Raw genomic sequence first — 144,179 nt, forward strand, 5'->3', positions numbered from 1 at the left:
CTGATGCGACCATGGATGATAACAGTATCAGGATGACTGGGAGTTGGGATAGCCTTTGTGTACCTTCACTGATTTGGCATCAGCCAACACCAACACAGTATTCTGAGGATGGTTGAAAAACTCTGTCTGTGTGTTTGGACATGTTGGTTCATGCATATTTTCACATGAATAGGAGGTAACAACTTGAGAGAGACAGAGACAGGAAGCAAGTCTGGAATTTCATGATCAAAGGAAAGCCGCCATCTTATACTTCGTTAGGGACTGCAACAATAATAGGTGATCCCTCAGGTGGATAGACATGTACTTTCAATTGGACTGGTATCGACACATGCAACTTCCAACAGTGGCAGGCTGTGCGGCCTCTGACAACAGTTTATCTGCAGCTGTCGACAGGGGTTTTTTCTGTGTGCTATGAAGAATAAGTTCCTTGCACATGTGCAGTCCTGTGGTAGTTCTGGAGGACACTATACGGTATGCTAGTGACATGTGTTGGAGCACAAATTTTAGAACATGCCATTACGCTGCTGGCTTCCACAGCAAACAGAGATGTCAGTGTTCAGCACTCCACCTGGTACTGGCAGCACATGTGACCCTACCTGCACAGCATGCAGATGTGTGCACTTGATGCTCTGCCCAGAGCCCAGTGGTGCCCGAATGGCGAATACACAGGTGGGCTACCTAGAACATTGGCTAATATATCGTACATCATTCCAGTCCTCTCTGCTTAAAGTTATGTCATGGAAAGTGGGTTGCAGTGTGCAGACATGAGCTCTACCCAAGTAGGTGAGGGGAGGGAGGATCCCTGTCTCCTGCGTACTGATTAAATAAAGAATATGCAAATTGAATTGAACAATGTATTATTATGTCAACTGGCATTGATTTGAAATTTGTGTTGTGAGATCCTTCCTCTCCAGCAGCCCAGCACAAATTGAGTCTTTTCCCCGTCAATTTCCATTTGATCGAGGCGAGGGGAGAGTGTGAGAGGGTAGACAGGGCTAGGGGATTTCCCAGAAGAGTTAGAAGTGACTCTGAAGTGAACTGGAAAGGGGTGACCAAAAAAGTGTCCCTTTTTCCATAGGGGTAGGGGAGGAGTAGGGGGGAGGCGAGGGGCAGTGGAGGGGAGGGGGGTTTCTCTGAAGGATAGATTATCCCCAGGGAGTGATAAATCAACGCCGAAGGTCTATAGATCAATTAGCATAACGATAGGTTAAGGGGAAGGTGAGGGGAATAATTTGCCGCTGAATGTATGCAACCTGCACAAACAAAAAATGCGTCAGGATCGTATTTATCCCACTACTTGCAACGTCATATTGGAAAGTGGGCTCATTCTTTCTAAATCTAACATGATTTCATAATCACTAAAATAATATTGCTTGCCCTCGAAACCTGTGAAGTTTCGTTTCGTTTTCTTCTCCCCTTCTGGATGCTTCACTTTTTTCGCCAGGCTGTGTATGTCCATCGAGAGTAAGTATTAAAGATTTATGCATAAAACTCAATGGCAGATTAAATGGCATGCCAGACTGGGCCTAAGTGCCAGGTACTATTCTTATGAGAGGAATGATCATATGACTGAACCATGAGGAGCATTTGGAAACATTAACGAATAAAGGGAAGCTTTTAGTTCGAATTTCGATAGCACACGGTTTCAGTATGTTATAGCACACTCCTCTGCAAAGTGAATGATCTATTGTGGAAACAGCCTGTAGGCTGTCGTAAACTGCTCTCCACTATATCGCATTTCCCTGAGTACAGACACACTGAACAGCTAGTGTGGAGTATGGACGTTACAGGCAGGATTAAGCTGTGACACAGGCCATGAGTTGTAATCGAACAGAACAGCCGGCAAGATGACTCTCTGTGCAAGGAACTGGATTTGAGTCCCAGCGTAGCACGGAAATTTGTTTTATCCGAACCTTTCACGACAATGTACACAGTGAAAGATCCGTTCTGGAAGCGTTATGACTGTAAATAAAGTAAGCCAGTATACAGGTACGAGAATTGGATAAAAGATGTATTGTTCCAAAATAATACCTACATCACACTTCATCTTTTGTTAAAGACATCTTGATCCACATACACATACACACACACACATGAACAATATATACACTGACGGAAAGAATCGTAACAGCAAAAATAGTTAATGTAGAGTAATGAAATTTCGGTAATACAGTTGTCTAGGTAATATATTTAAGTAATTAACATTACAAGATCACAGGTTAATGTAAGTGTAAGATAAGCTATTGCAAACGTGAGATGCTGGTACATTAATATGTGCATGTTGAATGCAAGCTTGCAGACATGCATGCATTGTGCTGTACAGGAGCCAGATGTCAGTTTGTGGGGCATAGTTACATGCCTGTTACACTTGGTCGGTCTGTACAGAGACGGTTAATACTGGTTGTGGATGACACTGAAGTTGTTTGATGATGTCCCATATGTGCTTGATTGGAGACAGATCTGGTAATCTAGCGCGACAAGGAAACATTTTGACGTTTTGTAGCGTATGTTGAGTTTCAACAGCGGTAACAGTAGGTCGAATCGCCAGATTGACGTACAGATTTGCAGTCATAGTGCGTGGGATAACCACGAAAGTGCTCCTGCTGTCCTACAAACTCACATTCCAGACTATGACTCCAGGTGTAGAGTCATTGTGTGTGGCACACAGACAGATTGTTTGCAAGCCCCGAACTGGCCTTCTCCTAACCAACACACAGCTATCATTGACGGCAAGGAAAAACCAGCTTTCATCAGAAAACGCAACGTACCTCAACCTGTCCTCCAATGAGCTCTAGCTTGACATCACTAAAGTCGCGAATGGCGGTGGGTTGGAATCTGTGGAATGGACGTTTACAGGGCGTCTAGCTCGGATCTGTCTTTGAAATAACCGGTTTGTAACAGCTCGTTGTGTCATTGTGGTGCCAATTGCTGCTCACATTACTGATGCAGATGCAGTGTGATGCGCCAAAGCCACGAGCCGAACACGATGGTCTTCCCTCTCGCTAGTGCCAAGTGGCCGTCCGTAGCCCAGTCTTCTTGCGACGGTAGATTCATATGACCGTTGCTGCCAGCAATCCTGTACAGTGGCTGCATTTTTGCCAAGTCTTTCTGCAGTATTGCAGAAGGAACAGTTTGATAATGTTGTCTTTATCGCCTTAAAGGCATTTTGGACTAGCATCAACGCACCACGCCCAGTATCAAAGGCAACTAACACTCACGACCGTAACAGCGTGTATTAAAAGCAAATCTGATTTGCGTCCTGCGCTACTAGCGCCACTCTTATGCGATTGGCGCGAAATATGAATAGAAATCATCTTTCAGATGTAGGAACACGCCCACCAACTGTCATTTATGTCACACAACTTGTTATTGGTGCTGCGATTTTTTTCGAGACGACTTGTATGTCACTAAGGACATGTATAATGTATGTTACTGATGAAGGGCTTTATGCTCAAATACCGATCTGGCTGTTAAATAACTTAAATGCAGCCGATGACGTGCAGCAACCCCGTGCCGACTGGAATGCCTACCAGGATACCCTCTCTACCCAGGTCGATAGCCACCTACCACCACCCTTATGACATTACCCATGCCACCTCCTTTCTCCAGCAGACCTTGTCTGAGGCCATGGAGGCCCACGTCCCTTCCGTCGCCATCCACCCCCACCATACTACTCTACCACCCATAGGCTATCCTCCTTCTCTGTGAATCCCACCGTCTCTACCGTGCCTTCCTTCACATGCGTGACCCGGACACACTACGACGCCACCGGCAACTACAGCGACACATCATAAACTTGCTTGCGGCTAAGAAACGCAGGGACTCGCGACAGACGTGCACCCTTCTTAATGCTACACTTCCTATCAACTCGTCCAGGTACTGGTCAGCCTTCCGCCGCCTTACCGGATCTAAACCCCCCCCCCTACTACCCTCTCCTTCATGATAATCAACCCTTCCCTGACAACCTTAGTAAGACCAATCACTTTGCCTCCTACCTTTTGGATGTCTTTACCATCCCAGATGATCCACAGTTCGATTAGTCCCTCTTCCCAGATGTCCGCAATCGAACTGACACCTCTGTCCCTCCCCCTTGCTCCTGGTTTCCAGTACTTGGACAGCATTTCACACACCGAACTCAATGCCCCCATCACTACTCAGGATATCATCGCTACACTCCACACGAAATGCAACACCGCTCCCGGTCACGATCTTGTCACCTATCGCCACCTTCGTGAAGCTCCTGCCTCCTTCCTCTCCACGCTGGCCAGGCTCTATAATATTGTCCTGTCCACCGGCTACTACCCTGACCTGTGGAAAACCTCCCACATCCTGATGTTCCTTAAACCCGACAAACTGCCGTCTGCTGTCTCCTCCTACCGTCCCATCAGCCTTACCTCGCTCTTCAGCAAGGTCCTGGAATCCATCCTTACCCAATGCATCCACCAGCATCTCTGCCAGCACCGCCTCCTTCCCGTTACCCAGTGTGGTTTTCGGCCGTCGTTCTCTACTGATGACCTTCTCCTTCACCTCACTCATCTCCTCTCCGAACAGCTCAATTCCTGTCGCTCCACTATCTTCCTCTCCCTCGACCTCGAACGTGCCTATGACCATGTGTAGCATTCCGGCCTCCTCTTCAAGCTCCAAACCTTCGCCCTTCCTATTAACTACGTCCGTCTGATCGGGTCCTTTCTTTCCTGATGTCCTTCCTACATCGCCGACCATAACTCGGATTCCTACACCTTTTTTCCCTCCGCTGGTGTGCCCCAAGATTCCGTCCTCGCCCCTCTTCTGTACCTTTTATATACGGCAGACATGCCACCGCCTTCACCTCCCATCCATCTTCTCCAGTACGCTGATGACACCGCCTTCCTTGCCCTTGCCCCCACCTGAACTTGCCCCCACCCTGCAGCGCTCCCAACACCTTCCCATCTTGACCGGTTCACCACTTGGTGCAACCAGTGGTTGCTTAAGGTCAATCCTTCCAGAACCCAGGCGATCATTGTAGGCAAAACCACCCCTTCCTTCCGCCTCCTCGACTTCTATGTCACCATCTATGGCTGTCCTATCGCCTTCACCCCCACCCTTAAGTACCTTGGCGTCACCCTTGACCGTCACCTCTCCTGGACCCCCCATCTCTAGACAATCCAAGCCAAGGCATGCTCCCGACTCTGTCTCCTCAAGCTCCTTTCTGGCTGTACATGGGGTCTGGACCCCTCCACCATCCTCCACACCTACAAATCCCTCATCTGCCCTATCCTCTGCTATGCTCACCCTGCCTGGATCTCCGCCCCTCTTACCTTTTACAAATTCCTTCAAATCCTCGAACGCCATGCTCTTCGCCTCGCCTATCGTATCCGTCTCCCCTCCCCCATGCGGATCCTGTACAACCTTATCCTGTTCCCCCACCTCCTCCTTTTCCTTGAATGGATACAGATCCTCTACACCTCCCGTAAACTAGATCCCCCTCACCCATTCGTCTCTCACATCCTCTCCCACCCCCGTCCACTGCCGCACCTGTATTTCCATGTCCCATCTGTTCTCTATCTCTCCACTCTCCTTACCCTCTCCCAAGGTGGCTTCTGCTAGCTCCCCCTCCCTGATGGTGCCCTCCTCCCCTGCATTTACCCCTCCTATCAACCTTGATGCTCCCCCTCCACTTCCTGTGTTTTTTCCTATGGGCACCCTCTCTCCCTTCTCTCTTCCTTCCCTCCCTCCTCCCTTCCTCCCCCCTCCTCCCCCGGGCTTCCCCTACCCCCTTACCTTCATTCCTCCCACCATCTCCTCTGCCATTGGCATCTCTGCTCTCCCCTCTCCCTCCCCCACCACCCTCTTCCCCTCTTGGCAGGTCCCCGGACTCACACACGTTAAGTGGACATTTGCGCGCTGGAGATCATCGCCATCTGTTCTTTGTCTGTGTGCCGCTGTGTTTGTGATTCAGTGTTTTTCGCCACCCATGCTCCTTCGTTCACGTGTATTGTCTAAATCATCAGTGTTTGTGCACAGTGCCGACAGTTTTTCTTGTTTTTCGTCGAGTGTGAACGGCTTCATGTTTTTTTTTAAATTATTGTATCTACTGTTTTTTAACCGCCATTGTGTTACTTTTCTGTCTTCGTTGGTTTTCTCTTTTATTGTATTGATTGTGGCTGAAGAGCGGAGTAACATTTTCCGCTGCCAGCCCACCTTGTATGAGGTGCCAAATCACAATAAAGAAAAAAAAAAGTGCAGCAACATGTCTTTCAAAGAATACTTACAAGCTGCGAATCACCGAGCAAACAAGATTTTCTCATTCAGTCTTTTGTCATTTTAATTAGAAACGCTGAAATCAACACTTTGCAGAAGCGATGTGAGACTCGCAGTACGCAATTTTAATGGTGTAATATCGTATACATATGGTACCAACGTCACCCTCAAGGTGGTTTGGGAAGAAAGCTTTTAGGCTTACACGATGATAAAAAACGGTGGGTTGTTTCCTAACACCGGAAGTTGACTTATTCTCACTATGTTCACTTATAATACGGAAACTTTTTGCTTTGGTGTCTTCAATTTATCTTAATTCTGTTTTTTTATTTGTTTTCGTGACATATTGCGAAGGTTGGATGAGAACTATTTTTCTTCTAAATGTTCTCCCACACGAGAGATAATATATTTCAAAGTGAAAAACGATACACGTTTTACCGTATATGGCCAAAGAAACCGTCAGCTTGTGTATAATAAGAATAAGTACGGGGCTGTCCATGAAAATTGTTTCAACAGTGAAAAACTCCGCTTTATGGGGAAAGAAAACTGTTTCTGTCGTTATACGACTATTAGAAAGAAAACAAGAAGAAAATGTTACAGTAAAAAAGCGCAATGTAGTGTCTTCTTAATACTGTTTGATACGTGTGTAACTATATGTTTTCTCAAGCAAATTAATGTTTATACGACACTTTTCCTATTATAATTGCGTAGGCTTCTGCGGCCAGAGTCAGTCGACATAAAAGTTTTCTGGGTGTGGTACCGCGTCATAATGTGTAGACCCAGAAGAAGGCCGCTGCAACCGTCGCCGAAACGTTGGTTTTTTTTTTCTCCAGCAGCAGTAGTTTTACACATTATGACGCAGTACCATACCCAGAGAACTTTTATGTAGACTTTTCCTATTATTTCAACTCCCAGAGGTATGGGAAATTTAGTAGATGATCTATTTTAAGTACAGGAATTTTTTTGGTCATTAAGAAATTCTGCTGAGAGCTAGCATAGGAATTTTACGGCTACCCATTTTCGTAAAAAATCTGTGCGATATGCGAGCCAAATAAAGTCGATAACTACCGCAGTCGCAGATCATGATGAGGAGTTCGTTCATGTGATGCACCAGCTCGTTTCTAATCGTGCACCAACCACGATGTAAACCACGTCCCGTCTGATGATGGCTTAAGGTCCTTACATACCACGAATTTATCGGTCAACCGATCGACCAGCCGACTTCGTGGCAGCCTGCACTCTTCCCGACCGACTGCACTCAGCGATTACAGCGTACCCTTTTGTTGTGATTTGTTTAAATACATACAAACATAAAACTATGATGTGGCATGGCTGTTTTAGGGGTAACAAGGCCAAAAAAGATCAAAAGAAAGCTGTGGAAAAGAGATGGCTAATGCAAAGTAAAAAATTCATCCACGCTTTGTTACTTAAGAAGGTGACAGCCCATGATCTCCGTAATTATCCTGAGAGGCAATCTCCACTCCTCTCAAATTAACAATGTAAGTGTAGACCAGATGTGGCTTGAATTCAAAGAAATAGTATCGGCAGCAATTGAGAGATTTATACCAAATAAATTAACAAACGACGGAGCTCACCCTCCTTGGTACACAAAACGGGTCAGAACACTGTTGCAGAAACAACGAAAAAAACATACCAAATTCAAACAGACGCGAAATCTCCAAGATTGGCGACCTTTTACAGGAGCTCAAAATTTAGCGCGGACTTCAATGCGAGATGCTCATAATAGTTTCCACAACGAAACTTTCTCTCAAAACCTCGCTTCGCAGAAAAACCAGAGAGATTATGGTCTTATGTGAAGTATGCTAGCGGCAGGACAGAATCAATGCCTCCTCTGCGCGATAGCAATGGAGATACTATCGAAGACCGTGATGTCAAAGCAGAGTTACTAAAAACAGCATTCCGAAATGCCTTCACAAAAGAAGACAAAGTAACTATTCCAGAATACGAATCAAGAACAGCTGCTAACGTGAGTAACGTAGAAGTAGATATCCTCGGAGTAGTGAAGCAACTTCAATCACTTAATAAAATCAATTTTTCTGGTCCAGACTGTATACCAATTTGGTTCTTTTCAGAGTATGCTGATACAATAGCTCCATACTTAACAATCATTTAAAACCGTTCGCTCGACGAAAGATGCCTACCCAAAGACTGGAAAGTTCCATAGGTCACACCAATATTCAAGAAAAGTAGTAGAAGTAATCCACTAAATTACAGGCCCGTATTATAAACGTCGATATGCAGCAGGATTTTAGAACATATATTGTGTTCGTACATTATGAATTATCTCGAAGAAAACGGTTTATTGATGCACAGTCAACAAGGATTTAGAAAACATCGTTCTTGTGAAACACAACTAGCTCTTTACTCGCAGGAAGTGTTGAGTGTCATCGACAAGGGATTTCAGATCGATTCCGTATTTCTGGATTTCCAGAAGGCTTTTGACACTGTACCACACAAACGGCTTGTAGTGAAATTGCGTGCTTATGGAATATCGTCTCAGTTATGTCACTGGATTTGTGATTTCCTGTCAGAGAGGCCACAGTTCGTAGTAATTGACGGAAAGTTATCGAGTAAAACAGAAGTGATTTCTGGCGTTCCCCATGTACTGTTATAGGCCCTTTGCTGTTCCTTATCAATATAAACGATTTGGGAGACAATCTGAGCATCCGTCTTAGCTTGTTTGTAGATGACGCTGTCGTTTATCGACTAATAAAGTCATCAGAAGATCAAAACAAATTACAAAACGATTTAGAAAAGATATATGTATGATGCGAAAGCTGGCAATTGACCCTAAATAACGAAAAGTGTGAGGTAATTCACATGAGTGCTAAAAGGAATCCGTTAAACTTCGATTACATGATAAATCAGTCAAATTTAAAGGCCGTAAATTCAACTAAATACCTGGGAATTACAATTACGAACAACTTAAATTGGAATGAACACATAGAAAATGTTGCGGGGAAGGCTAACCAAAGACTGCGTTTTGTTGGCAGGACACTTGGGAAATGTAACAGACGTACTAAGGAGACAGTCTTCACTGCTCTTGTCCGTTCATTTTTAGGATACTGCTGCGCGGGGTGGGACCATTACCAGATAGGATTGACGGAGTACATCGAAAAAGTTCAAAGAAGGGCAGCACGTTTTGTATTATCGCGAAATAGGGGAGAGAGTGTCACTGAAATGATACAAGATTTGGGATGTACATCATTAAAACAAAGGCTTTTTCGTTGCGGAAGAATTTTCTCACGAAATTCCGATCACCAACTTTCTCTTTCGAACGCGAAAATATTTTGTTAACGCCGACCTACGTAAGGAGAAACGATCACCATGATAAAATAAGGGAAATCAGAGCTCGTACCGGAAGATATAGGTGTTCGTTCTTTCCGCGTGCTATACGAGATTGGAATATTAGAAAATTGTGAAGATGGTTCGATGAATCCTCTGCCAGGCACTTAAATGTGATTTGCAGTGTATCCATGTAGATGTAGAACGGATGAAACATGAATTAGGGGCTGCTGAACACCATCAAACCATTCTTAACAAAAAAAAAAAAAAAAAATACTGTCATAAGAGAGGCTGTAAACTGCGAGGAGGGGCTACATTGCAGTTTCAAGGCACTGGCAGAGGTTAAGAGGACCTCAAATTCCAGTGTTGTTGTATCCCCACAATTATTATCTAAAACGGTTTCTGAAACCTGCAACGTGATTTGTCATTGTGTAAGGAAATACGTCATGGTAAAGCAAAATAAATAAATGAAAGAAGCATTTAGCAACTGCTAGAGCTGTAAAAAAATTTCCACACTTCGCTCTTCCTAGCAGAAGGCTTGGACATAGGATGGACTTCTGTAACACCTATAACAATGAAGCAAGTTTATTTTACGAATAAGCGTCCATTGAGTGTCTATATTTCGGTTTTTAGGTTTTACTTCTGAAATCTAAGTTCTAACCAGTCTGTATAAGGTCAACGGACTTTTATTCATAAAATATGTACTTTTACTCTCTCTACATGCTTCCTGAAACCATTCGTTAAAAAATGAAACAAATGCTTCATTTCTTGGAGATCTATTGTACTACTCCTCGCACGACTTGTTCCACAAACATCTGTAGTCATAAAATTCCTCCAGAAACTCTGACGTTAAAGTGTCATCCGCTCTTACACTTTGTCAGTATTTAATTTCGCGCCCAGTGACAAAAGACGAACTTTTGTCGGGCAGTTGGCACGACAGCGCAACACACGCCACAATTTATTGTGGTGGAGTGACGGGGGGGGGGGGGGGGGGGGTTCGGTTGCCGGGTGGTGCTATCCGACCGACATCCCTACAAGAAAAGTTAGTCAGTCGGTTGACCAAGCACCTACGTCCAATACGTTGGTCGGTCTGGGATGCAAAAGTGAAAGATCTGACGTACACAATGTAGAGCTGCACTCGCCCGAAGGCTTTCCCGGAACTGAAGAAACAGGAGATCCGCTGTCTACAACCTTCTGGAGCTCGAGAACGGAAAGAGAAGCGGCACTCGTTGTTAGTTCCTTTCCAGGAGCAGACACGCGCCACGTCATTGAGAGCCAGGGAAGTGCCGGGCAGCGCAGGAAGTGTTTCGGCCGCGCGCCTTGCAACATTAAGAGACCGAGGTGACCGCTCGTGGAGAAGCTCGAGGCCGCACAGTGCTGCTTCAGACGGCGACCAGGATGCACGCTCTGTGGCTGCTCGCCACACTATCCGCGCTGCTGTGTGGGACGGCGCATGCGCAGTGGAACCTCCCGTCGAGACGAGTCGGCATCGGTCAGTATACCGCTACGGTGCATGCCTAGTGCACGGCGCGGAATGTGTAGCAAAAACGTGACACTTTGTACGTCACATGTCTATCTTATTGCACGGTTTATTTCGCAGTGGTGGTGGTGCCCGATGTTCTGTTACGTTTTCAGCTCGTTAGGAAGAAATACGTGGTTGTCCATCTATGCCATACAGAGGGCTCCTCTTGGGTCCCATTCGTGCTTTCCTTGTGTAGTTTTTGGATGTTTATGGTGTTTTTCGCTGCTCGGTAGTATATGAGGAACGTTGCGCTGTTGCAACAAGAAATGTCGAGTGAGTTTCGCTCTAAAAATACCTTAGAACATCGAAACTCGTCTCCCCGGTTCTTTACATATCTCTCGTACGCTGCTGAAAGTCGTAATAACGACTGGAATGACCAAGGTTGCCTAACAGATACTTCACTGCATGGATCTTCCTCCTGAGTGAGCACCTAACGTTAGCGTCTGTGAAACTGCTTGCCATATCCGATGGAAACCGAATGGATTCATTATGATTATTATTATTATTATGTAAGTAACGCTTGATGTCAGCCATCTGTAGATTTGTATAGTGTCGTTGACCGTTAGAGCTGAAGTGTGTCCACAACGACACAGTGTTTCAAAGATTGCATTAGGTGCGCATACAGTACTGGGTTCTGGGGTGGTGGGGGAGTGAGCCAGGTGTTACGTTTACTGACAGCTTTCTCCTCCCCCCCCCCCCCCCCCCAAATATAGCTTTTCAGCACCCACATTTCTAAGTGCCTCAGATACCTAGCAGCTTAATAATAATTACAATAAAATGTTTTACGTTAACAATTAGTTTGCCAGTGCTTAGTGCGGGTCTTTATCATAACTATCAAGAAATAGCAGTTCAGAGAAATAAATCATCTGAAAAGCATTTGTCCGAAAATTTGAGAGTATAAAATTGAAGCGTCCTCGCCGTCATCAGTATTTCACTTAGCACTATGACTGTGAACACAGGTCGGCAGTCTAAGGATAATCAGGCATGTAAATGTGAAGAGGGTGGGAAGGTGTTATTTCTTTCAATATTCTCTGCTAGAGAAATTCAGTCATTCTTTCATCGTTATGTCCAGTTGAAGAGCACGTTTGAACTTGTTAGCTTCGTCTGACAGCTTCCATTTTATACCCCCTTTCCCAAAATCATTTCATGAATTCGCTGTTTCTTGCGTTTCTCTGTTGACTGTTTTCCATTGGCATTTTTATCCTTGTCTACGAACAAGTGATTTTTAACTAGAATTTCAAAGTCTTTGCGGTCTCTGTGGTGTCTTCTGTAGCCTTCATCACTCGCGAGTCCTGCTTAATTTCTTCTAAAAATAGATTTTACCTTTTTTGTATTTAGTATATTAAGTAGTTATTTAATCTAGTGTTCTCAAGATGTGACCGTAGAGCTTCTAGCATCTTCTACGTATTGTATCAGTGAACTTGTCTATTACAATGTATAAGTTTGTAGTTCTTTCAGTCCTTATGCCATTTATATTAATGGGACTACAAATTTTGCTTAGAATTTTTCATTCTTTTTTTTTTTCAGTTTCCGTCAATGTTTCAGTGGCCTCTTAGAGATGTACTTCCTGAGTCATATATTGTTTCAGGCAAAATAGCTGTCTAGTAATACTGAAGCTTCACATTATGAAATATCGCTTGTTTGTGGTAGTGATTCCATGTTATTCTGTATGCTTTGTTGAGGTTGGTAGCTCGTTCTGAATTGGCGTTACTCAAAGACAAAGCATGCTGTAAATCAAGAGTTATTTAAGACGCACATGAAATTGTCCCATTTTTCGCTTGTAGCCGGTCTTTTTCTCTAATCGAGGGTCTTTACCTTTGTCTTGCCTTACTCAGCTGCCTGTGTGTTGCTAGTTCTACGTCTGGACACGCGAACCGTGTCAGGTTTGTTGAAGTCAGCAGGTACAGTCAGCAGGTACAGTCAGCCTATGAATGGGCACTTCTCCTGTCTGGATTATTTTCTGCAGCCGGCAAGCCCATCCAAGCGGCCTAGCCCTCAGTGCTACTGAAAATTAGTTTGTTTTAAACACAGCTTGTAATTTCACCAGAATTCCTGCCATTTTCAGAGTATTAGTTGTTTAGTTACCTTATTCTAAAAAAAAAAGAGAAATAACGATGTATGTAGAAATATAAACGCTTGAAGTAAACTGTCCTGGGGGCCAGAGAGGGGAGAAGCGTGTGGCTATCATGATAACCGTGACACCATTCCGCTCCTCTCCCCACCCCCCCCCCCCCCCCCCCCCCCCCCCCCACCGCACCCCTGGTACTTGAACTGCAACACAAATATGCTTTACCATTAGACTGCCTGTGAGATGAACCTGCACCACCTAATTTCATATGCTAGTTCATCCATAGTTTCAGAAAATTTCCACTTCAAAAGAGTAGGTTCTGAGTGAGCCTTTTGTGAACATAACAATTGTGGTAAATATTGTCATCCATGAAATGACTGTTAATTGAAATTGGAGTCAGCTTTGTACTACCGATATAAGTTATCTTAAATTTGTAACTGTCCGTGTTATTGACGTAATCGTGAGAGCTTAATGTGGGAATAGGGTGGGACGGAGAGGTGGGGACGATTTGTTTCTATTGAAAATACTATTGTATTTTATTCTTTCCGTGGGGAGTAAAATGATAGGCGGTGTAATTAGTTGTACTTAATCCAGGTCCAGGGTTTCACAGCGCGTCAAAATAACAAATTTTTCTTCGGTTACTAACCGCGTGAGTTGGAGTTCCCGTCAAGTCTTAAGCACCAAATTCTGTCGTCCTGTGTTATGTCTTACAAGCTTTCATAATGCTTACTCCAGAGTCTAGAGCATGCTGACTAAATATTAAGTTAACGGGACATCTAGAAGAATATGCATTTGGCTTGAACACAAGAAATGTTACTGTAAAACATGAGGTGAAACAAGGTGCGAGTAAGAAGTGCTTTTGGCTCTGAAGCAATTATTAATCGACTGCTACGGTCGCAGGTTCGAATCCTGCCTCGGGCATGGATGTGTGCGATGTCCTTAGGTTAGTTAGGTTTAAGTAGTTCTAAGTTCTAGGGGACTGATGACCACAGATGTTAAGTCCCATAGTGCTCAGAGCCATTTGAACCATTTTGAACCAATTATTAATCTCGCGCACTTGCCCGAAATGCAGAATGGTATACGACAAATTTCCTCTCTGAAACAGACTAAGTAAGCATAGATATAGCTTTGTGCTGAAATTTTATGTAGATCACTTCTGGAATTTAGACTAAGTTCAGACGACTAAAATTTACTCACAGGAACTGACGAAATATTACCAAAGGCAACTCAGTGTTTTATAATATCGTTCCTCTGAATAAATGTGCCCCAATGCATGAAAAACACGCTGTTTCTTTTTCCTCGAGAGACTGATCACCCATCAGGTGTATTCGCTTAAAATTACTGAATTAAAATTTAATTTCATCTGAAGATGTTTGTTCGACTTTAAGCCACTTAAATATCTTAAACGCATTATGAACGTCCTAAATGAACGTGAAAACTGTGCACTTCTTCCATAACTTGGTTTCTCTGGTGTTTACAGTCCCTATCACACGTTGCTGCCATTCGAAGCGACATGAATTTGTACTTGTGAGATTTTGCATTATCTGTAAGCCAACTCCGCAGATAATCGGATACGTTAGCAATTCAGTATTTGCGATAAAATGATTTGGGAAAATTATATAAATGTCGAGCGCAAAATTAATAGTTGATTTCAGGGCTTCCTGTTGACTGCGATTCGCGTAACTCGATGCGGAACGAAGTTGGAGGGGGGGGGGGGGGGGGGGGACAGAATAGTTTATATATCGCTTTCGGGATTTAGGCCTGGTCCTAAACAAAGTTTCGATCCTACCGTTCGCTTTCTACTACAGAGGACATTACTGGAGTTTATGCCAACTGCTATTTAAATTCATCTAGGTGAACCATGGACATGGCCATCGGTGGAGAGAATTGCGTGCCTCTGCAATACAGATAGCCATATCGTAGGTGCAACCACAATGGAGGGGTATGTGTTGAGAGGCTGAACAAATGTATGGATCCTGAAGAGAGCAGCAGCCCTTCAGTAGTTGCAGGGGCTACAGTTTCGATGACTGTCTGATCGGGGATTGAAACTGTTGTGTAAGACTTCATGCACAATGGTGAGGAGAGGTGTGACAACTGTCGTCATAGAATGATGGATAGAAGCAGAAATGATTAGTGTACAAAGACTCATTACAGATAATGAAGCAAGAAGCAGCCCAGTTATTTCAGTGTCGAGAAGGATGAAGCTCTCTGTACTAAATCACGATTGATGCTGTTGGAGATGCGACCATATGACATGAGCATAGCGTCACTTAGCAAACAGGCTCCAAATGTGAGTGGGCCAGCTGGCTGCTGATGACGGTTCTATATTGTTGGCGGCAGAGTGTGCTCGTGGTAAGGAGCTGCTGGAGCCATGGCTCAGTAGCCATGCTCCATTGGGTCCACCAGATCACATCGTCCACCCCGATAGCTGAATGATCAGCGTGATGGATTGCCGTCCTACAGTCCCGGGTTCGATTCCCGGCTGGGTCGGGGATTTTCTCTGCTCAGGGTCTGTGTGTTGTGTTGTCTTAATCATCATTTCATCCTCATCCGGCTCGCAGGTCTCCCAATGTGGCGTCGAATGTAATAAGACCTGCACCAAGGTGGCCGGACCTGCCCCTTAAGGGGCCTCCCGGCCAATGACGCCAAACGCTCATTTCCATTTTACCAGATCCCCCTCGACTATTGGCATCTGACGGAAACTTGCAATTCCGTCGCCAATTTTGACACCCTTCGGGTGGTATCAATACATGAAACCCCAGTAATATCAACCAAAACGACCTTGCTGCGCTGATAAGGTGAACATCAGAAAGCAATGGGAAACTACAGGTGTAATTTTTCCAGCGCGCATACAGCTATATTGTATTTAAATGACGGCATCCTCTTGGTTTACCGAGCGAGATGGCGCAGTGGTTAGCACACTGGACTCGCATTCGGGAGGATTACAGTTCAATCCCGCATCCGGCCATCCTCATTTACGTCTTCCGTGATTTCCCGAAATAGCTTCAGGCAAATGCCAGGATGGTTCACTTGACAGGGCACGGCCGACTTCCTTCCCCGTCCTTCTCCATCCTTTCTTAATCCGATGAGGCCGATGACGCCACTGTTCGGTCTCTTCTCCCAAATCAACCCAACTAAACTCTCTAAGTCTACCTCTTCGTTAAAATATTCTGGAGGTAAAATAGACCCCATTAAGAGATCTGGAAGGAGGGGAATACTCAGGGGGATATCATCATCAGGATAAACAAAACTGGCGTTCTACCGACCGGAGCAGGTCCCTGAATTGGGCAGGTAGCTTAGAAAATTTAGAGAGAAAGGCTCAAATGGCTCTGAGCACTATGGGACTTAACATCTGAGGTCATCAGTCCACTAGAACTTAGAACTACTTAAACCTAACTAACCTAAGGACGTCACACACATCCATGCCTGAGGCAGGATTCGAACCTGCGACCGTAGCGGTCACGTGGTTCCAGACTGTAGCGCCTAGAACCGCTCGGCCACTCCGGCCGGCTAGAGACAATGGACAGGTTGAAGATATAGTGGGAATCAATGAAGTTAGTTGGCAGGAAGAACAGGACTTCTGGTCATGTGAACATAGTTTTACTCTTACTCTCTTACTCTCCTGGCTCCACAAACTGCAGTCTGTTTTTGGCCTCGTCAGGTAGCCTCTTCCTCAGTATTGTCTTCGGGATCTTATTTCCTTGCCCCCGGTACATGGAGAGCCTTGGCAAACTGGTCTCTGTCTCATTTTTGGCCTGCCTTGAGGTCTTCGTCCTTCTGGTTTGTTCTGAGGATTCTCTCAATAAAGATCCCTGCTCTCTTCTATACACGTGGTGGGCCCATCTTAGTCTTCCTGTCTTGGCTTCTGCAACTGCATCTGGTTCATTGTATAGCTCCATGATGTCCCTGTTCTTTCTTATTCGCCGTTCTCCTCCCTCATAGATTGGTCCAAATATCTTTCGAGAATTTTATTCTCAAAAACTTTAGTTTTAGAATTTTAAATACAAAATCAAGTAGGAGTAATGCATGATTAGGTTTAATAAGGGGTAATAAAGTAGGAATGCTGGTAAGCTACTATGAATAGCATAGTGAGTGAATTATCATAGGCAAGATAGACACAGAATGCTCGCGCTTCAGATTAGTACAGGTTTATATGCCAACTATCCCTGCAGATGATACAAACTGAAGAAATCTATGAAGGGATAAAAAATATTATTCAGATAGTTGAGAGACGAAACTTTAATAATAATGGACTAGAATACGATAGTATGGAAAGGATGGAAAAGTAGTAGGTGAACAAAGTAGTTCTGTAGTGCTGTATCATCATTTGCTAATAGGTGACCCGTAGTGTCTTTGCTCTGTAAGGCGTAAAGTGGAGTTCTGCTGCCAGACCGGTTCCTGGCTGTTGCCTCACCCAGTTGAGTCAGCGCAGCGTCGTGTCGGCGACGAGCCTGAGTCGCCTTGAAGCGCAGTCACGGGGAGCGACTCTGTTCAGGGATTCCCGGCGTGGCCTGCGCTCTCACGCAAGACGCAACCGGATTTACTATTTCTGTTCAGTTGAGTTTGTAAAACATGGAGTGACAGCAACATACAAGTGATCTCATTTCATTTATTTATTCATCCAGGTATCGTCTTACAACGACATTGGAGTTATCTTTATACAATGAAAATAAATGGCTCAAAAATGTACATGCACGTACAATAAACTTTATAAGGATGGGACAGAGGACCGGCCATGACCTTGATGAAGGAACCATCCCAGCAATTGCCTGAAATAGTTTAAGAAAGCCACGGAAAACCTAAACAAGGATGATCAGCCACATTAAGAACGACATCCTTCAGAATGCGAGGCCAGCGCCTTAACAACTGCACTGCCTCATTCGGCAGGTCCCCAGTGTACAATGTCATTTTGTTCATAAACACACTGAGCGAGGTGGCGCAGTGGTTAGCACACTGGACTCGCATTCGGGCGGACGACTGTTCAATCTCGTCTCCGGCCATCCTGATTTAGGTTTTCCGTGATTTCCCTACATCGCTTCAGGCAAATGCCGGGATGGATCCTTTGAAAGGGCACGGCCGATTTCCTTCCCCATCCTTCCCTAACCCGAGCTTGCGCTCCGCCTCTAATGACCTCGTTGTCGACGGGACGTTAAACACTAAATCTCCTCCTCCTCCTCCTCCTCCTCCTCCTCCTCTTGTTCATAAACAGTTTTGCGAGGGTTTGGGGGGAGGGCAGGGGAAAGAGCATCGGTGATCGCTCCACTGGCTTCTGAGTGCAGATGCGGAGAGGAAGTACCTTGCGTTTAAGTCGGCCATTCTGCAGTAGCACCAGGAGGGCGGCTTCTGTGATTCTCTGAAACGACAATCTCCTTCCGCACGGGCGTGTTTGCGTCATGAATTTGAATTCAGCGGCCCTGCCTTTTACCGATTTTCACCATATTGTGACTTTTTCAAATGAATCATCCGTTTGACATTCAAACTGATTCGCCTCCCCCGCCCCACAATCCCAATCATATGATCTACCATCTAGGAAACATCCGAGGGTCCAGAAGCTGGAAGAGAATTGATATTACCGAAATTTGCTTATCAGTTTTTCCGACTTGTTCAACAGTCAAATGGCCGGTGATTAGTCATCAGATTCGTAATTTTGACTCCTGTACGAATCCGCGATAAAAAAGTCAGTTAATTAAATACTATTCCTTCATTAGGAACTGGAATATACAGCCACTCAAGGAATCTCCACGTGTTAGTGACTCGGCGTGAAAAGTCTCTAGTTTAGACTAGATTTCATAAAAGTGAAGCGTTATTTAAAAATGTTATTTAATTGAAATAAAAGGTGAATCACCTAAAACTTGCACCAAACATATTGCGGAAAGGGAAAATGCTACTGATGTGCGGTTTTCGCAGGATGGATTGGTGGTGAGGGGCTCCTATTGTTAGCCAATACTCAGATTGTAATAATACTCAGAAAATGTATCTTTTGTGCAAACATACACCTTTTTGGAACAATACCCTTGTGGAAGGTGTGCTGTAATGTCACATTTTCGAAAAATTCGTTATACTTCAGCTGCTGCACGAATTGTTTTGCTTCTTGCAGTCATTTTGGCACAACTACTAAACTGTATTTCTCATTCGCCAGTGTTTACAAATGGAGGTACGTGTGCAAATTTAGGAACTATTGCGTCTTAGCGCCGTTAATTGGCTTCCTGCACGTCGTTTTACCTTTTTTAATAACTTTCAGTCCACTACTCGTAAGATATTTTATTACGTCAAAATCGTGTATGCCAGATCGTGCCGATCATAGATAACTGTTTCATTCTTGTCCTCTCCACCGTGAAAAATTACATCCTACGTGTACTGAAGGAAATGCTGTGTTAATAAATCCCTAATTATCTTTTGTACTTGGCCAAATACTTCGTAGTAATTCACATTTACAATCATTTGTTTCCAACCGTATCATATGCTTTCTCGAAGTCTATTAGAATACACAAGAGTCGCCAAATTTAAGACAACCTTTCTTCTGATAGTAATAATGCATTACATCGTCGTTATTCAAAAGCAAAGAATTCCGTTACTCTCCTGACTTTTAGGTCTGTCTCCCAGAATTTCTCTCTCTTCGTGGCCTGTGATGCGCGAAGCTTTTCATGAGCTCGGAGGGTAACGTTGTCAGTGGAACCGATGTACCACATTTATCGCTGAGCGTGATTTAAAATAATGATAGGTGGATATGTCTGTATTTCTTTTCCTGGCTCTTGCGTACTAATCACCCACGTTCACCATATACCCAAAATTACGACAGAGGTCGCCATTCACCTCTTGGTGGTTTACGAATTGCCATGGCGGTAGTGTACATGCCCTACCCAAACACCACACTTTACCATAAATTTCAACCCGTAGTCGCAAAGTCCAGCTACTCCGGTAACTCCTTTCATCAACATTTATCCTTAAACAATCACTAGTGAGCATCGCCCCAAACGAACCAATGAAGAGGTGTCACGTAATCCTAAATGTGTTCACCAATTTTTATCAGTATAACGGACCTAACGTCCCAATTGGCTATAACTTTACCAACCAGTGACTTGTACTCCAACAAAATTAAAATTTACCGATGACCTGAATAAGGGCATAAGTTTAACCCAGTGCATAAAGCAAGAAATAGCTCCTTTCGTTTAACGATCGGACCTTAAAACATGGATAAAGAACAGAACATGGCTCGTAAAATTCATCCAGGAAAAAATTCTTGTATTTATAACCCAGAACGGACATACTAAGGACCGAATACTAAAGGGATATACTTAGTGTATGTACTGTTGTGCACTGGAATGCGCCCAGACTCGGAAGTACATAGGACTAGAAAGCTGTCATGATCGAACTCAGTGCCAGTTTACCATTAGTTCACGAGACTTGGTCAGTCGAGATGGTCATTTTTAAGGGACCATCATCACAGATTTAGTGTAAAAACAAAGTTGATGGCTGGGGTCGCACCGTCATTGTGAAAATACCTAATCCCCAACTTCGTAACTGATATATTTTCGTTCGATATTGTGAATTTACAACAAAAGGTAGCCCTTCTCAGCTAGAAATGGTTTGTACGTCGCAGTGTTTTATCAGCTTTGGCCCTACCGAAAATGGCGTGCCCTTATTTTTCTCCGATCTTCGAACGCATTGAGAAACCCAGTTATAGAGGGACCTATAAATTAATATGGACTCAAAACTTACGGCGAAACATTTCATTTTTCAAACTAACAGATCACTGCCATCGGTGAACGAGTGATAACAAAAAAATCTTGAGTCGATTGGACATTTGACACAAACTTTAGGTGTGTGCAACTTACCTACTGAGCCACAGTGTGTCAGGAATATTACGTCAAGCACTTTTCTCGGGAACACCTGTTCAGCCAGTTAACTAACAAACTGTTCTTCGGTGGCTATCTAAACGCATTTAAATAGCCTGTCACATACAATCAGGTTCTCGTTCAGTCCTAGCGAATAGAAAACCCAGGCCAACAGTAGATTTATTGTTGGCACACGCTTTATAAATGAACTGTAGAAGTTTCAGCAGCGATGTTTCTCCAGTTCTGCTTGAAAGCCTTTTCAGTTATAATGTTACTCTAAACCCTAAAAAATAACTGGATTGTACAAGTTGACGGGCTGCATGATCTACACTCCTCGTGCACACCGAGAAAGGTAAAGGTACTTCAGAACTAATTATATTTCCATTGTTAGGTCACTGCCTATCTGACTACGTCTCTATCAGTAAACGCGGTCGTCGTTGGTAAACATCCTGAAATAACTGTCTGTATTTCCCGTTATGCTATTAGTGCCGCCAGACTCAGGCACGCTAGTGTTCTAACGCACCATTCGGAAGGGCTACAAGAAGACTGCTTTCAAAAACAAGGTTCCCCCCAGGAGGTCCACAACTCTTTCGTAGATACGTGCGTAGCGAGCACGGGACCCCGAGCTAATGTGGCCCTCCTTCCTTTCCGGGCTGCATACCCTCCCTTTCCGCAGCTTTCCCCGTCCCCATCTTCGCCCCCCCCCCTCACCTCTGGCTCTTTCCTTCCCTTTCTCCCCCTCTGGGAGTATGGTTTGTGCCTACGTCCGGAGACGGACGCTCGAAACTGTTAAAATTCCTTGCTTTCTACACTTGCAAGTCTTCGTCCTTCCTCTGTCCTTCTCTTTTCCTTCCCTCTTCTCTTTGCCCTTTTCTCCGCTGCGGCGTTTGAGACCCCTCTTCTTTCCTTTCCCTTTCTCTTTTTTCCTCCCTGTGCGTGTCTGAAGGCCGACCCACGCACTTCCATGCATAGCCGGTGACGGGGTAACGCGTAATTCCCCGCCCCGGGTAGACAGGTAGGACACGTACGTACTCCCTGGTAACGGCCAGGCCCAGGGAGGGGTGATTACCCGAGCTGATACCTTCCGAAAGTGCCGATTGGTCCCTCCGTCCGTTTGTCGGGAGGTGTGACCTGAGGTGTGAACAATCACCTAAGGCGGGAGTGCCCTCAGAGAGGGCCCCCACAAGGGAGGAGCGCACCATCGGAGACGCCGGTAATCATTGGGATTCTTCCGCAATGGTTTCCTCACCTTCCACTATGTCTGCTCACAAGCGTAAGTTCACTGAGTCTCAGCCACAGACAGTTCTTCCATCGTTGCCACAGTTCCTTGTTGTTTCTCGGTCCGACGAAGGTCACGACTTCTCCACGGTCAACCCTTTCATTATTCAGAAAGGTGTCGACGCAGTTGCGGGTCCTGTAAAGTCTTGTTCCAGATTATGGAATGGCACCCTGTTGTTAGAAACAGTGCCCTCCAGGCACAAAAATTGCTGCGTACCACACTACTACACACCTTCCCTGTCCAGGTGGAACCGCACCGTACTTTAAATTCCTCGCGTGGAGTCGTTTATACACGCTCCCTCGAAGGATTGTCTGACAAAGAAATTCAGCACTACCTGTCTGACAAGGGCGTAACGGCTGTTCATAGGGTTATGAAAAGGGTTGACACGAACATCATTCCAACCCACACTGTCTTCTTGACATTTGACAAAGTTCAACTCCCATCGAAAATCAAAGCAGGCTATGAGATAATTTCCGTTCGCCCTTACGTCCCAAACCCTACACGTTGCTATCGGTGTCAGCAGTTCAATCACACCAGCCAGTCCTGTTCCAATCCGGCCAAATGTGTTAAGTGTGGCAAGGATGCCCATGAGGGTGCTTGTCCACCTCCATCCCCTCGCTGCATCAACTGTATGGGTGACCACGCTGCTTACTCTCGAGATTGCCCCATTTTTAAGGACGAAAAGCTCATTCAGGAAATTAGGGTGAAGGAAAAGGTGTCGACCTTTGCTGCTCGAAAATTATTCGCCAGTCGACAGCCCACCGTGCCTCAGACAGGAAAATACAGCACTGTCCTTGCTTCTCCTCGGCCAACAAAGGAGGTGGCCACGCAGACTTGCGACCTCACCTTTAGTGCCACGGTCGTCAGATCGGCCAGCGCAAAGATCGCCCGTTCAGCCTCACCACTTTCGCCTGCCCACTCTCTGGCTCACCCTTCGTCGGGTTCTGCTACATCTCGAGCCCCAAAGTCAGACACCAAGACTTCGAAAAAAGAGCATACTCGTGAAGAGTTTTTACGTACTGCAACTTCCCAACCGTCGGTTCCTCCTTCATCTAAACATCATACTTCCAAGAAGGCTACAAAGAACCCCAGTTCCTCTTCTTCTCCGCCAAGGCGTGTCCCATCTACAGCACCACCTGGCGGAAATCGCCCTCGGCCGTCTTCTGTGTCGCCGAGGCGCACTGCTGGCGGCCGACCAACCGGCCGATCGCTGGTGGCAGGAGCTGCTCCAGAACAACCTATGGATCAGGATCTTCTGCCTTCGGCTGAATGCCATTCCATGCTGTCGGTCGCAAGCTCTGAGCAGTCGATGAGTTGACAGCAACCTTGATCACATTCCTCCATTTTCTGTTCAACCTATGTCCATTATCCACTGGAATATCCGCGGTATTCGAGCCAATCGGGATGAATTCTCGATCCTCTTACGATACTACTCGCCGGTCATCTTCTGTATTCAGGAAACAAAGCTGCGTCCCCATGACCGCTTTGTTCTCCCCCATTTTCAGTCCGTCCGATATGATCTCCCCTCTGCGAAGGCACTCCAGCACATGGAGGACTCATGATTCTTCTCCATGAAACTCTCCATTATCACCCAATCCATTTAAACACTTCCTTCCAAGCTGTCGCCGTCCGTCTTTCCCTTTCTGGATACACGTTCTCTCTTTGTACTGTATACATTCCATTGTCCACACCAATGGCACGAGCTGATCTCCTTCATCTCCTTGGTCAGCTTCCACCCCCCTATTTGCTGGTTGGGGACTTCAATGCCCACCACCCGCTTTGGGGATCTCCGTATCCTTGTCCACGTGGCTCACTATTGCAAGACGTCTTCCACCAAGTGGATCTAGTTTGCCTCAACACCGGGGTCCCTACATTTTTGTCTGCCTCCACGACAAATTTATCTCATTTGGACCTTGTGGTCGGTACTGTTCCGCTAGCTCGGCGCTTCGAATGGTTCGCCCTTGACGATACACGCTCGAGTGACCACTTTCCATGTGTCCTTAGACTGCAGCCTCAACTGCCATACATGCGCCCACGATGCTGGAAGTTTGCCCAAGCTGACTGGACACTTTTTTCGTCTCTAGCGACATTCGATGACCGTCACTTTCCCAGCGTCGACGATGAGGTCACACATATTACCGACGTTGTTCTTACAGCTGCGGAACGTTCAATACCACGCACCTCCGAATTGCCCCGGCGCCCCCCCAGTTCCTTGGTGGAACGAGGCATGCCGTGATGCAATACGTGAGCGGCGACGTGCTCTCCGCGTTTTCCGCCACCATCCTACTTTGGCCAACTGTATCCGCTATAAGCAGTTCCGAGCGCGATGCCGTTGTGTCATCCGCGATAGCAAGAAGGCAAGCTGGAAATTCTTGATTAGCTCATTTAACACCTTCACTCCCTCCTCTGAAGTTTGGAGTCGGCTTCGACGGTTATCAGGCGCGCCTAGTTTCTCCCCGGTCTCTGGGCTCACTGTCGCGCATGATACATTAGTAGACCCCATCGCAATTTCTAACTCGTTGGGTCAGCACTTTGCTGAGATTTCGAGCTCTTCAAATTACCTGCCAGCGTTTCTCCCGAAGAAACGTGCAGCGGAAGTGCGACCTCTTGCTTTCTCCTCTCAAAATCGCGAAAGCTACAATACTGTTTTCTCCATGCGGGAACTCCAACATGCACTCTCTTCTTCTCGCTCCTCCGCCCCAGGACCGGATGGTATCCACGTCCACATGTTGCAGCATTTATCAACCCATAGTCTGCGTTACCTCCTTCGCCTTTATAATCGAATTTGGCCCGACAGTACTTTTCCCAGACGATGGCGGGAAGCTATCGTCGTTCCATTTCCGAAACCTGGAAAGGACAAACATCTCCCCTCTAGCTATCGCCCCATTTCTCTCACGAGTAGTGTCTGTAAGGTTTTGGAGCGTATGGTGAATTACCGTTTAGCGTGGTTGCTGGAATCCCGCAGTCTTTTAATACCTGCCCAATGCGAATTCCGAAAGCATCGTTCTGCAGTTGACCATCTTGTTGCTCTCTCCACTTATATCATGAACAATTTTCTCCGGAAACGCCAAACAGTAGCAGTATTTTTTGATCTGGAGAGAGCATACGATACCTGTTGGAGGACAGGCATCCTCCGCACACTGTTCTCTTGGGGCTTTAGAGGTCGGCTGTCCCTTTTTCTTCGCGAATTTATGGCAGAGCGCACATTTAGGGGGCGGGTGAACACTACTCTCTCCCGTACTTTCTCCCAAGAAAACGGGGTACCCCAGGGCTCCGTGCTGAGTGTTGTACTGTTTGCCATTGCCATCAATCCAATTATGGATTGTCTCCTTCCTGATGTCTCGGGCTCCCTCTTTGTGGACGATTTTGCGATCTACTACAGCTCTCAACGGACCAGCCTTCTTGAACGACGTCTTCAAGGATGTCTCGATCGCCTCCACTCTTGGAGCATCGAAACCGGCTTCCGTTTTTCTCCCAGTAAGACCGTTTGTGTTAATTTTTGGCGACGTAAGGAGTTTCTTCCGCCCACCTTACACTAGGTCCTGTCAACCTCCCGTTTTCAGACGTCGCTAAATTCTTGGGTCTTATGTTTGACAGAAAACTGTGCTGGTCCTCCCACGTTTCCTATCTTTCGGCTCGCTGTCTGCGATCCCTTAACACCCTACGTGTCCTGAATGGTATCTCGTGGAGAGCGGACCGAGTGGTCCTTCTCCGCCTCTATCGCGTCTTAGTGCGCTCGAAATTGGACTATGGAAGCATAGTCTACTCCTCTGCTCGGCCGTCTATTCTTCGGCGTCTCGACTCTATCCACCACCGTGGATTACGTTTAGTGTCTGGAGCTTTTTACACCAGCCCTGTGGAAAGCCTTTATGCTGAGACTGCTGAACCTCCGCTGTCCAATCGGCGAGCAGTCCTTCTGAGTCGTTATGCTAGCCATCTGTCTTCCATGCCTGCTAATCCAGCCCATGACCTTTTTTTCGACGCCTCCTTTGATATAGGGTATGGAGGCCGCCCCTCCTCCCTACTACCACCAGGAATCCGCTTCCGTCAACTGCTCCATTCTCTTTCCTTCCGCTTCCCTAAAACCTTCTTGACAACTTGGGGTACAGCACCGCCCTGGCTCCGTCCCCGGATCTGCCTGCTCCATGACCTTTGTCAGTTTCCCAAGGATGGTACCCCTTCACTTGTTTATCGTCGGGCATTTTCTGCTCTATGTGCACAAATGACGGAAGCCACATTTATTTACACTGATGGCTCAAAAACATCGTTTGGTGTAGGGAGTGCCTATATTGTTGGCGACACCCCAAATCAATTTCGGCTTCCCGACCAGTGTTCGGTGTATACTGCGGAGCTTTACGCTGTTCTCCAGGCTGTCCACTACATCCGCCGCCATCAGCGGATACAGTACGTTATCTGTTCAGATTCTCTCAGCTCTCTCCTCAATCTCCAAGCTCTTTATCCTGTGCACCCTCTGGTCCACCGGATTCAGGACTGTCTGCGCTTGCTCCACCTGGGGGCGTCTCGGTGGCGTTCCTCTGGCTCCCGGGACACGTTGGTATCTGTGGCAATGAGGCGGCCGATATTGCAGCCAAGGCTGCAGTCTCTCTTCTTCGGCCAGCTATTCAATCGATTCCCTTCGCCGATCTACGGAGCGTTTTATGTCGTCGTGTTGTTTATTTATGGCACACGCATTGGTCGACACTTCCCCACAATAAATTGCGGGACGTGAAAGCTCTTCCTTGTGCTTGGACCTCTTCCTCCCGAACGCGTCGTCGGGGGGAGGTAATTTTAACTAGACTCCGGATAGGGCACTGTCTTTTTAGCCATCGACATCTTTTAAGCGGCGATCCTCCCCCACTCTGTCCCCACTGCTCTCAGCTGTGGACGGTAAGACACCTTTTAATTGAGTGCCCCTATTTTAATCAGTTACGCTCCCGTCTCCAGCTATCGCCTGATATATCGTCGATTTTAGCAGATGACACGCGCTCAGCCGACCGCGTTCTCAAGTTTATTAGTGCCAGTGAAATGACGTCAGTCATTTGAAGCTTTTTTTGGGGACAACCAACCCCTTTCTGTAGTGGATTTTTAAGCCTTTCTTCTGTTTTTAGTTTCTCCAATTTTATGACTTTCGTTCCCATTGCTGCTGGTTTTCAATTTCGGTTTTTTACTGTTTCCTAAGCCACGGACCGGGCGCTAATGACCATAGCAGTTTTGCGCCCTAAAACCAAAACAAAAAAACAAGGTTATTCGTGTTCATAATGGTAACATAGTAGGTGAATATGGATTGGGGGACAGAAATGAAAGAGGAAGCCGCCTGGTAGAATTTTGCACAGAGCACAACATAATCATAACTAACACTTGGTTTAAGAATCATGAAAGAAGGTTGTATACATGGAAGAACCCTGGAGATACTAAAAGGTATCAGATAGATTATATAATGGTAAGACAGATTTAGGAACCAGGTTTTAAGTTGTAAGACATTTCCAGGGGCAGATGTGGACTCTGACCACAATCTATTGGTTATGACCTGTAGATTAAAACTGAAGAAACTGCAAAAAGGTGGGAATTTAAGGAGATGGGACCTGGATAAACTAAAAGAACCGGAGGTTGTACAGAGATTCAGGGAGAGCATAAGGGAGCAATTGACAGGAATGGGGGAAATAAAAACAGTAGAAGAAGAATGGGTAGCTTTGAGGGATGAAGTAGTGAAGGCAGCAGAGGATCAAGTAGGTAAAAAGACGAGGGCTAGTAGAAATCCTTGGGTAACAGAAGAAATATTGAATTTAATTGATGAAAGGAGAAAATATAAAAATGCAGTAAGTGAAACAGGCAAAAAGGAATACAAACATCTCAAAAATGAGATCGACAGGAAGTGCAAAATGGCTAAGCAGGGATGGCTAGAGGACAAATGTAAGGATGTAGAGGCCTATCTCACTAGGGGTAAGATAGATACCGCCTACAGGAAAATTAAAGAGACCTTTGGAGATAAGAGAACGACTTGTATGAATATCAAGAGCTCAGATGGAAACCCACTCCTAAGCAAACAAGGGAAAGCAGAAAGGTGGAAGGAGTATATAGGGGGTCTATACAAGGGCGATGTGCTTGAGGACAATATTATGGAAATGGAAGAGGATGTAGATGAAGATGAAATGGGAGATACGATACTGCGTGAAGAGTTTGACAGAGCACTGAAAGACCTGAGTCAAAACAAGGCCCCCGGAGTAGACAATATTCCATTGGAACTACTGACGGCCGTGGGAGAGCCAGTCATGACAAAACTCTACCATCTGGTGAGCAAGATGTATGAAACAGGCGAAATACCCTCAGACTTCAAGAAGAATATAATAATTCCAATCCCAAAGAAAGCAGGTGTTGACAGATGTGAAAATTACCAAACTATCAGCTTAATAAGTCACAGCTGCAAAATACTAACACGAATTCTTTACAGACGAATGGAAAAACTAGTAGAAGCCAACCTCGGGGAAGATCAGTTTGGATTCCGTAGAAACACTGGAACACGTGAGGCAATACTGACCCTACGACTTATCTTAGAAGAAAGATTAAGGAAAGGCAAACCTACGTTTCTAGCATTTGTAGACTTAGAGAAAGCTTTTGACAATGTTGACTGGAATACTCTCTTTCAAATTCTAAAGGTGGCAGGGGTAAAATACAGGAAGCAAAAGGCTATTTACAATTTGTACAGAAACCAGATGGCAGTTATAAGAGTCGAGGGACATGAAAGGGAAGCAGTTGTTGGGAAGGGAGTAAGACAGGGTTGTAGCCTCTCCCCGATGTTGTTCAATCTGTATATTGAGCAAGCAGTAAAGGAAACAAAAGAAAAATTCGGAGTAGGTATTAAAATTCATGGAGAAGAAATAAAAACTTTGAGGTTCGCCGATGACATTGTAATTCTGTCAGAGACAGCAAAGGACTTGGAAGAGCAGTTGAATGGAATGGACAGTGTCTTGAAAGGAGGATATAAGATGAACATCAACAAAAGCAAAACAAGGATAATGGAATGTAGTCTAATTAAGTCGGGTGATGCTGAGGGAATTAGATTAGGAAATGAGGCACTTAAAGTAGTAAAGGAGTTTTGCTATTTGGGGAGCAAAATAACTGATGGTCGAAGTAGAGAGGATATAAAATGTAGGCTGGCAATGGCAAGGAAAGCGTTTCTGAAGAAGAGAAATTTGTTAACATCCAGTATTGATTTAAGTGTTAGGAAGTCATTTCTGAAAGTATTTGTATGGAGTGTAGCCATGTATGGAAGTGAAACATGGACGATAAATAGTTTGGACAAGAAGAGAATAGAAGCTTTCGAAATGTGGTGCTACAGAAGAATGCTGAAGATTAGATGGGTAGATCACATAACTAATGAGGAAGTATTGAATAGGATTGGGGAGAAGAGAAGTTTGTGGCACAACTTGACTAGAAGAAGGGATCGGTTGGTAGGACATGTTCTGAGGCATCAAGGGATCACCAATTTAGTATTGGAGGGCAGCGTGGAGGGTAAAAATCGTAGAGGGAGACCAAGAGATGAATACACTAAGCAGATTCAGAAGGATGTAGGTTGCAGTAGGTACTGGGAGATGAAAAAGCTTGCACAGGATAGAGTAGCATGGAGAGCTGCATCAAACCAGTCTCAGGACTGAAGACCACAACAACAACAATGGTAACGGAGGGAACTGGGGACGGGGCGGGGGCGAGAAGGAAAGAGAGGAGGGGAAGGTAAGAACTGTAGAGGGAGACCCAGCCATTAACACAGGGAGCAGGTTGAAATGGATGTAGGTTCCAAGAAATATGGTGGTGCTAGGTACGAAAGTTCGCCGTTTCAAATACTCATTTCCTTTGCTAAAAGAAATTGTCATCTGCAGTATTGCGATGGTGGCGGAGGGAGAGTTGTACAGATTTTTTATCTGGTTTCGGAATGTGTCCGTACAGCCATCTCAGCACACCAAATATTATATTACAGTTGGTGAGTTGGTTTTGACGATTCATTATGGACATTAAGTCGCACACTGGTATGAACTTACATAGGCTTAACGAAGGACTGATTCGACATAAAACAAGTTTCTCGATGAGTATACAAAAACGAGTAAACAAGACCCAAACCCAACACAGGATACGCTGTGGTGGTATGCTATAAAAGTCCTACTGGTGGCACAATAAGAAGTGAATCATTCAGACGGATACAGTCTCTTCCCGCGTACTATGTGAAAATGGGATAGGAAGAGAGGAGATGATAGCATATGTACCCTCTGCTATAAGTGTACAGATGTAGATGTGCTGTACGTGGCACGTCCCATAAATGGGAAACATTTTCTAGACCCGTGTCAGTACGTGCTTTTTACTTTTTATGTAAGGAATGTGACTGCTCACCATTTTCGAACAAGCTGTCTAACTGTGATGTATTAATAAATAGTTGAAGTAATTTATGTGCAGTCAGTGAGACGGAAATAGTAAGAATTAGATAACTGGATGATTTTACATCTGAGCAGAGTCGGTTCACTGTAGTACGTGAACTGAGTTGATCGTTAACTTTCAAATGCAAAGTTTCACTGAAAACTTTGAGGACGTTGCGGTCGCAATTAAATGTGATTTTACGGCATTCCTGGATGTTGTGTAGTAATAGTTCTTTTTAAAGGCGGTGCCTCATAGCTCGTAAATATTTGAAAAAGTTCTGATTCGTGCCTAAGAGCTGTTGAAAAATTTCGTTATTATACAAGCAGTTGCGATCCGCAAACTATCATTGTGCATCATAAAATATTTACAACATCTTACAAAAACAACTGCGTCAGATAAAATCCGTGATTCGTCGCTGTTGTCAGATAGCAACATAAATTGTTTCGCCAGTAGTAAAAATGGCGATTTAATTTATATTATTTTTCGACAACTGTGACGGTTCATACATGTTATACTGTCTGACGCTGTTGATTTTATATAGTCTTCTAAGCTTTTTGTAGAAATTTTATATCTGATGTTGGTCTAAGGACAGAATTGCTTGTATAACAAAAAATTTATGTCGGCAGCTCTTAGCAGTGAATCACGACGTTTCTGTCATCTGAAGTACCCACTTCCAGTTACGTCAGTTTTACTAAAGATAGCTTTATAACAGTGCGCTAAACACACATCCAGTATCGCCACCACCACCGTCGTCGTCGCCGTCCTCTTCATTGTCTTCATATACTGCAATTGGGAATGAACACTGAACATGTGCAGCTAAGATTTAATTAGGAGCCGTGACTGAGAATTGTCCAGCATCCGGGAACTTCGCAGTGCATGTGGAAGACTACTTTCTAGAGCTCTTGGATCCAGTTCAACGAGCTCTAGGCCGGTGTAATTGCTCTTTGATGCTTCTGGAGAAGTGGAGCGCCCCCTACCTGTCTGCTGGTACACAGGTCTCTTCCTTATGGTGCCTCTAAACATTTAAAGACATTTTTATGCGTTGTTCCCATTTCTTCAGAACCCATGCCATGGCCTTTAAGCAACCGCTTTACTCGTGGTCAGCTTGTATCAGCGCTCTGCGATGCTAAGTAGAACTTGTTTCACAGCCTGCGGACTACTGGAGAACTGGAACCGAGTCCCGTTGCAGCGTCGGCGCAACTTCATCCTTTCGTAGACTTATTATGCTTTCTAGGCTTTTAGACCAAATGAATGATCACAATTTTTCGGGCGAGGTTACAGACACAGGGTCAGTGAAAAAGGACTTTAGAACTTCGGAATGATATAGAAATTTATTGAGATAATTTACAGATACGTCATTTTGTAGCAAACAACCTCAAGTTGAGACGAGGTACTGGCAGAAGTAAAGCTGTGAGGACCGTGCGTGAGTCGTGCTTGGGTAGCTCAGTCGGTAGAGCACTTGCCGGCGAAAGGCAAAGGTCCGGAGTTCGAGTCTCGGTCCGGCACACAGTTTTAATCTGCCAGGAAGTTTCAACCTCAAGTTTCACACAAAACAGTCTAGTGTAGTTTCGGTTCGATGTGAATACCATTTTTGATGCAGCAAACATCCCACTGGTAATCAATTTCTTCCCACACTCATTGCAGCAAATTGGGTGTAACTCGTGCAACACAGCATAGACTCAATGCAGTACTTCCCAAACAGTCTTTTGTCGAATGCCAGTCCCGCGAGACGCACATAGTGTTGAATTTTGTGGACTGCAGGCAAAGCTCTCCCTAACCTATATGACATGATCAACACCTGGTGATCATGTCACAGTGAACAACCCGTCTCAACAAAGTTATTGTGCCAAGAGTAAATTGTAGGCCTGCTTGGAGGTTGTTTAGCGTATTCGGCGCGAAATTTACGCCGAAAATTTGCTGCAGAGTTCATTTCATGAAGCCAAAACACACAGAGCATACTCCGCACCAGTGAAAGTAGACTTTTGTGTGTGCACTACGCTGGTGCTCCTGGTGGCGGATTGGAGTACTGATGCACTACGTGAATATCTACCGGTTCTGTATGTCATCGTATCTCAATAAATTTCTATATCATTCAAAAATTGCGAAGTCGCTTCTGACTTACCATGTATTATTTGAATATTATGGGAAAATGAAAGCCATGCGGACAGAAGGGTGGGTTTAAACGTCGCTTACGGGATTCTGGGAGTAGAGGCTGCCCCTGCTGAACAACGAGGGGTGTGAGCCAGCCGGCCTAATTGTGGTTACTAGGCGATTTCCCACGCCCATATACGTAATTACTGGGCTGGTGCCCACACCCTGCATCAGATACATGCTACTCAAACATTTGGAAAAAGTTCTCACACTTGCGCATGAGATTTACTGTAGACGCAAACAATGGGGCACACAGATTCCGTCGGGGTGAGTATTGGTGCCAGGGAGGGCATCTGGCCAGTATCACTAAAATTGACAAAACCTGTATAACAAATGCCGACTCGTCCAGAAACGGGAAAAAATACAGGAGGCGCTGGAGGAGGAGGAAGCAGCAGCTTATGGAAAAACGAACATGTCGAAGTTCTAGTCCTGAAGTATACAAAGTTTGCAGTCAGTCTGCAGCAGAATGGTGAAGGTGTCTATAAGAACTGTCCTGACTTCAGATAGGTGGAAGTATTTTTGCCGAAGAAAACGTTCTTTAAATTCAAGAACCGAATGTAACACTCATTCACACACCCTAAAACACTCTTCGGAAGCTGAGGTTGACGATGCATGTTAGTACCAGCTGGTTCGAATCCCTGTAATCGAAGAAATTAAATCATTAAGGTTCGGACCACAACAACAAGAATTGTTGTGATGCACAATTCCTCATCACACACTCCGTACCATTGTCCTGGCTTAACCACAAAGCTCTCTAGCGTGTCGTGAAGCGAGGACGTGTTAACGCCAAGGGCAATGATTGTCCGTAAGATGAAAATAGAGTTCGCCAGACTATATAGTGTTGCTCGATTAGAGATATGTAGACCAATATCTCCCTCCCTGCTCCCTCCCACCCTCCCTCCCTGTCTAATTTCGCGAAGGAAATGTTGCAATATACAAGAAACAATGTATCTCAATGACACGAACGAGAAACGCCGAGAAGTATATTCTATTTTTCTTCTATTAAGTCAGCATGTACTTAGTTTTATAGAGAACTTCGACTAAATTTGGTGCTCGAGCTTTCATAACATTACAGCAGCACAAAAAAGCAAACTGACCAGCCTATCCTAGATACTGAGATCGATTAGAGTACAAGAAATATGCCGACCGCAACTGAATAAAGAAATATGTTTAGTAACGTTCCAGATTTCTCGTGGATAAAGTTTAATTACGTGAGCAGCAACGTTTACGGTATTAGCTAAAGGCAATTGTATAGGTCCTTAGCGACTGATGTTTGTTGCCCGCGCGGAAGCGCAGAGTCGTTAGTCACTTAGTAGCGACCTTGCACTCTTGACTGTCGAGAGCAGCAGCTCAGTCTCGACTGATTAACATTCTGTTCAGTTTGTTTCCAACTCTGAACATGTCTGAACGCCGGCAGGTATTTCGCAGCGGCGAAATACTTACGCGAAAAACGTCTTCCATACGCAGATCCTCATAGTCCACATTCGCAACAGAGATTTGAGTGCAAAGCGGTTTTAAGACGAAACCCTTAAAATCCAGTGTTGCATGATAAAGGAAATTTGCTTTTACACCATGAGCTACATTTCTAATGCATTTATTTTCCAGATCTCTATTCGGGCTTATAGCCCATCAGTGGCATCTGACACAGAAGACAAAAAACAAACGCGTGCGTATCGATGACGGTAGCACAAGAACATTTTGTATAGATTAAAGCAGAGACATAAGATTACTTCGTACTGTGCACGTCTACAGCAAACGATGTGTTTGTCAGGTGTAAAACCTTCATGATGGCTAAAAATAATGCAGGGCTACAATACACAGAACCCCGTGAAAAAAGAACACGATAGGGTCCATTATGAGTCAGATCAGGGTGAAGAGTCTTTAAAGTTCTGGTATCTTCTTACCTCTAAGACCATAGCAAGATAGATTTGAAGGATGGGCTCAGTGTAATTTAATGTAGCGTTTTACGTTTCAGTCGCTATAAAATCTGATCTGATAAGTGTCTAAATATGTCATTTATCATAGCTACGTACCACAAACCATTAACATCAGACGAAAATTTTAAACTTTTCTTGGTCGATGTGTGAAACGTCTGTTAGGCCGAGTCCAGAATTGTCGAACCTGTTGGACGAAGACGTACACGTGGTGTGTGTAAAAAGGTACGTTGTTTGTTTGTAATTCATACAAATCTAAAGTTTTATTCCGATCTTGATGAAATTTTGCACACTTTCTATTCAAGACAAGAGGGAAAAACGTTGTTAAAAAGCATCTCGAAAAGTACTTGACCGATATACTTAGAAGTTCTTTGCTTTAATTTGTAATTTAAAATGGAATCGAAGCATAATCTACGATGTAATCGTTATTACTAAATTTTGGTTTGAAGTTGGTATATAGTAAAAGTCAGAATCGGAAGCCTAGAACATGATTTTTATGAATGCTGTAGGTGAAAACGTATTTATTGGTCGCATTCCGTTGACAGGCATTGATTCAAATATACCCTTCGATTTAAAGCGCTTGTATTTTCCCGTTCGGCTTGCATTCGCTACGAGGACGAGATCCAGTGACCTTAAGCAGCAGATATTAAACACCCCGGACCAAGGCAGCGTCGAGCACTGCAGTTAGTATTATCATCTTATCGAAACTGGATCCTGTCAGTTATACCTAATACTTGAAAGGGTTCAGAAGTAATAAACACTACATTCTGTTTAACGACGAATTATGACCGTGACGAAATCTTATATATTTGTGGCAAAACGGTGGCCATTTATTAAAGCTCATGTAATTAATTTCATATCTACAAAAATAGAGGCGATTTTCGTTCAAAAATACTAAAATTGCAAAACATCAGAAATTTACGCATAGATGTCCATTTTTTCATATGCTGGGTCGATATGATGAGCAGATTCAGGTACGTGGCTGTTTCGTTTATGCGCAAATTGACTTCCGATGTCTCTCTTTGTAATTTTGGTTTATTTTTGTAAGACAAATTGCTTCCGTAATTTTTAGAACTGAAATTAATTACCTGATGTAAAAAAAATTGTGATCCGTAAATGGAAAAAAGAAATTTATATATTTCTTCTCGGATTACTGCGAAAGTTTTGCAACAACTGTGTCAAAACTCGAGGTTTGTTACATAGACTCTTTACCCTAACTGTGAAACTGAAAATAAACTAGGTATTTATTGTATGAAGTCAACGTAACTGTCTCTTCGCATTTGAGATGTGTGATGATCATTGGCTGGAACGTTGACCCTATTTTGAATTCTGTGTTCCTTCTAAAAACAATTTGTCGAAGGAGAATGCTAGAATTTTTCTACGATATTCTCGTAAATTGCTGTCCGCGACAATGAATTTCTTGTAATTAGCATGAAGGCTGACGCGAAACTTTTCTCTGTACATTCATCCAGCTTCCCACACATCATACCATGCTGCGAAAATATATAAAATGCGTGTCTGCTATTTCTTCTAACTGGTAATGGTCCTGCTTGTTAAATAATCAGTCATGAACTGTAAAAAGCTGGAAACTCACTGTAGGCTATCACAGACGGTTGTATATTGTTTTCCAAGTTACAGCCAGCAACGTTGACACGCTAGGCTCTTGTTTGTTATCAAACATAAGAGGTTTACTTAAACTTATCTCACGCTCACTGAACATACAAATCCAACTACGCCTCGCCAGAAACACCCATTTCCTACCATTGGTTCCTGATCTCAAAATACTCATTGTAGGATCCTTTGTCGTCTCAATAATATTGACACAAAACCTGTATATTTAAAGTTACAGGTAACAGATTTCAGTGATTTTTATACGTCGAATAAAGATTAGATTACCCATTTACTTCTCGCTTCAGTAGATCAGTAGTGAGGAGATTCTCGCGGATTCAGAACATACCATAAAACAAGAATACACAATAAATAATTACGAAGGAAAAAAGATACTCTAATATACATTCCACAGACCCCGGGTGAAATGGTCCTCGTGGGTTGGAAGACGTCAAAAAATCTTAAACGTATTTTCATTTAAAAAGTAATAACAAACTTGTCTAAAAAGTGGAAATGTGCAATACGTTGAGGTACATGTGATAGTTCTTGCAGTATTGTAGCACTCATCATGAGATGAAAATCAGTCTACAGCACATATTCATATTACTGCACGGAGTCTGTACAGAAGTCAGATCATACGCAGTGCGCGGTTATTTGAGATTATTAGTAACTCACAGCTTTTGGTGGATGTAACTGAGTTCAATTACGGGAAATTTTAGAAAAGAATGACCTACTCTAGCATCTAATAAACGTAATTCTAAGTGTGTATATAGACAACAAAATCAAAGTACAAAAACGACTTCCTTTTGCGAGAAAAGTCTGTGAAGAAGTAAGACAAGGATGTCCTTTATCACCCACATTTTTAATGTATACAGAGACGGCGTCATAAAGACGTGTAGAATAAAGTAGCGCACCATTATAAGCTTAATTATAAAGTTATAAATTTGAAGAGGATCAAATCTTAGATTTGGAGGATAAATTACAGAGAGCAATTTGGTCCTTGCACAGGATAGCAAATGATTATGACAATGTCTAAAGGTAAAACTAAGAATGATGGCATTCCACGGTAAGAAGAATTTAACAGCAAAAACAATTGATGATAAACGGCTAGAACAAATAAATACTTTTAAATACCTGGGATGTGAGGTCTCGTATGTCACACACAGTTATCAAAAATACAAAATGCAAAACTTCCAGCAGTTCGTAGGCACTATAAATCGCACTCTCCTCAAAGTTAGAAAAGAGAGAGTACTAAAATTTTATAATGTGATGGCAGTGCCAGTTCTGTCAGACCACGACCGGAACCATCGTTCAGAGGAGGAGGATTGATGCAGCAGAGTGAGACTCCTAAGGCCTATAGCTGGTTACAAATTCATAGATCGGATAAAAAATAATGAAATAAGGGAAGAGCCGGGTGTCAAAAGCATACTTCAGAAAACAGAGTACGCCAATAAGTCCTGTAGGCTTCTCTTAAAATGAAATTTATTGCTAGTTACGCTTTTTATGGCTGCTAGTAAATTATTGAAAATTTATGTACCTTAATAGTGGACACGTTTTTGGATCAAAGTAGGTAACTCCTTGTGAGGATTCTTATTTATAATGATTTCATCGACTCAGCTGATGGATTGAAAAAGAGAGAGAATTTTAATGACAGGTTTCAGTAAGGAATAAATGAAGACCTCTGGTGTAAACATCGGTAAGGGACACTGGGTGAGAAACAGTCGTTGCAAGTAAAACATGGTACGTTGTGGGATTTGTTCACATTAGTTGATAGTTACATGATAAACCGAGAAATGGTGGCTGTTTCTAATTTGAGATTTTCACAAATGGCAACTCCCAGTGTGTGTGCATCTAAACAGTGATAAGTGTTGGTTGCCGGATCATGGGGTCCCGGCTTCGACTGCCGGCCGGGTCGGGGATTTTCTCCGTCCGGGGACTACGTGTTCGTGTTGTCCTCATCATCATTCGGGAAGTTCCGAGACTGGAAATGGAAAGATTTGGAAATTGTACGGGCGCTGATCACCACGATGTAGAGCGCCGCACAAATAATCATTATCGTTAGTGATAAGTGTAAAAATGATGGCTGACAGTAACGATTTGTACAAATCTGAGGCTGACGGGGTAGTTAAAACGAAACTCAATCCGAACAGGCCTTGAAGACCCCAACGGACCGACCACAGGCGTCATTGGATGCGGATATGGAGAGGCATATAGTCATCAGACCGCTCTTCCGGCCGTGGTCAGTTTTCGTGACCAGAGCCGCTACTTCCCCATCAAGTAGCTCCTCAATTGACGTCAGAAGGGCTGAGTGCACCCCGCTTGCCAACAGCGCTCTGCAGACCGGATAGTCATCCATCAAATTGCTAGCCAAGCCGGTCAGCACTTCATTTCGGTGATCTTACGGCAACCGGTGTTACCATTGCGGCAAGGCCGTTGACATGAGGATAACTAAGGACTCCGATAAAGACCCTGAATATGTTCCTGAATGCAAATACGTTTCAGAAGTTATTACGAATCAGGTAAAAGTAAATAACTATATTGTTAACAATATGTTGTCCTTCGTATCACTGTTTGTGAATTTACATCAGAGCGTGATGGCAGAAATGTTAAGGGTTATCTTGAACATTGTGCTGAATCATAGGTTAATTTTTGAGATTTCTGTACTCCATTAATTAAAAGTTAGTAATACAAATCTTATTATTATAAAATGAAATACTGCGGACCATTTTTTTTTAATTTTTGAAATGTTTCACAGTAATGTTTCGTTAACTCGCCCAGCATGTAGAGTGGTATTTCAGTGCGAACTGATGCTAAATACACTGTTTGCGTGTAAACAATGTTAAGTAACCATTGACGTATTTTTAAGAGTAAAATTTTGGATGGCATTTGCGATATTAAAAATGTCGTTTACCTAGAAATATTTGAAAACAGTGACTTATCTGAATTTAAAAAAAAACACACACAATGGAAGTGTTCAAAATATCTTCATAAGGGTTTATGAAACTATGCTGTGCAATTTCTGAAAACAACCTACTTGTCCCTTAAAATTGTTCACAGCCAAGGTCTTCGAATACATTAGGGAACAGTCGTTAGGATGCTAATTTCTTGAACAGGTCTCTGCAACACGTTCTTGAATACACACAAGAAATATTCGTATTACATGATTTTGGAACTGGAGGATTTTAGTTTCGCTTGATGAGTTATTACAAATAGCAATTCCTTCCGACACAATGTAAGGAAAACAAGTATACTAGCTTTTTTATTATGTCACGTGTCTGACAACATCCGCACTGGAATAGTAATTAAAGACACCGACGTGAAAGTATTAATCAGTTCATATGAACTAGAAAATAACAAGTTCATTTCTGTGCCGATTCTTTTCTAGAAAACTGTAAGATGAATCGAGCGAGTCAAATTAAAACAAATGTGGCGGTGAAAGTTGACTATTTAATACACTTACCGAGAGAAACACTTGCGCACTGCAGAAGTTGCTTTGGAGCGTAGCAAAGAAAAAGTGTGTGTTGTTTATTTAATAGTGTAGCAATATTTCAAAAAGCCTGATTTATTGGACGTAACTCTGCAACGTCTCCGCTTAATAGCCGACTCTTGAGTACTGAGTGCTCCGTTTCCGTTTCGTTATTTTGCTGAAGCTGTAAATCTAGGAGGGGAACCTCAGTTATTAATGTCTCAGGTACTGCGTGAGTGCACGTTCATCCACATTATTTGTATTGTATACCACGATCTGGATGATGAATAATTAATAAATAAACTGGTCGCTCCTTTGATTGTAGTTTTGCCATAAATTTCCTTTCCCCAGTTTGATTCAGTACCGTTTCGTTAGTAACCCGATTTACCCATATAATCTTGAATATTCTTAAGTATTCTTTATTAGTTCTACTTTTCCGAAGCTCATATTCTCTTCTTGTCTGAACTTTTTAACGCCCACGTTCCACATGCGTACAAGTCTTACAGATAAATGTCTTCAGGAAAGACTTAATAATCCTTACATTTATATTCGATGTTAACAAATTTCTTTTTTCAAAAAGTGCATTTCTTGCTATTGCCTGTCTGTATTTTATATCATCTCGACCATTTCTGGACAATAGCAAACCTCATCTACTACTCTTAATGTCTCTTTTTCCAATCCAGTTCTCTCAACATCACCTGACTTAATTTTACTACACTCCATTAATATTATTTTACTTCTGTTGATATTCATCTTATCTACATGCAAACAAGTTCTTTGCAAAACGCTACCCCCTTCGTTCCATTGAGCTTGCAACTCCTTCGCCGTCTTTGATAATCGCAATGGCATCATCAAACCTTAAACTTAGTTTCTTTTCCCTGAACTTTAATTCTGTTTCCACATTTCCTCTGTATACCTAATATTACTGCCAGGTATTTAAGCGATGTGGAACGCCACAGAGATTTACCACTGATAGATCCTTGGAAACTGACGATATTCACGCTTCAGACACGTACAGTTATGGTTTCAAACACGACATGGAAAGCTAATTTTTCTGTTACGCAATTGGAAATATACATCGAATTTTGCTGGCCACTTAGATCAGGGCGCACGTGACACTGAAGTCTGGGAACAATTCCGGACGGTTTGCGCGTAGCGCAGTTAATTGGGCGTTGTGACGCACATAGGCTGGTTTCACGGGACCGCACGTGACCGAGTTAACACGAGAGTCAGTAACCCGTTCTGGAGGACGTGGCTTCAGGATTCTTGCTGACCTTTTGAGGCGGTCGAAACTAAAACACCTCCAGGAACAACATAGCCATGATGAGATATAATAATATGCAAGTACATACCTTAGAATTAGAACATTCACGATTATTTGATATTAAAATCACCGTCTGATGATAAGAGGGCTGAAAAATAAAGTAATTCGTCGAACACTGATTAAAGAAGAATGATAAAACTAAACAGAATGATAGGAAGATCATGACCTGGATGGTTTGCATTAGATGAAATGATTTAGGAATACCGTGCGAGAACATAAATCAAGAACAAGAGGATTTAAACCCAGCACTTTTGTGTAAGATAAAGATGTCACGTAGTTTAGTTAGTTATAAGATATTCATCGTGTAAAAGAGAAAAAAAGAATTTAATTATTAATCCAGTGTCTGGCTTTAACACTACAGCGTCACTCTGTCCACATGCAAATGGTCTGATTCAGCCACTTTCCAGTTTCTTTATAGCTTAACGTCGAATACGAACAAAGAGTGTAATATGATGCAACTTCCGAAACCTTGCGTGAGCGATTTCATACTGAGCGTGAGCAAAAAGAAATATCAGATTGGGAAGTCCAAAGTTCTAGTACAAGAAATGATATTTTTTAAATTTATATTTATTATATTTCTTTCATAATACTGTATCAATGTCAGTTGACAGTGGAAATGCCACTGCATTAAGGGGAGTTGGAACGCCCTATCTCGACAGTGTTAAATTAAATGAGTGGGCTATCCTATATTTCAGGAACCACTGTAGCCATTGACATGAAACTATTACAGGACATTAAACTGTATGTTCTGAGTCTATTGAGCTACAATAACTGCATTTCAGCCATTACTTTTGGAAATATAATTTTTAATTACACAGTTAAAATTTTGTGTACCTTTCTTGTGATTTATCCTAAATAATTTTAATTATACATAACATTATGTTCTTATTTTAGTTCAGTAGACTCAGGATATGTTTGTTATTACTCCCAGAAAATTTGAATACTCTACCAGAAGTGGTTTCTGAGATTTAGGGAAAAATGTAACAGAAAATGTAAATTTTCAGGAATGGCTTCTAAAGTTTCACAAGACTGTAACTCACTTAATATATACTTAATTTTTTTAAATTTTTAGTCACTCAGAAGCACCCTGCATCATACTGTATATCATCCTCTTGATCTTTTCAGTTTTTTCTTGTTTTCTTCTTTCTGGACTCCTTGGTGGCCAACTGTGCTGCACACTCTGCTTTATCAATGTGAACCTTGTCCATCCGTTCAGGTTCACTGATACGGTTTGGTCCAGGGTTAGTCCCCACATGCTGTAGAACTTTCACCCTAACAATGTTGCCATCATTAAAAGCAATGACAGCATCACTCACCCCACACTTTAGTGTCTTCATTCCAACAAAAACATTTTTTGGTAAGCGAGTCCATTTAAGATTATTGAACAACTCATTGGGATTTCGAGTGTGACCATGCAGACACTTCTTCAGTAATTCAGGAATTACCAGGTCTCTGTAAATAGGTTTTACGATATCCATGACTGCTGCTGGGATGGAACGTTTATAGCTGTATGAACTGTTTGAGTACTGGGCACTGCAGTAATTGCACGATGAATCAGGTCCGGGAGGGCAAAGATGGTGTGGCCATCCCATAATACTACTGTAGTTCATCAATCATTTTGTCTGTCAGTCTGCCTCTTATGGTTTTACCATTAGAAAGTTTCTTGTCTCTCAAACTTTGTTTAAACTTCCTCAACCTGGTGCAAATCCTCTTCTAGACATGACCTTTATAACACAGCAATCCACAGCCTTCTATATATAAAAAAATACCGATTTTATAAGATCTTGAAGTAATGCATGTAAAAATTTTAACATTTTCAACCAGTGTAGATTATATTAAAAAAAACTTCATATGTGAATCTATAAGTGATGTAAGTATATATCATTTTATTCGGAAAATTGCAAATTTTATTCGGAAAATTGCAAATTTTATGAAGATAAAAATCCGAAGATGTGAAAAAAAATCCATTCTAACTCCCCTTAAGTGAATGATAAGATGCTATTAATAATATGTGACTATATTAAACTTCGTTACAACTATGTCACCCGTTTCTTTCAACCTCTTTTGAAAGAATCCCTGCCTTGCCAAAGAACTCTTCGCATTCCTCTTCGTCCTTTACTAAACAGTTTGCTTTGCTCAGTCCTCTTCTCTTTTGTGACTGCCATTCCAGTACTCTCCTTGGCCAACTATCTTCTCCCCTTCAGATTTGTCCATTCTGTTTCAGCCAGCGCTCTATTTCTTCAAGCAAATCTTTTTAAATCATTATCTTTCATTACCCTACCGTTGTAGCCCACATATTCGAAAACTTCTCATAAAATCATTTTCCGCTAATCTTCGTTGATCAACGTGTCGTCGTCTATCTTTTAAACGACTGTTTCACACAATCTTCCATTTGTCGCCTTCGTAATTTTTCCTGGCTTATAAAAGGAAATAAAATTCATTTGTAGCTAGCTTGGCTTGATACCATTGCTGAAATATGTTATCAGTTTCTAAAGAACGTAAATAGTTGTTTCTCACAACAACTGATACGTTCTTCGCTTGCATCAATATCCTCTTTGTGCTGCCCGATTGTCAGTTACTTTGTTTTACTGAAATTTACGGTAAGTCCTTTGTTTTCCGCCAGTAACGACACCTGTTTAGTATTCCGTATTAAGCTGTAACTGCCATAAGATATTCGCCTTGTTTAGACAGCTAACCCTCCCAAATTCAAGCTTGCTGCCATACTTGGAAATAATTTATTATTCCTGACAAATATATTTCCATTGTGCCCACAACTTTCTAGAGCCTCCGCAAATTTACGATAGGTGTTATCACACATCTTCTCTAAATTAATTTAAAAAAATAGGTGCGTATGTCAAATGTTTTACTCTTTTCAGACAACTGTTCTATTGGGAGGAGTCATCAGTACACGCTGTACCTGCATCGAAACCGCACTGTTCTTCCGCAGTGACTTACAACAGTAAACATAGAAAACATTACAACCGTAAAGATAACTATGCTGGATTTCGTATTTTATCACTATTGAGACATAGTTTCTAGGACTGGGTGACGTATCGTCGGATAATTCGTGCTTATCACAGGCTCACGTTCTTTGGTTTGCGCCAGAGTCGCTCAAGCTCGATTTTCAAGTCCTCGTATCATAAGTTTTTAAAGTTGATGTTCGCCGATTCTTCAATCACCTGCGATGGCATTGTCAGTGATAGATTCTTTCTTTTTCTCGACAGTGGTGCACTGCGTTCGAACGTTCTGTATGTATGAAGTCGGAAGTGCCACAGTAATTTACATTTTCATTTCCGAAAACTTTTTTCTGGTTTGTGCCGCCACTTCTTTACCACCAGCAGTTGGTACTTTTGACGTACTTTCCAGCGGATCATTCGTGCCACAGCCTTGTGCCTCTGCTTTTAATTAGTCGTGGCGATGTTTTTTGCAACAGCTCAAGATGTAGTCAATGGTTTCCTTAGCTTCTCCGCAGAATATGCACTTCTGGGATTTCTCTGTTTTGACTTCGATAGCGTTAGTTCTGATGGCTCGCTGACGCGCAACAAAAAGCAGTCCTTCAATTTCCTTCTTTAGTGCTCCGCCGGTCAGGCAACAAACGGCCGTTTTTTAGCTATTTTTGCCTTCGATCTTAACCAAAAACTGTTGTTGTTTCATTGCGCAGGCTGTCAGTCCGGCATCTGAGAACAGTCTTTTCGGCGTCGGTTCTTCGTTTTCTGTGTTTTGAGAAGCTTTCTGTTGTTGTCTTCAATCATAGCTGATTTTTGGCTATCTTTCACACCGAATGCCAGTGCATGCTTCTCTTCGTATGCTTCCTGCCTCACTTGCAAAAACATACTGCTTGCTTTTCTGGAAAAGTACAAACTGTCGACATCGCGAGGGTGAAATATATAGTGGATTATCAAGAGCTTTCTTCTGTTTCTGTCCATATTATCCTAATGTACTTGTCTAGTTCACAATGCCTGCAGTGTATCTGATGACGGGTGTGACCCTGTTACTGGGTGCATCGATGCCATTCAGATTATTTTCAAAACTTTTCTGAACCTCTGGGTGGACTCTTAGCTGATCTAACTTTTTACATGCCCATGCTTGGTGTGCCCCTGCAAAAAGTCTATGTATTTGTAGAGTCCTGGTTAGTGGGACTTGACGGCATATCCATTTCGCTTTTCGATGCGGTCACTTCCTGTGATTTTTGCCCTTTTTGGCGCCAGTGTGGCGCATTTGACTAAGCCAAATTCCATGCTGATTTCATTGCTTAAGATTCTGACTGTACACGCCAGAGACTACATTTCGTTTTCTGATTTTCCTTAGAGCTTCAGATAATACACGAACAGCAGGTCGGATAGTTTCCGATAATTTCTTGTTTCACAGCCCAGGTTTACTTTCTGTATGATGGTTGGACAGTGGAATCAAAGTGATGATGAACTGCAATGGAGACATAGTTCATAATGTTGACCCGTTCGTAACTATCTTCTCCAAGAAATAGCTCGGTCTTCCAGGGCTGCATCAGATTTTCTGTGAATTTAGATACATTATTGCCGTCCCCGATGGTTTTCAGGTACTACATGATTGAACTGTGTGGTAGCGAGTCAAGGACTTTTTCGTTGTCAGTCAGTCATGTATAGATTGGTTTTCCGGCTTTGACAGTTCTCCAGAATTATTTTGTCGATCAAGAGCTCGTCTTTTGCGCTTCTGCTTCTTCGCTTTGTTGCCGTATTCTTGCGGAAAGTTCTGAAGTCTGTCGGCTATGTTAGTGTTTGTTGTTGTTGTTGTTAAAACCCACAAGTGACCAGATTCCTTTCCTACGGGAAAGTGAGTTCGAAATGCTTGTTTATGAAAATGCTGTTTCATATGTTTGGCGAATTTGCAGTTCCAGAGTTGACGGAACAAACTGCGAACATATAGTTTTTGCAAAAGTTATACTTGGAGTTACGGGTATGGCCGAAAACCAAACAACAATCGAACCCGTGAAATAATGCCTCATCACGACTGATGAAATCAAGACAGTTAAGAACCAACGTGGTAACAATGTTGTCTTTGTTTTTCAAAATAAATGTGATAGTCAAATATGAATTTGTTCTCAAAGATATCATAGCTAACCAGCATTACTTCTTTAGAGTGACATTGCAAAAACAACAGTGGCCTACGCTGCGGGAATCGAAAGAGTGGCTACTCCAGCGCGTCAGTATTCCAGTCTCTCGGCGCAGTGTCGAGCAGCTCTTGCCCAAAAACAAATGACAACTCTACTCACTGCATACGTCCGCTTACGACCTTGTCGTGTTCTCTAAAATGGATAGCCGCGCGGGATTAGCCGATCGGTCTGAGGGGCTGCAGTCATGGACTGTGCGGCTGATCCCGGCGGAGGTTAGATTCCTCCCTCAGGCATGGGTGTGTGTTTTTCGTCCTTAGGATAATTTAGGTTAAGTAGTGTGTAAGCTTAGGGACTGATGATCTTAGCAGTTAAGTCTCATAAGATTTCACACATATTTCAACATTCTAAAATGGATAGGATAGCGTTTTCAGGACACGGGTTGTAACAAAAATCACAGAGCGCGCGAAGAAACGAGAAACTGACGCGTCGACTTATTTTCTACTGTTGATCGCCATTTCCATTATTTCAAACTAACCAGTTCCGGGCAGCGTCGCCCATCTTCAGGTCATTTGTCGTACTCAAGAGTAGCGAGTCTCAATGGAACTGTCAGTAAATGGGAGTGAAATTAATGGTTCCCGTAAGATTCATTCCTCTAAAACTAAAAGAAATGATCTGAGGATGGGTGGCACTGCCTAAACAGTCTGTCTGAATTAATAAAAACAGCGACCGATAGATGGAAAATACGTCTATGTATTCCTAAACCGCTATTTCGAAACTCGATACCAGTTCAAAATGTTCAAATGTGTGTGAAATCTTATTGGACTTAACTGCTATGGTCATCAGTCCCTAGGCTTACACACTACTTAACCTAAATTATCCTAAGGACAAACACACACACACACACACCCATGCCCGAGGGAGGACTCGAACCTCCGCCGGCCCAATACCAGTTGCAGGTTGCCTGCCTAACAGGTTCCAAGGGCAACAAAAAATTGATTTGCAATACATCGCCTAATTATTTTAAGACAAATGTTAAAGATGCAGACACTGTCTTGAGGCACCATAACTGAGGGCGCGCAAATACCCGGATCATATTCAACTAGTATTTGAGAATGAGAGAACTTAACGACTTCCAACAAACTTCACACATAATTTCAGACCTTTACGTAACATTTTCCTGCTGATGTACTTTTCCCCACCCCCCCCATTCCTCCCCCACCCCCAACAACAAGATGAACCAAAAACTGTTTATCGCTTACAGTATCGTTGTTCATGAAATCAATCTTCAGCCTCAGGCGTGACATTATAATGTATTACTTCTCTGCTACCGATTCTATTTCCAGCAGGAGTTGCAGACAGTATCCACAAGTGCCATTTAATATACCTGCAAAATTATGTCGTCATACGATACATAGTTCAGGAAATATGACGTCATAGTGCCAAATATTTAAAACATTAACTCTTCTGTGAAGTAATCAGCCGTTTGATGCTGTTATATATGTGCAAGTTAGGTTCTTCAAAGAACGGGGAATTTCCTGGTTTTCTGATAGCAGGGATCTCGGTAATTCCCTGTGACAAGAACGTCCAGTTTTGATAAACTTTTCCAAGGAGTCAAGCGATATCCGAAGAACTGAGCTAAGGTCATCTTCAGTGGCCAAGGCGCTGATGGTTCCTTAATGTCGAGCAGCCAGTAAACATGAGGCCGCGTAGAAAACACAATCGCTTTAAATGTGGATAGCTAATAATCGTTTCAGCAAATTGTGTCTGTCTGTTATCCGAATGATTCTTTCTTTGAGTGCCGGAAAGATGGAACTTCAGATTATCGAATCTTTCGCGACCATTTCATGTTGTCTGGAGGCCACTTCATAACGCTCCTTTGGTGTCAATAATTAGCATCCCTGATAAGTCAGTGAACTTAAATTGCTTGTAGCTTCAGTAGCGTCAGTTGAAAAACCAGAGCAACCGCCTTCTTGCAGCTGAAAACTTCAACCTGCCAGTACCTCAGGGTTTTGTGCATTCCTTGTAGCTGCCTTGAGAGAAAAGAGAGATACAGGCTTGTGTGTGTAATCAAAACGAATGTTTTGCTTTGTTTCTTTAAAGCTGTACGAAACGGAGAGAATGGAAGCGGTATTTTTTTTCCACATAGGATGCTTCTTCGTTACAAATCTTCGTTCGGGTTTTTAAGACATTATCTAGTGTTCATCTAGAACAAGGTTCCATACTCAAAGAAGTGGCAGCGCTTCACATGATGTGCTACCATTCGCGATACTTTACAAATTGTACTTTTCTGAATGGCTTGACAGTTATTAGGTGAATTATGTCAAAATATCAGTAACAGTTCAATTTAAAAAACGTGTAAAAAATGCTGCTTTCAATCAATAAATTTGTGACTGTGTGGCCTAATATTGAGAAAAGTACCAAGAAGACGTACTGTCAGTCTGAAAATGAGTAACATCTTCAGGGGCGATAGGATGGTTTTTATTTTTATTTTTTTATTGGATTGTTATCAGCTAAAGGTAAAGGTTCCGCCTAAAATTTTCCAGCCCTGCACGTTGTTTCAATCTGTTAGTGTTTGATGTTCACGTTTGATTTGTATGGTGCAGCGAAGTTTTGACATAATAGTTACACTCGTTTACTTAGACGTACTTCCTTGCTATTAAAATTATTTATATCTTTATGAATATCTAATGTACTCTGGTCAAAGTTAGCCGGTTGGATTATTGAAGACCACCGCTTAACAAATGTTTGCGTTACGCCATTGCCGTGCTTGGCAATAAATTTTAGTTTTTACGATATTTTCACTCTCCCTGGCGTAATTCACAGAAGTGATGATGTCAGGTTATGTTAGGCGCTCAGTTGCACCTTAATCAGCGCCCATGGAAAGTCCCATTTTTTCACACAGTCCAATTTCTTTACGCAGTCCAATTTAGCCACTGTCACGAATGATGATATACATCTCAGTGATATGAATGACATTATAGACGTATCAGAGACGCAAAACAGACTATTCAATAATTTTTGTCTCTCTGTTTGCCCGCTAATTCACATAAAACAGATTCTGCTCTAAAGCTATCCAGATTTTATTAAAATCTACCCAGACGACACATAGCTGTAAGTAACTAACGTATGCCCTACATCTGTGCACCGTTTATGTTGTAGGCAAAAAGTATCCGTTGTCTCCAAGAAGTAGGCTAGCCATATTCCATGTCTAAAGGCCTTCGTGATTCAAAAACATTAATCGTTATTTGTCGTTAAGCAAACAAGGTATCGTATCAGCTGCACCTGCTGAATAGTTATGTAGCGGCAAAGACAGTAGTAAAAGTTGTAGCCAGAAAGACACGGCAACACGAATCTGGAGTATCTACCGCCTCAAAAGATAATGGCATTGTATAACTCTTTTCAGCTATTAGAAATGTATTACTAAGGCTGAATAACTTACAGGTGAAATAGAAGGGCCGGCCGGCCGGCCGGCCGGCCGGAGTGGCCGAACGGTTCTAGGCGCTTCAGTCTGGAACTGCGCGACCGCTACGCTCGCAGGTTCGAATCCTGCCTCGGGCATGGCTGTGTGTGATGTCCTTAGGTTAGTTAGGTTTAAGTAGTTCTAAGTTCTAGGGGACTGATGACCTCAGATGTTAATTTCCATAGTGCACAGAGCCATTTGAACCATTAGAAGGGACGAGGTTGCGCTGCATCTACATCATCATCATCATCTTCCCTTCAAGCATTAGGCGTTGCCTGTTCCGAACTCACAAAAAAAATCATTCCCACCTTTTTCTAGGTCTTCCAATACATCTTTTCTCATACGGCTTGTAGTTCAGGATTTTCTGAGGAATTCTGTGCCTTATCGAAGGCACCTTCATTGTCGGGCGGGAGGGTTTGCGCGCTTCGAGGAAGTCGAGAGTTGTGCTGTCGGTAGCGTAACTACTCGCAGGGTCAACCTAGCCGGAGTGGTCTCGACTGAGGAGTCAGACGAAGTGTAATACAAAATATGGCAGGGAAGGTTCTAGAGGCTAGGTGAAGCCAACTTTTCTAAGGGAGACAACCACGACAGAAAACCAGGCAGGTCGTGATACCTACAGGCCGCAGTCCCATCATGCGACCTTACCTGAGCGGTGCTCGTAACGCAAGAAGGGGAATACAAAATTACTGGGAAGCTCACAAACAGTTTCGGATACAGTGCTGGATCAACAGGTGACAACCGGAAAAACTTAGACAGACGATTTGGCTGCATTTACAGTGACACGAAACTACTCTACTATAAATTATTAAGTAGTGACGCTGGAGAAGAAAATGAGAGCGCAATTTTCTTTGTAACCGTAAAACTTCAATGAGTTCCTTTAGCGGGTCACAAAGAAGGTATTCAGTGGAGTTTGTCACGTTTATTGGCCAGGTAAAGTAGACTATTGGAAACACTCGTATTAGCAGGCTCTCAAGCGGCAAGGCAGACAAAATAACGTGGCCGTTGCCGTGATACGTTTACAGAGCTGGTGCGTCTGAGAATGTGCTTCACAGATCAGTCGGTGTGCAGGGTCAAGCGCCGTAGGCAATTTAAATCAACAATCAACAACATCCTAAATAATTCGGGAGTGCGGGGGGGTAAGGACACGAGCGTTCTCTCTCTCTCTCTCTCTCTCTCTCTGTGTGTGTGTGTGTGTGTGTGTGTGTGTGTGTGTGTGTGTGTGTGTGTGTGTGTGTGTGTGTGAGTGTGTGAGAGAGAGAGAGAGAGAGAACGAACACTCAACAGCGAGGTCATGAGAGTGGCAGAGCACGAGCCCAGACCGACAAAGATGGAGAACGGAACTGGTAGCGCGGCCTTCTTGACAGAACCATTCCGCCATCCGCCGTTGAGAGATGTAGATCGGAAAACGTAATGCGGAAGAACCAGGAGAACGTCTCGCTCGCTGTCTAATTTCGTTAATAGGTGTGCTGTTGCAACAAAAATGTTATGATCTGCAATGCTAGTGTCAGGAGTACTTTACAGGTTCACTTTGGAAAAACAAATCTGATATACAGAGTGTATCATGATTGATAGCGAACTTACACGGGTGAAAATCCATCCAAATTATAATAATGGATGTACTTGTATATTGTACCTACATATGTTCCACATCTCCTCCTAAACCGTAGGACCGATTTCAACCAAACTTGGCACACGTATCATTTACTGTCTGAAAAGAATCACTGTGAGGGTAAGAACCACCCACCTATCAAAAAGTTGGGGATGGTGATAAAAAAAACAGTGTAGACCACGGCGCGCGAAAACCCATACTTTAGTCATCCATTATTTCAGAATGTGGGCACTTAGAGACTTGCAAGAATCATTACCCCTAATTTCAAACCTTCAAGAAACTACTTCGCGTTGGCGACCCCCCCCCCCCCCCCCCACAAAATGGTGAAAGGAAAAAAGTCTATAGTTAACTAGATTTTCGCTGTTCATGCGGTAAAACTGCCGCGTGAAGAATGGCTTTTTAATTTATTACTTCTTTACTACTAACTGTATTCGTGACTAATTTTGCAGACAGTATTGACACACATCACTGAAAATACCAGCAAAATTACATCATTGTACGACAATTAGTTCAGGACATATGACGTCACAAACACTGAGATGCGTGAGAAACTACCGCATCATATATGACGTTTTAATTTATTACTTAATTGTTAGTAATTCCATCCGCAATACTTTTCGCAGGCAGTATCCACATTTTCCACTGAAAGCATCTACAAAAACGTATCATTGCATGTCATACAGTTCAGGATATGTGACATCACAAACTCTGAAATGTGTGGAAAACCAGCACATTATGCATGGCGTTTTAATTTATTACTTCTTTACTACTAACTCTATTCGCAACACATTTTGCAGACAGCAGCCACATATAACACTGGATGAAAGTACAAAATTATGTCATTGTACAGCACATAGTTTAGACAATACGAGGTCATAAACATTGAGCTTCATGAAAATGAAACTTCAGGGCGAACTTCGATAGACACCCAGGTGAAATATGTGTGCACATAGGTGTGAAATAGCCGGCCGGAGTGGACGTGCGGTTCTAGACGCTACAGTCTGGAACCGCGAGGACCGCTACGGTCGCATGTTCGAATCCGGCCTCGGGCATGAATGTGTGTGATGTCCTTAGGTTAGTTAGGTTTAAGTAGTTCTAAGTTCTATGGGACTGATGACCTCAGAAGTTGAGTCCCATAGTGCTCAGAGCCATTTGAACCATATATAAGAAATATATTTGAATGTGCGTATGCGGACAAATCCGAGGGTAAGAAGCTCATCCTAAACCCGAAAATGATTTCGATCATACTTGTTTATTGTGTATTAAACCAGGGACCTAGAAACGACGGAGAGGCTTCATCCCGCCGTAGCGTTCAGTGGTACACAACCCCACAATAGGGCACAGCAGTCCACCCACCTCACCACACCGAGCCCAGGATTACTGTGCGGTTCGCCCCCCCCCCGCCCCCATTCTGTGGCCGCACACTTGCATCGTCGTCAGTTTTTCTTATTAATTATGAAACGCCTTGCAGAAGTCATTTTCTCTGTTGTCAATAATGCTAAGATATTCAGATCATTAGCAGATGGTCAGTACCCATCAATTTATCGCAAGTTAATGTTGAAGGACAATAAATTAACACACTGCATAGCATGCTCAAGATTTCACCATTCCCACTCCACTTTTCCTTCTCAATCCTATCAAAGACAGGCTTTCGAATGTATGCTGTGGCAGGCAAATGTTTTAAAACAATTTTTCATCGCTTGCTTTTTGAAAATGACGTGACGTAGACAAAGAGCAATGGGGAGCAGTGTCCTTTATTTGACGACCAAGGTTCAAATACCCGTCTGCCAATCTTGATTTATGTTTCCTTCGCTTCCTTTAAATCACTTTAGGTGAGTAATTGTATGGTGCCCTCAAAAAAGCCACATTCATCTCCATTACAAGGTGTCTGTTCATCTCTAACAAGCTCTTAGAAGGGACGTAATACCACTTAAAGTTTTTTACAGAGTCAATGCAATGTATCCAACTACAAAATTATTCTTCTTTGTTTTTTACTTTTACTTTGTAGGGCTTTTATCTCCCTGAACGAGAACTGGAATACCTAACCCCTGATTTCACCTTCTCATCGGAGGATGAAAGCATTGCAAGAACTGACGTGCAAAAGGACTTGGGCAAAACACGCCATTAACAAGCAAAAGGAACGGTCTTCGTATATTAGTTATCTACTACTATCTGTAATGACCTTGTTGTTGCTAGGACGCTAAATGCCTGGGAAAGAGCAAGAAACAGAATAGTTCGATGGCGATAACTTATCGAGAATGTTCATGTGGATGATGTGGTTCCTACATGTAAACATAGCGTGGACAGTGGAAATAATGCTGGAAATCTATTCTACGCTGACACGCACAATGTATTTTTTATATATTTCGTCAAATGGACCCGTTCCGCGTTCAGTTGTATTTATTAGTATGTTTGACATGTTCCAGTCAGCTATCTGTGTTTTTGCTGTTTATATGTGCAATATTTTATCGATTTTATATTGTGTATACGAACAGCAAAAATGAACACCTCAGTTGTCAAACGTGTTATTGACATACTGTTTTCTTGGTTTTTTCTTCTTTACTAATTGTAAGTCTGTCTTCTGTTATTGCTTGGGAGATGAAAAACTCTGGTATCCTTCAAACCATTCATCTTGGTAATGTACACAATTTTCCCAGCGTGTTCGCAATTCTTCGAAACACTTCTGGAATGTATTTTCTTCAATGCTGTTCAGAACGGTCTCTGTCTTCTACAGAAGGTCTCTTGAGTGGGCCCTTTTCAGCTACAGAAATAGCTAAAAGTACCATGCCGGTTTAAAAGGAAACAAGACAGACCATAGGAACGCTTCGTTTTGCATACTCGGAATCCATACACACAGCCAAAACTTTGTCGCTCTCGGGTTTTGTCAAATGTTAATTCGTATCGCTGTGGCCGTAAGGCATCTATACCGATGTTATGCACTGCGAAGTGACGAAGTAGGAAATCCAAAGTTTTGCGATATAGATACACAATATGTCATCTACTGACAGATGATCGCACTAAAAATCTGACCTACTGCCTACAATTCTCATTTGCATTCGCTCAAACTCACATCATAGAATAGAATTTCAGTTGTGATACGTCGTCTAGTTACTTGTTAATGAAACACATCCGTGTGCAACATGGCATGTTCTAGCACTCCGAGTGGGAGCTCCATTGTAACAGAAGCAGTAGTATTCGAAGTTAAATGGCACCATTTTCTTCAATAAACGTCGGTATATATAGTGATGTTAGCATGAATAAAGTATGAGCCTGTTATCACGTCGGAACATTGACACAGAAAATTTACACGTGATTAATTCAGCACTTGCTCCGAAACACGTAGATTTTCCGAGCAAAAGTAAATACAGTTACACCACTTAACTGTCGGATATTTTATGAGATATATTGAGCCGTTGTACTGATCAATCACTTCCAAAGGACTTGCGGAATGTGAAACGTTTACGATGAAGTGACTTTTTTTTATAAAACGCCTTGCACTGACAAAGATGATATTTCGGGATTCCGATTCTTATGGATATGTCTGGATTGTTACAGCGTGACAAATTCAGTCCATATACCCCTGTCGTCCGCTATACGAGACGTCTCCACAACTTCATTTAACTTCCTTAAGAGGAAAAAGATGACACGATACGTACTGACACATCTAAGTCTGTTTAAGTTACGTTGTAAATTGTTTAATGCAATAATTCTTTTAAAAAAATAATTGTGTTAAGTCTCAGTTGCAAACTATCAGAAACTATTACTAACATCGATCATGATTTACTCACAGCTGTATTGACACTTTACTACACAACCGGACTGCAACAAACAGACCGTCTTCAGGTATACTGTGACATAATCAGATGTACGACAGCCTACAACCACTATCAAGCATCCTGTCAAAAACCAACAAGTGAATTCACCTACAAACCTGGAGCACCTCTAGCGTGGCAGTAGATCTGTGGTGAGGAGAAAGCCACTTCAGTCTTGTCATGTGCTTCGCCATGGATCTGCTGCATGCTATATGTACCCCAGATATATAGTTGAATTGACATGCCGGTTTTTGACATGATGCTTGATAACGGGCTTGGATCATGGTGTGCTACACTCTATATGTGGTCCACATCTATAGTTCAATTGATATTTTGGTTTTTGACATCACGCTTGATAAAGGGTCTGGGCGGTCATAATGTAATTATCACAATACACTCGAAGAACCTCTGTTTGTGAATGAAGCTGTTTGTGTACTAAAGCGACAATGCAGCTGTGTGCAAACTATAATTTTTCAAAAATAGTTTCGATCACTTTTAGATCATCTTCAGATCTAGTTAATGACGAGTTATGAAACGTCAAAATCATCTGATGATGAAATTTCCTGGCAGATTAAAACTGTGTGCCGGACCGAGACTCGAACACGGGACCTTTGCCTTTCGCGGGCAAGTGTTCTACCAACTTTTTTTTTCATTTTGTTGGTTATGGTTCGCTGTATTTCGTCGTAGCGGACGTCGCATGACATCCGTTGAAGCTCGTTGTTGATCGTTTCACTCAATTTTTTTTATTACAGAGAGCACGCAGCCCTCTGACCGAACACTCTGAGCTACCGTGCCGGCGAACCAACTGAGCTACCCAAGCACGACTCATGACCCGTCCTCACAGCTTTACTTCTGCCAGTACCTCGTCTCCTACCTTCCAGACATTACAGAAGCTCTCCTGCGAACCTTGCAGAACTAGCACTCCTGAAAGAAAGGATATTGCGGAGACATGGCTTAGCCACAGCCTGGGGGATGTTTCCAGAATGAGATTTTCACTCTGCATCAGAAGTACAGCTGTGAGGTCGGGTCGTGACTCGTGCTTGGGTAGCTCAGTTGGTAGAGCACAGCTAAAGGCAAAGGTTCCGAGTTAGTCTCGGTCCGGCACACAGTTTTAATCTGCCAGGAAGTTTCATATCAGCGCACACCCCGCTGCGGAGTGAAAATCTCATTCTGGATTCATCTGATGGTGATTAAGTGATCGAAACTTGTAAGAATTTGTGAAAATTTGTAACTGAGACTTAATATTTTTTTTTAAATGTACGGTTGCACCACTTGTCATGACAATATATCATGCATTACGAATGATTTTTCGTTCTCCAGTACATATCGCTAGGATAAATTAATTGGAGTCAAATGAGATTATAATTAAAATCCTGTTTTGACACTTACAGTAGTGGCAAGTTCCCATTAAGACAAATTTCGTTATGAGCGTAAAATTAAACCTATTATGTTTACTGGAAATACATTTTCTTCGCTACTCTTCTTAGTGTGGTGATTTTCTACCAATCAATATTTGTTCCCAAATTTCTTGAACGATATACGATTCTTTTCTTTCGACGGAAGAGACGGATGATCAGCCGTTGGCAATCCAGTGTATTTCTAAAGCTCTTGTCTAGGTGTGGCTTAATCTCATCACAGGCACGTACTGTGGAAACAGGGTACTTATATAAAGTGTGAAGATTAATCTAAAAGCACAACTATTGTAAATATGGAGTAGTTGCTTATGTATATATACGGAAGAATCGACACATAAAGACTTCTGGCCGCCGGAAGAACGAATGCCGTCTGTTGGCGTTTGGATGTGTGACGCGATAAAGACAGTGCACAAGTGGAGAAGATACGAACAGAGACTACTACTAGCGACGATATGGGCCGCAAATTGGAAAACTCACCAACATAAGCGACTTTGGAAAAAGGCAAACTGTTATGGTCGGGCTCCTAGGAGCGAGCATCTGTGAAACAGCGTAGTTGATCGGCTGCTTGTCGTTTACTTTTGTGAGCTTCTGCGGAAAGTGACTGAAGGATTCTGAAACCGCGAGCAGGCGATAAGGTGTTGGACGTCCACGTTCCATCACATAATGTGCACGTCATTTGTTCGTCCACTATGTAAAGCATGTAAGAGACAGTCGGCGATTTGTGACAAATCTAACAGCATAGTACAGTGCCGGTGCTCGTAAAGTGTTTCGAAGTACACCGTTCAATGGACATTGTTGAACACTGGGATCCACACCAGACGATCATTGTGTTGCCAATATTAACAACGTCAGTTATTGCTGTGCTGGGCACGAGATCATGGAGGTTGGACGGTAGATCAAGGAAATGAATCTGCTGTAAGGTGATTCACGTTTCTTGATACCAGAAGTCGATGATCGTTTCCGGATATGACATCCCGGAGAACGGCTGCTCGAAACACGCACCGCGCAATGGACGCCAGCAGGGGGAAGTAATTATGAGCTACTCCTACATTCACGTGGACATCCATGAGACCTGTGGTAATAACGGACGACATGACAGTTGGACGACGGTTCAATCCCGCGTCCGGCAATCCTGATTTAGGTTTTCCGTGATTTCCCTAAATCGCTCCAGGCAAATGCCGGGGTGGTGCCTTTGAAAGGGCACGGCCGACTTCCTTCCCTGTTCTTCCCTAATCCAATGAGACTGATGACCTCGCTGTTTGGTCTCCTTCCCCAAACAACCCAACCCATGACAGTTGGAGTCTACGTGAACGTCATTGAGGACCACTTGCATCCCTTCATGCTTGATGTTTTCCTTGACGGTGATGCCTTCTTCCAGCAGGATACCTGTCCGTATCTCAAGACGGTAATCAAGCTGTATTGGTTTAAGAATCGGGCGCACGTATGCGCCCACATATCAACTGTATTGCGTTCCAAAGGTGTAGGGCCTACCTTCGCGCTTTTAAGTAGGTGGTCATAATGTTTGGGCTAATAAGCGTGTGCTTCTTGAAACTGCAGCTCACCGTGTTGCATCAGAGTAAGAGCCTGATGCTGTGCAACAAGAGACGCGTCGGATGATATCGTCTGCTTGAGAAACGCCTTGCAGATAACGTGAGGCGCTCATCACTTTTTGCCATGGTCTGTTTGGATGCACACGAACCGTTTCTGAAAAGTCAGCTATTTTTTCCGTCTGGATGGGTGACTTGCTTCAGAAAAATGTTTTTTTTTTCCGAATGAGAGCAGAGGTTCCAAGCTGGCGCAGTTAAAGGGAGAGTCTCACAGTTGCCTCCTTTGACGTAACTGACTTCCAGTGGCGTTCGTCGTTTCGGAGATGTAACTTGCTGACAATTAGATCTCGTCGAATGTAATTTATCAGCGGTTAGCGGCCTCGAAAAAGATAATACACATATCGTACTCGATAGCGGTAGTCAACATGCTAGGGAATGTCTGAGCTGTTCTTTTGTCATACATCGCTCGCGTGGGTTGCGTCAATGTGTGAAAGCGCTTGTGATCGTTTAAAGTAGCATTCATCAGTCACAATAAAGACGTACTAGAGAATACGACGCGCGTATTGTGTAATCTTTCGCGTGATATCCCTAAAAAATTGTCTGCATGCACACTTCCGTGTGGTTCTTATAGAGAGGTTATTCTGCAATCTCAAGGCTCTTCTTAGTTCCTTCCAGAGCACAATTCATTTCTTTGCTGCAGGTCTGTTTTTCATACCAGCTTTTCATCAGCACCCGAGCAAACAGTGCTCCTACGGTTGCAATATTGAAGACTTGAGTCTCGATAGGCGGGACAAAAACGTTGATTCCTGATTAAATGTTTGATAAGGCTAAATAAAAAAAATTAGGGACAGCATCTGTATCAACCAACTGCTACTTTTCGCATTCTTATTAACAGAAATATGAATGAAGAGGTAGAGAACTTTCAATGAGCGCCGATGTCCGACTGCGAGCTACTGCGTTGGAAATTTCATATTGCGTTGAGAAGCAAACTGTCTGAGTTTCTAAATAGCAACCATGTAAAATCTCAGTTTATTCACTTGCCTAGAGCTAATAGCAGTTTCATTTCATTTTGAACCGTGTCAGTCATAATATTCGTGTCTCCTTTCCAACATTTGTTTCGATTTTTTTTCCTGAAGGGTAGAATGGCCTGTTCAAAATCAGACCCCAGGCATCGCTGACTTCGTGCGTTGACTTTAGCAGCAGACGCTGTAATTCTACAGGCGCGATGTTGTTTTCTCTATTAATGTTCCGTTTAAGATTGTCTATTGTGCGAGGATTGTCAACATACATCTTGCTTTGTAATGTGCCCCATAAATAAAAATCTCACGGTATAAAGTCCGAAGACCTTCGGGACGCAGACGTTTTTACCGACAGTCTGTCTTCAGGAAACATGTTGCTGATGTGGGCCGTACTTCGGTTGGATGTGTGGCGGTTGCTCCATTTTGTTGGAATACTGGATACAGCTTCTCTGCATCTGTTAATTGTGCGTACAAAGAGTCAAATATCTCTAGATATCTGGCATTATTTAAGATGTAATTGGAAAACATGGGACCTATCATGCACGTGCCGGACCCCCCCCCCCCCCCCCCCCACACACACACACACACACACACACACACAACCAAGCATCACCTTATCTTCTCTGGGTGGAGCGGTTTTTCATCCAGAATATGTGTGGTATCCTACGACTAGTATCTGCAACTCTGGGAGTTCAGATCTGACAAACGAAAACAGGACTCATCTGACATGAGGTAAAGCAAGGATCCAAGGAACCGTTAGCAGTTGATGTGAACTGACATTTGCAACAATGAACTCTTTTTTTTCTCTTCTTCTGACTTCAGTTCTTGCACCACACTCACACGACAGGCATTTAATTTAATGTCTTTTAGTGCACAATGACACGACGTACAACATACGCGGCCTTGCGAGGATTTCTCGTAATGTCCATGCGAATTCTGTCTACAGTTTCAGGCGTCCTCACAGCCGTCGCCTAGTCCTCTGCACATACTGAACAGATACTCCAGCCTTCATTTCCTGTACAAATGTTGAATAATGCTGGTCGTGGGCAGTTTCCTACCAACATATTTTGCTTGAAAAATATCCTTACATTCCTTGATGGAGCCCTTCTGTAATACTCCACAATATCAATTCGCTCTTCTAATGCAAATTGCCCCTTTTCTGTAACAACAATACGAGCTTCTCACAACAACTTATGTCCAAACACACAGCTGCACTAAACTTTCCGACAAAATGCAGTGTAGCCAACTGCCGAGACAGTGTTGCCACTTCACAAGCAATTCGACGAGAGATAATTAACTGGTAAACGAGGTGTACCGGTTTTATGTGGGACACCCTTCGTCACACCTTTTACTTGACTGCAGTTAATGAAAATGAAGTAATTAATTTTTGTACCATCTTTCATTGGCACAGAAGTACTAATTTCAGAAAAACTGTATCTTTCCGTACTTTACATGAGGTAACGGTCCTACCGACTGCACGCCTGATCTGCTGTAAGAGCCTCTTGCTTTCATGCTTGTCGAATGCACTGTTTATCCGTTCTGTGTTGATGTTCATCCTAGCTATATCAACCTGGGTGTTACCTCGCTACCTAATTCTGCTTCTTTGCCTCCCTCTCATTCCATCTACTACCGAATGCTATTTTGGAAGTCTACTTTCCGTTATTCTTGTTTTATGACCCGCCCTGTTCAGCTTTCCTTCTTTAGCACCTCAACGATGTGACTGTGTTTGTTCAGCTCTATTGATTTTTCATTTTTTCTTATCCTTCATACCACGTCATTTTCATCGTATACTGGCTAAAAGTTTTTTTCTTTTGAATTTTAAGTTTTCTTCATCTTTCTTTCTTTCTGAATATTATTATTCGCATCGGTATAATGCTACTGGTGCAATATTAGATTGATGTAAGCGGTGTTTGAAGTTCGTTGATCTTTTCTTTACGATTATTGTAAAAATAATTACTGTTTTGTTCACTGTTGCGAGGTGGGCATCTATTTCCATACCCGTTCTATAGTTTTTACGAAAAAGACTAAGTATCTGAAATGATCAACTGTCTTTAAAGTGAATGCATCTACTTTGGATTTTCTTATTTATGATAAGATATTCTGTCTTTTCTTCATTAACACACAATCCGGTTTTGTCAGCGATTTTGTAATAATCCTGCATCGTTCTGATTAATTCTGTTTTGGAACTACTTATATCATCTGCATAGGTAAATAGGAATGTTCGCCTCCTTATTTCGATCGCTTGTGGATTAGTTTAGCAAAAGTTTCCATCGACCTTCTACAAGATAAGGTTAAATAAAGTGGGTGAAATGACGTCCCGTTCCTTCAATCCAGTGAACACCTTAAGGGGATACGGAATCGGATTTTGGGTTAAAAAATCGAATTTTTTTTATTGGCGTATTATATTCTGCCATGTTTCCTCTTTAAAATGACGTATCATACATAGCTCTACTACAATTATAACTATTTTATTTTTATATATTTGTGAGATCGGGTATTGCGCTTTAGTTATACACGTCTCTCGTGGCTGACCATGAACTTTTTGGCAGTACCTTTAAAGTGACATGAATTCAAATATCCCGGTTTCCAGCGACTATTTATACACTAGTTGCCCGAAAATGTTTCTCTCTGGTTTCCTCAAGTTACTCTTTGACTTTGTGGCGGGACTGTTTTGTAAACAGTGTGATATAAGAAAGTAGTTGTTGTTGAGTTATTTCGTATTTAGTGCTTCATTTTTCGCAGTGAAAATGCCTAGAGCTAAAGCAAAAGTATTTAAAAAGCGTGTGAACTGGCAAAAGAAAAGAAATAATGATTCATTAGCAAAGCAAAGCAGTTCATCATCATCACTGTTGGAAAATGTGAATCCACTTATTACTGATTTGCCGAACGAACTTACACCAAATGAAAACAGTGCTTCTCATAAAAAACTAAGAGATTTGGAAGAGAAATATAATTTACTTGATAGAGGGAATGAAGTTTTTGAACTCATTGATACGAATATATTGTGTGAAGCTCTAGAAAACAGTTTGTGCTGCAAAAAATGTCATGGAAACGTTTCTCTGAAAGTAGAATCCCATGTTGGCCTGGCTGCCCAGTTTAATTTAATATGCAGTGTTTGTAAATACAGCTGTAAGTTTCCAAGTTCGGTTTCAGTAACTGTAAATAATGGATACAAGAAAACTGAACTTTATAGTGTAAATATTAGGTTAGTTTATGGATTGCGAGCAATTGGTAAGGGCAAAGCAGCTGGTGATATGCTATGTGGTGTTCTAAATCTTCCAAGTGCACCTTCAAAGTTTGAAGCTTACAATTATGTACTAGGATCTGCAGTTGAAGATGTAGCACAGAAGTCAATGCAGGTTGCTGTGGAAGAAGCAGTGGAAGAAAATGACGGCAGTCGTGACCTCACAGTGGCGTTTGATGGCACGTGGCAGAAAAGGGGCCACACCTCCAACAATGGTGTTGTAGCAGCAACTAGTGTTGATACTGGCAAGGTTATTGATGTTGCAATAATGTCTAAATACTGTAGGTGCACAGGCAGGCTGAAAAATGAACACAGTGATGACTGTATTGCTAATTATTATGGTAGTAGTGGTGGCATGGAGGTTGCTGGGGTGAAGAAAATTTTTCATCGCTCTTCACAGTGGTATAATGTTCGCTATGTCAAATATCTGGGAGATGGTGACTCTAAAGCATTCAAAGAAGTTTTGGAAAGCAAACCATATGGGAACAGTGTAAATATAAGCAAACTTGAATGTATAGGACATGTGCAGAAGAGAATGGGTGCCAGGCTGAGAAGGTTAAAATCAGTTATGAAAGGGAAAAAACTAGATGATGGGAAAACCTTGGATGGCAGAGGAAGATTGACTGATTCCATAATAGACCACATTCAGAACTGCTATGGCCTTGCAATCAGGCAAAATACAGGCAATCTTGAAGAAATGAGGAGAGCTATATGGGCTTTATATTTCCACACCGCATCCACGGATGAGCATCCACAACATGGTTTGTGCCCCAAAGGTGAAAACAGCTGGTGTAAATACAATAGGGGACTAACAACAGGAGAGAAATACATTCACCACCACAGTCTACCATCAGCCATCATGGCAGAAATAAAGCCCATTTTCAGAGATCTGGCTGACAGAAGTCTTCTGATGAAATGTCTTCACGGAAAAACGCAGAACCCCAACGAGTGCTTGAATAGTGTGATATGGCATCGTCTCCCAAAAACAGTGTTTGTCGGAATTAATACACTACATTTTGGTGTGTATGATGCTGTGGCAACCTTCAATCTTGGAAATATAACTAAATGCCAGGTCCTTCAAAAGTTGGGTATGTGTGTTGGTTCCCGTACGGTACGTGCTCTGTTCTTTTTAGATCAGCACAGACTAAGGCATGCTGATAATATAATCAAGACATTAGTGAAAAAAGCAAGACAGGTGCAGAGGGGTGCCAAAAGAAGACTTGAAGATGATTATGAAGACTGTGAAGGGGGTATTAGCTACGGATCAGGAATGTTTTAATCTTCTTTCTCCGTTTCCCGTAAGTTTACTTTTTACTTCATCTAGGAACATTATCTCAGGTACTGGTCAACCTAGAAGTCTGAAATTTTTATGACGTAGTGACATAGGTCCCTATTACATACTGAAACAACGATTTTTTAATTACTTGATTTACAAAAGACTTCGGGGTGATAGTCTAGTAAAAAGCGATGGAAAAAATTTACTTAAAAATAAATGTACAATATCTCTGTAAGAAAATACTTTGACAATAAACTGTTGTTTCAGTATTGTTGTAACATATGAATGCACATACAGTAAAATTTTTACCTCTCTGTCTCCAGTAGTTTGTGAGAAAATGTTCCCTATAGTAGGCATATATTAACATTGCGGGGATAGGTGATTCCGTATCCCCTTAAAAATTTCGGTGTCCTTATACGACACGAAGTTTCGTCTGTACAGATTTTAAGTAATCTAATTAGTGTTGTTTGGAATTTCAGATTCCCTCTTTATATTTAGGGGTGTCTGTCGGTGTTTGCTATCGTAGGCCTATTTCAAAACTGGAAATAATACTAGTATGTGGTCATCTACACTAAATTCCCACGTCTTCTCAGTTATTCGTCTTAGTGTGAATATATGACCTAATGTGTATCTACTTCTGCGGAAACCGCCATTAGATCTTCAGTTATTGGGATCAATCTGTTTAATAGGCATATTTCTAAGATTTTATATGTGGCATCCAGTAAAGCAATTCCTCTGTAGTTATCGCACATAATGGGAACATTCTTCTTAAATATGGGGCGTAGAATTGCGGTTTTCCAGTCTGGGGTTATGTTTTATGTCTTCCATATTGTTTCTGTTAAATATGTAGTTCTAATTCCAGCTACGGCCCTCTATTCTTTAATAACTCAGCGTAAGTCTTATCTTCACAAGAAGCCTTGTCATTCTTTAATTTATTTATTGCTGACTGCATTTTTACAGTTTGGTTGGTGACTTGTACATCAACTGTATCAGGTTTTTCAAATCAGTCTGAGTCACTACATCTCCATCTGGTGATACCCATGTCCCTGAATGAATGCGTTTGTTTTGAAATTTTGTGCTGCTTAGAATGAGGTCATTTGTCGTAGCGAAGTTTATAAGCTAAGCCCTATTATCTGAACTTTCCTTGTGTAAGCTGTAATTGCCAATAGTTAGCCTGTAACGTACCTAAAGCTTAAAATTCCATGCTTCCGGGAAATTCATTTGAAGTTTTGGATACGCTCTGTTCAAGCTACACTTCTTCAAAGTTAAAACTCACCAGGTCCATAGCCGTCATCCGTGCGGGTTTTAGTATACTCCAGTTTACGCTTGGAGTGCCTCTTTTGAATTCTGGTCTCTTTTGTAATTTGTAGGGCACTTGTCTCGTCTCCCGCACCCATGGTTGGATAATTGACGCAAGCGCATTCTTAAAGATCATACCGGGTTCTATACATATATCACTGAAAACTTTCACATGATTGAAACATCACAATGCGTCCACGACCACAATTTTTAGGGTTCTAAGGCTCACGAATACTGTTTTAGGCTTGTTCTCCACACATTTATCGGAACTTTCGTTAGAATACTGAGTTTTACCATGGATGCATTTAGCAAGCAAGTTTATGCCAGCTAAGTCTGTAGACTGGTTGCAAAACATTTGGCATTGACGTTGGTAGGGGATGCTTGTGTCTACATATATCACCAGTTACGCTAGCTCTCTGATATTTACACAAGGACTAAGGGCCTTTGGACAGGCGAATGACAAGGATCCTCGTCTGTAGCAATCTTGTGAAAGGTGGACCACACAGCTTTTGTCATTCCTTCTAAATTATTGGTATTTCTCCGTATTATTTGGTTCGCACTTACGATCTTTACGGATAAAATAAAACTATAAACACAGTGAGATTACTTCTTGAAATCAACTGTCTTCTTCAAATCACGACAGTGAGTAAAACGTAAACTGAATGCTCAATTGTTTTGACGTCACGCACAACATCTACGAGCGCAAGAACTGCTATCAACTTTCGTTAGCGTTCGATACTGGCCTCCTAAAAGACGTCTTGCACACATGTTGGAATTTTATAAAAACTCATCATTCTTGGTACGATTTATTATGGTTATTGTTATGATTCAAAGTCACATAATGATTTATCGAAGATTAATGGTCTCATATAAGTGTGTTCTCTCAGGAGTAAGTTATCGTCAATGATTTACAAATTAAGCATGAAGCACGGTTGTATTACAATTTAATGTATCACAAACACGTCACTATTCCCTATTAAATGTTAGTTAATAATGCATCAACGATATTAACCTTCAAAAGATACTATAGTAACCGAAACAGGAGTCTAAAATCAGATGTCCAGACGCTAGTATTATGGATAATGTCATTTATGGAGTCAAAGTATGTATATTAGAATAATACTGCTACAAGCAAACTTTTTCATCGTAGCATTGTTAACAAATTCTGTGATTTTTATGAATTTAATACAAATATGTTCTGCAGTATTCGATGTTATTTGCATTTCCATCTGATTAGAGAACGAAGGATAAAATAAAAATTTGGTGATTTCTGAATGTGTGCTTAGGCAGGAATCTAAGAGCGCACCTTAAATAGCTACGACTGAAACGAGAAGCAATATAATTCATAATCTTCCTTTCGACACAGGCGATAGCAGTTCCTGCGGTTTTCGATAACTGCGCGTCAAGGCAACTAGAATGCGCGTGACGTCAGAATGAGTATTACCCTTGGCTCTTTTCACAAAAATTCCCGCAGTCGTGACGTCTTTTTGACGTCAAGCGCAGTATGGACGACCGCTTGTGACACGGCAGAATATGAACTTTATTGCTGCTCGTTTCAGTCGCAACAATTAAATCTGTACTCTTAGGTTCCTACCTAATCACACCCTCGGTAAACGCCACACATTCGTAAACAAACAACGAAATCCAGAATGAGATTTTCACTCTGCAGCGGAGTGTGCGCTGATATGAAACTTCCTGGCAGATTAAAACTGTGTGCCGGACCGAGACTCGAACTCGGGACCTTTGCCTTTTGCGGGCAAGTGCTCTATCAACTGAGCTACCCAAGCACGACTCACGCCCCGTCCTCACAGCTTTACTTCTGCCAGTACCTCGTCTCCTACCTTCCAAACTTTACAGAAGCTCTCCTGCGTACCGTAAAGCTGTGAGGACGGGGCGTGAGTCGTGCTTGGGTAGCTCAGTTGGACGCCGGCACGTTAGCTCAGCGTGTTCGGCCAGAGAGCTGTTTAGCCCCTGTAATAAAATAACTGAGTGGAAGGATCAACAAAGCGAACTTTAACGGGTGTCATGTGACGTCCGCAACGACAAAACACAACGATCAACAACGAACAAAATTTTTAAAAAAGTTGATAGAGCACTTGCACGCGAAAGGTAAAGGTCCCGAGTTCGAGTCTCGGTCCGGTACTCAGTTTTAATCTGCCACGAAGTTTCAAACAACGAAATACTTGTGACGACGAAGAATATGAATGTTAATCCTCCTCTTTTCACTCGCAGCAATTGAATCTGTCCTCGAAAGGTGGTATATATTTGGAAACACAGACATTTGGGAGAAGGAAGAATATGAATTTTATTGTTGTTCGTTTCAGTCGCAGCAAGTTAAGCTGTCCCCTTAGGTTCCTGCCTAACCACATACCCGGAGATTGCTAAATATTTATTTAGTCCTTCGTTCACAGATCAGATTGAATACAATAACATCCAGTACTGTAGAACATTCATAAGAAAGTAACAGCGTATTAACAACGCTAACATAAGAAAAAAGTTGTATGTAACAGGATGCGAGCTAACAACTTCAGACACTGGAAACTACGACGTTATTCTTTACGCTTACACTTGACCATTCGATGTTTAACTCCGGCCTCCGTTATCATATTCTATCTTGAAGGCTCGTATCGCTGATGCGTTATTAAGTGGCATATAAGGATAATGGCAATGAGTTTGTCATAAATATTGAATGCTAAGTGTGTTTCAGTCTCAACTCGCTCTTATGTGAAGGCATTCATCATCGGTAAATCATTATGTGACATTTTATTATAGCAATAATTACAATAGTCATTCCAAGAATGTCGAGTTTTTGTAGATCTACGGTGCGAACGCATGGAATCTTCTGAGAGGCCCGTATCGAATGCTAACAAAACTCGATAACCTACCATGCGGTCGACGGTCGTAGATACTGCGCGTGACGTCAAAATGACGTCACGTTCGCGGGAACTGTGAAACGAGCATTAATCTTGAAAAGTAGCGGTCAAAGAAACATCAAACATACAAAAACCATACATATTCTTGTTCAGGAACTACTGGGGTATAACTTAACACGATAACAATAATTATTTCGACGGATTTCTCTTCCTGGTTTCGTTGAGCAGTCACCGAGGAAATACGTACCAGCTGGACTGGTAACACCCAAATTTAGCAATTTCAAACGGTTCCTTCCTGTCCAATTGCTCCATCGTAATTCTCAGCCTGGGGCAACACCATGTAGCTGGTGGATCCTCACTGCACTGTCAGCGAACATAGTCATAACGACAGAGTTATCTCCGTGACACTAAGCGGCGTCGCCAAACGGCGATGGCAGCGCAGTGGTTCTGTGCCAAGCGGGAACTTAAGATGTGCCGGAATATCGGGTACAAAACTGACAGTAAAATACTGTTTTCCTAGATGTGGAAGGCAATGGTAGTCGAATGCTTAAGGGATTGACGTTGCTTATTTTGATGACGTGAGGTGGCTGGTCGTCTGGTTGTCAAGAGGTTCTCGCGAGTTTTAAGTGTGTCAGTAAATAGTCTTTACTAACAAATTTTTATGATCTGGCAAGCTGAGGATATATGTTCCGTCAAATAGTATTCTCTTTTAATTTTTCGGGGAAATATAAAAGTAGTATCTATGTGAACATCGCGACCATGTAACTACGCAAAGAAAGTGAAAAGTTTATACTGGCAACCTTGATTTGGATTTCTATTCTTTTTTATGAGCACGTGTACTTCTAAACGTTGAGAGTTGCACATTTCGAATGTCGTCTGTGTTGTATCCGTTTCCGTACTATCATCATGCTCTACCAACAATCGACACTGAAATTGTATGAAAGAAAATGTATTCATTTATTTGGATGGCTAGGTAAAATTGTTCGAAAGATATTCCGCATAATATATTTTTAATTACATCAGAATTCGTATTGTCATTAAGATTTTCTGGTTTCGCATTGCGTTCCACTGTGTTTTTACAAGACTTGCACTTTGTTGTAAGATTTATCGAAATTCCAGTGAATTTGACCGTTAATTAAACTTATTGGATTGATAGGAGGTTAGGGTGTAACGGTCCGTCGACAAACGGAACCGAAGGATGGAGGAGAAAACTGGCAGTGCTCTTTTGATGGGTATCATTTCAGCATTTGACGTAAGCGATGGGTTCTCACTAGCCTACTCAGATAAACCCACTTGTATCCTGAAAGACCATTAACTTACCACTGATGCCTGGAACTAATTTTTATTGACATGCATAGTTCTATGTATACAGGTCGCAGGGAAGAATGTATTGCGGCATTTGTGTGTTCGTTACCTCAATGGGCATTCGGTTAATCTCTGTGTCGTTCCCCGTGTCTCGTCCTAGCTGTTTGTCACTCGCAGGACAGTGTCGTGACTTGGAAACACTCGGCTAAGAAGTTTCCAAGTGGAGCGTTATGTAAATTAAATGCGTTGCCAAATGTGGAGACGACTACACTTTCTCGCCGCGGGCTAGCGGTGCTTGATGCACTGACGCGGAACGCGTGTCGCCGCGAGGTGCCGGTTGATCAGTGGCTATGGCCGGAGATTGGGGAAGAGTGGGGAGGGAGAGGGGGCAACGGGACGCGCCAGTCGCCAGGTGCCTGTCACCGCTCTGTCACCAAGGCTACGCCGGCTGTCTGCTACTCAAGTGATAGTACCAACAGGCTACCTTCAAACTCATTTCTCCATCAGAACATATGTCTGATACTCTGCCACAAAACGACTGGAACTGGCAGCAAAAAAGGAAAACAATGTGTTGTGTTAATCCTGTTCTGAGGAAATGAAGCCTCTAGAGGCGCGAATAAGTAAAGGTATCCTCTATCGCCGTCACGTATTTTGCCCTGTGGCCAGTGTCCTTTCGCTACAAGCTCGGCATCTTCCATTATTTCCTCATTTCGGAAGTTCCATGCGGCTTTTCGCGGATGATGCTGTAGTATACAGAGAAGTTGCAGCATTAGAAAATTGCAGCGAAATGCAGGAAGATCTGCAGCGGATAGGCTCTTGGTGCAGGGAGTGGCAACTGACCCTTAACATAGACAAATGTAATGTACTGCGAATACATAGAAAGAAGGATCCTTTATTGTATGATTATATGATAGCGGAACAAGCACTGGTAGCAGTTACTTCTGTAAAATATGTGGGAGTATGCGTGCGGAACGATTTGAAGTGGAATGATCATATAAAACTAATTGTTGGTAAGGCGATTGCCAGTTTGAGATTCATTGGGAGAGTCCTTAGAAAATGTAGTCCATCAACAAAGGAGGTGGCTTACAAAACACTCGTTCGACCTATACTCGAGTATTGCTCATCAGTGTGGGATCCGTACCAGGTCGGGTTGACAGAGGAGATAGAGAAGATCCAAAGAAGAGTGGCGCGTTTAGTCACAGGGTTATTTGGTAAGCGTGATAGCGTTACGGAGGTGTTTAGCAAACTCAAGTGGCAGTCTGCAAGAGGGGCGCTCTGCATCGCGGTGTAGCTTGCTGTCCAGGTTTCGAGAGGGTGCGTTTCTGGATGAGGTATAGAATATATTGCTTCCTCCTACTTATACCTCCCGAGGAGATCACGAATGTAAAATTAGAGAGATTCGAGCGCGCACGGAGGCTTTCCGGCAGTCGTTCTTCCCGCGAACCATACGCGACTGGAACAGGAAAGGGAGGTAATGACAGTGACACGTAAAGTGCCCTCCGTCACACAAAGTTGGGTTGCTTGCGGAGTATAAATGTAGATGTAGATGTAGAACCTCCCCTTAACCATACTAATCTACAAACAAACATGTGCACTTCTGTGAATATGCTCATATTCCCAGTTCGTCCTATTTAGTATGGGTTCCACACACTTGAGCAATACTCTAAGTTGGAACGCACGATTGCTGTCAGCAGTCTCCTTTGTAGTCTAATTGAATTTTCCCAGCGTCCTTGCAACGAACATAAGACTGCCATGGGTCAAGGTAACCATATATGGAGTCATTGATTATTGTAGAAGTAACTTCATGCTTGCCTGAGGAAATTCTTTGGAACCCTTGGTGGTCATGTTGTATATTAATGATCTTGCAGACAATATTAATAATAAACTCGGACTTTTTCGGAGATGATACATTTCTACAATGAGGTAAATGTAAAGTCTGTGGCGTGAGCCTGTCACTCGGCTATTGACCTAAAGCAGGGAGTGCAGCCTTCCATTGCCGCGGCACTAGATGGGCAGAGTGGCGAGCTGATCACCACGGCTGCCTCCCCCGCCCCCCCCCCCCCTTTTTCGCGAAAGATCGCTGTTACTGATTTGACAGCAGGCAGAGAGGACTTGTAGACGTCCTGAAGGGACTGGAACAAGGAAAAATTCCCGCCCGTGTTCGGGATTGAAGGCGAGACTCCAGGTTCGGAGATAGGTGCTAGACACTATTAGCCTCTCTGTAATGATGTAATGAGGTACTACACGAAAAAGCTACACTAGTATCCAGTTACATCTTGACAACAGTTCGAAGTGATGCAAACATTGACAACTTACTTTAAATGCACATAAAAGTTAAATTCGCGCTTTACAAGACGAATAAACATACTGTGACTAAAATACCAATGAGTTACCATTGCAGTTAGTCAACTCACACAAATACCTGGGTATAACAATGAGTGGGGAAAATGAAGTGGAATGGTAATATAGGCTCAACTGTAGGTCAGGCTGGTGGCGGATTTCATTTCTTTGGGGGCACTGGGAAAATGCAGTCATTTTGCTTAGGAGCCTGTTTAGAAAACAGTAGGGTATCTCTTCTTAGAGTACTTTTCAAGCGTGTGGGACCCATATCAGATAGGATGTTAAGCTTGTTCAAAGAAAGGCAGCAAGAATGGTCACAGGTTTGTTTTTCTCAGAGGATAGCATTACGCAAATCCTGAAAAAAAAATACATTGATAGGGTAACACTTTTAGCTGGACATCAATTATTCCGTGAAAGCTACTGCTAAAGCTTGTATATAAGTATTCAGTGAAGAGTCTATAGAGATTTTTATTTATCACTGCTGTAGGTATCGTACAGACAAAATTAGTCCAACTGCAGCATGCACAGACTTGTTTAGCATTCATTATTCGCGCGTTCCATTCGTGATTGGAAAATGAAGACACTGTAACGTGGTATCATTCTAAGTATCCTCTGTCATCCGATTTACATTGGTTTGCAGAGTATAAGTGTAGATGTATATGTGATCATTCCATTGCATATCTCCATAAATTGATACACTTCGTTGTAGGACTTGTCTGGTTCCAGTTGTGGCTCACTGGCATTATAGACGCAGGACACTGCGATTTTGCCTTTTGTGAAATGCACTACTTTACATTTCTGAAAGCGCGTTCCCAGTCTTAGCATCATTTTGAAATCTTATCAAGATCCGACTGAACATTTGTGCAGCTTTTTTCGGACAGTATCTCATTTTAGATGGCTTCATCATCTGAAAAACTCAGAGCTTACAATTAATAATGTTATCACGTCATTAATATACAATCTGAACAGCAAGGGCTCCCATATACTTTCCTGTGGCACTCGTGAAGTTACTTCTAGATCTGGCGATGACTCTCCATCAAAATAATCAGGTGGTGCAGTGTTTAGCATACTGGAGCCAGATTCTTGGAGGGGGATCCCTGTCCGGTCTGGCATCCAGATTCAGGTTTTCCGCGATTTCCCCAACTCCTTCGAATGTTTAAAATGAGGAAGCTGCAACCAGCGTTCGTTTGGCGTTGGAATCGTGAATCATGCTGCTTGCTGTGTGGTCCGTCCTTGTCTCGACTGCCGAATGTACGAAAGCGTTGTTAACAGTGATCGCAGCTAAACATTTGTCTCAAGAAAGAATATAAATGCAATTTAAGCTGCCCTCTTACGTCCTCACTATAGGACTACTTTCGAAAATACACACATCCGGAGAAAACGGCCAAATATTGGTGGTCAGCTGCTGGTCTCACTCGCAGGAGTTTAACCTTTTATTTTTTAATCAGACTTAAGACGCAAACTCGAAGAAAATCATTCCTGAGAGAGCATGCTGTTACATGTGAATATCAAGCCTATAGCAGGATGCAGACCTGCTTTTTTTCAGTTCAGTGGCAGCTAGTGCAAAATGTCACCAGTGTGCTGCAATGTGGTGGCGTAAAGGCTTTTGGCTTAAAAGAATAATAATCGTAACTAAATTGAATATATTAATTTTAGATGCGTAAATTGAAGTTTAAATATATTTAAATTTCATAATTAATCGTTTAACATTGTGAGAAATGAAATAAAACGACAACAGTGAGAATCGAACCCACTTTGATGAACTGCTAGTCCACGTGCTTGACCAGTAGGTTATGCAGTTATTTGTACCACTGCTCAAAAATTCCTCATACTCCAATTTTAAAGAACGTAAGCATTGTTGGCTTGTTTACATGTCTTGTTCCGCCGATCCTCTCACTGATGCGGATGAGTTACTTCCAAATCTTGCTGAATAAAATATTTTCGAGTGTTTATCATAAAATATAGGTGCCTCTTTGCGTGCTATCGTTTGTAAAATACCTCTTCTTGATATCTTGAACCGTTTATGAAATATGAATATTGTTATGGCCATATGATTCCCGATGTGCAGGTACAGAAATGGGCGCGTCGTATGTAACAATCACACAGATATAAAAACAAATGTTGTAGTCTATTTTGACAGCAAACTGAGATATCGTTCTGCACTGTTTTAAACAAAACTTTTGATCTTGTCTACATTTCATACACAGGAATTATGGGCTAAAATCAACCAAACGCAAAATTTCCACAATACCTCTCCAAGCTCTTTAAAATTTCGTACTATGCTTTACTTATTATGCAGCACAGTAACTATGATAAATATCGAAAAGAAATTCAGTCCAGCCGGCCGGGGTGGCCGAGCGGTTCTAGGCGCTACAGTCTGGAATCGCGCGACCGCTACGGTCTCAGGTTCAAATCCTGCCTCGGGTATGGATGTGTGTGATGTCCTTAGGTTAGTTAGGTTTAAGTAGTTCTAAGTTATAGGAGGCTGATGACCACAGAAGTTAAGTCCCATAGTGCTCAGAGCCAAATTCAGTCCAAACTGAAAGATGTGAAAAAAATAAAATTATTTCACTTTATAGTTTTATTAAAATCATATGATAGACCTAATAGTGGCCAGAACGCCATGTATCTGTCCAGGCAGCAGCATTAGAGGAGAGCACAGTGACGACATGGCTGGTCTCAGCACGGGAAGTAGAGAGCATGTCTGTAGCACTCAAACTGTTAGTTTAGCATTGAGAGAAATAAAATTAAATAAATAAAAATGTTGGTAGCATTGGGATTCGAAATTAGGCTGCCAAACAGCCATCCTGTGCACTAAACCACCTTGCCATGGTGCCTTTGTGACAAGTATTGCTCTAAAATCCATCATACTCTACCCATGCACAATACTTCACCTACAGTGATCATAGAAAAATACTTACCTGGCGATGTGAGCAGTGTAGCACCCCCATTGCCGGCAGAGCATGCACAGTCGAAAACCAACAGCTGTGTCCCTTTCTGCGCTGATGGTAGTGCAGTTGACGATCATTTGGCACTTGACATTGTTTTCTATTTATTGACATTGTTTTCTATTTATTGACATTGTTTTCTATTTATTGCCGAGAGAGCACTAAAAAAGTTTTCGTCTGTTTTCTTTTCATGCCAGCATGTATTAGAAGAGAACTGGCGTAATTTTAGTGCATTTTTGGCTCGCTTTCTAAGAGAAATTGCGTAATTGTAGTGTGATATTTACAGTGTGCTGCAGCACATTAGCTCATGATTATCGGCCGCCATAGCTTGAACTAAGTAACTGCACGTCTTTAACCACAAGACCACACCAAAAACCTACGTCGAGCATTATCCTTCACGTTAGAATTTCCTGAAGACTTTAACTTTCTTTATAAAGCTATATTTTACATTACAAATGAAATGTGGTAGCATACTGCCCTTGTATTCAGAAGGGTGGGAGCTCCAATATTAATCTAGCGATACTGATTTAGGTTTTCTGTGGTTTCTCTAAACCACTTGAAATGCCAGAATAATTTCTAGTATAAACCCAAAGCTGAATACCTATCACATTCTTTTCAAACTAGATCTGTAAGTATGTAAACGTCTGCATATTTGAATAGTGTCATTATCATTGTTCTTAATTTAATACCAAGACATGTCTAACATCTTTGTACTAACACTCCTCCTCCTCCTCCTCATACTACTACTACTACTACTACTACTACTATATAACCTTTTACAGCTGCATAATTCAACTGGAAGCATCACAATTAGTAGCGGTCATGTGGGGCATCATGCTGCAGGGGACACCAAGGGCCTATCACAATTACAGTGAAATCCCACTGTAACACTTTCCAAGGGACTTCAAAAGAAATGGTGTAAAATGCGGGAAAATGTAAAATGTGGGAAATAATGTTTTAAGCTGTAAAAGTTACCTATAGGAGACCCCCTTGCACTTTATGTATGATGTATGTACATAACAGGTATCAAATACTTGACAGGGACTTTTTTATTATCTATGAAAGGTTTATTATCTAATAAAAATAGCTGATGTAGCCGGAATTGATCTGTCAGGGAAGTAGAAACATTTGACTTAATTTCAAACGTCATAATCGATGTTTTTGAAAAGCCTGCAGCTGTCATTCATTATTTAAATAATGAAATACGGCGCTAGTTACATATTTTTTCATGCTTAGCACGACGCGTTTCGAGAATTTTATTCTCCTTGTCAAGTGTAAATAGTAAATACGTAAATAAGTATTTTGAATAGTGTTTGAATATGTGTTGTTCTGCTTTACTTGCACTGTACTCGTCTTTTTGAGGTTATCAGGTACTGTGCCTCATCAGTTATGTAGAACACACACACACACACACACACACACGTTTGTTTGTGTAGAATCACAAAAAATACATACGTAAATACTACACTGGACAACGAGAATAAATTCTCGAAACACGTTTTGCTGAGCATGAATGCAATACGTAACCGGCGCTGAGTTTACACTAAAATCATTTGAGCAACACAATGTGAATGACGATGTCAACTAGCGATCCACGTGGCTATACGCCGAAACGCGCTAAATATGGTTCAACAAAGGTGTCACGATGATCACAACAATGACGAAATTGCATTTGCGCAGTAGAGACAGTCTGAAAATGGCTGTGATAGGTCACGATAGCTTCATTCGAACGAACCTAGTTACTCCCATCAGCCACCACGCCACGTAGAGCTCGGCAGCGGCGGGAGATATGGCACAAATTGTTACAACTTTTACTCGTTTACCCATTTAAATCCGCTGAATAGAGTGCCCTGGTGTCAAGACACTTAACCATTTAATATCTGTAAACACTACTGGACGGCCAACATAATATACCAGCATCATATTTTCTCCACAAACATTTTTTCGTAATACGTAAATCACGGGAAAATTCAGTATGTTGAACCAAAATTAGGTGCAAATTAACATTGTGGGCGTAGGAAATTTGATGGGACCGATAAAAAATTTCGCAAACAGCGGGAAAATGTTCATTCCAGGAACGTAAAAGCGGGGTTACACTGTAGTGCCAAAAGCAGACAGTCTACAAAGGACAAGGTGCCAAAGGGGGCAGGGCTGCCAAATAAGAAGTCAATTTGTGGAAAAGGTTCTCTGGCCATGTCAAAAGGTAGAACTGTCGATTTAGAACTATGCTAGAAAGATTTTAAATGGTTTCTGGTATGCATCTGGTGAGTTGGGTCAAAGTCCTAGAAAAATAGAGAGGGAGAATCTACTGAATGACACCACCCTGCTTAGTCTGCCAACTGTGTTCACAAATTCTTGACATGTGTTGTGCAATTTTTATTTTCAAGGTCATGGCACCTGCAGACTTTTTACTTTCAGTAACTGAGGAGAATCCTTATGGGCACGTATTTTGTACATATACCACATACCACATTTAATGAGTTTCCAGCAGCTTTATAAACATTGTTGACAGTATGCGTGAGGTCGATGGAGATTACTTTGAAGACAGGGAAAGGTATTGTTTCTATCTTCCATTTATTTTGTTTCATAACAATATAAGTATCTCTTTTACACGTACATTACAGTTGGCCTCATATTTGATGCCAGAGTGATCTTTATACTGATTCTCTGTTATGCCCAGTATAAAATGGCCACAAAAACCTACTGAGCAGGATGTGAAAATCACTGTCTCATTGTCTCCAGAAGGCACCATGTGTTCTTGTATAAATGGGAGCAAAGAACCAGTCTTCATGGTGTGTCTTAAGTTCTGTGAAATAAAAGCTTTAAAGAGAATGAAATGCTTGATAATAATTCAGTGAACCACACCACGTGGATGTTCCTTTGACACCATTTCTGAGCCTCACATGGGAATTCATTCACTTAAAGTGCTTTCTCATGAGAACTGTTTACAAAGTACAACTTAAGTTCGACTGTTATATTAATTAATCTGCAGTAACTATGACTACTACTATGGGCATGGATATCTGCAGAAATTTATCCAAGACGGAGGTAAGATTCTAAATTTGCCATTTTTAATATAATGTGAACTAAATTTGTGAAAAAATGTAGTAAAATTATTTTTTTCTAGTGACTGATAGTTATCTATGGTTATCTACACAATACATTCTTGAAGGTAAATTACTCCAATATCTAAAGCACACTTCATTAGTATATATGAAGTACATAGTACTTTTATTTTATTAGCACAGAAGCATTTTGATTTTGAACTAATTATCTTCCTACCTCATTTATTTAAATTACTTGATGTGATATTTATGTGTAAAGCACTACAGAAGAACAATTTCAGAATAGATAATTAATTATATTTTTATTTTTTATTTATTTATTTCTTGTTCCGTAGATCCAGTTAGTGAGTCAATCACAAGGATATGGAATGTGTCAAATTGTACAGGTTTCAATTTAAACTTACAATAAATACAAGGGCATTTCAATGGCAAATTGTACATAGTTTAAGTAAGACATACTATAAATACAGTAACAGATACAATGTCAGCTAGATAACATAACTACCATTTGACAGAAAAAGGAGTTTCTAATAAAGGTTAAAGATAAGAGCACAAAGTTAAATCAGATATTAGGCCTACAAGAGTAAATACATGTACAGCCAATCTGTTGTTACAAAAAGTGTGTTAATGCCCAAATGCACAACAAAATCAATTGAACTACTTCTAGACATAATACGTTTAGTGATGGTATACATTTTCTTTCAGGTATTCATCCACAGTATAATAAGATTTCTCTGTCAGGTAATCTTTGAGAACTTGTTTGAATTTTGGCAGTTCTGTATGAACACATTTGATATGTAGTGGTAGAGCATTGAACACCTTAATGCTCGAGTAGTAAACTCCTTTTTGTACCAGAGTGAGACATTTCATTTCTAAATGTAGATTGTTTTTGTTTCTGGTGTTATAACCATGGAATTTACTGTTGTCTTGGTAGATGGAATAATTTTTGCACACAAAGGTGAGCAAGGAAAAAATATACTGTGAGGCAGTTGTTAGGATACCTATCTTCCGAAACAAGTGCCTGCAAGAGTGTCTTTGATGGACCCCACACATTATTCTGATTGCTTTTTTTTGGATGGTGAAAACTTTTTTTGCAAGTGGTTGGTTCCCCCAGAATATGATAGCATATGACATCAATTGATAGCATATGACATCAATAACATTAGATCTTGCCAGGTTTCAGCCGTATATTTGGGAAACATTGTGGGCCTTAACTTCGTTGATATGATATTGACATGATAGATTTTACACTTTTCTTGGCCACAGAAAAATAACAAGATAAAAAATATAGTGACTGCACTATTAATAATTCAACTTTTCCTTCCACTGTCAACTGTAAGGTGATAGTGAGTGCATGTGCATATCTTTCTTTTACATACATGCCCAGTGTTCATGTACTGCATCTTCTACATTGTTGCAGCTGCTGTAACACCAGACCATCTTTCCTTCTTTTTTTTTTTAGTTTCTGTTACAGATCTATTATTAGAAAGCAAAGCTAATATTAATTATTATGTATGTGCAGGATCCTCTTGCACACTGAATGATGGAAGACAAGGTGTATGTAAGAAGTTTGAACAGTGCCGAGAGGCCATTGAGGAACTACGGAAGGGGATCCAGCCTACAACCTGCTTCTTTGATGGTTTTGTGGCTGTCCCATGTTGTCCAGTGAAAGGACTGTCAACTCCGTCAACACCTGAAACTCCTCCCAGAGTGACAACACCATCGAGACCCATACCAACCCCAACTCGACAGCCAACACAAGGACAGCCATCTTCATGCCACGATCCTGTAGAAGACTGGTCACCAAGTCCTGCAGAGGAACGCTCACTACTTCAGCTTGCCCAGCAGAGTAAGTACTTGTGCAGTTGTGTGTTGTTGCTGCATCATAGAATTTCGAATAAATTTTTGCATTCTTTAATAATGAATTACTCTTTCTATTTTACTTTTTAGGACTATTATTCAAGTAGTATTGTATAAAAGAAAACATTCATTGAGAAAAATAATAAATTATGAGACAGCATTACTGACAAGTATTCACCTTCATTAGTACTGCAAATCGTTTTCGTCTTCATCGTTGTCATCATAACCTGTATCTTCACAGGGTTTGCATATTAATCTGCATTTAGCAAATTTAGTTGCAGATAGGATCCAGATGCAATTCCTGCCACCACCCCTTCTTCCCAGGGACGGAATTTATGCATTCCATCTATGCCTGTGTCTTAGTGTTATCCCATGTGAAATTGTCAGACTGTTTCTAAAAAGTTTTCAAATTGTGTAACCAAGGTGGGACCATGAGGATCAGGCCAGTATTCACTCAGTCATATATGGAAAACTCCCTAAAAACTACATCTACCTTCATTGTTAATCGGATACGTTTGGGCCCAATGCATCTCCCCAAATCCAGAAGTGGCATGCTAACATGAACAGCTGTTTGGGTGGGTGTGGGCCTTTAGTAGTGTGAAAAGGCACACAGTTTGAACATCACATAACTGAGCCTTGTATTTATTTATACAATAAATATTTTTTCTCAAGCAGAATGTACAAATATTACATTATACTACAGTTTTACTTGAAAATGCATATTAACAAAATATTTAAATTTTTATCAGGTCTATTGGTGTACATAGTGCTTTCAGAGAACTTTCTTTTGTGTTATAGAGTGTGTTGAGTATCGGCAACATGTTTACCAATTGGTGCAGGACCCAATTCTCATAGATAATCCAGGACTCCTCAACCTGTCGACATGTGGTATGGACAGAGAACCACTCATTGTTGGAGGTGTTCCAGCTTCTCCACGAGAATTTCCACATATGGTGAGAACTGTGTAATTTTAATGCTTTTTGTCTGTTGCAGGTAACATCCCAGTTTAACTTAAATTACTTGATTACTACTTGATACTTTCCTTACAGAGAGAGGAGACAAGCAGACAAGGGTAAAGAACTTGTAGGTGCATTGGTGGATTAGAAGAGGTGTGTAGTGCTGGTGTCAGAGTAGGGAAGGGCTTAGGTAGGTGGCAGACAGGGCTAGTGAATTTTTAGGATGGAGGGTTTACAGGAAAGGGGGATATGTTGTATGGAGTGTTCCATGAGCTCAGATCAGAAAAGCTGGTGTTGGCAGAAAGAATATAAGTGACATGGACTGTGAAGCAATCATGAAAGTGAAGCACATCATGTTGGACAGAGTGTTCAACAACTGGATAGTCCAGCTGCCTCTTGTCCACAATTTGGTCATGGTCAGTCTTGCAAATAGCTTATTAATTTTCATGCCCTCCTAGAAAGTGGCACAGTGGTTGCAGCTTAGTTGGTAGATCACGTGAGTGGCAGAACACCACTGTGGGAGGGTGGAGATGATGGTCCTCATTTCAGGGTACACTGACAGGTAGTGAAACCCTAGCAGAGAATGCAATTCACTTGCTGAAATTCTGGGTGGTACTGAGTTGAGAGATGTGTTCTTTTGTGGTCAGACAATAGATATTTAGGATGGGGTAGGTTACTGGAGAGACAAGGCATGGAAGAACTGGGTTGGGTGAGTAATTGTGGTCTGAGGAACCTTTGGCCTTTTTGGAGAGACTGCTCATAACTACACATGTGATGGCCACAGATGGCTAGGTTATATGAAAGGCTTCTTAGTATGGAATGGGTGGCAGCTGTTGAAGTGGAGGTATTGTTGGTGGCTGGTAGGTCTGATGTGGAGAGAGGTACTGATGCAGCCATCCTTGAAGAGGAGGGTGTAATGCACCACTTCAGTGCTGCATATTCAATGACTCGTCGTCAAACCAGATGTTAGTCTTTCTTTTTGAGTGCGTTGCATCAAAGGACACATCCACTCACAAAATTGAGTAATATCTTGTTGATAGCTTCATTGTCCATTGTAGGAGCATCATAATGTTGGCAGTTCATCTTTATACTACAAAGAACATTAATTAATAAAAGTATTGGGAAATGAAGGTAACTTTTAAAAATTACTGAATGAAGTAAAGTTTCTGAACTTCAAAACATTTATATTCAGCAGTATTTAATTCTCTGAACAAACAACACAAAAAATACAGCTGCTCTCAGCAGTTTTACAAAAGCATTTGACCTACAACCACTTTCCACCAGTTCTGACCACAACATAGAAGAGCAGAGATACTATGCAAGGTAAAGAGTTTACATCTTCATCAGTGATAACTGGTGGTACATATTTAGCAAAATTGATGAAATGAATTTAAGAAAATGTGTGTAAAAATGACAACATTGTTTTAAACACATGAAATATAAATATTTATGCATCTAATAACACATTTTTATAAACATGGATTTACATGAATTTATTTTAATTTATTTTTTATGCAAACGAAGATACTGATACCCTTCTGATATTGTAGGATTTTTAATGTATCATTGGCTTGATTGCATGAAAAGTTCAAAATTAAGGAAGGCGGTTTTTTGGGTTGAGGAGGACCAGGTGAAGTGAATGAGGAAAAGGTGTTGAGTTTCTGGAAGACTCACCCTCAGTTCAAATCGTAAAGATGTCATCAATAAATCTGAACCAGGTGAGGAGTTTGGGATTCTAGATGGTTAGGAAGGATTCCTCTAGATGAGTCATGAATAGACTAACATAGGGTGGCACCTTGTGGATGCCCATTGCTGTACCATGGATTTATTTGTAGGTCATGCCTTCAAAGAAGAAGCAGTTGTGAATGAGTTTATAATTGGTCGTGATGATCAGGAAGGAGGTAATAGGTTTAGTGTCAGCTGGGCATTGGAAAAGGCAATGTTCCATAGTCAGAAGCCCATGGATGTTCAAGAATACTTTCGGACAAGGTTCTTCCTCTGCAGTAGGAAGCACACAGACATTCACATAAGCACAACTCGCGCACACACACAGCCACTGTCTCAGGGCACTAGTGTAATAAGTGACTTGAAAAGTAACTATGGGTACTAGAACTGCAAACACAACTCACTAACATCAATTTGCTGTAAAGTTTGTAACCAGTTTTGTGCTCACATATCACAACTTCCTTTTTAGGAAATGTGGGTGTCCAACCACACTGATTGTGCTTGCTCCATTTGTTCATTTAACCCAGATGGCTTTAGATAGGGGAGCCTGGATTAATGTTGTTTTCTTGGCTTCTGAAAAGCCTTTGATGAAGTACTGCATTTTAGTAAACAGAATGCATTCGTACAGAGTACTGAAATGTGTAGCAGTTAAACAGAACACATTCCTCACTGTTGAATGTGGTGTGTGGTTTGTGCTGATGAGACAGTGCCAGAAGTGAAAGGAACATCTGGAGTGTGGGTAGCTCAGGGAAGTACGATAAGAATATTATCGTTCACAATATGCGTTGTGTCAAAGAAGTCTCCATACTTCAATATCTCAACAGTAGACTATATTGAATTAATATGTACCCAGCAATCTGTATCTACACCGTCATGTTTTTGTCTTCTTTGACATACTGCAAAGAACTGCAGGTGTTTTGCTTCAAAAAGCTTCCTTAGCACTCTTGTGCAAATCTTCATTGATCTTGCACTGATCCTGAAATATCTGCCATGGCAAAGTCCAGCCTTTGTAGAGGCCATTAAAATGGAACTGAAGGTGTTGCTCAATCACAGCCACTCCAGCACCCTTGAAATTGTTATTCATGTGCATGAGTCCCTTAATAAACAAATTGTGCTGGAGCTCTATCCTGTTGCAATTACACATAATACAAGATTCTGACACATCTGCACATCTGACATCTGCAACATGTCTGGACAAGAATTTTCATTCATGTCCACTTGAAAATGGTCTGAGCACACATCATGTAATATTCCAGCCAATATCATAATATGAGGCAGGTTTTTTTTCCAACACTTGCTCATATTGGGAATTTTCCTTAGATCAGAAAACCACATTCCTTCTGTACAAACTGCAATGTATCAGGCATTTATCAGAAAGCAACACAGTGAGACATGGAATTTAGAAATTGTGTGAACAAAGCATGACAGGCTGGAATTTGCTGCTCTGACATTGTCAGATAGTTCATAAACAAACATTGGTCTAAATCATTTTATTTTATTTTTTTTTTTTTTTTGTAATGTGGTCATGGATTGTTGACTGCAGTTTATGAGGTTCAGGGAAATGGATACTAACAAAGCAGCTATTTTTTTCACCAGTTGCGCTAAGTGAGGAGGGGTACAGAGACTTTGACACACTGTATATAAATGTCCTAACAGAGCATGGTTTTAGATTTCTGAGGCTGTCCACAAAAACCTACAGTTGTATGTTGTTAGAAAATGGTTGTGAATTGTAGGAAGACTTGAAGATAAGTGGCATTTGCTGCGAAGAGTAGCATCTGACTCTCAAAAATAATGTTATGCACAGTATAGGTCAAAATATTTAATATTGTTGTGAGTACATAGTCATTAATCAGTGATTGATCACTGGTATCGGACACCATTATCAAACACCAAGGAGAATTGGTTTAGACTGATTTCAAATGTAACGACAATGTACATCTAGCCACAGGGAAAATATCAAGATTACTCAGCAAAGGGCTTAAGTAGTGAATCAATAGCTGCCTTTTAGATCATGTCCTCCCTCTCATAAATACCATTTCTTTTTAACTATACAGTAGGAATAATCCATCCTACTTAAACTTTGTTGTTGCCGTTCTACTAAACTAAACTCTGCTGGGTCCTTTTCCGCTCTGTTGCCAGTACAATTACTTTCCCTCTAGTGTTATTTTCTCTCATCTTATTTTCCACAACCTTTTTTTAATTACAACATTTTAACAGAATGTTGTTTGTTTGTTTGTTTGAATAGAGAGAGTAATTTCTAAAGGTGATAGTATACAACAAATATTACTAATCATTGATGAGAGATCACTCTTTACATTGTCAAGAAGTGAAGCATCATAAGTTCACACATTGTGAGTGAAATTTGCTTGTCATTTTTATCTAAGATACAAAACAAACAAGCTGAAGTAAAGTCATGAAAGTGCTAGCAGGTATCAAAGAGGACGAATTTGAAAGTTGCTTCAAACACCGGAATGAATGTTTGGACAAGTGTATTAATGCTAATGGAGAGTACTTCGAAGGAGATTAAGGTTGTATTTGAAAACAATAAAGTATATGCTTTCTAGAAAGAAATTCCGGTTATTTTTTGGTCCCCCCTCGTAAATATAATGTGTGTTTATGACATTAAAACCATGTCACATGTTTTTTTATTTTTATTTATTTATTAATATTGTTTTTAGTTTCCAGATAATTAAGATTTTTGATAGTCCATATGACCTACAGTCAAATCTGCTACCAGATAAATGTTTCCATTGTATTTGTATTTTGTTTGTATAGTAGTTTGGTGCTATATAGTGAGCATGTGAAAGTCACACTGATCTTATATGCATATGATTTAGTTTCTGAATGTTACTTTCTTTTGTCAGTTATGCTTTTTAGCTTACTGATAACAATCCTGTTACACTTTAGATTATGAACATGTTTTTATCTGTGCCCTTGATACATAAATAATTACTGTATTGCTTCAGGCTGTTATAGGTTATGGTGATGGGAAGACAAGCTGGCAATGTGGTGGAAGTCTTATTAGTAGCAGACACATCCTTACTGCTGCTCATTGCGTGACGTCTCCTAGTGCGTGAGTGAAACATTTATATGTAGTTGAGTGTAACAGTTCATAGAAGGATAAATTTAGTTCAAAGAAAAGGCAGATGGAAGTACAGAATTGTTTTTTTTAACAAGTGAAACAGCAGAAGGGCAAGGATCAAAGTAATTCTGCAATACATTGGGACTTAGGGGATTATTTGTTTCCCCGTAAAATTTTACTAAAATTTAGAAAAGAAAATCTATGGAGTTATCAGTAAAGGTCACCCAGATGCTAACAGTGTATAACACAAATCCATAACAGTTAATCTTAATAACACAGTCCCTTTACCCTGCTACACACATGCTTCATCTGGTATTTAGTGTGTATGTTTACCCTAACACAGTGAGAAAAGAGTCCAAATTGTGATATTATTATTCTTAGCTATCTTTACAATCTTGACACAAAGATGCTGTTAGCTTTTCTTTTGTAACTTAGAGTGACAAAACCAGTAATATTAATAAAGGTCTGGGGATAATGGATAATTAACAATGGAAAATTTAGAATGGAATTGGAGGATGGGCTGTAAATAATCTCTGCTTGCTTTTGCATTGTTTTACAGGTGACATACAGAATTATATGTTGTCATAAACATGAGAACCAGTAATTAAACCATTTGTAGTTTATTCTGCTCTTCAAAGTTTTTGGCCCACTATCTTCTCTTTAGACTTTCAGACTTTCTTTCCCCATATTTTGGCTTACAGTTCAGCACTGTTTTTTGTACTGTGGTTCTCTTCATGAGTTCCTTACTTTTCTTACTGTACTTTATTATTTTCTGTTTCACGTTCAGCATCTTTAATTCTTGTCTGTTGTCTTTCTTTCTCATTCTATACGGTAATATGCATTGTGCCACAATTACATTCTCATCTCTGTATAAATTATTTGTTCTGGCCTGTTGTTTAGCTAGTGTGTCTTATTCATATTCATAAAGCAGTGTTGGCACCACCAGTATTTCATCAGATTTAATCATTATTTCCTGTCTTTTGTTCCTGACATGGGTGTGTACATAAGGTTGCATTCATAATGTACAAATTGAAGGTCTTGCTGCATAATGCCGGTAGCTCTAATTTTTCAAGTTTCCATTAAACCAACAGTAACCTTCTAAAAACAATTTGGATTCTGGGTTGTGTGAAAATTTTGTCTGATTGTTAATGGTTCTTATATATTATGACAGCATTTTCACACAAACATTTATCCTCCAGATCTTCTGGCATGTTTTTCATTATTAGAGTTACCTCTTTCTTGCCATAAAACAGGTCTGTTTTTGTGAAACAGATTCCATAAAAAAAAGACCATACTTCATCTCGAAAGTTATGCAAACATCATGTACAGCTTGCAAATAATGTTAATAATACTACTGTTTTCTTTTATCTGGTCAACAAGGCTAAAAGTTGCACAGACACTATCATGAAAAAAACTGAAAAAAAAACATAAAAAGATAGCACAGCTCAGGAGACAACAAAATCACAACACACAAATGTGAACCATAAGGAACCTAAGCACATGCACCAGTTTTACCCAAGACTGATTAATCTCACAGCCACAAAATTAAACAATGAAGAAAAAGAGCTGTTTGGAAAAGGATTGAAATATAATGTGAATGCAAAAGTAGATGAGCGATACGTGGAAAACCTCATACAGTCAGAAGCTATTTTGAAACGGGAGTAGTAGTGTGAAAACACCAGTGTGAACACTGGGCTAGCAAAAGAACTGATAAAAAAATAAATTCTTAAAATTGAAACGGGCATGGAAAACCAGAATGAAAAAACAATAAAACACAGAATCCATAATGCTCAATAAACTCAGAAAGAAACTCTGAGATGAAAACATCATTATTTATGCAAACAAAGGAAATACAGTTGGCCTTACAGAAAAACAACAATACACTGACAAAACACAAGAGTTCATTTCACAAAATGATAATAGAAAATCGAAATCAGATCCAACAAACAGATTTCAGTGTAAGGTAAAAGATATCATTGAAAACATATGCTACACATTAGATGACTGAGAAAAAGGAAAACAAATACCAAGTAAACCCACTGTACCGATCCTTCGATGCAACCAGTGATCAATAAACTAAATATCCTTTACGTTTGATTGTAAAGTATAAAAAAAAACTCTGTCCAAACAGGCTTTGGAAAGCCCAACGGTGTCGACTGGCCGCTGTGTCATCTTCAACCCACAGGCCTCACTGGATGCGGATATGGAGAGGCATGTGGTCAGCAAACCACTCTGCCGGCCGTTTTGTCAGTTTACAAGACCAGAGCCGCTACTTCTCAATAAAGTAGCTCCCCAATTTGCCTCACAAAGGCTGAGTGCACCCCGCTTGCCAACAGCTCTAGGCAGACCGGATGGTCACCCATCCAAGTGTTACTCCAGTGCGATAGCGCTTAACTTCGGTGATCTGACGGGAACTGGTGTTACCACTGCGGCAAGGTCGTTGGTGATTGTAAACTATGAAATTTATTTATTTTATCCATCTTTCAGCGTTAACATGCAATTGATGTGGTCAGAAGAATTACAGCTATTTGTACATTGTTTTACATAATGAAGTTCCCTCTTACAAATTTGCGGGATACATGTTGAAATTACTGGCTGAAACCTATAAAATGGAAGAACTACTATAAGAAACATCTCACAGTTACCACAACTCATAAAAGTTTTGCCTGGGATTTTTATATCTATCCTTCTCTCTTTCAACATAGAAAATATGGCTCTGACATACCAGCAGCAGAAATAATAGACATCATACAACAAAACCTGAAGGATAACAGTCAGCTACCACATGAATACGTCACAGAAATACACAGATTGTTAGAACTGATGACTGAGCAGAACTACCTTCAGTTTAATAATGAGTACTATTTACTAAAAGATGGGCTACCAATGGGATCCTCAGTGTCAGGTGTCCTAGCCAACATTTCCATAAACCATGTGAAAACCAAATTTTTGGAAACATTATCACTAAGAATTAAAACATACTTTACTGGATCAGATATGTGGATGATATCCTTTGTTTAATTGATGAATGTCCAGCAAAAATTGATAAATTGCATGCAGATATAAACACAATACAAAAAATATGAGTGTCAGAATGGAGAAAGGAGTAACAACCAAATAAACTTCTTAGATATAACCATAAAAAATAAAGCAATCAGCAGAGCTTTGAAATTTACCGTAAACCTACAACAGGCATTTTCATATGTCAGACTTCAAATCACCCACTCTCACAGAAGCAATCAGCACTCAGATTATGTGCTTCATAGACTCAACACAGTACCAGTCGGCACAGAAAGCTAACAGAAAGAACTAGACATCATCACACAAATAGCGACAAACAATGTGTACAACAGCAATCTAGTCACAAAATTAAACAAAAACATTAAACAATAGATACAGGCAATAAACATGACACATACTCACGCAAAACCAAGAGCACAACAAACAATCGCACAACCAAGCATGCACAGCAACAGAACAACACACCACAGAAACAAGCACACACAGCAACAGATCATCATCATCACACAGAATACATCAAAAAAAGAAAGAAGATTCAAGATGGTACACAATGACCTACAAGCACAAACTCGCACATAAGGTAACAAACATTTTCAAAAGACATGACATAAACATAGCATTCAAAACACAGTTCGGTCCAAAAGTACTTTCCAAAAATAACAAAAGACACAGATATCTAACAGAATGAAGGAATATACCAACTACAAGGCAACATATTTGATGAAAAATATGTAGGGCATACCAGCAGAACATTTGTCACCCAGCACAAAGAACTTATCATAGCCTGGAAATATGGGACAGGCCACTCAATTTTTGCAAAACATTTAAGAGAAAATAATCAAAAACCTACTAGGGGAGAGAGAGAGAGAGAGAGAGAGAGAGAGAGAGAGAGAGAGAGAGAGAGAGACACATGAGTATAGTTAGAATAAATGATGAGACACCTCCTAACCTTATAGGAAAATTACCACACATACAAAACAAAGACTGAAAGGAAGAGACTACTAAATGACCAAGCAAATATGATTGGCTACTAACTGTTTACACTGATCATACGACAGACAGTAATCTCAATCGATGATCAAAAATCCCATTTCTATCACAAGAATAAAGCCATAGTAATAATAATAAAAATTAAAAAAATGTGCGCACACATTCTCTCAGTTCAAACTGGTCTCTCTCAGTTCAAACTGCGTAAACTCATTCTGGAACCTGGAGTATGCAGTGATGTGCTTTTAAATTAGACCAGCAGTTTACTCACTCTATATTTAGGAAGAGGACAAAAATTTAATGGCTCATAAGTATGCGGAAATGTATGCCAATGACCTGAGGCACTTCAGCAATGTATAGGTTTTCTGAATTTAGGGCAAACTTTGGTTGAAATAAGAAAAAAATATGGCTCAGTGGACATTAAAAGCTACATCTGGGGGTATGAAACATAAGTGTGAAGAAAGCTTAGTATGAAAAAAAAAGTGTTTCTTCTTTCATACGTATACTTTTTAGATTAACATAATATGAAAAATGAACTTCGTGTTTGTTAAAATGCATTTGGCAAATTTAGAATTGAACCATTTTGGCCACTTAGAATGAATTCAGCAAGTCTGCAATACGCATCCTGGAAAAAGTAAAAACTGGTATAACTGGGGTCATACTTGGCTGAAACACAAAAAAGCTAAGACATATTTAGGTTTTTAGATGCAAATGATCTCAACTTTCCGAAATGGTTCAACTTACTTCTGTATTAGAGCTGACCTGATGCTGGTTCAATTTCAGGGCAGCCAGCAGTAGCCAAAAGGGGATGAAGTTGCAAAGAAAACCATTCATATCAAAAGAAATAAGTAAGCCATAATACTCCAAAAAGAAAAAAGGGAAAATAAAATCATTTTCTGGCCCACAGCGATTCAAAATGAATATATATTTCATTGCATCCCTTGATTAAAAAAAGGAGTTCTCATCAACTTAAGAACCTTACTCATAACTTTACAGTGAAACTGTATAGAACCAACTGCTACATAGCGTAGCAGAGCGAGCCTGCTTGTTGTGCCAATAACATGTGGCAGCCTGCCTGCCTGTGAACAGGCAAGCACGTGCAGATTGAAAGTGGAATGAATAAGCTTCTGGTGTGTGCAAATCAAAAAATCGTGTAATATTTCAGGACACCCACTGAAAATGCCTTGTAACTAAGGCTAAATGTGTCTGGGTGTACAAGATAAGAAAACTTAATGTGCAGGATGCAAAGGACATTTCTCTTTTGAACCACTGTAATGTATATTATTTTTTGCTTTGAAGCAATGTGATTCAGCACTGTAAACAGAAAGTATGACTGAGAAAGCTCTGGCCTGACCTTACCTATTCTTCACTCTTCTCTGTTGAATGTGATTGAACTAATGATGTATCCTGAATAAACATTGTGTACCCACTGTATCAAAAGAATCTCATAGATGTATTTTTTCATGATTGGCAAATTTTACGGTAATGCATTTTCTCAGTTATATAGTCACAACCAGCAGCTTGGAATAATTTATCTTATGCACTTACAGTTCTGTACATCTTACAGCCAATCATTTGTCATTTATTTGCATCGTATATCTGTTCACTTTCATTTCAAAACTTCCCACTTCTCCTGCACAGAGATGTGGTTGCTATTTCTTCACTAAAAATGATTCTTTCCCATCAGTTGACTCCTGTCTTTGAACAAATGCACTATTATGTTTGTTAGGGCCAAGAATACAGGTCATGATTCAAAAACACTTAAATGTTAATAACACTGTTGCATAAGATATCTGTAAAAAAATTGCATCAGTTAATCTCTTGAATAACAATATTTCTAATGACTGGAGCTAAATATTTACTAAACAAACAAGAGAAGTGTCATCATCTTCCTGCCCCCACACCTTTGTCTTAGCCCATACTCAATCATTTTCTTTAAATGCCAGAATTTAGTGTTGGTGGTAGTGAGATTCAAATTGTACTGGAGTGCTAGGTTCATCACGGTTTTACATTCTCTGCTGAAATTCACCCTCTAATTCATCTAAAATCATTTGGTCACCTGCAAAAGAAAGATTTGCATAAAAGTAATCATAAATATTTGAAAGAATTTTAGAGAGACAACACAGGGTCAGGGGTCACCACAATGATTAATTGAATTATCTTTCCATGTAAAGATAAAAACTAAAAATCTACTCAGAAGATGTTCTTTGATACTTCCATGGATTACAATAATTTTTCACTCAGAAAAGCTCTAGACATTTACAAGGATTCTATAGCCTCAGAGTTTAAAAACACACAAACAAGCTGTGTGTTAAGGTTATTAAGACCCAATGGATGTTGGCTGATACCATATCATCCTCTTGCAATGCAATGGCATAATATGGATGCAATATCAAGGGGCATATGATCAGCGCACTGCTTTCCTTGCCATGTTGCCGACTTTCCAGAACTTGGAGCTGCTAACTCTCAATCAAGTAACTCCTCAGTTGGTGTCACAAGCTGAGTGTGCCCTGTAGCAGTCCTTCCATCAAGAAAAGTTGATGGCAGAACTGGAATTGAACCTAGATCCCTTGTATGTACAAACAACAGTTTTTCCACCATATTTTATTTTACTTACTGATGTTCAGAATTTCATTTTGTCCCTTCTTTGGTGATACAATGATTCCCTAGTGATTCTCTTCTCTTTTTTCTCTAATCAATCCTGATTGAAAGTTGGTAATTATTTTGTTTTTATCTGTATGAGGATAGCTGTTATTTTGATTTTCGTACATAACAAATCTCTCTTTATTATTGGTTAGACTTTACTTAACAAGATGGGAAATCTTCTTGCTTTTAAAATGAAGAGAAGCACCAAACTACAAAATAAACATTTCAGTTTTAAGGCACTGGGTACCTGGACAAGTCATAAACTTAGGTCTCTCCTACTAGAAAGCAGTAATTATTTCTCATCTTAAATTATGCCATAGCATCCTACATGCCTAAAAAGTACCAAGAATTACAAACTGAGTCTAAAAATGGAGGGAGGTCTGAGCTAAACAGCTTATCACTTATATTTGAACAAAAAGACTAAAGGGCATCCAAAGAAAGGGAAAAATATGTGAGAGTGTGAGTGGGGTGTGTGGGGTGGGGGTGAAGGAGGGGGTGCCTACAAATGTGTGACGATCTCTTAAACCCCAAGCTTAATTGAGCCAGAGACACAAATGTAGTGAGACTGCTGTATTTGATGACATACTTAAAGATGCAGTTTAAACATTTTGACAAGTAGCCTGAAATGGGTCCTGTATCTCTTCACTGTTTCCAGTATAAGTACATGCCAAAAACACAGCCTAGGAAAAATCCCAATAGTTGCCAGATCAAGAAAATAACTGTGAGTGACAAAATATTAGCTTGTATAAGGGATTGGGTAACTGGGTGAAACATGCACAATAAGGAAACTGTAGATAGGACAGATAATGATGATGCTACACAGGAGCTCATAATCCACCCAATATGATTGTCAATGAATGTTGAAGATTTTGCAGAAAAAGGCAACAGAAAACTTAAGTCAGAAAGTCTCGTATCATTAATTGTAAGGCTACTTGAAGAGAAAACTAAAATGTCTTCAAAAGCTCAAATTACATACAGGCACACTCGTAAAGCTTATGATCCTTCTATCAGTGATTGGACGAAAGTGGTAGTTACTTATTATTAGTTATTATTTATTTATTTCTAATTTGTTAGTCATTGCTCTTTTGTTAGTCATTGCTACCATTTATTTGTTACTAGTGCCATATTTGGCAGATGCCACACTCCATTTAATCGAGGAGACAAGATGAACCCATAAACTATGGACCTTAGCCCAGGGGGGCTGGTAGTGGACTTTCGCACCTTAATGTAACAGATAGCTAAACTGTAAGTGCACCTACATTGGCTGTATCTGTGGAGAGGCCAAACTAACATACCATTCTTCAAGAGCGTCAGCAGTCTTTTCAGTAGTTGCTGGGGAACAGTCTGGATGACTGACTCTATTGGGCATAATAAGATTTAAGCAATATTGCATAGCTATGTTGGTACTATGAATAGCTGAAACTAAGGGGAAACTACAGCTGTTGCACTTCCTGAGGACATTAGTTCTACTGTATGTTTTAATGATGACATTTTCTTGGGTAAAACATTCCAGAGGTAGAAAAGTCCTTCTTTCAGATCTCTGAGCAGGAACTACTCAGGAAGATTTTTTCACCCAGAAAGACAAATCTGCAGTTCTATGGTCTGGAGTGTAGAGTGTTGATCACTTAATCAAGTAGGTGAGTTGGAGGATTTAAAAAGAGCAATGGACAGGTTGAAACTGAATACAGTAGCATCTATTGAAGCATGGAGGCAGGGATAACAGAGCTTCTGGTTATCTAAGTACAAAGTTATCGTATGGTGCTAGTGGAGGAGTAGATCTCAAGATTAATAAGAAAACAGAAATGTAGGTGAGCATCTATAAACAGTATAGTGAATGCATCTCACAACTGAGATTAATAAAATACCAACATTCGCCACAGTAGTGCATTTTTATAGACCTACTAGCTCCACAGGTGAGGAAGAGATTGAAAGAGTATGACATTAAAAAGTCAGGTTGTTAAGAAAGACAAAAATTTAATTGTAATGGGAGATGGATTTCAGTAGTAGCAAAAGGAGGAAAACAAGACAATAGGAGAACATGAACTGTAGGAAAGAAATGAAAGGAGACGCACAATTCTATCACTGCTAACACTGGGTTGAAGAATCATGAAATCAGGTATATAGGAAAGATTTGGTGTTCGTATAATGGTAAGACAAGAGATTTTAAAAACCAGATTTTAAACTGGAAAATATTTCAAGGGCTAGACATGGACTGCCCATAATTTACCGGCTACAAACTGAAGATTAAAAAAAGTAGAAAGTTAGGAAATTAAGAAGTGTCAGATAAATTGAAAGAATCACTGCTTGTGGAGAGTTTTAAAGGGAACTTCAGGCAACAATTGACTAATACAGGAAAAGATAATACAATAGAAAGCAAATGGGTAGCTTTGGGAGATGAAACAGTGAAGGCAGCAGTGGATTAAATAGGCAAAAAAAAAAGAGTCCATACAGGTCCTTGGATAACACAAGAGATACTGAATTTAAATGACAAGAGGAAAAAGTATAAAAATGCAGTAAAAGAAGCAGACAAAGAGGAATATAGATAACTAAAAGTGAGACTGACACCGTACAAAATGGCCAAGCAGGAATGGCTAGAAAGAAATGAAAAGTTGTAAAGGCTTGCCTGGCTATTGCAGAGATAAATTGTTGCCTGTGAGAATATTAAAAAAACTTTCAGAGAAAAGAGTAGCAGCTGTATGAATATCAGGAGCTCAGATGAAAAGCCAGTGATAAGCAAAAAGGGGGGTGGGGGAGGGAGACTGAAGGTGAAAGGAATTTATAGAAGAGCTGTAGATTGAAACAAATTTGAAGACAATATAATGAAAAGTGAAAAGGAGTTAAACAATGAAATGGAAGATATGGTACTGCAAGAAGAATCTCACAGAGCACTGAAAGGTCTAATTCAAAATGAGGCACTTTGAGTAGATAACATTCACTCAGAATTTTTGGTATCCCTGGGACAGCATGTCATGACAAAACTACTCAGCTGTTATGCAACATTACAGAGATAGGTGAAATTCCCATGCACTTCAAGAATAATATATAGTTCCAATTCCAAAGAAGGTGGTGCTGCCAGTGTGAATATTACTGTAGAATCAGTTTAATAATTCATGGCTGCAGGACACTGATACAAATTATTTGCAGCAGAATGGGAAGACAGGTAGAAACTGACCTCAGGGATGATAAATTTGAGGTCTGAGGAAAAATATGCACATGCATGGCATTACTGATAATAAGAATTTTTTTAGAACATAGACTGAAGAAATGAAAACCCTCATTTGTAGCATTTGTAAATAGGGAAACACCTTTTGACTGTGTTCACTGGAATACACTTTTTGGAGCTGTGAAGGTAGCAAGGATAAAATTCAGGGAGGAGAAGATAGCCTGCAACTTGTACAGAAACCAGACCAGTTATTAGTCAAAAGATATGATAGGGAGGCAGACAATCAAAAGGGAGTGAGAATGGGTTGTAGCCTACTCCAGATGTTACTCAGTCTGAACATGACCAAGGTGAAATTTGGGAAAAGGATTTAAGATTAGCAAGAAGAAATTAAAACTTTGAGCTTTGCTGAAGACATTGAAAGTTTGTCAGAGATAGTGTTGTGTTTGGAATAACAGCTGAACAAATTGGATATAGTCTGGAAAAGGTATTATAAAACTAATATAAACAAAAATAAAACAAGAGTAATTAAATGTAGTTGAATCAGATCAGATGATAGTAAGGAATTGAATTAGGAAATGAGACAGTAAAAATAAAAAATAGTAAATAGCTTTTGCTATTTGTGTAGCAAAATAGCTGACAGTGATTGGAGTAGAGGGGATATGACACGTGTGTCAGTAATAGCAACAGAAATGTTTGTGAAAAATACAAAGTTCTTAACACTGAAATTTATTGACAGCAACTATAAATTTAAGTGTTCAGAAGTAATTTCTTCAGATATCATGGCACAAAAGTGAAATATTGAAGGTAAACAGTTCAAACAAAAAAAGACTAGCAACTTTTGAAATGTGGTGTTACGGGAGATCATTTAAGATTAGGTGTGTAGAGTGGATAACTAATGAGGAGGTACTCATTCAAACTGGGAGAAAAGAAATTTACTGCACAACTTGGCTTAAAGAAGGGCAGTTTTGTAGGGCACATTGTGAGCCGTCAAGGAATCGTCATATTGGTAATGCAAGGTGGTTTGCGGGTGCAAGGTAGAAACTGTAGAGGAAGATCATGGCTTGTCTATAGTCAGCAGGTTCAGATGGATGTAGATTGTAGTAGTTATGAAGAGGATTGCACAGTTTAGTAAATCAACACAGTCTTCGGACTGAAGGCCTCAGCTATAAGATGGTGATCATTGCAGTTGAGCATGTTTTCCTTTCAACTCTCTCTACATCTACTTCGTAAACAGTGACAGCATTGTTAACATTTACTATGGCAACTTGGTGCTTTATGTACCTGACCAGGGACCTGGAAAATAAGATGATTCAACCTCAACAGCTAGTGTACTTTATGTATCTTGATATGACATTTATTTCAGGGAATAAGTACTCTCAGCTAAATATGAACTTTTACAATGGGCTCCCCATAACCTACTTTACTCTCATTCTGGCAACATTTTGCTTGCATTAAAATATTTTCATAATGAGTAAACAGAAACATACAACGTTACGTCTCAAAGAAAAACTGAATGCACTGAAGCGGATAGACAATGGTGAAAATGTATATAAACTGGCAACGAAACTAGGTGTTGGTAAAGCAACCATTTGTGATTGGAAGAGGAACCGAGTGAAGCTTGAACAGTCCTGTGCAACGTCTTCAGGGAAAACACTTGAAATTCGACACTTTGAAACAGTCCCAGTACGATAAAGTGGATGAAGCTCTTTCCCTTTGGTTTACGCAAGAAAGAGGAAGGGGAACTCCTTTGAGTGGAACATTGTTCAGGAGAAGGCTGTTTATCTGTACAAGTTAATGAATGATGATGAGTCTTTTAGTGATAGTATGGGTTGGTTGGACAGATTCAAAAAATATCATGGAATCCACCAGCTAACAATTACTGGAGAGAAATTTCTTCTGACTGTAATGCAGCAAAGAAATACTTGGGCGAGTTTGAAAAACAAAATAAGAGAGGGAATGTATTCTCCCCAACAAATTTATGACACTGACTAGAGTGGCCTTAATTTTAGGGCATTGCCGACAAAAAGCCTGACATCAAAAGCAGAAGACAATGCTCCTGGTTTTAAGATGTGCACAGATCATGTGACTTTATTAGTGGGCAGATATGCTGCTGGTAATCACAAGCTGCCTTTAATGCTGATCAGCAAATCTGCTACGCCCAGATCTTTTAAAAACTGCAATGTGGAGTCCCTACTTGTAATTTATCACAACCAGACAAAAGCATGGATGGGTGGTAAGCTGTTCAAACAAATTTCGGTCTTGCAGCCACTCGTCGTTCAATACTTCGCACGATATTTCAACTGGGCACCTGCCAGTCATCTTCAGGTGAGCCATCGCAGACTGGCAATAACGTCCTCCGCTCCGCAATATATAGTGTACTGTAACTATTCTGCGCATGCGTCGAAAACTTGATAGTTGAACCAACACTGCCCGCCGGCAGCGCCCTCGCTGGTGGAATAGCGGATCTCAGTCACCCTCTGCATTGCTGTTTGCCACGGCCGTCGACGCACTCTGTCGTCTTCGATTTGAGCAAATCTTGGAGATGATGGGATTCCTTGCACTGTCCAGCTGGTAGCCGCTGTCACGGTTTAACAGATTTTCTGCCAGTCGTATTTCTACGGATTCTTTAATAATGGAGTCCCAGAAAGACGTTGCTGTGGACAAAATCATTGTTTTCTCATACTCCATTGAATGTCCAGTAGAAATACAATGTTCAGCAATAGCGGACTTGCTTGGCTGCAAAAGGCGGGTGTAACGTTGATGTTCAGTGCAGCGTTCTTTCACGGTGCGTGTGGTTTGACCTATGTAAGCCATACCACATTGGCACTGTATCTTGTAAATTCTGGTAGTAACAGATTGTCGTCAACTGATCCCACAAGGTCCGCAATCTTCGATGGTGGGCGGAAAACCACTTTGACCTGACATTTTCGGAGGATTCTTGCTATTTTAAACGAAGTGTTGCCAACGAAAGGAAGAAAAGCTAAAGATTGTTCCGGCATGTTCTCCTCTTTATTCACTTTCTGCTTCTTAGTTTTAACTGTTAGTGGCCTGTTAATCTGCCGGATGGAATACCCATTTTCGCTGAATACTGTCCTCAGATGGGCGAGTTCTTGAGATAAGCTATCTAGATCTGAGACAGTATGAGCTCTATGAACAAGTGTTTTAAGCAAACTCATGGTTTGCGATGGGTGATGGCAACTCGATGATTGCAGGTACAAATCAGTATGAGTGGGTTTCCGGTAAACTGAATGCCCTAGACAACCATCATTCTTCCTTTGAACGAGGACATCCAAGAAAGGCAAACAACCATCTGTCTCTATTTCCATGGTGAACAGGATGTTGCTATGAATGGAGTTGAGGTGATGTAGAAACTCCATTAATTTATCTTCTCCATGAGGCCACACTATGAAAGTGTCATCCACATACCGCCAAAAAACTGTTGGCTTCAGGGCAGCTGATTCAAGTGCTCTCTCTTCAAAATCCTCCATAAAAAGGTTGGCGACCAAAGGAGACAGGGGGCTACCCATGGCGACACAGTCAGTCTGTTCAAAATATTCTTGATTAAACATAAAATAAGTTGAGGAAAGTGCGTGCCTAAACAAAGCAGTGATATCACCAGGAAACGTGTTACCAATCAGTGTCAAAGAATCTGCAAGAAGAACTTTTGTAAAAAGTGAGACCACATCAAAACTTACTAGAAGGTCTACTCTGCTAAGACGAAGAGCTCCCAGTCTATTGATAAAATCAGCTGAGTTTCGTATGTGATGTGAGCACTTGCCTACGAAAGGTCTCAGTAAGGAAGCGAGATGTTTAGCTAAATCATATGTAGGAGCTCCAATGTTGCTCACTATTGGACGCAGAGGAAGACCGTCTTTATGAATCTTTGGAAGGCCATACAGTCTTGGAGGTACACAACCATGTGGTTTTAACGCCTTGATGGTCTCTTTTGGTAAGGAGAAGGAATTTAATAGTGCTGAAGTTTTTCGTTGCACACGTCCTGTAGGATCGTAATCAATCCTCCTATAGGTAGAGTCACTTAGCAGACCATACATCTTATCTTTATACACACCACGAGGTAACAAAACAGTTGCATTACCTTTGTCAGCTTTCAATACCACTACGTCAGGGTCCTCTCTCAGATTTCGTAATGCAGCCCTTTCTGCAGAGGTTAAATTACTGCGTTGAGTAGGAGCCTTCAACAGAGCACAGCAGTTTCCCTTCTTATTTCGTCTGTGGCATCCAAAGGAAGATGTCGTACAGCTTCTTCAACACCACTCAAAATACTTATTAATAGCGGTGCTGTAGGTGTAGGTGCAAAATTGAGTCCCTCGCTTAATACAGGCAGCGTAGCGTCGTCCAAATTCTTCTCATTGAGATTGACAACGGAACATCGTACCATTATCCCTTCTGGCGATGGCTTCTGTGGCAACAGTCGATCAAATCTGCCGACAATTAGCATCATTGTGGATCCACTCGAACTTGGCCGAAGTCACTCCATCGACCCAGTCCCATGATACAGGAGAAAGATACCTTGCAACCTTCAGATGTGACTGGTAAAGTTCTGCTGAAATAGCATCTAACCTTCGTCTTGTATAGCAAATCCTCTCCTTGACAATAGCATGACTAGCCTTCTCAGTAATCTTCTGTGCAGTAGCGGTCTTAATGAAATGAGTCACTCTAGCAAATTTTGGTATTATGCCATGGTCCCGACATCTCAATAAAAAGGTTAATGAACTTAAAAGCTTTGCTCTTTTACCACGTAGCTTCTCGAAACTTCGGATATGTGAGGCCATCTCCTCTCCGTAAAGGCATCTGATGTGAATTTTAAAATTTTCCCGGTGAATTGACTGTTCAAACAAATTTTGGACTTGCAGCCGGTCGTCGTTAAATACTTCGCACGATATTTCAACTGGGCACCTGCCAGTCATCTTCAGGTGAGCCATTGCAGACTGGCGATAACGTCCTCTGCTCCGCAATATATAGTGTACTGTAACTATTCTGCGCGTGCGTCGAAAACTTGATAGTTGAACCAACACTGCCCGCTGGCAGTGCCCTCGCTGGTGGAATAGCGGAACTCAGTCACCCTCTGCATTGCTGTTTGCCACGGCCGTCGACGCACTCTGTCGTCTTCGATTTGAGCAAATCGTGGAGATGATAGGATTCCATGCACTGTCCAGCTGGTAGCTGCTGTCACGGTTTAACAGATTTCCTGCCAGTCGTATTTCTATGGATTGTTTAATAATGGAGTCCCAGAAAGACGTTGCTATGGACAAAATCATTGTTTTCTCATACTCCATTGAATGTCCAGTAGAAATACAATGTTCAGCAATAGCGGACTTGCTTGGCTGCAAAAGGCGGGTGTAACGTTGATGTTCAGTGCAGCGTTCTTTCACGGTGTGTGTGGTTTGACCTATGTAAGCCACGCCACATTGGCACGGTATCTTGTGGTAAGCTGTTCAAAGAATGGTTTCATGGCAAGTTTGTTCCTTCTGTTCGACAGTTTTCTAAGGAAAATCATTTGTCTTCCCATGCAATCATTTTGATTGATAATGTGCTATCTCACCCCAGCACTGAGGAATTATATGATGGAGAAATTGTGGCGAAGTTTTTGCCGCCGAATGTTACACCACTTCTACAGCTGATGGACCAGGGCGTACTGCAAACATTAAAACTGATTTACAGAAACCAATTTTTGAGAATGCTGGTCCAAGATGATAGCATTCCTTTAGTGGACAAAATAAAAAAGACCAATGTGAAGGATGTTGTAAATTGGGCCGCTGAGGCATGGCAGAATATTTCAGAAAATACTCTGAGAAAATCATGGAGAAAACTGTGGGCATCTCTTGAATTTCAGGACAACTTAGTTGCAAATGAAGAGGAAAATCTACTACAGATGATACAGAGACTCCCTAGATGTGAAGAAGCTAGTGAAGGAGATGTTAGATGAGCAGATGGCAGCGGATGGGGCATGTGTGGAGAACCTTACTGACACTGATTTAGTTGCTGCTGTTACTCAAGACCAGGAAGAAGTGGACTGCTGTGACGGAAGTGAAAATGAGCCTGAAAGCGACAAAGGAGAGCAGGTGCCACACAGTGAAGCAGCAGAATCTCTTGACTCGCACTACGTTATTTGGAGCAACAGCCCATTGCTACACCTGCTAACTTGATGTTTATGAAATGATGGCACAACTATGTGTCATATGACAGACTGTCTTCATTATGCCAAAAAACAAGGACTGTGTTTTTGTCATCTAAAAAGTAGGGAAAAAATGTCTGCTGTATTTTAGTAAGTTTGACAGCTTTTCTTTCATTGTTATGTGTTGTTTAAACCTAATGTTTTCTTGCCAATTTTTCTAATACATGTTTACTGTACTGTGTAAATTAAAATAGTGTGTATGTACAGCAGTTAACCGCACAATTTTCCATACTTAGATTTACATTTTTCATATTCACATTAACTGAACATTCAGATTACCGGGATTTGGATTAGTGGGACTCTGCTGTATATTTCAAATAAAACAAAGTAGTATTCAAATCATCTTTACATGTGTTCTCTGTGGTTTTCTTGGCATATTTATTGTATTGAATAGACTTTGTTTTTGTATTTTTTGTTTTGGTTAATAAACTGCAGTATAAAAATAATTGGTTTTTGTATCCAGGGGGTGTGCTAGGCGAGTACTTCTTGGAGCCTTGTTGTTGAATGAAACAAATACTAATACAGAGCCCCAGGAGTTTAATATTGTACGTCGGATACGCCATCCAAGATACAATCCGCCCAAACGCTATAATGACATTGCCATCTTTGAGCTGGACCGTGATGTTTCGTTTACTGGTTTTGTAAGGCCTGCATGTCTGTATGACACTTTTGCCCCTCCAACGTCTGATAAGGGCATTGCCACAGGATTTGGTCGTCAGGATTGGCGTAAGTTTGTTTTATATAACAATTTTAAATACCATTGTAATGCATGCTTACAAATGGCTTTCTATTAGTTTCTCTATATAAGTGTCTAGCATATTTTGAATACTCTTACAGAGCTTAACTGTTTCACTCCTATATTGTCCCCAGTATGGACAAGAATAAACAGATGTAAAAGAGAGAGAGAGAGAGAGAGAGAGAGAGAGAGAGAGAGAGAGAGAGAGAGAGATGACAAACATTGAATTCAATAGAGGAAGTGTCAACTTACAGATGGATCCAATATAACCCAGAAAAATCATTGCTCTTTTCTGATCCATGTCACAGAATGATAATTTTTACTGTGTCGCAGGGTGTGTATATCAGTTTCTCATACTTTATCTACCAGCTTCCTCTGACCGGGGAAGCTAGTAATATAATATGCAGTCAAATAAAAACAACACAGATGGGAAAAAAGTACTATGTATACTGTTTATTATTTCAAAAGCAATCACCACAATTGTTAACACATTTAATCCACTATGAGATAAGATGGCCAATGTTATCATGGAAAAATTTTTGTGATTGCCTATGGAACCATGATTATACCCACAATATTGTTGTACCTGTGTTATTCTGATTACGATGTAAAGTTCCATTGGACATGCATGGATGTCCACAGGAACTGGCACTGTGGTGACCACAGCTGTTACAAAACATGTGAAATGAATTCGCAATTGCAAATAAGTGCTGCTATCACCTGTAGAATGGTATGATGACAACGAAAATGGGTGCCAGACTGAGACTCCAATCTGCCTATTGCAAGCAGTCACCTTATAATTTGGCTATCCATGCATGACTCATGGCCAGACCCAAACTTCCATATGTTGTCAACCATGTGTCTATGACCTGTACTTGTACATCCGTTGTGTATATTCCCATATGGTTTAGGCATTGTGCTTGGAAGTCACTTGCCCAGTATTGCGGTGCCTGTGTTACTCTGATTACAGTGCAAATTTCCTTTGGACATGCAGGCATGTACACAGGAACAGGCACTGCAGCGACAACAGCCATTACGAAACACATCGAATGAATTTGCAATTGCAAATAAGGACTACTATCAGGTGTAGAGTCATGCACAGATAGCCAAATGGTAAGGCAACCACTCACAAAAAGCAAAAAATCTGGGTTCGATTCCTGGTGTGCCACAAATTTTCATTGTTGTCATTCCAGTCTACTGCCAATGGTAGTCTTTATTCACAATTGTGAATTCATTTTATGATTATACCCAGCTGGACACCTCTTCATCTGAAACGAAGTGTTGCCATGAATGTTTTTCTTCAGAACTCCAAAAATATGGAAATCACACAGGGAGAGATCACGACTATACAGAGGATGTGTAAGGGCTTCCCAGCTACACTTATACACCATACTCAAAACAGCCTTTTCAACATGTGTGGAGACCCTTACACATCCTCTATACAGTCCCAAACTCACCCCACGCGATTCCCATATTTTTGTAGCTTTGAAGCAAGACATTTGTGGCCATTGATGTGCTTCTGATAAATAAGTACAATCACTGTTTCGTAGGCAACTGCAAACTTTTTTCCATGAAGGTATTGACTGCCTTGCATCACAGAGGGATAAATCTTTTAACAGTTGGTAGAGCACTTGCCCATGAAAGATGATGATCCGGGTTTTGAGTCCTCATTCATCACAGTTTTAATCTACCAGGAATTTTCATTACCCGCATTCCTTCAGCATCTTAATTCATTCCATGTGATTATTTACTTTATGATGGAGATGGAAAAAGATTGCACATTACCCTTCCTGGATGTTGTGGTACAAAGGGAAGCTGATGTAACACTGGAGCATAGCTTTTGGTGCAAGCCTACTCGCACTGATTGCAATTTGTAGGCTACAAGTTATCAATACCCTGCATGACACGATGGTGAATTGCATGCCCTTGTTCATGGAGCAGACATTGTATCTGATCTTGACAGTTTTTTGGGTTAGCTTCAACAACTGCAGACAGTTTTCTGACAGCATGGACATTCTGAAATATGAATTCATCTCACTCTGCAGGAAAAAGAAGTCCAGCTGAGGGAACAAAATGAAGAAACAGAGGCACCCTCTATCAGAGCTTTCTTATTGTACTTTTATTGTATTTCCTTAACTATCATAAGAGTCTTCAACTGGCACAGCATTAGATTTGGCCATTATCCTCTTGCCAACTGAGAAATTCATTGAATACTATTAAAGGTGAATTCACCTTAAAGAATCAATGTGTGTTAAAGATTCTTTGCGAGTGTGGAATGGTATCTATTGCACAGATAGGGAGGGAAACCATCATCATACCTGTCTCCGCCAACCATATAAATCTGTAATAGCAGAACATTGCCTTAGTACAGGATAGCACATAATGTATGAGAAACTATGATTATGTCTTCATTTCATTTATATGGGACTCTGTGATAAAGGAGGCAATACGTATTCAAATGACAGATAACTGAATAAAAAGGGACTCAGGATTCCAATTAAGTACAGTGTGGAACCCTGTACCTGCTGTCTTTCTCTATACATAAACTTGGGAATTTTTTGATGACAGTTCCACTGTAACATGATGGTGAAACCATCTAGCTGCCAAGTTTTGGTTTGATTCACAGACACAGCAGTACTCAGCAGGAGCACTGCTGACCTGGTGCATGTCTGAATGCCACAGCTAAGCTCCTGCTAGGGGTCTCTGAACATCCAACATTCATCAAACTGGAAGCAATTGAGTTGCACATGCACAACTTTCAGATGGGGCTTCCTTAAGAAGGCAATTTGCTATTTGTCAGCAGTAGCCTCACAATGTCAAGCAGATGCCTTGAAGAAAATTGTGGGATTTACAAAGTGTGATCTGGCACCAGATCTGAGAATCACATATTGAATCTAACTAGATATTTCTGCCTGCCAGATCATTAACATAAAACATGAATGGCATGGATTCCAATCATAAACTTTTTTTGTTACCCCATATAATAATATTTTTGTTAATGAACATCTATTTGGTCATGAAAAATATACAGAGGTTCCTTGACTAACTTGAAGGCTCATAAATATGCTTGTCAAATAAAAAAAAACTCCAGTTGTGTTAGCAAAACAGCCTGAAAAATAATGTATAAAGAGTGTGAGAAACAGCAATATTGTAAACACAATAGCGTAACATTAAAATAAAGTAATGAAATAATAAATAATATGAAATAAGCGTTTGTGAAATTCTTACAAAACTTCATTAAGATTGGCACAAGTAAAGTACATGACTAGATACACAATTTTTATGTTAGAAACAGCAGCCAATCTTTTCTCACCCACAGAGTTACCGAGAGGGGCCTCCTAGCTGTTATCTCAAAATGTCAAGCTAAAATGTCCAGAAACTGAGATGACATTTCACCTAAGCTGCTAAAGAAATGCGGAAGAGAAAGAGTGAAACGTATGACACACATACTACATACCTCCCTCTGCCATGGTGATTTCCCCAATCTCTTGAAAAATCACTTAAATTCTATGAGTGTACTAGAAAGGAATAAAAACTGACAAAAAACTATGGGCAAATATCATTAACATCAGAACAGAAAAGAAAACCTACTATGATTGCAGTAACAACTTTTATGTATGAAATACTAGTATTAAACAAGGTGGCTGAAGGAGACAAGGTAACAGCCACTTTCCTCTGTATGAATAATGCTTTTGGTACCATTAACCATACCATTCTATTACATAAATTAGAAGACAACAGGATGAGCGGAGCAGCCTTAAAACTACTTACCTCCTATTTGAAAGACATGAAACAGTGTGTCAAACTAACTTACAAGAGGAATGAACAGTTACTAACAACTAAGTCAACCTACAGGGTACTTCAATGTGGTATGCTTCAAGGAAGTATGTTAGGGCCTTTCCTGTTCATTGTTGTATGTTAATGATTTAACCGAACACCAAAATTGCAAGATTGTAAGCTATATGGATGACACACCCCTTGTTAGCTGGGGCAGTGATATGAAAAGTGCTGCTAACAGAAGTGAAATTAATTACAACATTCTGTTTACTTAGCTGATTGTAAATAAGCTACTTGTAAAGGAAGAGAAACAGTGACAGTGCAGTCCTGCATGGTTATAATCTAAATATAAATCTTATTCCATTCACAACTCCACTGGCACTTAGATATACAAATAAACTCATTTTTGGTTGTTACTGTTGATGAACACCTATCATGAATAGAGCACATAGATCAAAATCAGTACAAACGTGTATATACTGAAACTTGTCTTGGTCTTCCTATCCTAAGATACTTTAAGGCAAATATATTTTAGATTGATACATCTGCATTTTCAGCATGGTACTAAGGTCTGGGGTGGGGTACCAGCAGTCTATACAGACAGGCTTCTCAGACCACAAAAAAGACAGGAAGAGTGCTAGCTATGGTAAACAAGAGAAAGCATTATAGAGGAATCTTCAGAAAAAATTAAATACTTACCGTCTATTCCCCCCCATGAACCATGGACCTTGCCGTTGGTGGGGAGGCTTGCGTGCCTCAGCGATACAGATGCCGTACCGTAGGTGCGACCACAACGGAGGGGCATCTGTTGAGAGGCCAGACAAACGTGTGGTTCCTGAAAAGGGGCAGCAGCCTTTTCAGTAGTTGCAGGGGCAACAGTCTGGATGATTAACTGATCTGGCCTTGTAACATTAACCAAAACGGCCTTGCTGTGCTGGTACTGCGAACGGCTGAAAGCAAGGGGAAACTACAGCCGTAATTTTTCCCGAGGACATGCAGCTTTACTGTGTGATTAAATGATGATGGCGTCCTCTTGGGTAAAATATTCCGGAGGTAAAATAGTCCCCCATTTGGATCTCCAGGCGGGGACTACTCAAGAGGACGTTGTTATCAGGAGAAAGAAAACTGGCGTTCTACGGATCGGAGCGTGGAATGTCAGATCCCTTAATCGGGCAGGTAGGTTAGAAAATTTAAAAAAGGGAAATGGATAGGTTAAAGTTAGATATAGTGGGAATTAGTGAAGCTCGGTGGCAGGAGGAACAAGACTTTTTGTCAGGTGATTACAGGGTTATAAATACAAAATCAAATAGGGGTAATGCAGGAGTAGGTTTAATAATGAATAAAAAAATAGGAGTGCGGGTTAGCTACTACAAACAGCATAGTGAACGCATTATTGTGGCCAAGATAGACACAAAGCCCATGCCTACTACAGTAGTAAAAGTTTATATGCCAACTAGCTCTGCAGATGATGAAGAAATAGATGAAATGTATGACGAGATAAAAGAAATTATTCAGGTTGTGAAGGGAGACGAAAATTTAATAGTCATGGGTGACTGGAATTCGAGTGTAGGAAAAGGGAGAGAAGGAAACATAGTAGGTGAATATGGATTGGGGGGAAGAAATGAAAGAGGAAGCCGTATACCTGGAAGAATCCTGGAGATACTAAAAGGTATCAGATAGATTATATAATGGTAAGACAGAGATTTAGGAACCAGGTTTTAAATTGTAAGACATTTCCAGGGGCAGATGTTGATTCTGACCACAATCTATTGGTTATGAACTGCAGATTGAAACTGAAGAAACTACAAAAAGGTGGGAATTTAAGGAGATGGGACCTGGATAAACTGAAAGAACCAGAGGTTGTAGAGAGTTTCAGGGAGAGCATAAGGGAACAATTGACAGGAATGGGGGAAAGAAATACAGTAGAAGAAGAATGGGTAGCTCTGAGGGATGAAGTAGTGAAGGCAGCAGATGATCAAGTAGGTAAAAAGACGAGGGCTAATAGAAATCCTTGGGTAACAGAAGAAATATTGAATTTAATTGATGAAAGGAGAAAATATAAAAATGCAGTAAATGAAGCAGGCAAAAAGGAATACAAACGTCAAATTCTGAAGGTGGCAGGGGTAAAATACAGGGAGCGAAAGGCTACTTACAATTTGTACAGAAACCAGATGGCAGTTATAAGAGTCAAAAGACATGAAAGGGAAGCAGTGGTTGGGAAAGGAGTGAGACAGGGTTGTAGCCTCTCCCCGATATTATTCAATCTGTATATTGAGCAAGCAGTAAAGGAAACAAAAGAAAAATTCGGAGTAGATATTAGAATTCATGGAGAAGAAGTAAAAACTTTGAGGTTCGCCGATGACATTGTAATTCTGTCAGAGACAGCAAAGGACTTGGAAGAGCAGTTGAACGGAATGGACAGTGTCTTGAAAGGAGGATATAAGATGAACATCAACAAAAGCAAAACGAGGATAATGGAATGTAGTCAAATTAAATCGGGTGATGCTGAGGGGATTATATTAGGAAATGAGACACTTAAAGTAGTAAAGGAGTTTTGCTATTTAGGGAGTAAAATAACTGATGATGGTCGAAGTAGGGAGGATATAAAATGTAGACTGGCAATGGCAAGGAAATCGTTTCTGAAGAAGAGAAATTTGTTAACATCCAGTATTGATTTAAGTGTCAGGAAGTATTTGAAAGTATTCGTATGGAGTGTAGCCATGTATGGAAGTGAAACATGGACAATAAATAGTTTGGACAAGAAGAGAATAGACGCTTTCGAAATGTGGTGCTACAGTAGAATGCTGAAGATAAGGTGGGTAGATCACGTAACTAATGAGGAGGTATTGAATAGGATTGGGGAGAAGAGAAGTTTGTGACACAACTTGACTAGAAGAAGGGATCGGTTGGTAGGACATGTTTTGAGGCATCAAGGGATCACAAATTTAGCATTGGAGGGCAGCGTGGAGGGTAAAAATCGTAGAGCGAGACAAAGAGGTGAATACACTAAGCAGATTCAGAAGGATGTAGGTTGCAGTAGGTACTGGGAGATGAAGAAGCTTGCACAGGATAGAGTAGCATGGAGAGCTGCATCAAACCAGTCTCAGGACTGAAGACCACAACAACAACAACAACAACCATCTATTCCCATCTATTCTATGTACATCCTACTGACAATCCTGTTTCTGAAACTATATTCAGAATGTAATGCATTAAACAATAAAATCAAACCATAGAAACTCCAGGTTGGAACATCAACAATATTAGGAAATGATCCAAACCTCAACCAATGGTGACCTACTGTCCTCACACCAGTTTCTGCCCCCTTGTCGTATCACCTCCTCTCTTTTCACATTCCCTCACCCTCTGTATGTGATGCCCTCTGCCAATGTACCCATCCATCTTTCCCCCTTCCCCGTCCTCTCCTTCTCTCCTCCCCATTTTCCCCCCCACATCCCACATCCTGATGCTCACTTGGCAGTCTGTAGTCCCCGCATGCCCCACCAGACAGCAAGCTCTCTTCTTTCTTCACACCTATACCCTGCTATCTATCCACCTTCCCTGTCTCACTCCAGATTGCTATTCACGTGAGTCATATCCCGGTCGGAGCTGCCAGTGGTAGCGGTGATATGTGCGTGAGGTGTGCTTGCTTGCTTGTTTTTTTTTTTTTTGTGTGTGTGTGTGTGTGTGTGTGTGTGTGTGTGTGTGTGTGTGTGTGTGTGTGTGTGTGTGTGTGTCTTTTTGTTGTGCCTGTCTGCGACTCAGTGGGACATGTTTATAGTGAGCAGCAATCTATCCTTTTCCTAATATTGTTGGTAATAAACAGTAATGTACATAGCTACAGTACACAGGAGAGGGAAAACTTCTATAGAATTACAAGTAATAAAAAGGCTGCAGACCGCAGTCCACACACACTAAGAACAACTTTTTACAAACTGATCTTAACATAGCTAATTTAGAAGCCTTAAAGAATAAACTGAAACATTCATTAATAGAGAAAGGCTGTTACTCAAAAGAAAATTTTAAGCTGTAATCTGTCTGCAAAATTGTTAGTGTCTATTGCCATAAGTTTGTTTGACTACAAAAAAAGGTAATTATTAATCATACCTTTTTATATCAACATATGCATTTATGTGTATGCAAACTAAAGCCTTGTGCATGTGAACTAAAGCCATGACAATGTCTGAAAACTGATTGTTAAACGGACAGCAAAAAAATTATTTCAGGAAATTGTGTGGGGAAACAACTACTCTGCAGTTGTCACTATTTGCCTGCAATGTTCATTTTTCACAGAATGATTGGAATGAAACTTTGTAATAACATTTTTTTTAATCTGCCACTTAAAAATTATTTTTCTGATATCTAATAACATGAATAAGATTATTATAGTCATAAAATACTTTTAACTTATGTTTCAGTTGATAGAGAAGGCAGCAATGAACTCATGAAAGTGACATTGCCATTTCAACCCTTCTCTGAGTGTAATGAAACATACAGAGCTAACTTCAGGCTTCCAAATGGCATAGATGATAATGGTATGCTTTGTGCTGGTGATCCAAAGGGAAGCAAGGATACATGTCAGGTAAATTTATGTTAATAGAGGTCAAATATGTATTTGACAGTACAACATAACTCTTTAATGTAGTTATAATGTAGCACTCATAACTTTCTAATTGACCATAAAATACTTAAAAAATTTCTGCTGTTCTTGCATTGAGGGTCAACAGGCAGTTCATAAACATAAAATTGATCCTATGAGGATGTGTTTGCAGTCTGATACAATTGTATGTCATTAAAAGTTTCCTATATACAACACCATTGTCCATGAGGCCCTTTATATACATCAACATCACTAGAAGTGTCATAAAAGCAGATGCCTTTTGGATAGAAATGCCATTTATTGCATTTCCAACAGGTGATGAACAGATACACAAATCGACTAAGGCAATCACAAAAGACAGACTCCCACAGCATCTGATATAATGTAATGACAATTAAATCGTTAAAATAATGACATATAAATAACCAAGACAGTTAATTCTAGACTTTTAAGTGTCTTCACAAAGTTTTTTTATGTTACACTCTTTTTCTAATATTTCACATATTTCAATATCATCTTGAGATTTGACAACTACATACCTTTTCATTATAATTCATAATTTCTTACTTGACAAATGTGTACAGTGTTTTTGTAATTAAATTTTTCATTAGTTTTGAATCACAGTTCACAGCTGTACAGTGATTATTTGGCCACTTTTGTGTAATTGAGGTTTTCCATATGGAATAACTATTCCCATAAGAAATAAAGAAATGCTTCAAGTTTAACGATCAACTATACAGTGTTAGGCTTTCAATATAAGTTACACATATTGTGAGAAATGTTTCACACATTATAAATTAGGCCAATAAAGTACTATACCTTAATTACCTAGCTACACAAGAATCCAGAATCTACCTCTTAATTTCAGAAAAAGCAATATTTTTGGTCATGCACATATTAATATTGTACACTAAAATTGGTCTTGCTATTGGGTACTTTATTTACTTCAAATTGCATTAATTAGTGTAAAGCTCTCTTTACTTTTGCAACAAGTCCTTAACTTAGCTTCAAATCACAGCAAGTCTTGCTAAACCATATCAAACCATACTAAACCATATCAACCTTCGCATGTTAAAAACCTGTTGAAAGCATGCTGTAGAGCAATCTTGAACATTTATGATTGGCAGCTTTGAACATTTGTCACTGATCTGCCACCTTTTCAATCTCATCCCGTCTGTGTGAGTGGTGCATACACCTAATAGCACCCAAGGGACTTACTTCCATCCAATAACTGCAATGACACATAAGGGCGGCTTTAATTGTACAGTGTGATCGAACCTTGAGGTCATTGCTCTAAGGGTGTTAGGCCATTGTGCTGTAACATCATACACAACAGGTTGTATAGTTTGTTAAATAGGACTAATTCAAACTGTCTTCATCAGTCAGTTTTTATAGAGTTCGGGCAGCTGAAATGAGATATTCATGTGTCAACAAATGCTCTTGCAATCAGCTCTGTCATAATTCCCTTGAGGAGAATGGCTTCCACCCAGCCCGTCACGTGACTGATAATGTAGAGTATATAACAATAGCCTTGAGACTCAGGAAGAGATGTTTTGGAATCTCAAAATGACCAAGTAGTGGTTGTGCATGATGATGACCCATCTTGCTGTGATGTCAATACATGCATATACATGTGCAGTATATGCACTCCTTTTAAATATTAGGCATTGTAAGACAGCATAAGCCATTTCAAGTCAGTGAATGTATGCCAGGGTGAAACAAATTGGATTTGGAAGAATGTGTCCTTCCTTATTGATGTGGGCACAAAAAGTTGAATTCAGTTTTGCAAAACATCACTCAGTACTTGCCTGGTGGAACCAGGGATGGGAAACTTTCTGTAAGTAAGTTGATTATAGAATCTTGAAGGAGTTGCATAATTTACCAGTCTTGCACTGTGCCTCTGCAAATTTGTTGGTTTTGACTTGGGTGGCAAGGGCATTTATTCTTGACAGGTAGTCGACGACAATGTTGTCCACTCTATGGAGATGTCACACATCAATTGTGAATTGTGTTGTAGTCCAGGGGATGGAACTGCTGAGGGTAGTTTAATATTACTGGTATTTAAAAAAAAAATGGAATATTAAATTTATCACTTTTGCTGGTGGCTATGCTTCAGAAATGGTAAAATGGTGCATAGAAAATTTTTACTTGTGGGTAATGAAATTATATATTCCACCAACCAGCATCAGATTCCCATCAGACCGACGAGAATGTTGACAGACGGCATTGTTTATAGGCCAGTGACCGATCTAAAAATTGCGTCATTACATTGCCCGGATACTGACAGAAAAGATTGGTAAAAGAGATCTCAGGGATGCTGGAATAAAAGTTCGCTAAAGTAAAAGCCGACTGAACACTAGTAGCATTTGGCTGTGGCCACCAAACAATTTGTTGGCAACTCTCTGTTGTTGCAGCCTAAAATAGTTCTAAAATGCAGCATAATAATTTGATATGTGAAATTGTTTGCCAAACTTTACAGAGTGACACTTACTTTTTTGAAACAGCCATCAAAAACAAATGAGAGAGAGAGAGAGAGAGAGAGAGAGAGAGAGAGAGAGAGAGAGAGAGAGAGAATGTCCATGAGGTGAGGTACTCATGTTCAGACCCATGACAATCAGAAAATATGGTCTACATATACAGTCAAAGACGCAGAGTTTTACACTCTGCTAAAGAAGTGGCATGTGTAAGATGTTTCATTGAAATACTACACGATGAGATGGCTTGAATCGTCACTGTGATCGAGTGCATCTATTGTGGATCATGCTTTGCTTTCAGATTATCACACAGTGGCTGACAGTTGCAATCAATGTTGCCAAACTGTATGTGAACTCAGTTGAGCCATCCCCATAAGGAATGTCAGTGCACGAGGCATGGTTGTCGGTTGTCTGAATGTTTGTTATGGTCAGCTGAAGGTGGTCACCTCTAGCAGAGTTGATGTCATGTTCTGCATTGGTTTGGCTACACCTAAGTGGTTAGTGCAGCATAGCTGTTGTGAGTCAGGCTCAGAGACATTTTTATCTGCATGTTTATACATTGTTGATGATGCAAAATAGTAAAAATCCAGCCTACTAAAATGAATTTGCTTTCCAATGATTCACATTCATTTGAAATCTTGACCAGTTGTCTTTGGGATGGCATCTTGAAGATCCGTAGTCTAAAATGTGTGATCAGGTATGGGGTTAATATCCCCGAGTGTACATAACTGGCACCAAAGTCGTGAGAGTGTATTGCTATATTGGGGGAAACAGAATAATATCACTGATTCTGTCTGTGGCTTAGCAAAGCAACAAATTGTACACTGTCATCTCAGAGGCCTTAGGTGACCAGAAGGCACTCAAAAATTGTGAACTACATCACTGGTTGATCTGAGCAGAACGGAGACAGCTTGAGTTGTGAACCAAAATGGATGGAGGAGTTGTCGGTGAATGGTTGTGCAGATGGACTGGATATGGCATGGTATTCACATAAACATCAGTGATCATTTGAGAATTGCCATGTGCAAGAAGCCGGTGTCCAGTATTGGGATGATGTGCAAGCATAGTGAAGTCTGGGACAAAATCACCCAAAAGATTGTCTTTAGGAATCATTGTTTGGTGCTGTAGGTATCATTACCAGCACTGTTAACACTGCACTGAGAATGATTATTTTTCTGCTTAAACAGTGTTTGTTACTGGGTATTTCACTGTAAAACACAGAACACATGCTTTCAAATGTCACTGCCCTGTCTAAGGAATTTAGGTACATGACAGGTGCAAATTATCACAATCATTGACATGAAGTATCCAAACTGAAAATGTAAAAAGCATCCAGATGAGCTGTACATGATTATCAAAGGTCACCAATGTGGATTTTACCCTGGAATGGACACAGTTCTAGGTAGGATGCACTTTATTTCATAAGGGACACAGGACGAATACAGGCATAAGTTTGTGGTAGGAATAAAGGACACTGAATCATTTTTCCTCGGATATCCCACATCATGCTGCTGTTGCTAATCAGTCTCCTCTGTGGCAGTTGCTGTCACCTGCAGAGTCCCCACACCTACAGAGCTCAGATAAGAACATTACCACTGAAAGGCAAGGTTCCAGCTTAAAATCTTGGACTAGCACACAGTTTTAATCTTCCAGGAGCTTTACAAACACCACACATGGCATTACAGAGTGAAAGATGCATTTTTGAATTTTTTTTCTGTACTTGGAGGCCAGAATTATTTTCTTGCCCTTCTTAACCTAATCACATCAAATGATGAGCTGTAGTTGCAAGAAGTTGATGTGGCATTTAAATCGTATAATAAGATCTGCTCACAAATGCATGCTTAACTATGTGGATGCTCAGAGTTGAAGTTCTAGCAAATAGATGGCTCTTTACTGTATTCTAAACTGGAGCACAAGCCAAGTGTGTCACATGGTAGTTGATCTTAACTGCCAGTCAGCATGGTGAAGAGTAGGTTGTTGTTGTGGTGGTGGTGGTGGTGGTGGTGGTGGTGGTTTATAGAAGCTTGTTGATTGTTTTCAAAAATGATGATGAAGCAAGTCATGTGTCCTTTAGTGATTCAGATTTTTGAAGAACTGCAACTGTTTAAAGTGAATCTAGTTGTGAAAGTAGTGACAAAAGTGTTGGTAATGATTTTAAATACTATCTCCTTGGATTAATATGCCTTTCATCAATTACAGTCACTGATAGCCTTATCAACACTGGTACCCCCTCCTAGGCCTATGAATCAAAACACTTGGACCATTTATCATGTTGTTATGTAAGACTTCATCCTGTCAGTTGTTTCTCTAATTACACAAGCTAATTTTCAGCTAAGACATTTGGCACAAAATCCATCCATTCTGGTCCTAATCACCTATCTAATCACATAAAACTTACAGTTTGTAGTTACTAAGTGGAAATCTCTTGTCATTACATTATTGGGAAATTTACACATGGCCATCTTAAATTTTTCCCTGAAGAGTTCTGCCACTGCAGTACCTGAATCTGGTGGTCTATAAATGCTACTTTTGATTTTTGTCTTCAACAAAATAATTTCACACTCATGATTCATTATAACCACAATATAAAAGACACTTACTGTAGTACATATGCCACCAGTATCTATCCCAGTGTTGTTATTTATATTTTAAGATTTAAAATTTTACTGCTGTTTGCTCTTGGTTTCAGCCAGATTCCTAGAACTATATGGGCATTAATTCTGGGTTTTCCTGCAGGCAACTAACATCATATTAACATTTTGTCATCTTGACCTCCCACAATGAACATTCCTCTCTGTATTTAATGTGGGTGATTTGGTAATTAATCAGAAATTAAATGTGTAATTAATTGTACCTATGTAGGCATTCATGTAATAAAAAGAAAATCCCGTATATTTATACCATACATATTCTTTAGCTGGCACAAGCAATTTCTGTTCATTTCATACCTAACTTACTCAGTAATCTGAATGTTAAGGCCAGGGGGTTTACAGGAACAGAATGTGTTGCAAGGAACAGTCAGAGTGGTATGTTCAGCAACTGGGTTGTGCAGCTGTCTCTGGGGCATATTTTGGCAGTAGCCATTCAGGAATACAGACAGCTTGTTAATAATCATGCCTATGTAGAATGCAACACAGTGGCTGCAGCTAAATTTGTAAATGATGGCTGCTTTCACTGGCAGCTCTGCCTTTGGAGTAGGAAATGTCTGAGACAAGGTTGGAGTAGGGTGAGAAGAGTTATCCTATGTGGCCAGACTGCAGTGCGACCATAGGCATATTTTGAGAGGGATTACTTGTCACTAAAGATGCAACAACTACAGGTGGCTAGGCTGTATGGAAGGGACCGCCTGGTGTGGAATGGATCACAGCTGTCAAACTGGAAGTATTGTTGGTGGTTGGTATGTTTGATGTGGATGGAGGTACTGATGTGTACTCATGTAGCCATCATTCAAGTGAAGGTCAACATCAAGGAAGGTGGTCAGTTGGGCTGAGGAGGACCAGGTGAAGTGTTTATACATCTGGTTGTGTAAGAACTTCTCATGCACAGAGAGTTTCAAAAACACTCTTACAGACTTTGGGGATAGGTTCCTAACACAAAAAACTCATATAAATATATGTTCAAAAATGATTAGTTTTCAAGTTATTAATGAAAGTTGATGTTGAATAGTTTGCCAAATACTGCCCAACTACTTCATGTATCTATGCACTCATTTGACTCATTGTATCCTAGACTGCCTTGTGTTGCCAGGAAGACTAGTTTATGTTCATCATTCATCAGGCATTATGTACATGTACAAATGTAGTGAGTTCGCTAAAAGCAGCTGGATATTCATTTCATGAGAAGGTACACAAAATTTTTAAGTGTGGCAGTGGTAATGCTATGTAAAAAAGGCTGCAGAGGTTTTACAGGCCAAAGACAACTTGGTTAACCAGCCTTTGGTTCTCTGTACCATTGTCTTACTGAGACAGGCTCTGTAGCACCATAGACAACTGAACGAGGAAGACCAAGTGCTGCACATACACCTGCCCAGCAAGACCACTTTCTATGGACTGTCAAAGAAGAGCCAGGTATCAGTGCAAGACAAGTGGTTCATGCGTGTGGTGCTTCTCAAAATTCAGCATGGAGGGACTTCACAAGCAGCTCGTGTATCCATATCATCTTCAGCACTGTGCGGGGCTCTATGCCTGCTGGTCACTGACTACAGGAGAACTTTCATCTATGGTTTGTTGTGCAAACTGGCAATGCATTGTTAGTCTCTTCAGTTTGCTTAAGGATGAGGCAATGACTGGAAGAGATGGAATAACAGATTTCCACAACCAGATCATATGAGCTGATCATAATCCCCAGACTAAAATAAGGCTAGACTTAAGCATCAGTTTAATGTTAATGTGTGGACTGGAATTGTGGGAGACTATCTAGTAGAGCCATACGTTCTCCCAGCATGTCTTACAGGTGCTATCTGTTGGGATTTTATTCAGAACATCGCCAAGACATACTAGATGATGTGCCGCTGTAAATAAGAAGAAACATATGGTTTATGCATGATGGAGCTCCAGCAAATTTCAGCCTTGGTATTTGAGATACACTGGCTGGTATCTACCATGACTGATGGATAGTTGGAGGAGGATTGGTTCCATGACCTATACATCCCCCATGACCTCAATCCTTTGGATTATTATCTCTGAGGGCACCTTAAACAGTTGATGCAGCACACCATCCAGATGCAGAAAATCTTCAGTGTGTAAGGGAATCCTTCAAAACTATCAGGAAGTATTTGAAAGGGTGCAACAATCCATCATGTGATGACTGCATGCACGTTCAGAAGTAAGAAGGCATTTTGAGCGTTTATTATGAGTTCGTGTGTTGATGAACTCCAGTCACCTAAACTGTGGACTTTCATTAATAACTCGGAAATAAAAGATATATGTTTAAATAAACTTATTTCTTGTTCTGATGTAAGAAACCTGTCCCAAAAGCTTATAAAAGTATTTCCAGTGCCCTAAAATATGATGTGGCAGTACACGCGGTGTAGTTGCCAAGCAAAGTGTGCAAAGGATTGTGGTTATCTATGCACTGTGCTAGTGAAGTAGGTATGCATTATGCAATGTGTACATTTATTTAACAAATTGAATAATTTTTTAATGTAGTTTATGTTCATTTATATAAAAACGATGTTCAATTCTGTACTACAACCTTTTAGTGCCCCCTTTTTTGCGGTTCAGTCACGATAAACAGACATAGTTACTCCCTCATTTAATATTAGTATGGATGAGGAAAGGAAGTAGTAATGTAACAGTCGTGGAATTCAATAAATATGCCATACACAGTTAAGAAGTGCAAATATCTAAATCTACATCCATATTCTGCAAACTACTGTGAGGTACAATAGAGCATACTTTCCGTTGTACCAGTTTTGAGGGATTCTTCCTGTTCCCTTCACGTATGGAGTATGGGATGAATACGTAATTACTAACACAGAACAAAATTTAGTTTAATTTCCTACAAATATAGATGTTGGTAATATGTAATATATCTCATTGTTGTTACTTCAACAGGGCGATTCAGGTGGACCACTGCAGGTACGAGACATTGAACACTGCATGTACAAGATAATTGGAGTCACATCATTTGGGAGTTCAGTATGTGGAGCTGAAAATACACCTGCAATATACACAAGGGTTTCCAGTTATGTTCCATGGATAGCAAAGATTGTTTGGACTTGATTAGTTTTAACTTTTGTACTGCTAATTCATTGTAAAAAAAACTCATCACATATGAACAAAAACCTAATATTTTATTATTTGTTTCATGTAATATGTATTTAAGTGTAAATTTAATTTTTCAAAAGACTGAATATCAGTTGATTATTGCTCAAATGTGAATGCATGTTATGTAGAATCATTGTCAAGTAATATGATGAAACTTCCTAGCAAATTAAAACTGTGTGTCAGATTGGCACTCCAACTTGGAACCTTGCCTTTCACAAACAGTGTTCTTGGAGGTAGATACTGATAGAAATAGAGCTGTAGGCCTGGGTCACCAGTCATGACTGGACAGCTCAGTTGGCCAGAGAACTGCCCAGGAAACGCCAGGTTTCAAATTAAAGCCCCAATTCAGCATGCAGTTTCAATCTTTCAGGAAGTGTTAAAACAGTACACACTCTGTTGCAGAGTGAAATATTGTTTCTGGAAGGCATGTATAATTTTTATTAACTTGGTGCAAAAAACAGTCATGATTAATTCTTCTTAGGCCAACACCTGCATAAAGTTTTTCATGCACTATAACAGCCTGAGTCTTTTTACTTATCACTTTCATTGGTGTATATGTGGATAATTATTAAAAAGTAAAGTTGCAGTAAGTTGGTTATATTTTCCCACATTGCAAACAGTTGACTTCCGTAACCTACTTCCTCTCTCAATGACATTTCATGTGGCCTTAAACTAATCCTTGATCAGTTGTATATTACTTACTTTTTGTCTGGTTTTAGTCTTAGAAATTTTCCCATGTCTAATGAATTCATTTATTGATGAGGATACTGATGTCTCTGCTGTTGTGTGTAATTCATTTCCTGTGAGCTGAACATTGTGTGGTGTCTTTGTCAACAAGAAATTGTTCTATACTAGGGAGCAGTGAAACTGATGACCGGATGGGCAAATATAGAAGGTACCCACTCCACCTTTTCCGCACACTTCCCTCACTAGTGTTACTCTTTAGGGCTCAGTCGTTAGAATTTTCGGTTTTTGTGTTTAAAACCAAACTTGGCAGACTATTGGAAAGGTTTGCTGGTGGCAGCATAAATGAAGGACAGTGCTGATATATCAATCCTGTTAATGAGAAGTGCCCATTCAGTAGCTATTGATTCCTATGATGCTACCCGGACTGTACCTGTGGCAGATATGATACAGTGAGAAATGTGTGCTTAGATATGAACCAAGTAAAGCTGCCACTTTTGCTGCTCCATAGTATAATGTTTATGTACAGCTTTCAGCTAATCTGTCACATGGAAAACAAGTTCGGAAAGACTAATGAGAGTGCTTAACAGTAAAAATAAAATTCCATAATCATTTGTTAAATTTGATGTGTAGTAGCACTAATTTATATAGTTATGACTGGTACTTAGCTGTCTAGGAGACTGTGGAAATATGTTACTGTAAAGACATAATTTAATTTAATTTACTTTCTTATTTAAATGAAATAAAAATGTATTTTTATGATAAAATACAATTTCCAGTTTTGTGTAGTATTCAATGCCAGTGATCCTAAGCATTATGTAACAAGTACTTACACCTTATAAACAGAGTACGATTATGCTAGCACATGTGTAACATCAACATTTGCTGATTTAAAATTAAATGCTTCTAGGGAAGAGGTATATATTTTGCAATCTGGACATGCAAAAACAATTCATTTGGTAAAGGAAACAAAATCCTAAGTTGGCAAAGCTGTAGGAATAAATGTGTAGATGTCATCATTATTCCTTATTTACAACTACAGCCACCATCTTCTTTCTTTCATGTTGTGCAATTGTGCTTCAACTCATACAATTTACTAATGTCTTCCTGAATTTGCTCTCCTTATTTTCCTTGTCCTCCTGTTGGTGCAGTTCACAAAGTGAGTTGGTACAGTGGGTATGACACTGGAATGTACTCATCCCAAATGCAAATCCGAACTCCTTTCCAGCCATCTTGCATCAGGTTCTCTGTAGTTTCAGATATTCCTAGGTTGAATGCTGTGATGGCTCCTTTGAAAACATCATGGCCAGTTCCCTTCCTAATCTGTGCTCAATCCAATATAGTGCTCCTTCTCTAATGACCTCATTGCTGATGGTAGAGCACCATGTAGCCTTCATTCTTTTATCTATATAAAGCCCTGTCACAACTGTCCTTTTGGCATTTTTTTGTCAAAGTTTCTTCATACAACCAGGCACCTTCCTTCTTTCTTCTGTGTATCCTCATGTGATTATTTCAATCCATTTTTAACTCTGGTGCCTTTCCTTAGCTTTCAGTATATGATACAATTTTTTTGTAAAAATGCAATTATTACTTTTGCTTAGTGTTAGCACTAAGTGTTAGCACTAAGTGTTAGCACTAAGTGTTAGCACTAAGTGTTAGCACTAAGTGTTAGCACTAAGTGTTAGCACTAAGTGTTAGCACTAAGTGTTAGCACTAAGTGTTAGCACTAAGTGTTAGCACTAAGTGTTAGCACTAAGTGTTAGCACTAAGTGTTAGCACTAAGTGTTAGCACTAAGTGTTAGCACTAAGTGTTAGCACTAAGTGTTAGCACTAAGTGTTAGCACTAAGTGTAATATACAGTTATGGTGACCTACAGTAAGTTCAGGGTATTATTAAATAAATAATGCAATTTTTTCATGTCGTAATGTATGTTGATCTACATTTACTTACTGCATGTTTACAGTGGTCCTGAGCTTTTTAATTCCATGTGCTCAGGCATTAACAAGCACCATTCTCTATAGGTTTCTTTATTGATAGTTTTTGTTTATCTTCTTTATTTTTTGTACTTTGAATGCCTCACTCTACTTCAGTTCTCTTTTTTAAGTAATATTTCCTCTTGCATTTCTTTCTATAGCCTTTGAATGTGAAACAGCCTTCAACATCTTCACTTTTCAACCCTCTATGCTGACTTGTGTTGCATTGTGACAAAAAAATAGGGCTTTTGTTTTCATGGTTTCTCTGACCACTTCAAATTTTTTTTCCATAGGGCTATGTCTGAATTGATACCCAATTACTGGCCAACTAACCTAGTATGGTACTCTACAGCTAATGACCACTTACCAACAGGACAAAAACTCATATCTTCCCTCCTTCAGAGCACTACAGTCTGTTTTGACCTAGAGTATTAATATTACTCACAACATAGATAAGCTCTTGCTCCACCACTTACTATCACAGTTCATCTGAAATAACAAAAACTGTCAAGGGTTTAGTGTACTGGGAAGTGAATGTAAGAATTCCAAGATGCTTAAAAACAGATCTGGGGTACAGCCATGGGAAACAGGATGGCTCCTTTCTATGCCAAAAGTTTCATGGGTCGCTAGGAGGGGGCTCCTGGAATCTATAGGTCTTCAGCCCCTGGTCTGGTTTAGGTACATTGGTGACATCTTTACCATATGGACTCATGGTGAGGCTGACCTGTCAAAATTCCTGGAATATCTGAATACCTCCTCTCAATTAAATTTCACTTTGTCCTATTCTGAATCCTGAGCTGCTTTCCTGGATGTTGATCTTGTCATCTGTCATTTCATATCCCTACCAAGCTGGCAGATTCCAACAGTGACTCATTTGTATTATAGTTATAGGATGCAATGTTTTTTCATTTTTTGAACGAATTGGATTTTTTGTTGTTTGGAACAATGTCAGGATAATATGTTCCTAAATGCTCACACAAATACCACTGGGTGTGTCTTTTATGATTCCTGCCAAAAGATCAGAAATTATCTGTGTTTGAGTAAACCTTCATCAATTGGATTAATGATACCCCTTGTGGTATTTCATCTGCGATGTTGTTCTCCATCTCTTTTTTTTGATAGTATGGCAGTGTTCAACAACGCTGGCACATTTGTGTAATTATTTGCAAATTATTCTGGTTTGCCTGTATCATATTGTGATCATGGCGAAATCATGGTTGCATGATTATTTCGATAGCTGACCAATTCTGGTTTGTAGCTACAGATGGACTGTTTGAACTATTCTTTTGCAGTCAGTGCAGTTCTTAAAACAGCCCCAACAGCTATAGAGGGTAAGGGTCCACATTATTGGGAAACAAGTGCATGACACGAGGTCATTGTGCACAAAAGTTTTGCGCTCACCAAGGCATCGGGGAGGTGTTGGCTGTGGGTGTACCATGTAGTCTTGGAGATGCTGAATGTAGGCTGGGATAGATAACGTAGCAGGGAAAGGTTGTGGCTCAATAAAGTCACCTGGCAGGACCAGGGGCTGTCCATATACCCCGTTGGTGTGGGAAGATTCCACGTCGGGGTGGGCAGCCTGCATGCCTAACAATACCAGTGGCAAAGCAGCAGACCATTTGCCATCACAGAAAGTAAGAGTGGATTTCAACATGCAGTGGAAATATTCCACCACACCATTTACTGTAGGATGACAGCTAGTGGTAGTGTGGACCAGGGTACTGCAGGTCTAGGCGAGGATTCTGAACAAATGTGACGTAAATTGGTGCCCGTGGTTGGACGTTATGTGGTGGGGAACTGAAACGTGAATCCCATATTTTGATGAATGCAGCGGCGACTATTTTGGCCAAAATGTCCAGGATGGGCATGGCTTCTGGCAGTGTGTGAACCTGTCTATCATAGTAAGGAGAAAGCATCAGCCATCTGAAAGGGGGAAAGTCACCGACAAGGTCAATGTGGACATGGGAGAATCGGTGTTCAACAGGAGGACCCGAGGCCGTTGGTGCGTGAAAGTGATGGCCCACTTTGAAACGTTGGCATGTGATGCAGACACACGTGGCAGTCCCATTAGACACTGGGCCAGAAAAAATGCTCCTGGACAAGGGCAGCAGATGCAGACCCCAGGATGTGCTAACCATGCAAGTGGTTGAAAACCGGTTTGTGGAAGGCCAGGAGAAGGTAGGGGTGGATGCTGTCTTTGAAGCCGGTGGATGCACGGGGTCAGACAGGAGATCACACCAAACCAGCAGGTCAGTGCCTGTGACTGGGTGGAGGTGGAGGATGAGATCTGAATTTGGATCCTGATGTCAGTGGGCTAGTATGGGGTCGGTGGTTTGCCTCGTAATCTAGCATAGGGCTGAGGGTACATGAACAAATGACGTAACCGGCAACGAAGTTGTTGACGCCAGCTACATGTCACATATCAGTGGTAAGTTGCGCTATGTGCTCCTGGTGGCTGAACTCCTGAGGTGATATTTGATCACTGTCTTTCTGGCAAAAACCTGCCGTGAGTGACCAGTGGTCTGTAAAAATACAGAAATCATGACCCTCAGCAGAGGAGCGGAAACACTTCACTGCCTTGTACATTGCGAGCAGCTCCCAATTGTACGCAGCCCATATGCATTGCAGCTAGACAGCTTGGCTGAAAAGAAAGCCAGCAGCTGCCAAGCATCCCCAGTATGCTGCTGCAGGACCATGCCAATCACAGACCGACTCACATCAGTGACAATAGCGAGGGGTACGAAGGGGTTGGAGTGCCCCCAGGAGGGCCACCTAGGCAAGGTCATGTTTGGTGTGCCCGAAACTGGCTGTAATGCTAGGAGCCCATGGTGCAGGTCTGTCACCTTTCGTTTAGCTGTCTCGCAGTGATCGGTTCCTGCAGAGGCTGTCTTTTAGAAAACGGCGAAAAAAAAATTTGCCATCCCAAAAGTCTACATAGTTCCTTGTATGTTGCAGGGTGTGGAAACAAGGCGACCGCAAGACTTTCTTGGTAGGGGGGGGGGCGCAAACAAGATGTGGAAATGATGTGTCCCAGGAATTCAATCTCGGCTATCCTGAACAAGCATTTGTTGATGTTGAGGATGATTGCTGCTCATTCCAGACATATAACGCCGCCCCCCCCCCCCCCGCCCCCCCCTGGAGGTGTTCAGTGTTCGGTTGAGTTCTGGGCATAAGTAAGAAGTTGTCCAGATAGGTAAAACATTCCAGTGTGCCACAGAAGGCCGGCCGGAGTGGCCGTGCGGTTCTAGGTGCTACAGCCTGGAACCGAGCGACCGCTACAGTAGCAGGTTCGAATCGTGCCTCGGGCATGGATGTGTTTGATGTCCTTAGGTTAGTTAGGTTTAATTAGTTCTAAGTTCTAGGTGACTGATGACCTCAGAAGTTAAGTCGGATTGTGCTCTGAACCATTTGAACCTTTTTTTTTGTGCCACAGAGGACATCGCCCAGGAAACACTGCCACATTTGCATGGCATTACGGAGGCCGAAAGGCATAAAGGGGCTTTCGAAGAGACCAAAGGGTGTAAAATGGCTGTCTTCTTGACACCATCTGGTGCAACCGGGATCTGCATAAAAGCTTGTGTGCAGTCTACCATACTGAATATGGCAGAACCCAAAATTGATTTGCTGTAACCACGCAAAAGGAGAAATGGGATAACGGTCGAAAATTAATCATTTATTCGGGTGCCAGTAATCACCACAAGGGCACCAGGTGCCATCCTTCTTGGGAATTAGAGTGCAGAGGACCATGGGCTTTATGAAGGTCATAGGATTATGGCAGCAATGTAGGCTGCAATTTCTGCCTGCACGAACTTGCTTACAGCCAGTGGGAGAGAATGGATGTGGCAGTGTACTGATGGGCTCAGTGTGGTCATGATATAGTGCACTGTGTTGTTGTGATATAGTGCACTGCGTTGTCAAGATATAGTGCACTGTGTTGTGCCCGGGGGAGGGGGGGGGGGTGAGGTGGGATGCGGGACTGATGGTGTAGAGTGCAGAGCGATGTGCTGCTCCATTGATCAGGCAATGAAGCATGAGGTTTGGGGGGGGGGGAGATTGATGTGGGAAAGGAAATCCACACTGAGGATCAGGTTAGTGACGTCAGCCACAGAAAGACCAGAGAAACACATAACTAAGGCCAAGGTCAATACGATGGGTATGGGGCCATAAGTGGAGATCACGGAACTGTTTGCAGCATTGAGCAGTAAGAGGGAGGATGGGTAAGAGCCTGCATGGGAAAATGGACAAGTCCAAACTGGCATCGATGAGGTAGAAATAGGGAGGGTGGAGTAGTGCTGGTCCGATAGGAAACAGTTGCTGTGAAATTGTGGAGCAAGCAGGTGTAGCAACCACTGGCCGCTGACCATGTTTGGCTGCCATGAGCACGGCAGATGGCAGTTTGCTGTGTCACTGGCAAAGCCCTTGTGTTACCAGCACACATGATCAGCATCACATGGCTCCTCCTGCTCGCTAGACGGGTCGAGGAAGGGGTAGAGATTGTTTGACCTGCAGGGACTTGTGTGCTGGCTGTCATGCAAGCCATGTGGGTAGTAACTTTGGGCTGTGTAGGATGGAGGTGGGGGGGCATGGGGTGGAGGTGGGCAGATATGAGCATGTGAGGGCAGCAGTTCGGTTGGCCATCTCACTACTGAGGCACACCATGATCTGTGCTAAATCAGACTGCTTGTCCTGAGGCACAGGCAGTGGTATCCTCTCCAGCTGTGTGGCTGGGAGACTTGCTGCTCTGATGGTGGGGGGCGTTCGGGATGGCGGAAGGCAGATGAGAAGAAAAGGTGGTGACTACTGCCAGCGCGAGGTTGAGGGATTTGAACACCTGATCTGCTATCACGGTGGTCACGTTAATTCAGTATGATCCTGCATGGCGAGGGTGGTACAGATGGCCGCCAGGAAGTGAGAACTCCAGTTGGGAAGAGGAGACTGTCCGGCAAGATATGGGGTTCGGCTAAGGCATGGAGGTGCAGCAGAAGCTGAGTGGGCCTCATTTTGGAACATTTGCCTGATGGAAACAAGGCCTGGGAGTGCTGTTTTTCTAACAACACTAAGCATGTGATCAGGTGCTTTTTCATTTTATTGCAGCTGCCGGACAGTGGAAGTTTAGTGATTATGTCAAGAGCTTCCGCTACGACCATGGGTCCAAGCTGAGCTGTGATAAGAGCGAATTTCGTTGTGTCACTCATAATTCCAGATCCGGTGAAGATTGGATGCAAACCATAGGCGTGGGTCACAGACATCAAATGCGGGGAGGTGGGTGGAAGTTCTGCTCGGCTGACTGGTCAGCACTAGGGCCTGTGCAAGGGGTGCAGTGGCGCTCATGAGTTGGGAAAACTGTGAAGAACTCATTAAAAGCCAGCCACCTGAGATTGCAGGTCAGGAGGCCCACTTGCGTGGCCAAGATCAAGGGGAATGCTTCCCACTGCAGAAGAGGTTCTGAAGGTTTGTTCTGTGGAACCCTTGCCCGACATGCTGCACCTCAGTAATAAGTGTGGTTGGATAGATGGGAAGACAAAGATTGCATGCTTGGTGCCAACATGAACGATGTGTAGCATAGAAGTTTACAAAGGGCACTCTGAGAGATGTGCTGCATGGAAAAAATTCAAGAATCGGGATCAACAGGCTGGGTACATGTGCAGTGCCCCCATTTCTTACTGGATGGCTCGCCTTGCCACTTAATCTAAAGAAGTAGTAGTCAAGAATGCAATGGAATGGGAAGCTTGTCTTAGAAACATGCACGAGGGCAGAAATTTAACCACACGTTTATTTATTTAAGCACAAACTATACACAATCAAACTACTTATGAATTGTTTGACCATTTGTTCACTACGGTTTGTGTCCTTGTTGGCACAAAATTTACTGTCTCGGCATCTGAAAAGGGTGCCTACAATGACAAGACGGTTGTTTTAAGGTAGGTAGCTCGAATCACGCCAGTGGGAGGTCGCCACTGATCCTGTTCGGCAAATGAGGTGCGCCTGCAAGCTAATTGCACATTACAAAGCAAGGCCGACTCATCGAAATAAATCCGTGCACTGCTGGCAGGACGCCATCGGGTCGCAGCAATCACAAGTCTTCGTATGGCACTCGGGTCCTCATTGAAAACACTGCACATTCACTGAAATTGTGTAGGTGCTGTTGCTACTGCTCCACACATGTGCACACACAAGAATGGTGGTGTTGCCAGCTAGCAGGAAATCCGACGGAAGCGTCAGTTTTTGCACATTGTCGTAGGGGAAAGACATTCCTGTCAACAGTTGCCTTTCACGCACGGGCTCTTTTGAGAAAGAGCAGGTGCGGCTGCGTGGATAGCGTCGCTGCTAGGGCAGACTGTGTGCGCCTCGGAATTTGGAGTTTAGTGGCGTCACATTATTACTGTCACATTGGGGGATATTTCAAATGTGAGTGCAGAAAATTTTTAGCAAAACTTGGCACGAAAATGATACTTCCGAGCACCAGGCTTTGGGTGCAGAGCAAGCGAATGATTTTTGCCCCAGGTTACGAAAATATTTGGTTAGCTGACAGTGCTGCATCAAATCATAAGAAGTCACGCAAATATTGGTTCAGCTCTTTTAAACCAATTCAATATGATGACTCCTATGTTCAAATTAAAGACAACTCGATCGTTAAAGCAAAAGACAATGGACCCGTTGAAGTATTATCGTTAGTTGAGGAAGAATGGCAACCTCACACTTTGGAAAACACTATGTAGGCCTATTCCTAAGCTAAAGTAAAATTTATTTTAAGTGGAAGCAATCACAAAAAGAGGAACGAAAGTTATCTTTCACGACAAGAGAACGGAAGTTCGCAATTCAGGTCTCATTGCAGCAGGAATATAGATGGGCAATCAGTGTTACCGGTACCAAATTTTGTTTAAATGTCCGGATCTTCTACAGACGAACACTATTTCTTCGAATTCCACAATGATTTTGCATGAGATCTAAAGAATATAGCTGACATGAACCTAATTCCTGGTCTAAAAGTAAGTAAAGATGAAGAGCCTCATTGTGAGTCATATCAGTATGACAAGATGAAGAGAAAACCGTTTAATTCAAATTTGGAATCAAGATCGAAAGTACCTGACGAATTTATTCATGTAGACTTGAGTGAGTGGACGTGAAAAAACGTTTCTTGGAGGTGCGCATTTGCACATAGTTTTCAAGAATGATTGCAGTATTGCAGTTCTACAGATATGTATATTTTCTTAAAAGCAAGCGTGATATTTTCCTTACGTTTTGGAAATTTTAGAGACTGGTTGAAAGGCAAACAGGAAACAAAATCAGAGTTTCGAGAAGTCACAATGGAACCGAGTTCAAAAATAAACAATTTGAAGATTATTTCAGGCAAAATGGAATAATAAATGAGAAAAAAAGCCCTAAACACCACAACGGAATGGCTGAATTGAGTGAGAAAACAGGTCCATTGTTGAACGTGCACGCACTTTGTTATTGAGTACAGACTTGCCCTACGAACTGTGCGCATGTATTTTATACCGACGACCATGTAAAGCGAACAGTAACGTTATGCCGTGTGAAACATGGTTTGGAAAACCTCCATCTATAAAACACATGAGCACGTTTGGATCAGCAGAATATGTACACTTTCCTGATCAGTTTAGATCAAAATGGGATAGTAAACAGAAGAAATTGATTGTGGTTGGCTATGATGGATATAGCGACATATATGACATTTATAATCCTGAGTCGAAGATAATTATAATCAACTGCAATGCCTCTCTCAATGAAGAGGAAACCCTTGACTTGAACATGGAACAGAGATATGCTGAATTTTACCTAGGAGGCCATCCTGCCGAAGATGTTAAAGAGGAATCTGAAGAAGATGATACTAGAGAATAAGTCAAAGAAAATGAAAGGATGAAGCTGCTCGTTTTCGGAACCAACAAATAGCCTGTTATGCGATTATCTTTGAGCCTCAAACTTTTGAAGGAGGATTGGCGTCACAAGCAGTGGGAGAGGAAAATGGTCTCTGAAGAAGAACAAAACTTGGGATCTGGTACCATTACATACAGTTTAAGGCAGTTGGATGTAAGTGGTCCTATCGTGTGAAGCAGAATCGTGAGGTAAAAAAGGACCACTTTAAAGTAAAAGGTTATTCGCAACGAGATGGCATCGATTGTGAAGACATTCTCTCGTGCAATGAGATGCGACATAATCAGAGTTTTACAAGCCGTAGTAGCTTCACAAGATATGAGAATCAGGAAGTTTGATGTTAGGACTCCATTCCTTAATGTTCTTCCTCCTGAAACAAAGACAGAGATTCATAAGTACAGTAAGTTTAAGAAAGAACTAAAAATATTTCTATTAGAAAAAGCTTTTTACAGTCTAGATGAATTTTTAAGTAAATAAACTGTAAAATTTTAATAATACCAGTAAGAACATTATTTAACTTGAGCTCTGTATCTGTTTGTGCTCTGTATCTGTTTTTCCGTAGTGCTTTAATGATTCTAAGAAAATATGTATAGTCTTTTTTCTGTATTGCTGCTTAAAGAATTTACTGTACAAATTTTGATATAATTAAGTACTCAAATGTCTGTATATTATCAAATTGTATTTGTAAAAAAACTGACAGGTTCCACGTCCTTGTGAACCCAACACAGTTGGACCTATGGAACACGAAATAAAATCAATCAATCAATCAAATCAAAATCAATCAAAACGATTTGTTTCAGAAGACTGAAAACACACACACACACACACACACACACACACACACACACACACACACACACGAACGAGGACTCGAACCTCCGCCAGGACCAACCGTTTGGTTTAGAGCAACTGCATGCAGGCAAATGCATTTTCGATGCATTAACAGATGACCCAGTGGGTGACGGCATACTTATTTGTAAATCTCCAGAAATATAGGAAAACATTTTGAGTGCAATGAGGTCAACGTTTGAAATTACTGTGGATAATGGAAAATAGTTCTGTGGACTTGAAATTGAAGGCAACCGTTCTGAAAAAGAAATCTACATAGGTCAGCAAGGTTACATTAATCGTTTACTTCACAATTTAAACATGGGTGATTCGAAACCGAGCTCCACTTCTTTTGATGCTGGAACCATGCTGCAAAGTGAACAATCTCCTGCAAATCAAAGTGAGGTAAAGGATGTTGACAGTAAGCCCTATCGACAGGCAGTTTGTAGCTTAATGCTTGCAGTAACTGTCTCGCGGCTGGACATCACCTTCGCTGTGAGCATGGTAAGTAGGTTTCTATATAACTCAGGTCATGATCACTGACATGCTATTAAAACGATTACGAAGTATCTGCAAGGTCCAAGGTCCTGGCTATAAGGTATAAAGCCGACTCAACTGGATTGGTGGTCAGGACTTTGCTATCTGCCGTTAATGACTCACCAGTGTGTCAGTACAGGACACATCACCTCACAGTACATTTTGGATTGCGGCGCACTTGCAACTGGAATTTTGTGATTGCCGATGTATCTGTGCCAATTATAAGGGCCTATTTTCTTCGTCATAACAAACTTTCACTAGACTTAGCAAATGGAATGATTAGTAGCACTACACTAATGGCCATTAAAATTGCTACACCAAGAAGAAATGCAGATGATAAACGGGTAATCATTGGACAACTATATCATACTAGAATTGACATGTGAGTACATTTTCACGCAATTTGGGTGCATATATCCTGAGAAATCAGTACCCAGAAAAACCACCTCTGGCCGTAAAAACAGCCTTGATACGCCTGGGCATTGAGTTAAACAGAGCTTGGATGGCGTGTACAGGTACAGCTGCCCATGCAGCTTCAACACGTTACCACAGTTCATCAAGAGTAGTAACTGGCATATTGTGACGAGCCAGTTGCTCGGCCACCATTGACCAGACGTTTTCAATTGGTGAGAGATCTGGAGAATGTGCTGGCCAGGGCAGCAGTCGAACATTTTCTGTATCAAGAAAGGCCCGTACAGGACCTGCAACATGCGGTCGTGCATTATCCTGCTGCAATGCAGGGTTTTGCAGGGATCGAATGAAGGGTAGAGCCAGGGGTCGTAACACATCTGAAATGTAACGTCCGCTGTTCAAAGTGCCGTCAATGCGAACAAGAGGTGACCGAGACGTGTAACCAATGGCACCACATATCGTCACGCCAGGTGATACATCAGTATGGCGATGACGAATACACGGTTACAATGTGCGTTTACCGCGATGTCATCAAACACGGATGCGACCATCATGATGCTGTAAACAGAACCTGGATTCATCCGAAAAAATGACGTTTTGCCATTCGTGCACCCAGGTTCGTCGTTCAGTACACCATCGCAGGCGCTCCTGTCTGTGATGCAGCGTCAAGGGTAACCGCAGCCATGGTCTCCGAGCTGATAGTCCATGCTGCTGCAAAAGTCGTCGAACTGTTCGTGCAGATGGTTGTTGTCTTGCAAACGTCCCCATCTGTTGACTCAGGGATCGAGACGTGGCTGCACGATCCGTTACAGCCATGCGGATAAGATGCCTGTCATCTCGACTGATAGTGATACGAGGCTGTTGGGATCCAGCACGGCGTTCCGTATTACCCTCCTGAACCCACCGATTCCATATTCTGCTCACAGTCATTGGATCTCGACCAACGATATGATAAACCGCCATCGCGATAGGCTACAATCCGACCTTTATCAAAGTCGGAAACGTGATGGTACGCATTTCTCCTCCTCACACGAGGCATCACAACAACGTTTCACCAGGCAACGCCGGTCAACTGCTGTTTGTGTATGAGTAATCGGTTGGAAACTTTCCTCATGTCAGCACGTTGTAGGTGTCGCTACCGGTGCCAACTTTGTGTGAATGCTCTGAAAAGCTAATAATTTGCATATCACATCATCTTCTTCCTGTCGGTTAAATTTCACGTCTGTAGCACGTCATCTTCGTGGTGTAGCAATTTTAATGGCCAGTAGTGTATTACTGGCCATTCAGTGGAGAGACACGTGGACAATATAGGCGCAATAGCACAGGGAGATCGCCAGGACTCACAGTAGGTTACAGCAGGCGGTACAGCAGAAGGCGTCACTATGTCAAGACAATTCACAGTTACAGGAAGCAGGAACGAACCGTTATGAGCAGCTGGACAGCAACCACAAGAGATTAGAAGATTGGCAGCATCAGGAGCAGCAACCTCAGCCTCAGGTGCAGCGGCTTATCGACACACTAGGCTGGCGTGACGAAATACACAGGTCAGCGGAATGCAAGCCACCACGATTTTGCATAGTTATGCCGGCAAGAAGAAAAACTCGCTCAGTACAAAACATGCACGAAAAGCATTCGTTTGTATTGTTCAAGGGACATTCACACACTGCAAGGTCCCCCAGCCTTCGCCAAGGCAAGGAGACTTACACCAGGTAGGTGTCGGGCAGTTAAACAAGTTTTAAACGAACTTTTGCACTCAGGCATAGTTCAGTCTTCTGCTAGAGTGGGCGTCGTCTGCCCATTTAGTACCTAAAAAAGACAGTTCTTGTAGATTATGCGTAGATTAAAGATCACTTAACTAACGTATTATACCGGATAGGTGTCCCATACCCAATTCACAGAATTTTTCACAAATTCTGGCAGGTACAAATATGCTTAGCGTGACAGATTGCAAAAATGGCTATCATCAAATCTCAAAGCCGCGGCCAAACATTCCAAAAACGGCAATTATCACGCCGTTTGGCCTCCTCGAATTCGTGCAAATGCCTTATAAGGGGGAAAAAAATGCAGCCCGGTATGAGGAGAGTTCCCGATCTGTTTTTGTTACTTGGATGATATACTGCTTTTCTCAGAATCGGCGGAAGAGTTTCAAACGCATTAAAAATTATTTTTGATACTCTGAAGATACACGGTGTCGTGATCGATGAAGGGAACTGTCAGCTTCGGAGAAATGAGGTAACCTTTTCGGCTCATTCTGTAACTACATCCGGTATTGGACCTGCAGCTGACAGGATTGAAACTATCCGCTCCGTGCCTAGACCTACAGCTTTCAAAGAGCTGCGACGATTTCTTGGAGCAGTCATCTTTTACAGGAGACGTTTGCCTCAAACAGTGCATTTGCAGGCTACCTATGACAGCCATCATGAAGGGAAAAAGATGATCACGGGTAGCGTGTGCTGAAGTGGTCAGATGGTATGCAATGGGCTTCAGAGAAGGTCAAATGCAGCTCTGAACAGGCAGTTATATTAGCACATCCGGTAGTGGGTGCCCCTTTTGGCTAGGCGCAAATTGAGACGCGCATAGCGCGTGTGGCGCGGCACTGCGCAGCGCAGCGCGCTTTTTTGTAACTACACAGGTTCAAATTGGATCGCGTAAATTGCGACGCGACGCGACTGGGACGCGACACGCGCCTGCGCCAGGTAGAGGGGCGCTGTGGTTGTGGCACAGTTCTCTCGGCGCGCGTCGTGGTTAGGGAGGGGCGGGGCGGGGAGCGGGAAAGCACTCCTGCCACATGCTCACTTTGGCGTGGCGCATATGGGTAGTGGAAGTATTGCCCATCCGAAAAGTACGGCCTTGCGGTATACTGACTTTTATTGTCAATGAGTAGTGTTTCGTTTTTCGCTGTTTAAGCGCTCCATCTCTTGTCGTTAGTACACTATAGTTTTCAGTTACATATATCTGTATACTTTTTTGTTTTGTTTATTTTTTGCCAAGAACAACGCACAGTTCAATAACTGGTGAGCCATTAGCCACTGTAATTATATCTTTGCATCCACAATGTTTTCAGATCGTAAAAAGGGGGGGGGGCGATTTATCGTAAGGGTAGTGAATAAGGAAGTACGGAATATTATAAAATAATGTTATCTAGAAGCAAGGCAGGATAGTAAAAGAAGGTTATGTACTCGCTGCCTGCTGACGTATCTCTACGATCTGTTAAAAAAAGTTTGAAAGGCGTAATTTGCACAGGTATGACGCCTTTGCGCTCCTGATAAAAAGCGTCCGAGATATGAAGTACACAACTTTCACTATCATTATTTGGATATGGATGTAATAAGAGATATTATGCTACGCACATGTTTCGAGTGCAAGCTGTAAACAGTCGAGAAGCCCTCATGAATAACGAAGTTTTAATCGGCTCGCCGTGACGAGAAGCATTTTAGTGGTTGCATACACACTGTCAGCATTAATAAACTAATTATACAACAGGTTACACAAATGAGGTAGTGGTCGGTATTATTTCGAAAGTATGAGTACCCTGAAAGAGTGTGGTGATTTGATATATTTAATTTGTTGAAATGTATTGCTGATAAAGACAGATCTTATTACATGACAACGTCTTTCGAAAGACACGAACTCTTTTCCTCTCACAAAGCACACTTGGCTAGCTTCCGCATTCCTGTCGCGCGCATTATTCTCAGGTGCTGATGATACACTGACCATTGTGTTGTGTCACGTATCAATTGTTTACTTTTTTCAATAACAACCATTTTATTCGCGAATGACACGTTGTCAGTTTGGCAAGGCATAGGTGAGTAACCAGCATCTGGTATGTGCGAGTCACATTGCCCGAAGGGTACACTCGTCATTATTTTAATATTACTCAGACGAAGAAGAGGAATAAAATCCTTTGGTAAGTTTCCATTCCAGTCTCTTAGTGTTAAAAATACGATGGGTTATGTGATTTAACCAAAATTCCAACAGAATTGGCGATTTATTTTTGTGTGAATTGTTAACCTTTTCTACTTCAAAGAAGCATCAACTATTTATGAGTAACTACCGTATTTCTCTTTTTGACAGTTTAAATTGTAGTTACTTTGCCAATACACAGTATAATTTGCACAAATTCATTTTCGCAGCGGCTACTGTGACAGAATTGTGAAACAGAGTGTCTCATTAAACAGTTAACGAAAAACCTAATTGTGTCGGTTTGTGGTAGCATAAGAGAAGAAATTTTATGTTTATTTTCATACTATGAAACTCTTGTTTCACTAGCTGTCGATAACTCTTAAGGAATTACAGTCACTGGAATGGAAAAAAAATATACAGTACAACTTCAGATATATCGCCATAGATTCGAAAGTTCAATGTGTAGACGAACTGGTAAAGGACTCTCCTCCTTGTGTTTCATCATTCGCCAAAACCTCGTTTCGGTGTCTCGAGCGGTTTATATATAGGGCAATTGACCTATGTCAGAGGGGTACGGGAGGACAGGTATGGGACATCTAGCTACACTGCATCATCGATAATGTCACTGGAAATCTCGCAACAGTGCACCATGTTCCGGAACTGTGACTGTCTATCTACTTGCCATTGTGTGTAACACAATCTCCTCTGGTTCGCATAGCTAATATTGGGACAGGAGCCATTACATTTCTGATGTGGTGAGGCCAATGGCAGTGTCCTATTTTCAAGGTCTATGTGGCGTTACCTTTCAAAAAGACCACATGTTGCCTGTGCTGTTCTGACCTATCTTGAAGCACAGCCGTTTAACTTGCCCTGGTCAACACATTCTCCAGATTTTTCACGACTCATCAGTCATAGATTGTCGAGAGACTGGCATGTCACTACCCATCAACCACTTTGAATGATGTGCTGCCAGAGGAGGCAATTATAGTACTACATGTGGAATCTTATGTACCCCATGTTGTTGTTTTCAGTCCTGAGACTGGTTTGGTGCAGCTCTCCATGCTACTCTATCCTGTGCAAGCTGCTTCATCTCCCAGTACTTACTGCAACCTACATCCTTCTGAATCTGCTTAGTGTATTCATCTCTTGGTCTCCCTCTACGATTTTTACCCTCCACGCTGCCCTCCAATGCTAAATTTGTGATCCCTTGATGCCTCAGAACATGTCCTACCAACCGGTACCTTCTTCTTGTCAAGTTGTGCCACAAACTCCTCCCCAATCTATTCAATACCTCCTCATTAGTTATGTGATCTACCCATCCAACCTTCAGCATTCTTCTGTAGCACCACATTTCGAAAGCTTCTATTCTCTTCTTGTCCAAACTATTTATCGTCCATGTTTCACTTCCATACATGGCTACACTCCATACAAATACTTTCAGAAACGACTTCCTGACACTTAAATCTATACTCGATATTAACAAATTTCTCTTCTTCAGAAATGCTTTCCTTGCCATTGCCAGTCTACATTTTACATCCTCTCTACTTCGACCATCATCAGTTATTTTGCTCCCCAAATAGCAAAACTCCTTTACTACTTTAAGTGTCACATTTCCTAATCTAATTCCCTCAGCATCACCCGACTTCATTCGACTACATTCCATCCATTCCCCATATCAACTACAAATTCAGTCCTGTATTCTCCCTGCTATATTGTAAATGAATAACAAGTAAAATTTCGTTACTCGCTATCCTTCTTGGTGTTGCAGTTTGAGTGGCCAGAAGTGTAGTATCACTACACAAATAAGTTACGACCGGAGTGATTGCAATGCGGTATTCCCACATAAATTTTGGTGCCAGCCTGTACAATTTATATTGAAATGACCTTGTATTAACTGTGGCAGTTCCGAGACACAAACCCCCAAGTGCAATACCAGAATATCATATTAAATGGTTTTCTGCAAAAACTTAAACTGATGCACCAAGAGCGCATCTGCTCGGAAGTAACACCATACGAGTGGTAACCACAACGTTTTAACTATCGCCAAATATATATAACTACGTAATTAATTTTTTATTTGTTTGTAGGTAAATGTCAGATGTCCTGGCACGCAGTTACATCCCCAAGCCTGAGTCCATCAGTACTTCGCCAGAGGAGCCAAAACAAAATAGCGCTGCTGATCCTCACTGTATTTCAATTTTTAACAGGATTTCAGACATGTCACTACAGCAAACCAAACATTAATTATCTACGGGGTGGTTATAATTAAACTCCAGCTACTGTAGAGAGTCCCCGTTAAAAGCGAGTTATTAGGACAATGAAACATTGTGGAAACATTTTGTAACGACATGAGGAAGGGAAAGAGTGAATACACTATTGAAGAAAACACATTTAAATTTCCACATGGAAGGGTAACAGTTGTTAACTGCATAACATATTTATGTTCCAGGGTACAAATTTGATCAATGTAATGATCATCTGCGTCCGCAACAACCTGGATACGATGTCACAGCTGTTCGCAGGGCTTTTGAATGGGGGACAGTGGAATGTTCAGCTGTCGTGACACAGCTCGTGCACTGCTTGAAGAACGCACATTGCGTCCGGTATTCTCAGCCATGGTAACAGCGACTTCTTCAACAATTTGTGGAGCAATTGGCAGTCGGCCTCTCCCAGGAGAATTTCCAAATTCAGCAGTTAATTCGAATTTTTGAGCCATGTTCTTCAACCCTGACGCAGAAAGATGTCTTCTCTGTATTCCATCAGCTTGTCGATACTCGTCAAGAGCAGCAGCACTATTAGTGTGCCTCCAGATGTCTCCAGTATTGCCACAAAGGAAAAAGGGAGATTGATATGTTTCAAGCACACACACATGCAATAGATATACATATTCATCAATAATTTCAGATACTTTTTAAGCTTTCTATACAAATGTATCGTCTTTATATGAGAAAACTGAATACATTGGTTTGAAAAACTTTCCCCTCATGTAACGTGTGTTTTAGAAAAGTATTCAATTGCTGAACAAAACTGACTGTTGGTTGGTTGCCCTGTGTTTCCTATGTGAACAGTGTCATGAAATAGAACTTTAAACTCCATGAAATGCAAAATTTGAAATAAAAAAAATGAATCCAATTAAATGCCAAAAGAAACTAATTCTGATTGTGCCACGCGGGATTAGCCGAGCGGTCTAAGGCGCTGCAGTCATGGACTGTGCGGCTCGTACCGGCGGAGGTTCGAGTCCTCCCTTGGGCATGAGGGTGTGTGTTTGTCCTTAGGATGATTTAGGTTAAGTAGTGTGTAAGCTTAGGGACTGATGACTTTAGCAGTTAAGTCCCATAAGATTTCACACACATTTTTTTTTTTAAATTCTAATTGTGTGCTCAATGAAAACTATAAAACTCAGTACCGAAGCACATTATTTAACGACACGTGGTATAAAGTACAATATTGGACTAAGAATATGCAAAAATAAATTGCTGCTGTACTCGTGAGAAAATAACTGTTTCAAATTATCAACGCTGTTCACTGAAAATTAATGTACTTGCTAGGACGACACCAGCAATCCTGACTATACAGTGTTTGCACAAGAATGCAAGGTGAGATCTGCCCTGATATGAGGCACTGAGAGCACAAGCGGACTAACCCACACTTTTTGTGAATTTGAGGTATTGACATGTTGTGATAACAGTATACGAGTATTATGCAATGCATGTTGATCTGTTTGTTTATCTGAAGGTTTGTCTAATGTAGCAACGTAAACATTGCTGTTGCACTCAACCGCCGATAGATACCGTTGAGAGCAGGAGTGGACTATGCGTCATAGTCCATTTGTGCTCTATGCTCTCCGTCCACTGCCATTGCGCGTGACGCCGGCGAACGAAAGACTTGTGTATTTAGTGTGGAACAACGTATTGGACCAGTGACCACGTGGACGTGTATTTCAGTTGATCAGCATGGCAGCCCCTGCGAAAAGCGTGGAGGAGCAATTGGAAGGTTAGTTTGTATTGTGTTCCATTCCTTTTTTGCGGATAACATTGTCGATTGTACACTAACGCGTTCATATGCAAACACTTTGTTCAGAAAATGCAGGTTGTTTTCCATACGAAAACAGAATGACATACAAACAATACTTTATGTATTGCTATTTTGTGTAATCAAGTAACGATCACTTGTAATGTTATGTGTACAACAATGTTTTACCGCCCGCCGAGTTGTGTTGAGCAATTGCTTCGCCTGTGGATACCAATGCACACGTTGACCATTACTGTAGTGTAGTTAATATTACATTGAGGGATGGATATTGTTATTACAGAGATGTTTGCGTCCGATGGGGAAGTGCCGGGAGACGCGAGAGCGAGCACGGCTGCAGCAACAACTGTTCCAGAGGACGTGCCAGAGACGAACGACGATGCCGTGGTACGGAGCCGAGGAAAGAAGCGCCTTAGAAACGAAGATAAATGGCTTCGTAACGTTAGGAAAGAACGGAGAGCTCTAGGTCAAGAGTATGTAAACCGTAACGGTAACCTTGTACCTCGAAAGGAATTGCGGAAAATCAGCGAGTGTACGTGCCGGTATGAGTGCCACAAACACATCAACGAAGAACAGCAGGAACAAGTGTTCAATGAGTTTTATAATTTAGGCAGCCACGATCTGCAGTCGGCTTTCCTGTTTACCATGATTAAAGTCGTTGATAAAGCACGGTCTTACGTAGGTCAGCAACATTCACGTAGGGAGAAGACGAGATTGTATTACTTGCTCAATTCAAATGGGTCTGAAACGAGGGTGTGCAAAAGATTCTTTCAGAATACTTTAGCCGTATCTGCTGGAAGAATCGATAGGGTACTCAAGAATAAAGGGGAAAAAGCCACCCCTCCTCGTGATGGTAGAGGTAAAGGTGAACCTGGTAATAAAACACCTCGCCACAAAGTTGATGTAGTAAAACGTTTCATAGAAAAATTCCCGGCGTATGAAAGCCATTATGCGTATCATAAAAATAACGGTAGAAAGTATTTAGGACCAGATTTAAATTTATCAGTCATGTATTCACTGAACTGTGCAGAGGAGCAAATGCCCGTTTCTCATTTTATTTTCCGCAAAATTTTTTACGAAAACTTCAATTTGTCATTTCATCCACCAGTGTCCGACTCTTGTCGAACATGTGATGCTTTGCAGGTAAAAATAACAGCTGCCGATAATGATAAGGAGAGGACGGAGTTAATTGCAGAACGTGAATTCCATCAGCAAAAAGCTGAGTGTGCACGGGCAGGTTTACATAGTGATACATTGCTTAGCAAATCAGATGGTAACGTTACAGTGATAACATTTGATTTGATGAAAACTTTGCCTACACCGATCATCTCAACTGGAGTTTGCTATTACAAACGTCAGTTGTGGACATATTGCTTTGGCATCCACAATATGCACAATGATGATGTATACATGTTTCTGTGGCATGAATCCATTGCGTCGAGAGGGCCACAAGAAATTGGTTCTTGTTTGCTGTACTTCATACGCAATTTTGTCAGGACTGAAAAACTAATTATGTACTCTGATCAGTGCGGAGGCCAGAATAGAAACATAAAGGTTGCTGTACTGTGCCAATACATTGTCAACAGCTCAGAGTTCTCTGTGAAGGAAATAGACCATAAATTTTTAGTTAGCGGACACTCGTACCTGCCCTGTGATCAGGATTTTGGCTTAGTTCAGAAACGAAAAAAGTATTTTCCTAATATTTACCGTCCTAAACACTGGAATGATGTGGTAGTGAGTGCCAGAAAAAGGAATCCATTCAAGGTAATTAATATGAATGCGGAATGTTTCTTTTCAACAAAACAACTCGAAAGAAACATCACGAATCGAAAAATGTCTTCTGGCAATTGTAAAGTACAATGGTTGAACATACAGTGGCTGCGGTATGAAGCAACCAACAGATTCAAAATATTGTATAAATACTCGAACCAAAACCAAGAGCCATTTCAGGAAATTGATGTGGCCAAACGAACATCCACATGCATCAGCAATCTCGAACTGCTTTATCCTAATGGAAATGTAATTACAGAGGCAAAAAAGAAGGATCTGCTAAGTTTGCTTCCGTATGTACCTCCACTTCATCATGATTTCTACAAAACTTTACAAACGTCATCAAATGCTGTAGAAACATTGCCTGTGGATGATTTTGAAATGTAACACAATGCGTAACATTACAGAAACCAATGTAAAATGGTACACGTAACGTGTACAATGTATACTAGTAATGAATACTATTGTCACATGCATCAGCGTACTAACGGACCTGTCATTGAGAATGTTCAACTACTTGGAGCGAAAATGGACTAAGCCACAACAAAACTGCTAATATTCTACTATATAGTACTTTTGTAATTTATCTATGTCAAAATATTGTTCAATAAAACCACAGTTACATCATATGCATGTTACAAGGCTGCAATGTATCACAAACATACATTATTTGTGGGCCCGTATTATGAGACCTGTTTCCTCCATATTGACTTCTCCGGGGTTAGTCCGCTTGTGCTCTCAGTGCCTCATATAAAAGTGACTTACCTCAACACGCTGTCCATTACTCTTTTTTTTTTTTTTTTTTTTTTTTTTGTCTGGAGTACTGACGTTCACGAAAGGAAATACAAATCAGCAGGTGCAGCAGCTAATGATAAATAATCTACTATAAGCTCTTTTTTGTAAGAAGCAATCTGTTGCTGCATGTGGCGTAACGTGTAATGTACACACGACAAAAATCAAAACTTTACCATGACTCATGGACGTAGGTTTTACTTTAAAGAAAATCATTTTTGATATATCAAACTCTGATTATTGACAAAAAGACTGCACAACATAACAAGACTAACAATTACAAAATTCTCTCATTACAGAGAAACAACAAACATACCTTTGAAATTGCTCCAAAATCCTCTCTGTTAACATAAATAACAGGAAAGTATTAAATGAATTGCCATTTCCAAAATGAAATATTCCAGATAGCTTCTCCCAGATTCACAATAACAGATCTTTTTTGAAAAACTCAGCTGCACGCTTCTGTGCCCCAAATAAGAATATTTCACCGCTGTACAACTGACTGACTAGCTGCTCACCCATAGATCAAACTAAACACAGGGTCAAGGATCTTATTTACTACTTCTACCGTGCGCTCATTCATCTTTGTCCCAATATAGAAAAGGTGAATTATTGACAATAGCAGAAAACACGTGAGAACTGTACAACTTACGACTTACGTTATGGTTCACAAAGTGATTTTAACCATGTCAAACTTACGTCATCTGGGATATTATTAGCCATATATTGATTCATTTTCTCATTCATTAAAATTGAAACGTCCCCTTTTGAACAATTCTTACACGACTGTCCTTAAACTGACACACAATATTTTTAGCGCAACGCAATCTGACTTTCAATAATTCGTACAAAAGAATGGGCCCTGACTAACATTAACCTATACCTTTCACAAATCACTTACCTCACAAAAATCTTCGCTGCTCAAGCTACTGCAATACAGCGAGCGCCACTACTGCCAGCTAAATAAAAGATTCAAACTACTGAAGGCACTAACTACTGATAGGGGTAGTTAGCAAATGAAAGATATTAATAGAGAGCAAACAATGTATTTACCTTAATATCATCACAAGTCATAATATATATATATCAGTTCATGACAAATTACAAATCTCCGCCATCTCTCTCCCCACGTCCACCACTGCTGGCGGCTCACCTCCAACTGCCAACGCTTGTCATACGGGTGGTGTCTGGTTTGGTCACGATTTGTGTTGTGAGAATAGCCTTGTCGTGTCAAGTTATCGTTTCTGTCGTCACGGAAAACTTTCTTTGTAATTCAAAAAAATCTTTGAAAATAAATGTTTTAAGTATAAAATTGATCACTCAAATGCGTGTCCTGTAGCGCTAAATGCGCGTCTTGCTGTAAGATAATTCTGTGGAACTGTCGTAGTTATCGTCCTCTGTAAGCAAAGTTCTGCTAAAGTCAATGTACTTACCTCATGATAAACAAAAGTAAAATGCTTTGTGTATAGATATCGTAGTTATTACGCTTATTGTTGTGATGAAGAAAGTACTGTGCTGTAACGTATTGTTGTGCTACAGAAAAGGCTGTCTCCTTGTAGCTACACCATAAAAGTTACTACTAAAACATGTTTTACTTTCCAGAATAATACAGAAAAACTGTGCAGATATAAAACAGAAACACCGCAAAATCAACATTGTAAATTGTCACACCTGAAAATTTTTTTTGGACACTGTTATATTTATAGGGTTTTGTTTCTACAGATTTGCAACGCTAATTCTTGACCTGTGAAATATTTTTATATGAGACTACCATGGTAGCAGAATCTCCTGTCGTAAATATTTCCGTACGAAAGTTAAGTGACCACCTGCACGTAATGCGTCGTGGGCACCCAGCTGTGTCAGACGCCTGGAGAAAAAGCCATTATTGCGAGCCCTTTTCAGCGGCACAGGTAGCACAAAAAAAAAGGGGAGGCCATTATCCTTGGAAATATTCTTACACCTGCAAACCTGACAATGACAAGTGTCTTTCTACGAGAATTGAGAGCTACTGACTTATGAAATGTCACATGACTATTGAATGATATTTTTATGCTTTGGTTTGCGTAATTGCTTATTTCATTTGATACCTGTTTTTCAGCTGTGTTGCAGCATTGCTTTTATAAAATAAAATGCATTTGCTAATGTGAACACTTTCTGTCAACAGATCTATTAAATAATTATTTTATGATCCACATTCTTTAAAAAAGGAGCACTTGGACAGGAAAGAACAATAAGAAGGAACTAGTAACTGCATTCATAATTTTCTTTTCAAGTAATTGGTAACTTTTTGGTAGAATAACTTCTTGTGGTGCACCACTTTAATTACATAGACATTAAGATGTGAATATACATTTCCCTTATCTGCATTGTTGTTTAGTGTAATATTTTTTCTGCTTGAGCTATGTCATGTTTAGATATAAGTTATTGCATTTGCTGTTGCTGTTTGCGAGGCATAGTGTTATTGAATTTGACTTTTGCTCATTTATGCTGCTTGCTTTGCAAATTGGCATTTTTTTTGTCATTGCTGCTTGTGTTAATTGTTTTGTGCTGCTGCATTGCCTCGTTCCTTAGTTTAGCATCTGAGCTCAGTAGATTTAAGTTAGCTTAAGAGGGGGTAGCCTCTAAGAGAATGAGTTGCGATGAATTGGAAGAAATGCATTGAGAAAACAGGTTTAGGTAGGATTTTCTTGGAAATAAATGATGAGGTAAGATAATGGAAAATAAAAATGAGGTAAGAAACGTGTGAACATATAAACACAGAAAGCATGCTTAGATAGAATTTTTTTTGGTGGAAACAAAGGATGAAATAAGAGGAAAGATATATGAAGTTTTGGGTTGGACTGCAGTACCAAATGTTACACTGAAAACGTACCCTGTCCTTTCCTATTGGTGTTATCCCACTATGTGTTTGTGTACCCTTGAGTATTTGTT

At 41.1% G+C, this 144,179-nt stretch overlaps 1 protein-coding gene across 1 annotated transcript; it reads left to right on the forward strand.

Moving 5' to 3' along the window:
- The first annotated feature begins 10,886 nt into the window (after nucleotides 1–10,886).
- Nucleotides 10,887–119,878, forward strand: LOC124795418 (serine protease snake-like). The gene is made up of 7 exons (XM_047259446.1): nucleotides 10,887–11,035; nucleotides 78,957–79,283; nucleotides 80,093–80,247; nucleotides 84,942–85,048; nucleotides 101,534–101,796; nucleotides 110,002–110,165; nucleotides 118,213–119,878. Exons 1-7 carry the CDS (start codon nucleotides 10,942–10,944, stop codon nucleotides 118,378–118,380), a joined length of 1,278 nt encoding a protein of 425 aa, XP_047115402.1. The 5' UTR covers nucleotides 10,887–10,941; the 3' UTR covers nucleotides 118,381–119,878.
- Nucleotides 119,879–144,179: the final 24,301 nt, after the last annotated feature.

This window comes from Schistocerca piceifrons, chromosome 1 (assembly GCF_021461385.2).
Source record: "Schistocerca piceifrons isolate TAMUIC-IGC-003096 chromosome 1, iqSchPice1.1, whole genome shotgun sequence".
Lineage (NCBI taxonomy): Eukaryota > Metazoa > Arthropoda > Insecta > Orthoptera > Acrididae > Schistocerca > Schistocerca piceifrons.

Coding starts and splice junctions, on each gene's coding strand:
- LOC124795418 (XM_047259446.1), top strand. CDS start 10,942: ATGCACGCTCTGTGGCTGCTCGCCACACTATCCGCGCTGCTGTGTGGG. Junction 79,284..80,092: donor ACTTCAGCTTGCCCAGCAGA/GTAAGTACTTGT, acceptor TTTGTGTTATAG/AGTGTGTTGAGTATCGGCAA. Junction 85,049..101,533: donor TGCGTGACGTCTCCTAGTGC/GTGAGTGAAACA, acceptor TTTTGTATCCAG/GGGGTGTGCTAGGCGAGTAC.